The sequence below is a fragment of the Schistocerca nitens genome, chromosome 6 (assembly GCF_023898315.1).
Source record: "Schistocerca nitens isolate TAMUIC-IGC-003100 chromosome 6, iqSchNite1.1, whole genome shotgun sequence".
Taxonomy (NCBI): domain Eukaryota; kingdom Metazoa; phylum Arthropoda; class Insecta; order Orthoptera; family Acrididae; genus Schistocerca; species Schistocerca nitens.
In genome coordinates, this window is record NC_064619.1 from 193,629,300 (window position 1) to 193,773,478 (window position 144,179).

Below are 144,179 nucleotides of genomic sequence, written 5' to 3' on the forward strand. Positions count from 1 at the left end.
ACCTAATATGAAAAACGTAGGTTTTTGGGGGTGTCCGAATACTTTTGATCACATAGTGTACCACCCCCAAAGACTGGGCGCCAACGATGTATCGCAATTAAAGACTACCCTCAAACGGGATAGCCACACCCAACAACAATGGCTTTGATGTTACATACTACATGATTCGTTAAGCTGATGACAGGGAAACTCTTGCCTCTATTAATAAAGTTGTCTGCAAACCTAATTTCAATTGCCTGGTTCTAAACACTGACTAAAAAACCGGGCGCACCGGCAGTTATCTGAGTCTCGCCAAATTTCATTTAATGTCCTTCGTTTGAACAATGTTCAGCTACTGTCAATTTTTTATGCTGTAGTAGTCTCGTTCGACGGCGATGTTCCACGCACCTGCGCGAATCGTTCGGCCTTCCCACAGTGACGTGGAAATTTGTATATGCTGGGCTCGAAGATTTGGGACTTCGGAAACGAAGCTGGCATATACAGAACTACCCCGTTTCAGAGTGCGAATCTCACATTGGTTGATTCGCACTGTTCTGTCAGCACACATGCTGTTGACTTCATCGTCACATGAGGCTACTACAGCCTGAAAAAGATGGGCGATGGCTGAAAGTTGTTTAAACGAGGAACATGGAACGAAATTTAACAAGACACTGGTAACTGACGGTACGTCCGGTTATTAGGTATGCGGTTGAAATTAGTTTGGGAGAAAATTCAGTTCATAGAGACAACAGTTTTCTTCTCACAAGGGGAACGAATCATCTCACCCCCCTCAGATTTAGTGGTAACATGGTCCAATGTATAGACCGTCAAAAACTGAACTGAGATCAAGCCCGAAAATAGGAAGAAGGTGTCATGAACTGAGGGGAAAAAAAAGTAGAAACAGTGAACCTCGGGGGAGATCCGTTTTCAAAAGTACCTCCTCTCGGATAGCCATATTTTTTTCACAAAATTGTGAACCTTCCTTCCGGTCATTGACATGTCTGTCAATTTGTGCTTGTGTCGTGGTGTAACGTCCATTTTCAATAGCAAGGTATAAGGAAGGGACCTCCTATTTGTTATACACAAGTGCCACATGTAACTCGCGTTCCTTTTTGGAAGTTTTGACTCTTTGAATTTCTTTGTTGTAACATACTTCACACCCGCTTATTTGTTTTTTTCATGTCTATGTGGCATCTCACCTGCTCTCACTGTTCATCACATTTGCTTGTGACTGTAATACATTCTTACCACACAGTACGACAACTGGCAAGAATACGGAGGGTGAACACACACGTCAGTGATCGGACGGAATATTCATAACTTTGTGGGGAAAAAAAAGGCAGGATATGTATTTGATACAAGTCCCCTCCTTCACAGTCCAACACTGTGACCACACAACCACGACGCGCTCGCCGTTCAACTTCCCTCGGTGTTGCACATCTTCATCTTGGACGGTTCAATGTTTCTATTTCGATTTTCTTTTTCACAGTTCAGTTCACCTTCTTCCTGTTTCCATGCCTGATCTGTGTTTAATTTTTGACGGCCTATCCACTGGGTCATCCTACCACTGCGATGGGGAGTTTCCCTTGTCAGCAGGGCGTCTACGGTATGGGTGACCAAGTAATTATTCATAGCTTATATAATCAATACTAGAGTATTACAAAATTGTGATAATGGTAATGATCTTTTGAAAATAATTTGGTTCCATGACTGAAACATGATCGAATCGTTCAGTTTTTAGCCCTAAGAAAATTTCGTTTTACCCTCAGGTTGGGAACCACTGCTCTATAGCTACAAGTAGTATGAAGCGACCACGAGTATCTCAGAGCCTTACCAATGTTACTGCTGGGTGAGTACAGTTTCATTAATAATTATTTGTAAGTACGGTCACAGTTTAAATCGGATGTGGGTGTGCTTTGCGAACTTCGTTAATAACTTGCTTAATACTGTGCTGTTATTTGAACGAGAGATCGTAAAATGATCACAGCACTTTTAGCTGTAATGTTAGTATCTCATATGTATCTCTAATTAGCTTTAAATTTGAATTGTCTAGCTTGGATTTTGTAATGTGTGGAGTCACAAAAAGCGTTTGAGGGTGAGTGGTAGGGTACGTGTGTTCTTTTATCATCTTGAGGTATTTGTACATTGATACGTCATAGCTAGAGAGTCTGTCGAATGAGTGTGCATCCGAGCAGCGGCGTATTTTGCATACTCTAGCTTGTTAGACTTGGAATAATTTCGTGAGCACGAGTTGCAGGCTTCAATTTTTCATTGGACAGATTATTTGACTGCATGGTGACTGAATATGTGAATATATGTAACTACACGACTTCCACTTGGTTTGAGGTAGCTGTGAACTGTAAAAATTTTCTGTAATTAATATTTATATTCATGTGTATTCAGAATAATTAACTTCATTTACTATCGTCACTGATATTGGGAAATTCTGCTTTTAGAGTTTGAGTCTAAGCTGTTCATTTTCTTGAAGTAAACTGCATTTAAATGAAATTTGCTCGCACGTGTTTCGTATTTGGTGCTCTGCTCTACTAAATATACACATTAATTCTTATTCAGGTGTTTTTCATTTGAATCCGCTATTCATGTGATGGCTACCATTCTCACATACGTAAATTCAGTACTGTTCGGATTTTTTCCAGTAACTTTCCTTAATTTTATATGTTATTCACTGACTTCTTTATTTACATTCTATTTTATATCTGTTGGCTTTAATATTGAGTTGAACCAATAAACTAAGTCGCGCATTGCCCGTCCTACTGCGGCCTATGTACCCAATGCTGAAGCTTGAGGAGAAAAGTTATTGGTTAAAGGTGATATAGGTGAAGAGACTATTAGGAACACATCACAAGTTAGGATTGGATGAGACGGGGAAAGCGACCAGGACTCTTCCTGCCATTTGCCATAAGTAACTTAGTAACCACCACACATAAAACAATTCTGGCTAGCTGAATTAACTCCGGTCCTCTAGAATAGCAGCCAATGCCCTAACGCTGCACAGCATTGCTCAGTTCCATGTGTTTCAACTAGGTGACCCAGAGAACAACTATATTCCTTACACTTTTTAATGACTCTCTTTTTCCTTGAATTACACTATTTATAACATAAGAGTCCACAGGTCTTCCATGATGAAACGGTTCTCGTCTCTATGGTCACTATAAAGAAAACAATATGTATAGATATAAAATGTGTGTAAAGTAAAAAATACATTGTCATCTAGTCAGAAATGTTCAGTTCTCCCCACATTTTCTGAAATTCATATGTACATTTTGAGAACAAAAGTAGGTGATCGTGGTATATATGTAGACTTTCATTCAATAAATTCAGTTTTTATTTTACACAGCATGTGGACAGAGTTCTAAGAAATTTCTTACTCTCCAATTGAGTCGTTACTTCGCGTATTCCTCTACTAGTTACTGTGAAGGTCTCTATCTCTTTGCTTTCAACATCAATAGCAATAATCTAGTTTGTGCTAAGGAGTCGATTATGAAAACTAACTGTGCTGTTCTTGGGCACAAGACCCTCGTCTCCCATAAGCTAGTAGGCAACAAGACCCATGCTTCTGGAGACAGTCGAACTACGTGCAGGCAGTAGCCCTGAGCCCACCCATCCTCCTCGGTTGTTTCTAGACCCACGCTTCAGTCGACAGCGGGTTATTTCTTAGTGAATCTGTCCTTCGATGCGATTGCAGTTACAGTGAATAGAATAGGAGGAAGAATGCTGTTTCAGGAAGGCTACGCACTTGATTTCCAAAAGTTTCTAGAAGATGATGTGCGATTGACGTGCAACATTAAGAGTTGCAGAAGTTTGCTTCCAGTAAGGAAGCTGATGCGCTTCAGAGTGAAGACAACTACAACCACGTAGAAAGAGGTGGTGGTATAATACAGAGAAAGAAAATAATTAGTAACCTCAAGAGGAAAGCTGCAGAAGATATACAGAGTGTTTCCGTAAGGGCGTACAAAAATTTAACAGGACATGGAGGATGCTCTACTGAACAATATGATGTAGGGAACTCGAGTTTTTATTTACTTTAGTTACGATTAACTGCTGATACCATCATTGACACAGTGAAATACCATCACGATGTGATGGGGCCTTACCAGTAAACAGCACGATTTCGAGGAAATCTTGTCGATCAGTCTATTGTTCGAGTAACCACTAACACTATGCGACCCTTGGCGCAAAGTCAGTCACAAGCATTGCATGCACTAGTGGGTGACACGATAGTTGTTGTTCGTGAAGTACTCGCCACACGCTAGTATGTGCAGCACGCATTTCACGTGCAATACAACGAATACTTGTAGTGGGGTCTGCTGCAACACGTTCCAGCAACTCCTCTTCGAAATCGGGTGTGCGAGTAGTCCCCATGTTGACAGGTCTCTCGTTTTTTTTTTTTTTTTTTTCGAGTGAACCAGTCTCTCTCATTCGTCGATTGTGAGAAATAAACACTCTGATGATGCCCGTCAGGAAATCGCTTCCTGTACAACCTTTCAACAGCGTGAGCATTGCAACGTACTTTCACATACGCAAGGTGCATGCCAGTGAGTTCTGCGAAACGGTATCGGTACTGCTGCATCGTATTGTACTGTACGTCTCTGAACAGCACTGAGTAATGATTCATGGTACGTTCTGTCATGGGACAACGTAAATACAATACAACATAGCCACCTTATGCACAGGTAAAGTAAAAAAAAACCTGCATGACTTCCTAGTAATCAGGCTCATCCTACTTGTTTCGTTGCAGGAAATAAAGAACAGCTCAGTACGTGTAAAATTTTACGCTTGTTGGTTGTAAATAAGCTGGAAACCGGTAATGCTAGACAAAGCGATAGACAAATTTATTTTAATGTCTCATTTAACTGGCTTCTCAGACGCCAGGTTCCCTACTTCAAATTGTTCAGTGAAGCATTTTATTTGTCCTGTTACACTTTTACACTCTCTTATGGAAACACCCTGTATGCGAAACCATCAAACCTATACAACACCAACTGAAAGAACGTCAGTCGGTGAAAATAACCATCAAAGATATCGAAGGCTTACGTAAATCCATTTACAAAGCTACCCGAAAAATTCTCCCGATACTACCTACAAGTATTCTGGAGGTACATTTTGTAATGAACACTTTAACTATGAAAAACCCCGATGGGGCGGATTTGTTATTACACCACGACGCTGACAAGAACAACGTAATATTCCGTAAAGTTGGAAAATCCTTAGTCAGTGTGAGAAAATACATTTTGATGGAACTTTCAAGTATTATACAAAATTTTATTATCAGCTCTTTACCACCCATGAACTTGTTAGTGGACAGTGCATTCCAATTGTGTTTTCGTTTTTCAACGATAAGAAAACTTCATTTTAACAATATCTCGTGAAAAGATGTTGATTCTACTTCTGAAATTATCTCCAAAAATACTCTCGGTCTTTGAAGAAAATCCAGGAGGCCGTCTCCGACTCGAAATTTCAAATACAAAAATTCTTTATTTTCTAGGATTATTGCACCATTTCTCTATGTTTTTGAGACCATGCCTAACTTACGTGCAGTGTGAAAACGTAATCTTACTATATCCTGAAAGCCGTCTATTAGAAAAAGTCTTTAAAAATAATGTGTCTTTACGCTAGTTATGAATCTCTGGAGAGATACGAAGTCTCTCTCTATGCACTTGCTTTGTCTGCTGGGAAAGACAGTCTTTGGCTGCAGAGCGAAAGTCTGTTTATATCTTGTACTTTGTAGACGGTACCTGATTGAACAATCCCATGTCGGGGCAATTGACATGTGGGTTAGCTTGCCCATGTGGACTGAGGTCCAAGCACACATTTGTCTCCGTCGACCATTGGGTTAGTCGCATCGTATGGAGGACAGCTGCACTTTTCATGGTTCTGTTGGTTCAAAATCGACAACTTAAGCTAATGTTTTATTTCGGCGTCCATTTCGAAACTGTGACGCACAAGAATTTATGATGAGAACATTGCTTGCTAGTCTTCTTGGTGCAAAATTTAGTTGGCATAGTTTTTAAGTTTTGTAGTTGTGGTTTCTTTAAATCTGTTGCTCAGAGCGAGAGAAATTATTCCATGTTCAAGGATCAATATGTGCCTTTCTTTAATTCATCCTTTAATCTACATAGCGGCTCACGCTACTATCCCAGTTGTTTAGTATTACAACGGGGAGCATAAATTGTATGGGAATTCCTTTCACTCTAATTCTGATTATTTGTGGTAACTGTATTTTACGTTGTCACATGGAGGATATCGATCATGTTATTACTCAGCTATCGTGTTGGATTTCTTCAATAATTCTTATTCTACAATTATTTCTCGCGTCAGGATAGGCTCATGATACTGCCTGACTAAGTCATTTCGTATTCTTTATTGAACTGCAGCTGTACAAGCAATCTCGGCCAACATTTCTCTTGCTCGTTCTGACACTGCTTTTATGTGATCAGTATATACTTAAGAAGAGTTCTCGAACATATTATGTGACTGATAATGTCATCGTAATGATCTTAACCCTTCATCAGTTATAAGAACAACAACAGCTGGTAAATGGGCTTTATTGTAATTTTTATGTAATTGTACCCTCTCGTCCTTTACGCCCCCCCCCCCCGCCCCCCTCAAGTTCTTGCTGGCCAAAGGCGCTCTGTGATTTTCGGCCAGTGGGTGGGGTGTGTGAGGGCTCCTCTGTGCATACTATCAATCGTGCTAGCACTGTCAGCACCAGTAGCTCATCAGCATTCACAGCAGCAGCAGCAAGCCATCAGCAAATAATTGCAAATATTAGTGTTTGTCAAAAATATTGATATTGTGAAATATATATGCGATGTTGTTGCTATTAATGTTACATTTCAGCACCTACTCACAATGTTGCTTCCAGTAGCACAACATTAAACATGAGTACATGAAGCTCAATTGACGAGACCCGTTGAGGAGAATAATTAGACAAGTCTATTGCTGTAAACATCCAGCAGAGAAACGTTCTCAGTTTTCTAAATGAAGACACGAGAAGCAAGACAGTGGAGGGACGTAAGACTGTAGAAAGGAGGAATAGTGTTCAACAAATAATGGCTATGCAGCAGAATAGCAAGAAACTTCATTGGATCGACGAACACACCGCGTGTCCCGTGTTGGAATTGTACGCCATCCCTAAAATGGCTGTCCAGTCTCCCGCCACGCAAGAAGCATAAGAAATTGCAGGAAGTATTCGCCTGTCTCTATTCATTGTTATTATGTTTGTGTGAAGCTGTGCTTAGGCCTATATTTTTGATGTTTCTATTACAGCGCTATTGAAAGTGTTCTCAGCAATAATTCTGAGAAAATTGGGGTTAAGCTGTAGGGAAGGACGAGTAACATACGACACGTACAAGAACCAAAAAGTAACAATAAAACTGGAAGACCGAGAACGAAGTGCTCGGATAAAAAGAGGGGCTAAGACAAGAATGTAGTGTTTCGCCCCTCCTGTTCAATCTATACAGCAAAGAAGCAATGACGGAAATAAAAAAGAAGGTTCGAGAGTGGAGTAGTAATTCAAGGTGAACGGATATTAATGGTAGGATTCCCTGTTGACGTTACTATCCTTAGTGAAAGTGAACAATTATAGAGTTCAATGGAGTGAGTAGTCTAATGGATACAGAATGTGGATTGAGAGTAAACACGAAGTAGTGAGAAGAAACAGAAATAAGAACAGCAAGAAACTTAACAACGGAACTGGTGATGAAGAAGTAGACTAAGATAAGAAATGTGGTACCTAGGGAGCAAAATAACCCATGGCGGACGGGGCAAGGTGACATGAAGAGCAAACTAGCACTGGCAAAATGGGCGTTCCTGGTGAAGAGACGTCTGTCTACTGGTATCAAACATAGGCCTTAATTTGAGAGAGCAATTTCGTAACATGTACATTTAGAGCGCAGCATTGTATGGTAATGAAACATAGACTGTGGGGAAACTGGAACAGAAGAGAATCGAAACATTTGAGATGTGGTGCTACCAAAGGGAATTAGGTTGACTGATAAGGTAAGGAATGAGGCGGTTCTCCGCAAAATCGGAGAGGGTTATATGGAAAACACTGACAAGAACAAGAGAGAGGATGGTAGAACATCCACTAAGCCATCAGGGAGTATCTTCCATGGAACTAGAGGGAGCTGTAGAAGGTAGAAACCGTAGCGGAGGACAGAGATTGGGATACATCCAGCAAATAACTGAGAAAGTTGGTTGCAAGTTCTTCTCTGAGATGAATAGATTAGCACAGGAGAGGAATTCGTGGAGGTCGCATCAAACAAATTAAAAAAAAAAAAAAAACAGGAGAGAGGGAGAGAGAAAGAGATAAAGAACGTCACAGTATTTAGTATTCCTCCCGGGGGCGAAAGGTGTCTGCAGTTTAAAGTAGAATGCGATCCACGTGTCGTTCTTGGCGAATCTTCGCACCAGTGACAGGTGAAGGCTAGGTTAAAGACAGACTGAAATAATCCGCGGTCCTTCCGGGATTAGGTCCCGCGACTAGTCCACTTATGAACATACGCTTTATCACAACAGCGTCAATATGGACTACGTTTACAGAAAACGGTGGTCGTAGGAGACTTTCCGGCTCCATATGCCTTTCCTTCTTCACGAGACCTGAACATTTCGACGGAATTGGCTTGCGGAAGACTGTGCAGCATGGGACATTAGGTGCATACTTTACTGACGGCAGTACGGTTGAGAGTGGCGCCAGTGCCCCTGCTGGTAGCGGTAGCAGCGGCAGCCGACGCCGGCGTGGCCCGGTGCGCCACCTAATTTGGACGCGGAAGCGGCGGCGTTGAGCGGCCGGCCTCCTTCCGTCTGCAAATATGGCGCCAGCGGCGGCCGCGATAACTCCTGAATGGCGGTGTTTGCACGCGCCCGCTAATATCGGCCGCCGCTACGCAAATCCGGCGCAGCGCGGCGGCGCCGTGCCGGCTGCCCGGGGCTAGCTAAGGCAATTTCGCGAAGGAGGAGGCGCGCGTCCGTCCGCCCGACCATTAATAAGCGATGGACGCGCCGAATAGGCCGGCCAACTCGCTAACTGGCTGGGTAAACACGCCTTCCCTTGTAGCCGGCGGGCGCCGTCCAAGAGAGAGCCGGCGGCGGTGCGAGGGGGGGCTGAGGGTTACACTCCGCTCCTAGCCGCGCACAACTTCAGCACTTCCACGGCGATCGGGGCCCCCTGCAGGCTTTACTGTTTCCTTCGCATATGCACGCTTGAGCTGTGTTTCACGATACCTGCCAAGAATTTTCCTTAAGAAGTAGCTGTCCTGGACAGAAGGTTGTGATGTGCCACGCTGTGCTCGGCACCATGAAAGTGCAGCACGATCATCTATTTCAAACTGTCCCGTTACCCATAAGAAGCAGTCAAATCTAATTGGAATAAGTTAATCCCCGTCGGGCAAAAATGGAAATGAGCGTATGGCATCGTTGGCCGAGAGGCCCCATCCGGGGAAGTTCGGCCACCAAGTGCAGGTCTTATTTCAGTCGACGCAACGTTGGGGGACCTGCGCGCCAGTGACGAGGATGAAAGGATGGTGAAGACAACAGAACACCCAGACCCCGTGAGGAGAAAATCTCCAACCTGGCCAGGAATCGAACCCGCCTCGCTTGTGAGGCGAGCACGTTACCAACCACCTAAGTAGGCGGACTTCCCCAGCGGGTAATGAGATGTGAATTAGTATCAGTGATTGCCAATACTTAACTACTTAGATTTCGAATTCCATTATACTCCACGAAAAAAAAGTCGATACACCACGAAAGAATAATAACCCGTATGGAATGGATATCGGTGTATGTGATGGACATTTGCTGACAAACAAAAAAATTCAAATTTCAGAAAAAAATCGATGATTTATTCAAGTGACAGAGCTTCACGAATTGGGCGAGTTAATAATGCGTTGGTCCACCTCTGACCCTCAAGCAAGCGATAGTTCGGCTTGATAATGACTGATAAAGTTGTTGGATGTCCTCCTGAGGGGTATCGCACCAAATTCAGTCCAGTTGGTGCGTTAGATAGTCAATATCTCGAGCTGGTTGGCGGGCCCTCCCGATAATGCTCGAAACGTTCTAAACAGGAGAGAGACCTCGTGACCTTGCTGGCCAAGTTTCGCAAGCACGAAGATAATCAGTATAAACCCTTGCCGAACGAGGGTGGGCGTTATCTTGCTGAAATGTGAGCTCAGGATGGATTGCCATGATGGGCAAAGAAAAAGAGCGTGATACATCGCGGACATAACGAAATGACACCCCAGACCATCGCTCCTGGCTGTTGGGACTTATGGCGAGCGACATTATGGTTGGCATCCCACCACTGTGTCTCCAGAAACGTTTTAGCTTGTCATCGGGGCTCAGTTCGAAGCTGGACTCACTGAGGACACTTCTACTCAATTTAATCAATGAGATTCCAGGCCGAATGTGCTCGACACCACTACAAACGGGCTTGTTGGTGTTCAGTCGTCAATGATAGTCGGTGCTAGGGGCGCTGTGAGCTCAGCAACCTGTGAGCCGACTATAAATGGCCCTTGCACTCGCGGAAGTGCCAGCTGCATGCCTAATCAATGATGGCTAATCAATGATAATGATGAAGCCGTGGCTGTGACTGCCTCTCTCACGGTTGCTTCGTCCTGGCGTACTGTCGTCTCTATAGGTCAACCGCTTCCCTGTGGACGCTGTGTTTGGCCATTGAACCGTGGATTTATTTTCAAAGAATATTCTTAAAAATTTATTTTATTTACTAGCGATTCATCAAGAGCATTAACACATTTAATCACACTATGTGAGCGTGGAAGTAGTTGCCAGGGAGTAACTGATGAAATCATAATCAAATTTCTTATAACAAATGGGAATTTTATTCTTAAAAGTGTTTTTTTAACAACGTATTTAAAATTATAATCAGAAAGCACCCTCTAAATATCAAGTTACAATTTATTCAGTGGCAGAGAGAACGAATTTTTTACCGTATGAGCTTTCGGGCTGAGAACCTTGCCGCTCCCTTTTGACACGGTCGTAGTCACGACCGCTCACAACAACCTCTGAAAGACTACACTGGTGCAAATCTGCAACACACCAGATTACTTTAAAATAAAAGTTTTAAAATTTTACACAAGCATATAAACTATGGACTCCGTAGGACGGGTGGAAATAGTACAAAACACTAAAATTAAAATATTAACTTGCCACCGAAGGTGCAGCTTGATTTTAACTTCTAAGAAAAGTCTTTCGGTGGAATGGTGGCAACTTTATATACTAAAACGACCATTTAAATAAAAGCCCATGATATGCAATCTTATATCAAATTATACAACGTTGGCCAAACGAGTTACCGTGCTGTACAGTACACATATACCACCTCTCAAAATGATAGGCAAGATCAAAACATATTTCAGGAATTATACCGTTACGCTCCAAGCAATAAATTCATTAACACACCGAATCCGACAAACATAAAAGAGGCAGCTACTGAAGAACGGCAGATTGATAGAGAGATTACCGAACAACCCGAACCGCAGGTTGCTCTAACCCACCCCTACTCCACAAGGGAAAAAATGACCACCCAATTCATAAATAACCACCTTCCCGCGGGTGGGCAAACTGAGAAGAATGGTGGGACGACCCCAATACAAAATGGCTGGTGACCTCACAAAAAAACAAGCAGAATTTAACAAGTAAATGAAACAACATATCACCAACCACTTCTAATAAACTCCGATTTCTGGAGAAGACCTGGCGCAGCACCCTCAAATCGCTCTCCCGAACCGTCCGCACCAGCCGCTTACCAATCATCTAACTTCTAATAAACTCCGATTTCTGGAGAAGACCTGCTGGCGCAGCACCCCCAAATCACTCTCCCGAACCGTCCGCTGCCAGCCGCTTCAACGGACGCAGGAAGGCGCGCCGATCTTCCGTCTCACAGCGTCGCAGCTCGTACCGGCCAGACCGATGTCGTGGGTTGACTCCTGTTGCTCCCGTGTCGACTGCGAAGCGACTACCCCTCGCTATACGGCGCCGCCCACTGGACTCACGGGGAGACCTCACAAGCACCGACGCTCTAGGCGGACAAGTCATCTTGTGTCTCAGTGCGCGACCGACCAACAGATCGATACAATCGCCAATGACCATTGCTTGAGCAAACCCGAGCACACTGGCGGCCTAACGCGCAGACTCAGATGCAGCAATTAAGCCCCGACCGGGCGACCACTCGTTGAGTTCTCTTACTGGCGGAGTGGAAAGACTCTCATTTATCCGGCTTTAAAGATTGATCCGAACGAAAGACATACTAACACTCCGGACGACAGACAGACACTAACTGCCTAACAAATTCTGACGAAAGACAGACTAGCAAGCTGGGGACGAGAGACTGATCCCAGACTGACTCCAGACTCACCCAGACTGACCAACTGGCGAGCTCATAGGGCCCGTAAATGCACGTGAACAGCAACCTTTCCCCTTTCCCACCAGAGGGAGACACCAAAGCTGCGATTACCATAGCGGCGTCACCGCCAGAAAAGGAGGGCGACTGCTTCACACTACGCGCTGCAGCGCGCTCTTCAAAACAGCAGTTTTTACCACGGCTCAGCCATGGTTCGCCCACTGCTGCCTACATCGTCGACTAGTGGCGTAGCTCCTGTACATATGTCAAATGAGTCGCTGTTACTCCAACCGGCTTCTTTGAGACCAGCTATACATCCTCTGTCTAACGCTCTTAACTGTGTATGTTGTTCATGTGGCATAGTTACTAACCAGAATGAAATTCGCAACGACTTTGTGCCCCAGTATCGACATGTCCCATCCTTCGCAGCTGCACCGCCACACATTCATCCACCGACCGCCACAGTCTACAGTTTTGCATATTTCGTCGATGCCTCTATGAATATCGATTTCTGACCAGTTTGTATAACTCCTTCGTGGTGCGCCGTTATTGTTACCTTACAGTGTAGTAAACTATATGCACACCTAAATGAGAAACAACCATGTGAGCAAGTTGTACTCCGCAGAGAACAAGGGAAACTCAGCTGGGCCACAAACTGCAGCAGGGAAGCAGTTCCTCATTCCATTCGCAGAACAGCTCCTCATCCTCTGTGTTAACGGACCTGCTAGGCAAGTGAAGGGCAGGGTGCAACTTTGTTTTGAAAGGACAGTTCACTGGCACTGATGGTCCAAAGTCATTCCTTGCAGGCTACATCTCCAGGTTGTGTGGGGACAAAAGACACTCTTATTAACGAGCTGTGTTGTCACGCGATGCGTGTCGCTTAACAACAGACTCCAAGAAGACCTGCCGCTGTGGACAGAAATGGTGAACAGTGAAAATTTGCGGATAAACACGGCCTATAAAGACAACATGTTTGAAAGTGGAATGGGAACTGAAAGTGTAGGGCCCCTTTGAACATTATGCGATGCTGGCTCCTCTCCCAGGTGCCATAAAACCAAATAGTTAAAGAAATGTACAAACGGCTACAGAGAGAGCGAGTAATTCCGACGCATTTTGCCGTGCCAAGGTTAAAATGTTTTGTAACTGGTTAACCACCTGAATCCAATTAGGGGAGAGGGAACACCATCTTCTAAAATAACTTCTAACTGGTTAGCAATCACACAGTTTATTACTCAGCAAATTAAGCGACGCTGAAAAAACTCTGAGATCAGAGTTTTTTTCATTTTTATACCTCTTCCCCAGTCTCATCTGGAACGAGAAACTCTCATTCAGCTTAGCAGAACTTAGACGCAGATAGTGACCCATATTCCAGCAAATTCAGCGCAACTTGCAGGTTTTAGGCATGGTGAGATCCAGCCCAACAGCAAAGCGAACTGTAGTGAAAGATGAACCAATAAGATAAGTCAATAATTTCAAGCTTCGTAGTCCATATGTTTATTGTACTACGGTTTCTATTTTTCTGCAGTTTTCGCAGGAAAGGCGCAATACTTCGATGTGAAACCAATCCACCATTGACGTGATTTCATGCTAAACTAAAATATTCATTTTTACTTATTGTACGATCAGAGTCTGCAGTCATTCAGAGAAGAAGTCCTAGTTTTTCAAATCAATTATAAAGCGTAGAATGGACTGTCAAATCGAGATATGCAAGTTACAGGTTGTAAAATTTCATCGGTCGACATACTCTGTTGTGCCGCTCCCAAAAGCCAATCTGCGACACTTAAAAACTTGATTCTGGTAAGATTTTAAAATATTGTAGCTGGCGAAGCTGGTAGCCAACCCCGCAACCACTTTCCAAGATATATTCTCGGACAGGTATTAATGCATCCTGAGGTTTCTGCCAGTAAGGGAAGAACAGACCTGCTCAGAAAGCCTGCAGGCCTTCTTGCATGATTGTGTACCAAAATTCCGGAGATAGAGACCTAGGAAAAGCTTCATAAACTCCACGAACATTTTGTTAATGTTTTCATCGAGATTAACAACTGAAATATGAAAAGCATTAATTTTTATAATTCCCATCGCTCTCGGCCACTTGAAAATCTCTCTCCTGGATACCAAGAGAAGGCGACTACATAGCGTGCCCTCTATGCCCCCCCCCCTCCCTAATTGGAGTCAGAGTATCAAAACGTAAACTTCAAATGCGAAAATTACCAATATTCGCTACCAGTTGCGTTTTCGGAGAAGCGCAGGTCTTAGACTACTTTTTCTGCTGGCGACACTCTCCCGTGTTCTTACACCGAGGAAGACCTTCCTCAGCCAGAAACACAAGCTCGATGTGACCCACTTTCGATTATCCAGAGTGTAGTGTTCCACACAGCTAGATCCAAACATGCTTAGTTTAAGTTACTTGTTTTAAGTCTTTCGTAATTTCTCTTTGTTTTTCTATGTAGCGATGATACTAACATGAATGTTTTAGAAAAACAAGCATTCGTCGTCTGTGACTTCAGTTGTAGTCTCCTCAGTCAGTTTACGTTTTGCTGGTGCTCTGCCGTACGTGATCCTGAAGACACAGGCGTAGATGAGGCGTCATAAAAAGGAAAAGTTTCTCATATGCTTCCATTTGCTCACTGCCTTACTAGCATTGCAGCAAATGTACCATGCTGAGAAAATAAATTCTATGAATACAAGGCGAATTGCACCACTTCCACCAAAAGGGAACCAGCTGTAATTCTGATCAGTTCTACAGCACGTAGGAATGCGGTAAATTAGTTGGCAGATGTAACAGCCTACGCGGCCTGAAGGGAATTCAGTGGGGCTCCAGGTACCAATCCCCTGCTGGCTAATATGCGATGTCGGGTTGAAAAGCCGAACAACTGTGACTGAGCATGTCGCAAGGCACGGGGAACAATAGATTGAGACGACAAAAGTCATGGGTCAGCAATATGTACAGTCTTAGACATAAAAACTGGCCGCCGGCCGGCCGCAGTCCGAGTCGTTCACTTAAGGTGGCCAATAAAACTGACCGCCCCTGCCAACTCCTAGTCCGGCCATCTGCACAATCTGGCAACACTGTAAGATGGGGAAGCGTCAGGAGGAAGTGTTAACTACTTCTGCGATGCCATCGTGCTGTGGGAGCCCGTGGTCTAGTGGTAGTCACCTTGCATTCTAAATGTATAGTTGCAGGTTCGCGTCCGACTGTATTTTTTTTTTCTACCACATTTCAGCTCTCGTCTAAAGTTACGAGTCCGAATGAACATCTAACATAATTCACTTCACATTCTACCGACCAGTAATAACAAATACTTCCAGAAACATTCCGCAGGACAGCTGGTGGCTGCGGCGCGATCAGAACAACTTAAACGCTCGGCGTTTCCTCGCGATGCAGCGGCTACCGGCCACCGGCCAGACGCCACCCGCCGCCTGAAATCGGGCGCCGTCCAGGTGAACGCGGCGTGACGCTGTCAGTGTGTATATCAACTGTCATTTTCGAATTTGAAGTTCTAGTTATCATCTTGCAGTTAAGAATTGTAAAATCAAGAACTACGGTTAAGTGTTGTAAAATTGGGTTGACAGTGGAAAAAGGTGTAACATACGCAATACAGTATTTATCTTTGGTACAACAGAGGGGTGAATGCTGAGGAGACAGCTCGATACATTTGAACTGTGTGTGCACAGAGTGCTCTTGGGAAAAAACGTCAGTAAAAGATAATCTTCTTTCAATAAAGACTATTCTGGCATGAATGATTTTCCACTTTAAGGAAGTCTCTACTACTGAATAGAAGTGATGGATTACCATTTAACCATGATGCGACATTTTCATTCAACAGGCATGGTTCAGAAGCCTGGTGTAGGAGTACTGCCTGCTCTAATTCTCAACAACAAAAATCAATGGAGTGACTATTACTGCGGTTTTGCTTGAATGTCACCAGGTCGCTCACTGAACATTCCTATGCAATACTGTTACTGGTGACGAGTTATGATACCTATATCGTAAACTGTCTAAGAAGAAATGAAAGGCTGGGCCCTACCAAAAGATGTAAACTCGAGCAAAGAGTAGTGTGAACATAATATTTTCCGCCTGATAGCTCCAAAAGTGTGTTTTGCTCTACGAATTCTTCCCCAAGGATGTGTCCATCACAGCTGGAATTTGTTGCCAACAACTGAGAAGCCTTTTGGTCTCAGTGTAAGAAAATCGACTGACAAAACTACATCACGTGTGCTTCTGCATGATAACGCACTTGTTGATCTGAGAAACAAGATTATCGTGATTGACAGGGAAGTCATCCCTTAGCACTTGTACTGACAGGGAAGTCTCAGGTACTTGTCCCTCTGATCGTATGCTCGAAAAATTTTACGTCTCCTGTTCTTGATCGATCGTCAAGGCAATTCATTTCTAGACGAAAAAGCTCTTGAAACAACACGTTAGAACCAGTAGGTTTCTACAGGCGTATAATTTGTAAACCGCTTTATCACTGTCATATTGTTTGCAGGCCTGTGTGGCGGTGCGTTTCTAGGCGCTTCAGTCTGGAACCACGTGACCGCTACAGTAGCAGGTTCGAATCCTGCCACGGGCATGGATGTGTGTGATGTCCTTAGGTTAGTTAGGTTTAAGTAGTTCAGTGTTCTAGGGGACTGATGACCACAGGTATTAAGTCCCATAGTGCTCAGAGCCATTTGAACCATTTTTTGTCATATTGTTTTAGATATTGTGAGCCGGACGGAGTGACTGGCTGGTTCTAGGCGCTACAGGTTCGAACCGCGCGACGGCTACGGTCGCAGGTTCGAATCCTGCCTCGGGTATGGATGTTTGTGATGTCCTTAGGTTAGTTAGGTTTAAGTAGATCAAAGTTCTAGGGGACTGATGACCTCAGATGTTAAGTCCCATAGTGCTCAGAGCCATTTGAACCAAGTTAATAATGCACTCTTAAATGGTGGAATCTCACAAACTCCCTCTGCCATATGATAGCAGTGAAAACTACATTTTTCATCTGCATAGCACCGCAGTATGAACTCAAATGTTTTGTAGCATTAATATACTTGATTTTGTTGTGATCGCATTCAATGGCAGTAGAGGAGCAAAATCATCTGACTTGAAATATACTTTTCCAGAGAGATTCGAATCATTGGCTACAGTTGCAGTAGCACAACCAGTCAGGTATCAAGAATGCGAGCATTCACTCTTTGCTGTAGTATAGGCTGGAGCAGAAACAAGTAGGTTCCGCACAAAGTAAACTATGAGAGACACTTTAGTTAACGCATGAAGTAACCATCGTTCAAATGTAAATTTTACAAATCGCTCTCACTTATTAAACATGATTTGTTCAGAAAATTACAACTGTATCTAGTGAAACGAGTATGTTAATGCAGCTCCAGACCATCACTATCACCGAGTTGCCAAACATTTTCCGAATAGCAATTAAGATAGAAATGTGTGTGTGTGTGTGTGTGTGTGTGTGTGTGTGTAGGTGGGTGGGTGTGTATGGGTGGGTGTTTCTGTGTGAGTGGTCTGTTCTTCCGGACATGTCACATAGAACATACACTACGATTCGAAACGAACAGCCTTGCTAATCAATTAAATATCAAAGGACGGATGTCCTGGCTGTCACAGGGCGTTAAAATACAGCTACTGCGCCAGATGAAAATCTGTTTCTGATCAGGTTCGAACCCGAATTCGTGGTGACTTTCCTTTCGGACATGTCTGAAAGAACAAACACCACACATATATGCATATACAGGGTGTTACAGCAGGAATAGTTAGCAGGTGGTAGTATAGACGTATTGCATAAACAATGCCATATAAATGTGTTCACATTTTATTGAGTACAGAGGTACAGCTGTTAATTGTCCGCCTCTGTAGAGTAGCGGTAGCGTTACCGCCTTCAACGAAGGGAGCCCGGGTTCGATTCCCGGCAGGGGACTGGGTGTTGTGTGTCCATCATCATTCTCATCATCATTGACTCGCTGTCGCCGATGTGGCGCCACATAAAAAGGACCTGCAAAACGGCGGCCGAACTCCGCCGAATGGAACCTACCGTCCAACAACGCCATACGACCATTTCCATTTCCTTCGTCTACCATCTGCCGCGCCCAGTGGCCGTGCAGTTTGAGGCGCCATGTCACGGACTGCGCGGCCCCTCCCACAGGAAGTTCGAGTCCTCAAATGGTTCAAATGGCTCTGAGCACTATGGGACTCAACTGCTGTGGTCATAAGTCCCCTAGAACTTAGAACTACTTAAACCTAACTAACCTAAGGACATCACACACATCCATGCCCGAGGCAGGATTCGAAACTGCGACCGTAGAAGTCGCACGGTTCCGGACGGCGCGCCTAGGACCGCGAGACCACCGCGGCCGGCAGTTCGAGTCCTCCCTCGGGCATGGATGTGTGTTTGGTCCTTTAGGAATTCACACACATTTGAATATTTTGCAGGCATGGTTGCTCAGCGTGTACGGTCAGAGAGCTGGCTGGCTTCTCAATAAAAAAACTGAGTGAAAAGAACAACAACGAACTTCGACGGATGTCACGTGACGTCCTCTACGTCGAAATACAACGAACCATAAGGAACAAAATGCAAAAAATAGTCAGCTCGTCTGCCTCGTAAGCAGGAGGTCCAGGTTCGAACCCGGGTGGGGCACAAATTTTAATATGCTGCCGCTGCTGTGTTTCAACACCCTATGACAATGTGGACGTCTGTCCCTCGATGCTTAAGATGCAATTGTTTTTAGAGGCAATACGGATGATTTGCGAAATTTTGTCTTGCCATCAATGTAACGGAACTTTAACACCATCCGTTCCTTAGTCATTGCTTTGTGATGGCACTAACCTATGTCATATACAAACGAATCAGATTGTAGAGCATATTTAGTCAAATAACGAATGGACAGTATACAAGTATTTACAAGCAGTAGAAGCAGAATTGCAGCGAGCTGATCTCTTAACCAAGTGCAACGTAGAGTACCTGTGTAGTGAGTCATTTCAACTATATAGCTGACGGTAATATTTGTCAAGCAATTCACTGCAGAATTAATGTAATACCCGCACGATGATCTCTGTAGTCATACTGTATCATTAGCAGCTCGTGAATGGAGTACTATTTTAGTTAAATCAGGTTACTGAAGCTGATACCAAATAAAGAGAAGCGACGACTCCTCCACCCTATCTTCACTTAGGCAGTCAGCTCTAGATTATGTGCCCCACCATTAACATTACTGTAAGCAGTCTGACAGAATAACACCACCACATCCACCGACAAGCTGTACTATTATCATCACAAAGTTGTTACTCGCAGTGATTACAAGCTGCTGATGTTTGTTAATAATAGCGGAAGTGCCTGATGAATGTGGCAGACAGAGAGAAACCTAAATAACAGTAAGAGGTTACCCTGCGGAGCAAAGAGCCCACGTATTGTGTCGAGTTCTGGCAAATTGATATTAATGAAGTTCCCGATGGTTTCTCACTAACGTATTGTTTTGGCTATCCGAATACTCATATGGGAATTATCGAAGTGCAATTGCTAGAACACTCTACTACCTTAATAACACCTCATTTTGGATTGAATATGACTCGGAAAGCGACGTTAATTTGACGTTTCCGTCCATCTCCGGACGACTTACTGAATGAACTCTGAAGTGCACTCACAATTGTGTTGCCTGCCACACGAACTCTGTAAAGTGATGTGGCAGCTGGCAGTCATTGCTGAATACAGACACGTGCAAATACTGTATTTTCACTGATCTATGGGAACTCGTCTTTGTTGTATTTTTTCCGTACCGTAATTAGCACGACAACATAACGCTCATTCTGCTGAAGAACTTGATTTCCACAAGTCCTTAATTAGGAATTTGCGAGCGGTAGTAATGCATGCAAAGAAACAGACTGTTGGACAAAAGAACAGACAGCTGCCTACCTTTTATATTTCCGATAGTCCCTACGATAAGGATCTGGTGTCATATTATGCTTCAGAACCCTAAAATGTTTATTCTTTCACTTTATACTAAAACAAAAGCTATGATAGGAGAAGAGGAAATGACTTATATGCTTCTCAGAAACTTCAGTCTTCTGTGTTTATTATCTCACTTCATACTAAAACAAGGGCGTTGATATGAGGGGAGGAAATGAAGTATACGCTTTCAAGACATAATATTTCCTTGTGTGCTACTACTGCGTACATGAAAACTCTGCAGTTAATTTTTGCGTCTTAGATAAATTTTGGTATCATCTCACATTACTTTGTGAGAAAGTTCCTATTTTTTTGGGATTCAAATAGAGTGGACATTTCGTCACTGGTAAATATTCTGATGACTAATGACATGATATCCGTTGCAATTGCTCCATGGCACCTGTGAGTAGAGCCTCACGTTGGTTACTATAAGAACACGCAGGCAGTGATGTCCGCTCACTGCGGTCAGCGCTAAGGTGATTTCTTTCTGTTATGGCGAAGCGTCTGCTGCAGTGTCCACGCTCAGCCAACATAAACAAGTCGCGGCGACATTGGGCAGTGCTAATCGCTGCACTTGACGCGAGCTTCGACAACAACAGCGCACTGTCTCCACTAACGATGTTATGTAGTTAATACATCTTACTAGCTTAACGTAACATGCAGGACATGGTTTGGGTAAAAATTCAGTTTGTAGTAACTAGCCATTGCATTAAAATACAGGTATATTTTTTTAATATTTATTGTTGCTTGTCTCTTTAATGTTAATGGTATTGCTTCATATTGTGCGTGAACACGAAAACACAGAGACACACAAACACACACACTCATACACACACACACACACACACACACACACACACACACACACACACACACACACACACAGTCATTGAATTCAGTGAGTGTGACGACTGCTGTCTGGTGAACAACATATGCACCAATCAGTTCCACAGTTGGCGTGGAGTGGATGACTTTGCGGTGCAAGAGTTATGAGGATTAGACTGACAGTAAATGGACTTGTATACTAAAGTGCTGCGACAAAGCAAAGCTTGACTGATTATCAGATGATTTTTCCACATGGGTTTTGTGGACGAGTTTACTTCTAGTAACCAACGCACCCACCATCGTTATTTAAAATTTCTCGAAGGCGTCGAGGCATTGATTCTACTAAGGTCCTCGTTAGTGTAGCGTGATGGTTCACTTCCCACGACACGTTCCCTATATTAGTCCAAAGGTCGCTTGCATTTTTAGGTCCACATGGCAATGACCTCGTTAGTTCTGCCCACATATTCTCTGCTCTGATGGATGGGGCTGTGGTGCTGTAAATAAATTATCATCTCGTTACTTCATATATTTGTATTTAAATAACGTATTTGTAATAAACACATTTATTAGTATTTCCCATGGTGTTTAGGAATTCAGTCCCTGTCATAGATTCGTGATCTAGATTCAACAGTCGGATTAGTATTGTGGTTTACAGAATCGGAAATCCACATTAAGACTGACTGGCTCAATTCGATTAGAACGACCTGGTATCGAACTGTAATCACGTCTGTATTCCAACAATGCTGCACACATAAATTCCTTTGATGAAGTAACAGGTAGCAACTGTCTAAGAGAAGTGAGGAATATGTCTACTAGCAGCAATGTAACCTAATTATAACTTATATTTATGTGACGCAAATACTGAATCGAACAAAACACATCTGTTTCAGTGATGGGTAGATACACCATATCGGATTTGCTGATGACAACATAATAATAATAATAATAATAATAATAGTAATAACCCCATGTGAGGTTGTTAGATGTTAGATCCTCTACATGGCGTCTACCCTGGTGGCGTATAGGGGAAAGACTCCCAGATATGGCTGGTACCGAGGAAATCAAGTACGTGGGGTGGACCAAATACTAACACAATTCCCAACGGCTGTTCAACCCGTTGAACCCAAAACCCAGACATGTCTGAGTGGAAATCACCGGTATCCTGGTCAGCGTCTGTCAGCTCAATGAGCTCGGCTGGACTTTCTGATTCTGGGGAGTCCAGGCTAGCACAGCAGAGAATATAGGAGACCTCTGGTAAACTTCACTACAAGCAGAAAACATGCACTGTAACACTAAATATCAATACAGTGATCCAAACAGAAAACTACATAATCTCGCATACGAAATCGACCGACAAGGAATCCTCATCCTTGGCCTTAAAAGACTAACTGACAATGAAACCTTGCATTACGGAAACCATCGCATCTTCAGGGGCAATGCACAAGAAAAGGTAGCGAAAGGCGCACCAATACTCGGCATGGCATTTCTCGTACACAGATCCATCATCAACCATGTCAAAGAAATAACACCCATCAACAATCGACTCGATTCAGAGCGCCAATAAAAAATATACACTCATCAATACACGTGCCACAACCAACACCGAAAATAAGAAGGACCCCGAAAATATCGAAAAATTCAGGAATAAAGTAAAAAAAAAGCCATGAACAAAATTCACCAAGATGACGTGAAAATCCTAATGGGAGACTTCAACGCTGAATTTGGGACAGAAAAAACCACTTTGAAAAAATCGGTAAAAATTCAGCACACTAAAACACTAACACCAACGGCATATTATGATAGACATTAGCCAACAATTCAACCTCAAATGAAAAGACCAGTAAAACAGGAAATATGACGATTCCCGATCCAGCATCTTGGTGAATACCAGATCGACCATGTTGCTATCTCCTGCACCCACAACAGAATCATCCTCGATATTCATGTCCGACAAGGCGTGAACATTGACTCACACCACCACTTCACACCAGCTAATGTCACATTCTCTCCGAACAGAGTTCACCTCAAAAACCCTTCATTCAAAAATTCGACACATCCAAAATTCAAGGAACCAATATCACAGAAGAATGGGAAAAAGAACCGACGAACAACCGGACTGACTTCTGCAGTCCGCCCCTGGTAACTGAGTTGTCACTGCGGCGGAATGTCATACCTACCGGCCCAGGTTGATTTCCCGGCTGGGTCGGTGATTTTCTTCGCTCAGGGACTGGGTCTTGTGTTGTACTTACCATCTTCATTTCGTCCCCATCGACACGCAAGTCGCCGAAGTGGCATCAACTCGAAAGACTTGCATCAGGCGAACGGTCTACCCGATGGGAGGCCCTAGTCACACGGCATTTCCATTTCCTTTCTAATATACTCGAAGAAGCAATTGCAACGGATATCATGTCATTAGTCATCAGAATATTTACCAGTGACGAAATGTCCACTCTATTTGAATCCCAAAAAAATAGGAACTTTCTCACAAAGTAATATGAGATGATACCAAAATTTATCTAAGGCGCAAAAATTAACTGCAGAGTTTTCATGTACGCAGTAGTAGCACACAAGGAAATATTATGTCTTGAAAGCGTATACTTCATTTCCTCCCCTCATATCAACGCCCTTGTTTTAGTATGAAGTGAGATAATAAACACAGAAGACTGAAGTTTCTGAGAAGCATATAAGTCATTTCCTCTTCTCCTATCATAGCTTTTGTTTTAGTATAAAGTGAAAGAATAAACATTTTAGGGTTCTGAAGCATAATATGACACCAGATCCTTATCGTAGGGACTATCGGAAATATAAAAGGTAGGCAGCTGTCTGTTCTTTTGTCCAACAGTCTGTTTCCTTGCATGCATTACTACCGCTCGCAAATTCCTAATTAAGGACTTGTGGAAATCAAGTTCTTCAGCAGAATGAGCGTTATGTTGTCGTGCTGATTACGGTACGGAAAAAATGCAACAAAGACGAGTTCCCATAGATCAGTGAAAATACAGTATTAGCACGAGTCTGTATTCAGCAATGACTGCCAGCTGCCACATCACTTTACAGAGTTCGTGTGGCAGGCAACACAATTGTGAGTGCACTTCAGAGTTCATTCAGTAAGTCGTCCGGAGATGGACGGAAACGTCAAATTAACGTCGCTTTCAATCCAAAATGAGGTGTTATTAAGGTAGTTGAGTGTTCTAGCAATTGCACTTCGATAATTCCCATATGAGTATTCGGATAGCCAAAAGAACACGTTAGTGAGAAACCATCGGGAACTTCATTAATATCAATTTGCCAGAACTCGACACAATACGTGGGCTCTTTCCTCCGCAGGGTAACCTCTTACTGTTATTTAGGATTCTCTCCGTCTGCCACATTCATCAGGCACTTCCCGCTATTATTAACAAACATCAGCAGCTTGTAATCACTGCGAGTAACAACTGTGTGATGATAATAGTACAGGTTGTCGGTGGATGTGGTGGTGTTATTCTGTCAGACTGCTTACAGTAATGTTAATGGTGGGGCATATAATCTAGCGCTGACTGCCTAAGTAAAGATAGGGTGGTGGAGTCGTCGCTTCTCTTTATTTGGTATCAGCTTCAGTAACCTGATTTAACTAAAATAGTACTCCATTCACGAGCTGCTAATGATACAGTATGACTACAGAGATCATCGTGCGGGTATTACATTAATTCAGCAGTGAATTGCTTGACAAATATTACCGTCAGCAATGCAGCTGAAATGACGCACTACACAGGTACTCTGCCGGCCGTGTGGCCGAGCGGTTCTAGGCGCTTGAGTCGGGGACCGCGCGACCGTTACGGTCGCAGGTTCGATTCCTGCCTCGGGCATGGATGTGTGTGACGTCCGTAGGTTAGTTAGGTTTAAGTAGTTCTAGGTTCTAGGGGACTTATGACCTCAGCAGTTGAGTCCCATAGTGCTCAGAGCTATTTGAACAGGTACTCTACGTTGCACTTGGTTAAGAGATCAGCTCGCTGCAATTCTGCTTCTACTGTTCGTAAATACTTGTATACTGACCATCCGTTATTTGACTAAATATGCGCTACAATCTGATTCGTTTGCATATGACCTAGGTTAGTGCCATCACAAAGCAATGACTAAGGAATGGATGGTGTTGAAGTCCCGTTACATTGATCGCAAGATAAATTTTCGCAAATCATCCGTATTGCCTCTAAAAACAATTGCATCTTAAGTATCGAGGGACAGACGTCCACACTGTCATAGGGTATTGAACAAAGCTGCGGCAGCAGATTAAAATTTGTGCCCCACCAGGGTTCGAACCTGGACCTTCTGCTTACGAGGCAGACCCGCTGACTACTTTTCTTTTTTGACTTCTAGAAAACAAAAACGAAAAAAGGAAAAATGATTTTGGAAGGTTTTCTTGTTCTTTTTCATTTATTTGTTTATTTTATACAAATGGATAAAGGAAGGTCATTCCTCTTCGGGTACTCAACCAGGATAGTAGAAAGTCGTCCCGTTACGACATAATTTTTCGATGACTGTCGTCTCGTTGCTGTGTTGTTTCTGTTATTTGTTCGATCTCATAAAAAAGAAACTGAAAAGAGGTGCGAATGGTTATATTCTCATGTCATCGGTAATCCAGCTGCGAGGTGGCTTACGGAATGCGCTCCATAGAAAATTAGAAAAAATTGCCTGTATTTAGGGTTCTTGGCGATCGCGCAATGTCGTTCGTTGAGGTAATACCAAACATCGGGTACTGTTTTTTTGCCATTACCGAATAGGTAGTGAACAGCGAGGCCGCTAATCCACGTCAGAGAGTTCGTTTTTGCTCTTGGGAGATGCATCTCATCGAGGAAAAGAAGTGATCGGGTAGTTATCCTGTCGGGAGTCTTACGTGTGAGAAAAGCCAGTATCTGATGCACCAAATACCAAACTTCCTTTGCCGACCCTCTTTCGGAACGATGTTCATCCGTGTCAATCACTTGGCATGTGGCACACAAGGGTGAGTCGGCGAGGTGGATGTGATGTAGGCGGGACTGGCTCAACTGTTTCCCATTAACAGTTACGTACCATGCAGATTACACGTCAGTATGAAGGGTGGTGCCACACAGCACGCCACTTTGTAGTGGGGTGTTTGCTTTCACTCACATTCGGCGTCCTGTTCAGTTGTATGGCAGCATATATCGCCCTCGTCATCGTCAAGTGTGTGCGTTATGGATGTAGCTTAATTCAAGGAAGAATTGGCTAATGTAGAAGAAAAATGCTGGGATGTCCGATATCATCACAGGGGCTCCGAGTGAGGTTGGTCGTAAGGCCTCCAGTGACAGACTTGTGAGGCACGTCGGGCTTCGTCGCCACAATTGCAGGTGACAGCTGGCGAACAGGGCCTTCGCTATGTTCTGAACATGGCGAAGGCCTAAACCGCCTCTGCTTCTCTAGAGGGTTAGGGACTCGTAACGAATCTTAAATAACACTCTCGCATTAACAATGTATCCCAAAACCGCCAACATGCGGTGAGTAGTTGGTATCGGGAGTATCTGTGCAAAATGGGGGATACGGGACGCCAAATAGACGTTAGCATATCGCGTCCGTTGCAGGAGGTCTAGATGTCTAAGACGGTGCTCACTTATTCCTGTCCTCATCTGATTCAATAAACGCCTGTAGTTAAGGGCTGTGGAACGCTTCATATCAGATGTGAAACCAGTGCCAAGACAGCGGATTGTGTCACTGATTCGTAGTGTTGCGACGCTCTCGTCAGATAGACCTCTGCCTATAGACAGGGCGTGCGATTTGTGGATACTGAGATTGCTCCCCGATGTCGCGCCGTAGGTCGCCACCCACGCCAGTGCTGCACGAACATCATTACTGCGAAGAAGGAGTACCATATCATCTGCATAGGCAGTGCAGCAAAAAGTGTGTCCACCAAGAGACATCCCAGTCTGGCGTTGTTGGAGGCTGCAGAGGAGTGGTTCCAGGACGAGGGCGTACAATATCGCTGAATGAGGGGAGCCTTATCGCATCGATCGCTAGATCTGTATCGGCGGCGTGAGAGGGCCGTTATATAACACCTTGGACGTCGCGCCGCGTTGGAGACGCATCGGTACCTCAACTATGATGTCCGGATACCCCATGTGTCGCAGTACCTCCATCAAAAATGTGTTATCGACTCTGTCAAAGGCCTGGCTAAAGTCGAGTGAGGCCAAAACTCCTGGCAGTTGGCGAGCTTTGGCTAGCGCGATCATATCTCGGTATCGGCACAGTGCAGTGGGAATATTATGGTCACCTCCTAACGATACCTGGTCCTGCGACACAACACATTGTACCGATCGCTATAGGCGTGCTGCCAGAAGCCAGGTGAAAATCTTCATGTCACTGTTGAGTAAGTCAAGGGGCGATAATCACTGATCCTGGTTTCGCCTCGTGGTTTGTGTATGGGCACAAACAGTCCTTCTAGGAACGCCCCAGGGATCTGCGTCGTGGGAGACATAAGATCGCGGCAAATATCAGTCCATGCTGGTGCCAGCAATTGTTGATATGTCCGATAAAATTCCAGAGCAAGGCCATCTGGTCTCGGGGACTTATGAGTAGCACCCGCCTCTATTGCTTCAATGATTTCCTCTTCCGTTACATCTGCAGTCAAATCCGCTGCCGCTGTCGGAGAGATCGTGCCATAGGTGAGTTGAGAGACTTCGGCGATCACCTCTGGGGGATGTCGCTGTTCCGAGTACAGCCTAGTGCAGTGAGCATGAAGGGCGTTTCCTATATCACGCTGGGTATCAAGGCGTCGTCCGGCTTCCGTCGTGATAGCTCGGATCACTGTCCTGCGTCGGCGCCGTCGTTTTGCAGTGACGTGGTACATCGACGGTTCCTCCAGGACCACTCTGTCTTGAGTGCGCACACTGACGATCGCACCCTCAAGTTGGCAACGTGTTAATCTGATGATTTGTGCCTTGGCACGGTTCACCGTCACCTGCCTTGCAGGTGAGAACGGCAGTGTTGTACATTCCCTTAAGATGCTGTAGTAAAAGTCCATGGCATGTCTCTTCCATGCTGCTACATCTCATCCGTAACCTATCAAGGTCATCCGGAAGGGCTGGTTTGGAGCAGAGTAACCACTACGACAGTGTAGACCGGTAGGTGCCACGTCGCCGGCTACAGGAATCCCACGTGTTCTGTGTAAGGCGTAGACATTCCTGAGAGGCTAGGTGGGAGACATTCAACTTCTGGCGGCGCTGCGCTGCGCTATACCTTCTGGTGGCCGAGGGCGATGGCACAAATGTAGGCCTCGTGGTCAGAAAACGCTGTGGGCCAAACTTCGGAAGCTCTCGTCCCCACAGCTATGGAGCGCGAGGTATAAATCCTGTCGATGCGACTGGAGGAATGGCTGGTGTAGTGCGTATATCCGGGCCGATCGCCACAAACATGTTCCAACGAGTTCACCAATTGAAGATTATTTATAACTGTCGCAAGTTCTGTGCAGGGAGAATGATGTAGTAACTGATCCTTAGGTGCTTGGCTACAGTTGAAGTCCCCTCCGAATATCAAGGCGTCCTGACGGCCCATAAAGAGGTCGATCGTTCGCGACGCCGACCAGATCCTGATGGCGCATAGATGTTAATAAGTTTGACTCCTTGGATAGTAAGAGCCATTCCTCTGGCTTCATGGAGGTACTCGACGCCTTCTGCGGGTATACCTTCGCGGAAGAGGATCACCACACCACTGCCATTGGCTGAATCATGTGAGACCCAAGTCTTGTATCCATAGGGTTCCTTGAAGTATGCGACATATACCTCTTGAAGGAGCGCAATATCGATGTCTGCTGCATTGAGCAAATCCTGTAGCATCACTAGGTTATTTCGCGCACGTATGTTGTCGACCTTAATCGTTGCTAGACGGTATGTTTATTCAGCCAGATCGGCAACTGGGTTGTTTAGGATGACAGGTGTGGACGGCAGTGGCGGCCCCACAGAGGCTGATGATAAGGCCATAGTCACTGTGGTTGGTCTGTGCTGGGTACAGCCGAGAGAGCAGCTCTGCCCTCAGCATTCTCTGGGCGCTGTGGCTCATCCTCGACATCATCCGCCCAAGAATAAGATGCAGCGATTGGTTACTGTTGATCAGTGCTGTCGGTGGAGCGCTCGCGCGCATGTTCAGAAGCAGAAGTGGTGTCAGTCCGAGGCTCGGAAAATGTATTCGCCGTAGCATCGTGACGGGAAGGGTTAGTTGTGGTGGTAGAGTCCTGAGTGTCGTCCGACGCCGGATCTTCGTCCGGATCACACATCCGAAGCAGGCAATCATCGGATGGCGTATGGCGCCGATCCTTGCGTTTTCGAGGGGATCGTTGTTTCCGGACATGTGGTCTGTGTCAGAGTGCGGGCGGCAATCGTCTGACGCGGTCTCCATTGGTAGGAAGACAGAAGTAATTTCTGGTTCGATTTCCATCTCCTCTTGAGGCTCGTCTCGGTGGCACAATTGATCACCGTCTTGAGGTAGTTCTGCCGATGACGTCGTGGAGGGGAATATGCTGTCCGCCACAATGTCATCGACCATTGACTGCAATATGGTGTTTCGATCCTGGGCAGGAACAGCTGTTGCGGTTGCAGCCGTTGCATACGTGATGGGTGTCGCCGGGGATGGAACTTCATCAATCGGTGTCTGAGTCAGTCGGCGTTGAATACAGGCCGATCGGACATGTCCTTCCTGGCCACAGCCGGCTCAAGTACGCGGTTGTCCGTCGTACATGACAATGGCTCTTCAGCCGCCAATTACTAAATAGGATGGCACATGCTTCGTCAGTGCAATCTTAATTTGTCGCACTCCGTTTAAGACGGGGTATATCTCAAACGTTTGCCATTTTTCAGCCAGGTGGCTTAGCACGTTGCCGTACGGTTTGAAAGCTGTCATCACTAATTCTGGCGGGACTTCGAATGGCAGCTCGAAGACCCTCAGAGTGCGAAGGCCTAATCCAGTGTGGTCGATCGTTACAGTTCCTATGTGGCCATCAGGATGCTTAAATTTAAGTCCATAAGTGTGTCGGCACACATCAGTGCACGCCTCTTCATTGAACAGTTTTATGTATACGACAATGTGTGTTATAGAAAATTGGATCCCAATGATGTCTTGAGGTGCAACATGAAGTTTTTCCCAGATGAAACGTTCAATGTCAAGTACTCGAGGTCTTGCGTAGTCCGCTTGAAATGTGATCTTAATTGTAGACTTGCGGTACGAGTGCGCCATGGCACTACCGAGACACGGACGCGTGACACTCGCTGCAGTTGAGGGTAGACAGGAAACACTCTCGCGCGCAGTACGCAAACAGGCGGGACACATGCACGACGAACTTGCCACACCTCTGCTAACAGCGGATTGTGAATTTGTACCCCACCAGAGTTTGAACCAGGACCTCCTGCTTGCGAGGCAGACGCGCTGACTATTGGGCTAGCAGGACACAACGGCCAACTTGCCTACAGGACCTATCTACACACGCTCCTCGTCAATTTCCATGTTTGTCGCATACCACATACGCTGTACTCTTCCGTCCATTATTCCACTTGCTCTCAGCCACACTGTATTCCCGCGAGTGTTTGGACGATGACGTGCGTCTAGCACTGAAAAGTTTCGATGATCCGTCGAGACCTGAATAAATACGTAGGATGTTTCAGGAGGAATACTGAATGTTGTAGGAGGTGGTAGTATAGACAAATTGCAGAAAAAATGCCATATTACTTGTGTCCAATTTTTATTGAGTACATACAGCTGGGTTCAATGCATTTTCGTTTCATTTGTAGGTCCTTACAGGATCCCATTTTCTACACTTTCTTGAAAATGAGCTTCCAGCATTATCGGATAAGGTTCCTTTGGCTACAAGAAAGCGTATGTTCCTCCAGCATGACCGGGCTTCAGCACTTTCTAGTCGTCAGGTGACATAGAATCTAAACTTAACATTTCCCGGAAGATCGATCAGTACATATGGGCACTTTTCTTGGTTCAGAATGGTTCAAATGGCTCTGAGCGCAATGGGACTTAATTTCTGAGGTCATCAGTCCCCTAGAACTTAGAACTACTTAAACCTAACTAACCTAAGGGCATCACACACGTCCATGCCCGAGGCAGGATTCGAACCTACGACCGTAGGGGTCGCGCGGTTCCAGACTGTAGCGCCTAGAACCGCTCGGCCACCCCGGCCGGCACTTTCCTTGGCCCCAAGGTTCCAAAACCTAATCCCTTTGGATTTTCGGCTGTGAGAATGGTTAAAAGGCGAAGTCTACGAAGAAAAAGAAAATCCAAGAGCCAATTTGTTCGTTCGGATTGTGAATAGCGTTGTCATGGCGGCTACAGTGTAACACGTGTTAAGTTCGGCTCGCGAAATTTAGTTGAATTCGAAGGTGTTCTCGCAGGTGGTGTTGTCTAGTACAAGTGGAAATCGTGTAAACAACAGTGTTCTGTGCAGTAGTGCTATTTTTTTTCTGTGCTCCGCCAATATCTTCGAGAAAATGGTAAACAGAAGAGTCGACAGCAACGCGTCCAGCAGCGGGGCAGCAGCAGGTGCGGCGGGTCCGCTCTTGGCGGAAGGTGTGGCCGCGGCTCCCGGTATAGCGGAGCTGGTCCGCTCTGAGGTAAACGCTGCGCTTCGCGATAAAAACAATCTCGATCTGATAGCAGGCACTGTATCAGATACTGTAACGGCAGCAGTATTGGCCAAAATGCGTGAAACTGTTGAGGCCGATACTGGCGAAATTACAGCACTAAAAAAGTCTGTGTCTGAATACGAGAAAAAGGCACGAGAGTTGGAAGTGAAACTGTCTGCCGCAACTGACGAACTAGAACAGTACCAAAGGCGAAATAGTCTACGACTGTTTGGAGTAGTAGAAAATAAGGAAGAAGACACGGACAACCTGCTTATACAGGTTGCGCGTGAAAAATTAGGCGTAGAAGTGGCCAAGGCAGACATTGACAGGAGCCATCGGGTGGGACGAAAACTACCAGGTGCCACCAAACCTCGTCCAATAATAACTAAATTTGTCTCGTACCGAAAAAGGGCAGAGATCTTTACCCAAAAGAAGAAGTTAGCAAGGACAGGGCTTACAATAAGGGAAGATCTGACACACGAACGGCTAAAGATTTTAAACAGTGCCATATCCCATTTCGGTCTTCAGAATGTGTGGACTCAGGATGGCAGAGTAATCATTAAGACAGCAGCTGGAAAGAAGACAGTCACAAACATGACAGAACTGAATAGTATTAAGTGAAGCTACTCGAGCCAAAAGTGCAAACTTAACACCATTTGCAAATTGTAACAGCCCTATACTCAGATATAGTCTTGTAATTTTATTAATTTTTTAATTATACCCATATTTGTACCATCTAATTGTTTTTGTAACTGTATTAACTTTTCACTTTTTTTGTGTCTGTAGCTCTAACCATTACTTAATTTTAGTTACTGCTAATACTTTTTTCATTTTCTCAGTTTATTCTCTTCCGTTCTGAAATAGTTCTATTGCAATTATTAGTCTCTCCTTTAGTTCATTAATCACCCATCTCTTCGGTTTACATTGTTCATAACAAAAATCACTATCAGTATCACTTTAGCAAATTTTAATCTAATTGTAGCTTCCTACGATAATCACTAGCAGTATCACTTTAGTAAATTTCAATTTAATCCTAGCTTCCTACGATAATCTATTAATTATTAAGCTTACTTCTCTCTGCTGGCAGCATTGGCCTCTTAAATCACTCCCTTTTCCCTTATTTCCACCCTAAGCTGTTTCAAATACGCTAATTACATTTCTCCTCTTACGACAGAGGATACACAGTGACTCACAGCCGTCACTATTTTGGTCATATTCTCCTTGCACCGAATACCACTAATCCATTTTCTATATTCCCGCAACCTCAGGAAATCTCTAGCAGTTGCCTTTCTTTCGGCACTCGCGGTGTCACGAACAGGGCGCGCAAAATCTCGGACACCCCTGTGTTATGTCACTTGGCGGAAGCAGCGGCCAGTGCCCCTCGCGGCAGGTAGTGCCTAACAAAGGGACAAACCAGTCTGCCACCCTACTCCAGGCTGCTCAGCGGAACGCGTCAGAGTTTTTAGCAGCTCACTGCAACATCCAGTCTGTACCTGCACATTACGAAGAACTTAGCCTCCTCTTCAACCAACTAAACTACCACGTAATCCTCTTATCCGAAACGTGGTTGAAACCACACATATCCTCTGCATCTTTTCATCTCCCAGGGTACACATTTCTTAGGGCAGACAGATCAAAAAAGCGAGGTGGCGGGGTCGGCGCGTATATACGAACAGATCTCAAAGCGAAAGTCTTATGTACGTCAAATCCTGCTGAAGAAAAAGAGGCTGAATTCATGTTCATTGAAATAAATATACAAAGTCGGAAATTCTTGACTGGCGTCGTGTACAAGCCGCCAAAAATAAGCTCAGTGAGTTCCTTCCAGTCGGAATTACATTCACTTCAGTGTCAATACGAACATGTCATCGTAATGGGTGACTTGAATATAGACCTGCTAAGAGACACTCCCTCCGCAATAAACCTAAGAAGACTGTTTAGTTGCAATAGCATGAACATTCTTCCATTACAACCTACACACCATACGGCGCACAGTCATACTCTTATAGACGTAATCGCAACGAAACAGACTGACAAAGTAAGAGATGCTGGTCAAACATCGGCCCCTGGCCTCTCAGCACATGATGTAATATTCCTGGCCTACTCTGTGCAGCCCCCAAGGATCAAATCGCGTTGCATAACTTGTAGGAACATGAAACGTATTGACCTTGACGCTCTAACAGCCGATTGCTCAGAAATCTCATGGCATCAAATAATCAGAAAACCCACAATCGACGGCAAAATTAATGAACTTGGTGATAAACTCACTGCCCTCTATGATAAACATGCACCTGTGCGCACAATCTGTGTAAGAAAATCTCCTACTCCATGGCTGACAGCTGAATTACGTCAAATGATGACTAATAGGGATGCTGCCCACAGGCGTTTCAAGGCAGATCCGAAACCCGAGCGTTTCGAAGAATATAGAAAGCTACGGAACAGAGTGAAACAATGCATTCGCAATGCTAAAATCAGGCACGCTCGCTCCCTTGTATGCAGCGATCTGACGCCCACGACTCTATGGAAGAATCTCCGTAGCTTGGGGGTCGGAAAGGCAAAATCGGAAACTACTTTTCATGTGTCAGCTAACGAATTAAATGAATTCTTCTCTGCACCTCTGAATACCAGCACAGCTGATAATTACCGTCCACAAGAATCCCCAAACAGGATAACTAACAACGATACCTTCCATCTAAAACATGTAACAACAAATACGGCAAGAAAAGCAATAATGAGAATCTCTTCTGATGCAATAGGCAACGACAGTATCGGTATAACCATGATTAAGAATGTTGCCGATATCTTAGTACCTGTCTTAACTGACATATTTAATTTTTCCCTCGTGAACGGAATATATCCCACTGCATGGAAGAGAAGCCTAATTCGACCCATCCCTAAGATCGAAAACCCGCAACTGCCTAGTGATTACCGACCAATTAGCATACTGCCTGCTGTTTCCAAAGCACTTGAATATATTGTTCATGACCAAATCACTGAATACTTGCATGAATTCAGCCTGTTCAAAATGGCTCGGAGCACTATGGGACTTAACTTCTGAGGTCATCAGTCCCCTAGAACTTAGAACTACTTAAACCTAAGTAACCTAAGGACATCACACACATCCATGCCCGAGGCAGGATTCGAACCTGCGACCGTAGCGGTCACGCGGTTCCAAACTGAAGCGCTTAGAACCGCACGGCCACACCGGCCGGCAATTCAGCCTGTATGACAAATTTCAATCCGGTTTCCGTAAACATCACAGCACAAACACTGCTCTAATTAAAGTAACTGATGACCTGAAATGTGCCATCGACAATCGAAAGGCAACAATTTTGACGCTACTGGACTTCAGCAAAGCTTTTGACACTGTTAGCTTTGACATATTGCTCAGAAAAATGCAACAGCTTAATTTCTCTGATAGTGCAATGAGATGGTTTGAAAGCTACTTAAAAGACAGACAGCAATGTGTTGTCTGCGTAAATGAAAAATCTTCCTGGAAACATGCCCCAAGGATCAGTCTTAGGACCACTTTTGTTTTCTTTATATGTCAATGATATTTCGTCGGTTCTGTCCTCCTGTAAATATCATTTCTATGCCGACGACCTCCAGCTCTACCTAAGCGTCATACCTGAAGATGTAAACACTGCAATCGCTCAGATGAATGATGATCTGTCTTCAGTACTGACATGGGCGAAAAACCTGGGGCTTAAACTAAATGCAAAAAAGACGCAAGTAATCTTAATAGCCCATCAGAAATTAATAAGTTCAGATTTCCGCGAACGGCTACCTCCTATTCTGCTCGACGGTACTCCAATACCATATCAGAAAACAGTGAAGAACTTGGGTGTAACTTTGGATGAGCATCTCAACTGGGCGGAGAATACAGTCGCAGTGTGCCGAAAGACGTCTGCTTGTCTCTATGCTCTCAAAAAGTTTCGGAACATATTTCCACAGGACTTGAAACGCCAGCTCGTGCAAGCACTCGTTCTACCGAACCTCCACTATTGTGATGTGATTCAACAAGGCATGAGTAGTGAAAACAAAAGACGGCTAGAGCTAACCATGAATGCCTGTGTGCGTTACACCTGCAACATTTGCCGATATGATCATGTTAGTGCTTCATACTCCGAGCTAGGGTGGCTGCGGCCGGACAAATTGCGTGACTACCACACTCTATGTCTACTCCACCGACTCCTCGTCGCGCAAGCACCCCAGTACCTTGCTTCAGAGATTAAAAACCGTCATGTCATCATAATCAAAACACGAGGTCACTCTTATTTGGTATCCTAACTGTGCCCACTCACAAAACAAAAACTTTTGCAAACTCCTTCTCAGTTGCCACTGTCCGCCTCTGGAACAAACTGCCCCTTATCTTCCGCAAAATTCTATCTCCTGCTGCTTTTAAGAAGAAGCTGAAGCATTTCCTACTATCATCCTGATAAAGTTCTCCACAAAACTGATGTACAAGGCCAACCTCTCATCCGTCAAATAGCAAAGCTAGCGTCTCCTATCTTGCTCCTGAGATGCCTTCCTCTTCATCTATCTCTATTAGCCACGCAATCTTCTTTTCCTTTGTATTTCCTTAATTATGTTTCATCATGTCTCTCTATTCTTCTCCTCCCGTCACCATGAGTCTCCCTCATACTCCCTGCTGCCAGCACTCGTATCTAAAATCTGTCTCTTCAATAATGTCTAATTATAACAGTACTTGTGATCTAAGAATATAAACTCTATATGTATGTATTTTTCCAAGTGTACCTTTCAAATTGTTTATTTCACTTTTTATACTAGATGTAGTTTAACATGCCTACTAAAACATATGAATGTAAAATAAATAGAATGCCTGGTTAGATGTAAGAGAGGGCCTGATGGCCCTAATCTTGCCAGGTTAAATAAATCAATAAATAAAAAAAAGATAAATAGCGCTACAAGTGGTGTTATCAAGAGAAGTCAAAAGTGCATTGAAGTTGGTGGGGGAATTTTTGAAAATCAACTTTGAACGTCCTCATTTGCCTATGCTTTGAATTTGTTGGGGTTACGAACTAACAGCTGTACCACTGTACTCAATAAAATGAGAACACATTTATATGGCATTGCTTACGCAATTCGTCTATAGTACCACCTGCTAAAATATCTACTACTACTCCTGAAACACCCTGTATATGCATATATGTGTGGTGTCTGTTCTTTCGGACATATCTGAAAGGAAAGACACCACGAATTCGGGTTCGAACCTTATCAGGCACAAATTTTCATCTGACATGTCCGAAAGAACAGACCACACACACACACACACACACACACACACACACACACACACACACACACACATTTCTATCTTAATTGCTATTCGGAAAATGTATGGCCACTCGGTGATAGTGATGGACTGGAGCTGCATTAACCTACTCATTTCACTAGATATAGTTGTAATTTTCTGAACAAATCATGTTTAATAAATGAGAGCGATTTGTAAAATTTACGTTTGAGAGATGGTTACTTCATGCGTTGATTACAGTGTCTCTCATAGTTTACTATATGGGGAACCTACTTGTTTCTGCTCCAGCATATACTACAGCAATGAGTGGATGCTCGCCTTCTTAATACCTCACTGGATGTGCTATTGCAACTGTAGCCAAAGATTCGAATCCCTCTGGAAAAGTATATATTCATGTCAGATGTTTTTGCTCCTCGTCTACTGTCATTGAATACGATCACAACGAAACTAAGTATATGAATGCTACGAAACCTTTGAGTTCATACTGAGGTACTATGCAGATGAAAAAAGTAGTTTTCCACAGTTATCATAGGACAGAGGGAGTTTGTGAGATTCCACTATTTATGACTGCATAATTAACTGTTTGTTCATAGGCGCTTTTCTGCCTCTTGTTGTAACTGTTTTTTGAATGTTACAGCTGGAACAATAGAAACATCAGATTTTCGCCATGTGGAATATTCGAATTCACTTTAAGTCTTCACGTTTCGAGCAACGGCAGAATATCCGTCAAAAAAACTGACAATAAGAAGCCAGGTGATGCCTGTCTTCTTGCGGGTGTGCTAATGACAGTGATCTCAATGACAATATCGTATAGCAAAGATATGTTGCCGCATCAGAGACTGGAGAAGCTCCAAAATTGTGAATAGCGTCTGGTGAATACACTTTCAAGGTTTCGGTCCGGTTAAGATAGTGAAACACGACTAATTGTGGCAGTTATTAATTAATGACCTTTCGCTTGCACTCAGTGCATCGATGTATTACAAGTAATTACAGTGTAGCCTCTAAACCTAGTTACAGAAAGCCAAATAAGACTCACTGACGTATAATGAGGATATTCCGGCCCTTGTCAGCCACACCTTTGAGACGAAGTTATACTCACTTCTGAGGTCACTGCCGCTCACAGAACACATCAGCTGGTATCCTTCCTGGTAGTATAACGGAAACTCGGCAACAACGCAGAATATGTTTGTCACTGTGTGACCGACGAGTTACTTCCTTGATGGCACAGAACTATTCTGCTAAATTCACTAGATATTATCGTGTCATTTCAATTGAACAATGTGAGGATTTTCTCTTGAGATGTGATATAAGGATATCAGTTAATGCTTTTGAGTCCACGAAAGTCGTTCCACAGGGGATATACAACTTCTCTCGTCTCGTATGTTGCCGTTTAATCTGACGTAGCGTCTATTTGGCCAATAAGTAAGCCGACATGTTCTGCACCTCGTCGTTAGCTCTGAGGTAATGTTCCAGCCTACCGGCTGCAAGCTGCTTTCGTTCTCCTTTCCAGGCCTGCTGAAAGCCAGGTTTTTAATTCTCTTGTGGCAGAACTACAACCAGGCTGATAGAAACTCAATAAGGGAATCGTAGGACAACACTCGAGCAAAATTTTTCTTACTACTTTCAGTACACCATACTGCCAGAGCGAAAACCTTATGGTACTGCAAAATTCATAATGCCACTTTTATTTTCTGCCGACATATTTTTCGTTGTTGTGAATACATAATTTTATCTATGAACTGCCACACTTTCATAATACTTGAGTATGATACAAGAAATGACGCAAATACAGACCTTCTCGAAGTCTGAAGTCGGTAATATCCAACTAATTTGTGTTAAAATAGGCACAATCGTCTTACAGACACTTCATGCTTTAATTAAGATAGACTGTCGTCGTAATGTTTCTATAGTAAGTCGAATTTACTTTGTATTAGTACAGTGAATCTTTTAATTGCATTTTCCATTAGTTTATTGAATACAATAGTAAACATCAGAAAGAAATAAACCAGCAACAGTATATTCTTCCATAATATCTAAAACAATCTGACAATGCTAAAGTAGTTTATAAATTCTACACCAGTAGAAACCTACTGGTTCTAACGATGTCATTAAACCAGAGTAGTTTCAAGAGCAGTTTCGTCTAGAAATGAGTTGCCTTGGTGGTTGATCTATCAGAAGCGGGAACGGTAAAATTTTACGAGTATGCGATCCGAGGAACAAATACCTGAGAGATGACTTCCCTATCAATCTCCTGGATAGTTTTATTTCTCAAATTAACAGAATGCGTTATCGTGCAGTATCACACCTGATGTAGTTTTGTCGGTCGATTTTCCTACGCTGCGACCGAAAGATGTCTCAATTGTTGGCAACAAATTGCAACTGCGATGGACGCAGCCTTGGGGAAGAAACTGTAGTACAAAACACACTTTGGGACCTTTCAGATGGAAAATATTATGTTCACACTACTCTGTGCTCGAGTTTAGGTCTTTTGGTAGGACTCAGTCTTTCATTTCTTCTTAGGAAGTAACGGTAAAGGTGTCATAAGTCGTCACCAGCAACAGTATTGCATAGGAATGCTCAATCAGCGACCTGATTACATTCAAGCAAACTGCAACTGTAGTCACTCTGTTGATTTTTGTTGTTTACAATTAAAGCATGCAGTACTCCTACACCAGACTTCTGAACCTTGCATGTTTAATGTGGAAAATCATTCATGCCAGAACGACCTTTGTTAAAACAAGAATATCTTTTCTTGGCGTATTTTTCCCAAAAGTACTCGCGCTACACATAGTTCAAATCTTTCGAGCTGCCTCCTCTGCATTTACCCCTCTGTTATACCAAAAGTAAGTATTGTGTTGCTGATGTTACACCCTTCTTCACTTAACACCCAATTTTACAACACATAACCGTAGTTCATGATTTTACAATGCTTAACTGCAAGATGATAACTAGAACTTCAAATTCGAAAATGACAGTTGATATACACACTGACAGCTTCACGCCGTGTTCACCTGAAATGTAGGGTTTCGCAGGGATCGAATGAAGGGTAGAACCACGGGTAGTAACACATCTGAAATGTAACGTCCACTGTTCAAAGTGCCGTCAATGCGAACAAGAGGTGACCGAGATGTTTAACCAATGGCACCCCATACCATCACACCAGGTGGTACACCAGTATGGCGATGACGAATACACGCTTCCAATGTGCGTTCACCGCGATGTCGCCAAACACGGATGCGACATCATGGTGGTGGAAATAGAACCTGGATTCATCCGAAAAAATTACGTTTTACCATTCGTGCACCCAGGTTCGTCGTTGAGTACACAATCGCAGGCGCTCCTGCCTGTGATGCAGCGTCAAGCATAACTGCAGCCATGGTCTCCGAGCTGATAGTCCATGCTGCTGCAAACGTCGTCGAACTGTTCTTGCAGATGGTTGTTGTATTGCAAACGTCCCCATCTGTTGACTCAGGGATCGAGACGTGGCTCCACGATCCATTACAGCCATGCGGATAAGATGCCTGTCATCTCGACTGCTAGTGATACGAGGCCGTTGGGATCCAGCAAGGCGTTCCGTATTACTCTCCTGAATCCACCGATTCCATATTCTGCTAACAATCATTAGATCTCGACCAACGCTAGCAGCAATGTCGTGATACGATAAACCACAATCGCGATAGGCTACAATCTGACCTTTATCAAAGTCGGAAACGTAATGGTACACGTTTCTCCTCCTTACACAAGGTATCACAACAACGTTTCACCAGGCAACGCTGGTCAACTGCTGTTTGTGTATGAGAAATCGGTTGGAAACTTTCCTCACGTCAGCACGTTGTAGGTGTTGCCACCGGCGCCAATCTTGTGTGAATGCTCTGGAAAGATAATCGTTTGCATATCACAGCCTCTTCTTCCTGTCGGTTAAATTTCGCGTCTGTAGCACGTCATCTTCGTGGTGTAGCAATTTTAATGGCCAGAAGTGTACATCCACATCTACGTGATTATCCTGCAATTCACAATGAAGTGCCTGGCTGAGGATCCAATGAACCACTTTCAGGCTGTCTCTCTACCGTTCCACTCTCGATCGGCGCGCGGGGGAAACGAGCACTTAAATTTTTCTGTGCGAGTCCTGATTTCTCTTATTTTATCGTGATGGTAAAATGACCTATGTAGGTGGGTGCCAACAGAATGTTTTCGCAATCGTAGGAGATAACTGCTGATTGAAATTTCAGGAGTAGATCCGGTAGCAACCGGAAACGCCTTTGTTTTAGTGATTGATCATGTCTGTAGCACTATCTGCACTATTTCGCGATAATACAAAACGAGCTGTCCTTCTTTGAACTTTTTCGATGTCATCCGTCATTCCCACCTGATGTGGATCGGACACCACACAGCAATACTCCAGAATAGGTCGGACAAGCGTGGTGTAACCAGTCTCTTTAGCAGACCTGTTGCACCTTCTAAGTGTTCTGCCAATGAATATCCTCTTTGGTTTGCTCTACCCATAACATTATCTAAGTAGTCATTCCAATTTAGGTTATTTGTAATTGTAATCCCTAAGTAGTTAGTTGATTTTACAGCCTTCAGATTTGTGTGACTCATTACGTAATCTAAATTTAGTGGATTTCTTTTAGTACTCATGTGAATAATTTCACACTCTTCCTTAATCAGCGTTAACTGTAACTTTTCGCACCATACAGATATCTTATCTAAATCATTTTGCAAGTCGTTTTGGGCAACTGACGACTTTACAAGACGGTAAATGACAACATCATTTCTAAATAATTTAAGACGGCTACTCAGATTGTCTCCTATGTCGTTGATATAGATAGAGGGCCTATAACACTTCCTTGGGGAACGCCGGATATTACTTCTGTTTTACTAGATGACTTTCCGTCTGTTACTACGAAGTGTGACCTTTCTAACAGGAAATCACGAATCCAGTGGCACAACTGAGGTGATACTCCGTAGACACGCAGTTTGATTAAAAGACGCTTGTGAGGAACGGTGTCGAAAGCCTTCTAGAAATCTAAAAATATGGAATCGTTTTGACATCCCCTGTCGACGACACTCATTACTTCATGAATATGAAGAGCTAGTTGTGTATCACAACAACGATATTTTCTCAATCCGTGCTGACAATGTGTCAATAAATCGTTTTCTTCGAGGTAATTCATAATGTTCGAACACAGTATATGTTCCAAAACCCTAATGCAAATCGACGTTAGTAATATGGGCCTGTAATTCAGCGGATTATTCCTGTTTTCCTTATTGGGTGTTGGTGTGAGTTGAGCAATTTTCCAGTCTTTCTGTGAGCGAGCGGTTGAATACTATTGCTAAATATGGAGCTATTGTATCAGCATACAATGAAAGGATCATGACTGGTATGTAATCTGGACCGGAGGCCTTGCCTTTATTAAGTGTTGTAACTACTTTGCTACACCGAGGATATCTACTTCTATGTTTCTAAACTTGGCAGTTGTTCTTGGTTGGAATTCTGGAATATTTACTTCGTCTTCTCTGGTGAAGGAGTTCCGGCAAACCGTGTTATCGCGCAGTGAAGGTATTTTGTGGTGGTAAGTTCCTATGGGACCAAACTGCTGATGTTATCGGTCCCTACTCTTACACACTACTTAATCTAACGCAAGGTAACTGACGCTAAGGAGAACACGTACACCTATGCTAGAGGGAGGACTCGAACCTTCGACGGAGGGAACCGTGCGAACCGTGGCAAGACGCCTCACATTGCGCGGCTACCCCGCGCGGCAGTGAAGCTATTGATTGTGTCTTGCCTCTGGTTTGCTTTACGTATGACCAGAATCTCTTTTGGTTCCCCAGTTTCTGTCTGCACTTCAGTTACGTGGAGTTATACTTCTCCAGATCGAGCGATGCGGTGTAGTGGTTAGCACACTGGACTAGCATTCGAGAGGGTGACAGTTCAGACGCGCTTCTGGCCATGCTGATTTAGGTTTTCCGTGGTTTCCCTATTCCGCTTCAGGCATGTGACGGGATGGTTTCTTTGAAAAGGCCTAGCCGGTTTCTTTCTCGATCTTTCTCGTATCCGATGTGACCGATGACATCGCTATTTGGTCCTCTTCCCCCAAATCAACCAATGTACTTCTCCAGTATCCTCTCCAATCGACGATATGGGTAGTGTTGGGTCCGTGGCAATCGGAACACCTAAAACGTAAATCGCAGCACGCAGCCTTTAAGAGTGTGTTTGTGTGTATGTGTGTGTGTGTGTGTGTGTGTGTGTCTGTGTGTGTATACAGGGTGCTCCATTGATAGTGACCGGGCCAAATATCTCACGAAATAAGAATCAAACGAAAAACTACAAAGAACGAAACTCGTCTAACTTGAAGGGGGAAACCAGCTGGCGCTATGGTTGGCCCGCTAGATGGCGCTGACGTAGGTCAAACGGATATCAACTGCGTTTTATTAAAAAATAGGAACCCCCAATTTTTATTATATATTCCTGGAGTACGTGGTGTAGGGTAACATTTCGCCAGTGCGGACGGTATTTGCTTCGTGATACATTAACCGCCGGCCGTTGTGGCCGTGCGGTTCTAGGCGCTTCAGTCTGGAACCGCGTGACCGCTACGGTCGCAGGTTCGAATCCTGCCTCGGGCATGGACGTGTGTGATGTCCTTAGGTTAGTTAGGTTTAAGTAGTTCTAAGTTGTAGGGGGCTGATGACCACAGATGTTTAGTCCCATAGTACTCAGAGCCATTTGAACCATTTTGATACATTAACCGTACTAAAATGGACCGTTTACCAAATGCGGGAAAGGTCATTATCGTGTTGATGTATGGCTATTGCGATCAAAATGCCCAACGGGCGTGTGCTATGTATGCTGTTCGGTATCCTGGAGGACATTATCCAAGCCTCCGTACCGTTCGCTGGATAGTTACGTTATTTACGGAAACAGGAAGTGTTCAGCCACATGTGAAACGTCAGCCACGACCTACAAAAAATGATTAAACCCAAGTAGGTGTTTTACCTGCTGTCGCGGCTAATCCGCACATCAGTAGTAGACAAATTGCTCGAGAATCGGGAATCTCGAAAACGTCGGTGTTGAGAATGCTACATCAATATCGATTGCAGCAGTACCATATTTCTGTGCACCAGGAATTGCATGGCGACGACTTTGAACGTCGTGTACAGTTCTGTCACTGGGCACAAGAGAAATTACGGCACGACGACAGATTTTTTGCACGCGTTGTATTTAGCGACGAAGCGTCATTCACCAACAGCGGTAACGTAAACCGGCATAATATGCACTATTGGGCAACGGAAAATCTACGATGGCTGCGACAAGTGGAATATCAGCGACCTTGGCGGGTTAATGTATGGTACGGCATTATGGGAAGAAGGATAATTGGCCCTCATTTCATCGATGGCAATCTAAATGGTGCAGTGTATGCTGATTTACTACGTTATGTTCTACCGATGTTACTACAAGATGTTTCACTGCAGGACAGAATGGCGATGTACTTCCAACATGATGGTCGTCGGCACATAGCTCGCATGCGGTTGAAGCGGTAGTGAATATTGGTCGTCGAAGCACCATGCTATGGCCCGCACTTTCACCGGATCTGACGTCCCCGGATTTCTTTCGGTGGGGAATGTTGAAAGATATTTGCTGTCGTGATCCACCGACAACGCCTGACAACATGCGTCAGCGCATTGTCAATGCATGTGCGAACATTACGGAAATCGAACTACTCGCTGTTGAGAGGAATGTCGTTACACGTATAGCCAAATGCATTAAGGTTGACGGACATCATTTTGAGCATTTATTGCATTAATGTGGTACTTATTGGTAATCACACTGTAACAGCATGCGTTCACAGAAATGAGAAGTTCACAAAGGTACATGTGTCACACTGGAACAACCGAAATAAAATGTTCAAACGTACCCTAGTTCTGTATTTTAATTTTAAAAACCTACCTGTTGCCAACTGTTCGTCTAAAATTGTGAGCCATATGTTTGTGACTATTACAACACCATCTATCACAAAGCGAAGAAAGTGGTCCAACTAAAACATTCATATTTCTTTACGTACTACACGAATATGTAACAAGAAATGGGGGTTCCTATTTTAAAAACGCAGTTAATATCCATTTGACGTATGGCAGCGCCATCTAGCCGGGCAACCATAGCGCCTTCTGATTTCCCCCTTAAAACTAGACAAGTTTCGTTCTTCGTAGTTTTTTCGTTTGATGCTTATTTCGGGAGATATTTGGCCCGTTCACGATCATTAGACTACCCTGTATATTTATATTCCACTGCTACGATCTTTCTCCAATTCATCGATTTTTTATGAACGATCAGTCTCCTGATACAGATCGCAGTGCCCTAACCGAAACATAGCGGTGGAGTAAAATGCACAGCGGTGAGAGAGCTACACAAATGATACTAACGTGCCGGCTAGCTACTTCTGTATACTACACAGCATGTAATTAATTGGACAGATGACTCATCCCAGGTTTTTGCCGAACAAAAAGAAAATATCATTTCTGGTGAGGCATCTTAAGGAAGACTTCCAAACGCGTAGGCGTCGTCCCGACGGCACAATACAAGCAGCGTTGGAAGGGCGGCAGGAAGTGCAGGGCTGAGCCGCGCATACTGAAAGGCGGCGCGGCTTCTGCAAGGGCCCGCCGGATGTTGTAATGCACAGTGGCCGCCGGTGCATAAGCAGCGCTCGTGTGCCGCAGGCGAATCACTGAATCAGAAACAATGCACGTGTCAGTCAGACACTGAGCGGCCGAGCGAAGTTTCCTCGAGCAGATGCTGCATGCGCCTCACGTCACAGAAGAACCTTGAAGAAAGGAAACAGAGTTTCTCCTCAGCATGTACGGCAAGGAACTTTTTCTGTGTAAACGCCGCTAAACGCTACACTCGCTCTGAATAGTACAATGGACGCAAGTCTTTTCTCGGTGAAAAAAGGAATTATGGAACAGTAATAACAATGGTTGCCATTCTACCTGCTGCAATTCTTCTTTCTTTTAACTAAGGGGGCCGCGGGGGGTGGGGGGGTGGGGGGGTGAAGGATAGAGCTTAATGTCTGGCAGACATCGAGGTCATTAGAGATGCAGGAGGAGGAGGAAAAAGGAATTCACCGGGGCCTCGTCGAATAAACAGCTCGGCATTCGCCAGAGGTTATTCCGGACAACTCGGGAAAAACTAAATCAAGGCATCCAAACGAGGATTTTGACCTCGCCTCTACCGTGTACGACTCCTCTATTTCAACCACTGTTTCTCCTCATAAAGCTAAAACACAGTCCGCCCTTACGGCTGAGTCTGTGAAAGTACGTGGTCCACGTGGTACAATAGTAGGATGAACAGTGTGATACTGTTGCGTGACAACCTCCGTTAGTCGTCAAAGTCCCCTTGTGTAGACTGGTGCTATGGTGAATATTTTATCGAACGAGGCAAAGACATGTTTTACAAAGAACACACTTTGATGCCCTTCCTAGCTCAAGAGCAATCTGTTTGAAGTCATTCTTCTCCAGAAGAAAACACGCAGGAAACGTTAAATACTATCTTGCGAAGCTGCTGATGAATTCTCTGTCGTCACTAACAATTTCTATTCCGAACCCTACTTGTACACTTTGTATATCCCAGCTACCTGCAGCCTGGCGGTCACATTCTGACTTTCCGCATAGTACCATGAGCTCGATCGCTAGAATTCGGCTGTCCTCGCTAGAAGTCAGATGAATTCCATGCAGCGCGCCACCACAACTCCCAGATGTCTGAAAATATCTCCTGACATCCTATACCTTCTGCTTGTCAGTTTTTTCCTCATGTCCCTCTCCTCGCTCATTCTGAGTAGTACAGAGGTATAAAAAGTCGAAGAGCTGAACCAACTACTCTCTTGAAGTACATAAATGTGTAGCAAATATTTAAAGGAGAAGTTGAATAAGTTAGAGGGTGTGGTGTGCGTACTGTAAGACCTTCAGTACACACACCATCAGATTATTTGACTTGTCGCTCTAACGAATTAGGCGAGTGTCAGCAATATGTCCCGTGGTCTTATTGCGGCGTGTTTATCTTCTGCCGTTAGGTCAGACGGTAGAAATGCCACTTGCACGCTTAGAGTAGCAGATTGACGGTGACCAACTTTAAAAAGAACTTGATTAATTTTCACACACATTTATTAAAATAATAACAAGCATAAAATTTACTTAACTTGGTTCTAGATGCTATTTACAATTGACAATCTGAAGTTCCTTTGGTATTGGTACGTTAATCTTATTCTCACATATATCTCTGATACTTGACAAAAGTGTCTATACATTAATCTTCATGGCTATGTGCAAGAATATGGTAATCTTATTAGGCACAAACTGAAACTTGACTATAGACTGGTACAGACAAATGTAGAACTCGTACGGACTGGTACCGACAAATGTAGACTGGTACAGACTGGTGCAGACAAATACAGACTGACTAATCGGAGGTCTGTACACTCGTTATAATAACTCGTGCATTCATGTATCACTGCACGAGTGTGATCCGCGAGGAGAAAAGGTTCTACGTTAGCAGCAATCTCATTGGCTGCGTTACATATTAATACGCGGATCGGCGGAAGCAGAATTTGGTCCGTCTCTATGGCAGCGCCATCTCGTAGTGCGGAGACGGACGAACGCTGCGCCTGCGCTGTTGTGCTTAGCGGGGCGCGCTCTAGTGGGAAAGGGGTGTACGCGCTGACTATGCAGAACTATGTACACAACAGGGGGTATATGAAATAATAAGTTACATGAAAGAATAGTGACAGATGTATGGATTAGTGAGGGATGACGAAGGAGCAGAATAGATAACTGTAGAGTATGAGCTAGGGAATGGCTCTGGAAATCTGCTGTTGTCATGTCTGCGAAGAAACATCCCTTTCCAAATCGCAATAAGAAATAAAACTTTTGGAATATATCGTAAGACACCCAGTAACATCACTTAGACTATGTCATTTTTAGGAAAAATTACCGAGTAAACTTTACTAAGGCTGAAAGACCATGTTAGTTTCGGACCTGCATTCGATCTGTAGCAACGTGGTTATTGCGTTTAAAGGAAAACCACAGAGCCCAGTGACCATATGAAAAATGTAGTTACCGATAATTGAAAAATATTAGGTGAATTACGTTTGTCAGTAATCAATGGACCACAACAGAACACTGAACATTTCACTACCACTAGTTGAATATAACAGAGTACTAACTAACTGAAGCAGCAGATGGAACAAAGCTGTAACAACGAAAGGACTGAAATTCGCAAACAAATGAAGGAGCACAGAAGTTACTTACGGAACACAAAAATTTAACAGTGCTTGGAAAGCAAAGGATTATCTGGAATAAAGTTTACCTATGGACAAACGCTAGAGTACCATAAATTAGTGAAATCGTTTTCACTGCGCATGTCAACGAGAGGATCAAAGTGTCTGAAAAGACATTACTGTGGCATAATTTAAAGTAGACCCTTCATGTAGCTCTGCAAAAATTGTTGTTACCTTGCAGCACCGGCGGAAACTGGATTCTCTTTCCAATGCCTTGAGAAATTATTTCACTTAAGAGTTTCGTTACTTAAATCCTTTGCCCTTGTAGGATGCTGTCGGCTGACGTATTCAACAAACCTTGTTAAAGCAGACTGTAAATGTATTTTCCATGCTGTGTTCAGTGTTGTTCTTAAGATCAAATTGCCATTCAGATCTTCGTTCGCTTTAACGAATAGTCAGCTTGCTGTGTGTTATACTATAGTATATGTATATGCCTAAGGAGATTTACTTATTTACCGTTCAATTTCTGAGAAGTTTAGAAACGGGCCAAGAAAATTAACCTAATCATGGGTCATTCACTTTGGTTAGTTACATACCCTTCGTAGTCGTTTTTGAAATCTACAAATCCTTGAACGTGGTTAATGAGTCTCAAAGCAAGTTTCAGTTCATTATTTTGTCATATTTTCATACATTAAATTACTAATAATTGCTTCCTGTGTTCGATGTCTTTTTAGCGATGTAATCTACATTGTGGTTGTTCGAACATAATTAACAAAACTTGCTGGATCTTCGAAAACTGGAAACCCCAGAGTCACACCTCGCAGTTTATACCTTAACCTATACTGCTAAGTAATTCTCTCTGTTTTCTCTGATCACGCTCTGTAAGAAACAATTCAATGAAGGAAAGGAGAACCCAAACTATGAGTGTGTTACTAGCCATGGCTTGCTCGTTTGTAGTCAGCGTTTTGCTGCCCACTCCCCAGACTATGTCCGAAGTAGTTCTTTGGTTTGAGAATGCAGGCATACTGTTTAGCGAACTACTTCCTCCCGTCTTAAGAGAAAACCTGATTGGATCATGATAATCCACTCCGGTCATCAGCCGAGTGGTGCCGTCGTCTTGACTCAACGTCTCAGTGAGTTTCGTATCCATCATCTTCAGGCGAAATGTCAGGATGGCGCTTGATGCTTGACATAACAAAGTCATACTTGCCTGTTGTTGCTCAGGATTCGGGAGGAAGACGGCACAATATATCGTCTGGGCATCCAGATTTAGGTTTTCCGTGATTTCCCTAAACTACTCCTGGCAAACGACGGGATGGTTGCTTCGAAAGGGCACGGCCGATTTCCCCCCTCCCCTCCCCCCCCCCCCCCCATCCTTGACACAATTCGAGCTTGTGCCCCGTCTCTAATGACCTCGACGTCAGTGGGACGTTAAATCCAATCTTCCATCTTCTTTCCTCCGTTGCCCAGGTTCGACACTGGAGTGTTGGCTGCTATTCCTATGTGGGTCGACCATTTCTTGTCCTCCATTGCAGGATTGACTTGTGGCACATGTGACCGACTTTTGCGGCTGCAGTTGTATCTTGGGCTGCAGTCATGACAAGAGAAAAAGACGATGGCGACGTGGTTGCAACAAGAAGAAGAAGAAGAAGCTGAGCGTAGGCTTTGAGCATAAGGGCAGTTCCAAACTTGGCAGGCAGAAGCATCGAACACATCGATAGAAGAGGGGCGAGCAAGCTGCTGCGTACTGCTGCCTACGACGCCATAGCCGCCTTCAAAGCTGTCAGGGCAGAAGAGAAGGCTGCCCTGAAGACCCAGGTGGACGAGCTTAGTGGCCAGCTGCAGCAACTCCATGAGTCGGTGGCCCATGAGCTTCGAACCATTAAAGGAGAAACGCACCCCTCCCCTCACCCCAGTCCAGCCAATCCCCACCTGCCCACAGGCCAGAGAGTGGGGCAGGGCAGAAAGTGGGGGGACATCCACCACGCAGAGGGCCACCTCCGAGGCCACTGCATAGATGCAGGAAGACATTGATATGATCCCAGAACAAGAAACCTGCCCCAGCTACCCCTTGCCCAGAGGGTTCAGACGGCACACAGTAGGCTCTCCCAAAGCTGTCTGCACTCAGAGGCCAGCAACATCACTGATGGCAGCTGACAGAGCCACCCACTCTTCGTCACTGCCCTGAGTGCTAGTTGAACTGTTACCACACGCCTTTCTCCCTCTTCCAGGAAAGGACAGTGAGGGACCCTGCTGAATATGATCGTCAAGTCTTTTGACGACATAAACTAGACCTACCTTCCCTTTATCCTCAGTCCTTACCCTTTAACCTCCCATAACCTACCTAGACCTTCTTTCCTCATCAGCCCAATTCTTTCATCCATGGCCAGCGAGAGATATTGCTCCATTCATCTCTCTGGAGGTCGTAAAGACAATCAACAACAGGGCTGTCTCTATCCTAGCACAGTGGGAACACATTTTGATTGCCACAGATGAGACCTTTCGATATTTTCCACAACTCCAAACTAATGGACGAAGAGGCCACCATCAGATACGAAATTTCTGAGCAGCAGCACGGAATGTAGTCTAAGAAGAGGAAGAAAAGCAAGAAGTGGAGAACCCGTGAAGGGTACTAAAATACCTACCTAGCCTCCCATTGCCATCACACAACCAAAACATCACCACTAACTACCACATTATCATCAATCGTTAGCCAGCCTAACAAGTGGCAGGACTTCCCTGTTTCAGATGTACCACAAGCCAATCCTGCAAGGGACGCCTAGAAATCATCAACCCACAGAGGAATTCCAGGAATGACACTCCATTGTCCAGCCTACACAATAGGTGGGAATGGGTCTGTAAGGACAAGCAGGAGCTTATCTAGAGAGGGCATTGCATTTTGGCATGAGCAGCAGTATGGGGCAGATCTACACATGCTCCGCTGGAAACTATGACTGGTGAACTCAGACTGGCGAGGCTTTCGAAAGAGCAAGCTGTCGTTGTTCCAAAACCATGCTCTGTGAGACAAGCTGCACAGATATGATCGCTGCCATGAGACAAAGGTTGTGGTGGATATTCAACTGGCAGGGGTTTCTCTGTCAGCAGCTTCTTTCAGTCCCCGACCTATGACAGACAGCCTCCCGAAGCAGGATTGAACAGCAGAAGCAGCATTGGCCCCAGATGCAACTCGCTACTAACCCTCGAATTCAGAGAGAAGTCTCGCTTGGACCACGAGAATGACACCATAGGTAGATCGCTGTGTCAGATTGCAACTGTTTCTCTGACTGAGAATGCATGTCGCCAAGACTGAACTCAGTCAGAGAGGAGATGTATGGTCGCAGATATCCTGATCACTGCACATCCTCTTGCCACTGGGTTCATCTGCTGCCATTAGGGGGACTAGACTACAATCTCGACTGTGGAGAGGACAGCTGTGTTCAAGTAAACAAAGCTCCTACAACACAGTCCGCTGCCATGCCTGATATGGTACCGCAAGATGCTCCAGGGGACGAAGCAAACACATCGCACCTGATATCTTGCTTTCCCTAAGACACATCAAGTGACGAGACTATGGAGGTCAGGTAACCCTCATGGGAACGCCCAGCCTTCACTAATCAGCAATTCAGAGAGAAGACGCTATGCCAACATCACAACAAGAGCTAAACGATGATTTCGTTGCCCCAGGCGAAATGGAAATCGCTCCAAACAGCAAATCAGTATTGACAAATGCCGGAAGCGATTGCAGAGGACAACACTGTGCTGCCGCAGGCGAGGAAACTGCCTGCCCCGCCGCCATCTGTCATACACTGGATGCGCCCATACAAGGAGTTCCATAAGAAGTTATAGTGGGCTGTCATTCCAACACACATCCATACTGAAATCACTTATATTTGAAAGGTAAAATGGAAAAGGAGATGGTGCCAGAGCACCTGAACGATTACTGGAGGACATGGGCTACTATGTTCAGTCTACTGGTATCATAAAGTCGGCCAGAACGCAGAGGAACATGGCCTTTTTCCTCGTTGTCCTGGTCGACAACAGTGAAAACTGGAAAATCTTCCAGCTACAGGACGGTAGATAACATGCGAGTGGCAGTGGAGTCACGTCGTGCAAAGTGCTGGAGAGCTCCGTGCTATTCCTAGAAGTCAATGGCTACTGATCCATGACACTCCGGTGTGTCACACTGCATCACACGAGGGCAAGGGTTTCAGAAAGAAGAAAGAAATTACAATAAGCCACATGAGGTGAGCTATAGGGGCTGCAACGCATTCAAGAGACACAAAGCCACAAGAAGAGTGATGCCAGGCACCAGTTTCGTGGACATCGCTAGAGGGAAGGCACCTACACTCCCACACCAGCAGACATCGTCTGCTCCAGCTGCAGCAGCAGTCCAGGCACAACAGCAGTCATATGTGGCTGGACCAGGCATACCACAGGCCCCAGCAAGCGGGCGTTGACGTCCTACCTCCATGTTTTCACAATATGCCGAGTCAGACAGCCAACAGCCAGCAGCCATTGCCCAGTCGCGGTCTACCGCCACACGTCTAGACGTCGTCACCATGGCCGCCCCTGCCCGAAAGAGGACGGCAGTGGACTCAGAGGGCTCCTATGGTCACTGAACCAGCTCCTCACTCAGCTGCCAGACATAACTGACTCGGTTAAGACGGCCTCCACGTCGTTGCCAGCAACAGACCTATAAGCAACAGACCTATAATGGATAATGGATACATATCAGTATTAACAGATGGATTTTCAATGTAAATTCTAGCGATAGCATCTTTGATTAGTAATCAAAACGCACAGGCTCCATGGTTCGAACCCTAAATTCTGAATAGAAATCGACAGCAATGGCCGCCGAAGACTTCTGGCGTAAGAAGTCACTCGCGCTCCAGAAACATCCTTGTCAAAGAGAGAGGAAAAGTGGACTCAGGGCACACTCTTCCCCTTGAGTTGGAAAACTGCCACTAAAAGACGGAAGAATCAGCAATGATCAATAGTATGAGATGTGGAGAGTAAAGGAAGACACTACAACAAAGATACATAATGTGTTTGCACAGGGTATGTGACCTGTAATTGAGAAAGTGTCATGATGAGCTCTCTATTGGCAAAAGATTCCAGATTGGTCCTCCATATGAACCTCCAGGAGCGGACCGCCAAGACAGAGATGACCATCAGAAAAAAAATGAATAACCAACGAAAGGAAAACGTTCTACGAGTCGAGGTGTAGTTTGAAAATGGAAGGGAAGAAGAGAAGCTAGAAAATCTGATAAGAGAAATGCTAAATCTCAGGCTAGACACAGGGGAAGTGGGGGGGGGGGGGGGGGGGTCAGTGAAGTGAAACGAAAAGAAGACGATTTCTGGTCAGGCGAATGTACAGAGTAATATCAAAAGCAGCAGAAAATGGTATAATGGGAGTACGATTGATTATGAATAGAAAGGTAATGCGGAGAATGAGTTACTTTGAACAGTTCAGTGACAGGGTAAAAATTGACAGCAAACCAACACCGATAACACTTCAGGTCTGTATGCTATCGTTGCTTGCGGGAGATGAAGGTAATAGGGAAAGTATATGAGGACGTTATACGATTAATTCAGGATGTAAAGGGAGATAAATATCTAATAGTTCTGCAGAGAGGAAAGCAGTTATGAGGAGGAGGTTACGGGAGAACACGGTCTCGGTAGTAGGAATAAGAGTGCATAAATAACAATAGAGTTCTGCAATAAGTTTCAACTAGCAATGGCGAATACTCTGTTCAAGAATTGCAAAAGGAGGAGGTATACTACTAAAAGGCCGGTAGATACGGGAAGATTCCAGTCAGCTTACATCGTGATCAGGCGGAGATTACGAAATTTGATATCTGATTGTAAGACACAAGACCAGTGAGGAAGTGTGGCTTGTCAACATCTACGCGTCGTCAGGGAAGGACAAAAGGAGAGGACGATCACCCTACTTCGTGGAATAAATAGCCCCGCCCCTTTTCGGACGGGACACTCATTACGTCCTTGGCGGCGACTTCATTTGTGTGCTGGAGCCGAAGGATCAATTTACACGTCGTAACCTGTGACCAGAATTCAGAAAATTGGTACGAGATCTGCAGTTGGCAGATTCGTGAAAACATGTTCATGGAAACTGGACTGGACATAGATATGTAACTAGCCACTCGGCCGGCCGCATCGATAAGGGTCTACGTCATGCACCGCCTCCAGCCTGACATCGACGACGCAGTACTGTGGCTTCATCGACCCATAATCCTGCTAAGACAGCAGGTTTGGCGAAGCAGCAGTGTGTGGAAAATGAATGTGGCCCACCTTAGAGCTCCAGTGTGTCACATATTGAAGAAGTTTGGCAGCCTTAGTTTGGCAGTTTTATAAAGGGCACCGACGGATATATCCAACGACATCACGCTGATATTGCGAACTACCGAACTGGCTATACGGCTTTCACTGACTGCGTCAGGGCGCGAACACTCACAGTGAGTCAGCAAACTTTAAACTCCTGTTTCACGATATTACGACTCCTCCACTGAACGACATGTGGTGGAACCACGCGCCAAGGCAGAGACATTGTTATTATGCGTTATCATATGATGGGAGGAGCGGTACGCGCGATGGCACTAATTCTAGCCCCGGACGAATGCCCATCGATGCACCATGTCGTTAATGAACATAAGCGGCGCCGGAGAGCCCTAATACGCACCAATGACACAGAGGATAGTGCACACCTGACGGCAGAAAATGACATAGCAGATGCCTTCGTTGACCTATTATACACCGAAGAAGAACACGATAGGTCGACCCTTCAAGACGTTACTCACCCGTTGTTTGGGACGCACGATCAAGTGGCGGACGCCATACTGCTGTAGGAAATTAGCAAGGACGATTTGGTAGAAACTATAAACAAGATGGCGCCCAATAAGTCACCGGGGCCTGAGAGAATACCCTTGGGGATTTGTGAGACCTTTAAACACTTGATGGCTCCCTGTTGGACTGAAATTGTCGCGATCTAATACCTCCCGAAATACCACTTCTGCCTGTCTTTGTAGAAGGGCTGACCATCCCTGTACCTAAAGTTTCAGGTGGCACATGTCTTAGAGACTACCGCCCAATAACACTGTTCAGCTTTGATTTCAAGATTTTTAGTAGGTTAATGGCGGCAGGGTTTACAAAAATCTGCTATGCTTGGTGTCACTTCACAAGACATCCCTAGGCGGCTATAGCAACATCCAGGCGGCACTCAGCAAATACGCCTAATCGATCGCACTGGCGAAAGCATCTCGAGCCTTTGACTGGGTCAGCCATTCCTTCATTACGGAAGTGTTGACACAGATGAAGATACCGCAGTCCTACATCACAACGCTGATGCGGTTGCCATACGGAGCCACCTCTAAAGTGCTTGTTAACGGCCAGCTGGAAGACCCCTTCCAATTAAAAGATCAATTCGACAAGGCTATCCCTTATCCGCGATCATGCTATGGCCCTTCAACCACTTCTCTGCGGCTTTCGCCAACACCTTGAAATGACTCTGTAGGATTCCTTTCATGTTAATTTCTTAAATCTGTTGTCATTTATGGCTTACATTCCACTTCTAAATTTACTATGGTGTTTCTAACTCTACCTGGGAGGAGACTGAGCAGTGGAATGTGTTACTTTTACACATAATCAAGAACGATCTGCCACACTACTACACTTTAAAATACAGTTTATATGTAGTTCATGTCACACAGTCTCATACAGAACCTACATCCGCTTTCTTTTATATACTGTATATGATAAGATACTCTCATCCCCCTTCCCTTCTGTGTGACAGGATGAATGAGCAAATGTATTTCTAGTAGCATTCTTGATGGTAGCAGACAAGCCTCTCTGCTAGAGAACAGTAGGACCAACGTCGGAACAGGTAGCTACACTTTCTAAAAGCAAAGAGGTTTCTATTCTTAGTATGGTCCTGTCCGTCCCTTGTCATGTTGGTATAGGAAGCTGTCTCTCTGGTCACTTGCATTTGTGTCTGTGAAGCACCCTCGGTAGGGGCCGATGGCAGTCAATACGTGCGAGCGTCTGAAGTGGTAAGATCTAAAATATTTTATGTTATTTGCAATACAGTGTAATTCGAGTGTGAAGTTCAGAATATCTTCCAGAGGTTGCTTTGTCTCTACTTTGTGAGCAAAGTGGAACCACGTGTTGATCCATCTCGTCTTGACAATATTTTTCAATATAGCAACTTTTCTTTATGTTCAACCCACGTGGGTTGTACTTTGTGACACCAGTACCACATGCTTATACAATTGGTTGACCCATCAGGTTAATAGTAAGACGATAGTAACCAGTTCGAGGTTTTTCTTTTGTAATTTGCGTTTCGATGTAATTTTTTTTAATTATCAAATTTATTGTGGAGTTACACTCTTTGTGTAAACCAAGTTGACCACATGAAGCATGTAGTGTAATCATCAAAGTAGCCCTCAACTATTCTTTTCGGGAAGATTTCACAGAGAGTTAGTACGAATTTAGTATACCAGTGCGTGGTAATTTCATGACGGACAGGATTGCGCTTCGAACGTAACTTCTTTGGGTGAAAATTGAATCGGTTGGTTCTGGATAATTTCATCTTGCATATGTTTCAACGTTCTTCGTGTGTTATTTTATGAATGCAGTGTTGTATGCAGTCTCCAAATCTTGGCTCCATATTTGATGTGTTCTGTAAGATTACAAACTCACATTTTCACAATCCTAAATAAGGTACCAGTTTAGTTATGAATCAAGTTTAATATGCTGAAATTTTATCGGAACAATGATCAATGTTAAAATAAATGTCCAAATATAAACTGATTTATTTCTTTTTATTTAAATTCTCTTTATATATATACAGGGTGTTTCAAAAATGACCGGTATATTTGAAACGGCAATAAAAACTAAACGAGCAGCGATAGAAATACACCGTTTGTTGCAATATGCTTGGGACAACAGTACATTTTCAGGCGGACAAACTTTCGAAATTACAGTAGTTACAATTTTCAACAACAGATGGCGCTGCAAGTGATGTGAAAGATATAGAAGACAACGCGGTCTGTGGGTGCGCCATTCTGTACGTCGTCTTTCTGCTGTAAGCGTGTGCTGTTCACAACGTGCAAGTGTGCTGTAGACAACATGGTTTATTCCTTAGAACAGAGGATTTTTCTGGTGTTGGAATTCCACCGCCTAGAACACAGCGTTGTTGCAACAAGACGAAGTTTTCAACGGAGGTTTAATGTAACCAAAGGACCGAAAAGCGATACAATAAAGGATCTGTTTGAAAAATTTCAACGGACTGGGAACGTGACGGATGAACGTGCTGGAAAGGTAGGGCGACCGCGTACGGCAACCACAGAGGCCAACGCGCAGCTAGTGCAGTAGGTGATCCAACAGCGGCCTCGGGTTTCCGTTCGCCGTGTTGCAGCTGCGGTCCAAATGACGCCAACGTCCACGTATCGTCTCATGCGCCAGAGTTTACACCTCTATCCATACAAAATTCAAACGCGGCAACCCCTCAGCGCCGCTACCATTGCTGCACGAGAGACATTCGCTAACGATATAGTGCACAGGATTGATGACGGCGATATGCATGTGGGCAGCATTTGGTTTACTGACGAAGCTTATTTTTACCTGGACGGCTTCGTCAATAAACAGAACTGGCGCATATGGGGAACCAAAAAGCTCCATGTTGCAGTCCCATCGTCCCTGCATCCTCAAAAAGTACTGGTCTGGGCCGCCATGTCTTCCAAAGGAATCATTGGCCCATTTTTCAGATCCGAAACGATTACTGCATCACGCTATCTGGACATTCTTCGTGAATTTGTGGCGGTACAAACTGCCTTAGACGACACTGCGAACACCTCGTGGTTTATGCAAGATGGTGCCCGGCCACATCGCACGGCCGACGTCTTTAATTTCCTGAATGAATATTTCGATGATCGTGTGATTGCTTTGGGCTATCCGAAACATACAGGAGGCGGCGTGGATTGGCCTCCCTATTCGCCAGACATGAACCCCTGTGACTTCTTTCTGTGGGGACACTTGAAAGACCAGGTGTACCGCCAGAATCCAGAAACAATTGAACAGCTGAAGCAGTACATCTCATCTGCATGTGAAGCCAATCCGCCAGACACGTTGTCAAAGGTTTCGGGTAATTTCATTCAGAGACTACGCCATATTATTGCTACGCATGGTGGATATGTGGAAAATATCGTACTATAGAGTTTCCCAGACCGCAGCGCCATCTGTTGCTGAAAATTGTAACTACTGTAATTTCGAAAGTTTGTCTGCCTGAAAATGTACTGTTGTCCCAAGCATATTGCAACAAACGGTGTATTTCTATCGCTGCTCGTTTAGTTTTTATTGCCGTTTCAAATATACCGGTCATTTTTGAAACACCCTATATATATATATATATATATATATCACCGGTTGTCGTAAGATGACTATTAAAAGATTATAATTAATGTTAGTCTGGTTGGGAATTTGGTAAGCTAGACTGGATACCTGGTGAAACAGTTGCTCAGTAATGCAAGGTTAACTTCCCCAGATAGCTCACAGCTTTTAACCTGCTCTTATTGTCTTGAATATCAGCACCGCTTTCAGAACAACTTAATGCATCAACATTACAACCTGTAGTGATTTACGATACAGGAACACACTTTTCAGTGCAAGACGCATGCGGACGAGCTCGGACTAGCAACGACAGAAATGCGTCGTTGAATTGGATCAATAGGTATGGTGCCGCTAAGGCCTTGAGTATTGGTACTGGACTACCTGCTGACTGCGTTGCTTCCTTCCGGACATGGGCTGCACAAAGTGATTGAGGATCGTGTTCACAAATGACGTACGTTGCACTGCTGTGATCAAACTCAAGTGGTTGATCCAAGCCGTCGGGGACAGTGTCAGAGCGAATGGCTTGTGTGCCTCAGACGTGATTCATTGGGTTGGCTACATAAATACCTACAAGGTGCCATATATCCCCCACTATTCACAGATTCTTCCCATGCTGAAGACGGTCACTCGGCGCATGCTGGCAGCATCTGGATACTTCCTCAGCGAGGGATTACTGTTCAAGATCCGATTCGAGGCGCTTTCCCTACCTATTGGCGTTATATCTCAGTGCGTCGTTGAAAACGTAGAGTCGACAGCAGCCAAGTCTGTCGGGACTCTTGACAGATGAACTGGCACCAGCTCCTCCAATTGCACCGGTGATGGCGAAGAACATTTCCCAACTATTTCATCATGTAAGAATTTATTTCTTGAATATATCTACGCTATGCCAAACGTACCCGCCAATAGACCGGCGACAGCGCGATACAACTATCGTTCCGCATACTCTTTGGAAGCTAGAATCCACCGGCCGGTGACATGGCGGATAGGTCATCATATCACCTTTGACACAGGAACACGAACAACGCTGTACCTGCCAGTTAACGGTAAACAAGTCACTGGATGCCGCCTTCATGCCACCAATATGCTGAAGTCGCCGTTATGCTAGGTGTGTCAGGTTAGAGACGACGACACCCACCGACCTATGTGGGACACCTTTGCGGAAGTGTGGCATCTAATGATGATGATTTCCTTTTTCTCCACGTCTGACAACAGGATATTGACTCAACGCTTCGCACCATCCCGAAGAATGTGCTGAGCTTCGGCAACCGCCTCCATCAACGACATACGGCAACTGTGTGCAACCCAAAAAAATAACAATATTCTTCCAATTTCCTGGGGAGTGCGTTAGGCGCAGCTGGAACATCCCAGAAGCTGAGTTTAAACACGATGAAGAGGCATGAAGTGACCATAACGAAAGGGTTACCTCTCTCGGTTCTAGGAGACGCAGTGTCCGGTGGCGGAAGCACCGGCAAATACCGCTCCTCTACTCACCCACCAGGGGAAATTTTTTTCTCCTTCGTTACTCAAGAACTCCAGCTGACTAAACCAGAGGTTGTAAAGAGTTTCAGGGAGAGCATAAGGGAACAATTGACAGGAATGGGGGAAAGAAGTACAGTAGAAGCAGAATGGGTAGCTTTGAGAGATGAAGTAGTGAAGGCAGCAGAGGAACAAGTAGGTAAAAAGACGAGGGCTAGTAGAAATCCTTGGGTAACATTAGGAATATTGAATTTAATTGATAAAAGGAGAAAATATAAAAATGCAGTAAATGAAGCAGGCAAAAAGGAATAAAAACTTCTCAAAAATGAGATTGACAGGAAGTGCAAAATGGCTAAGCAGGGATGGCTAGAGGACAAATGTAAGGATGTAGAGGCTTATCTCACTAGGGGTAAGATAGATACTGCCTACAGGAAAATTAAAGAGACATTTGGAGAAAAGAGAACCACTTGTATTAATATCAAGAGCTCAGATGGAAACCCAGTTCTAAGCAAAGAAGGGAAAGCAGAAAGGTGGAGGGAGTATATAGAGGGTCTATACAAGGGCAATACACTTGAGGACAATATTATAGAAATGGAAGAGGATGTAGATGAACATGAAATGGGAGATACGATACTGCGTGAAGAGTTTGACAGAACACTGAAAGACCTGAGTCGAAACAAGGCCCTGGGAGTAGACAACATTCCATTAGAACTACTGACGCCCTTGGGAGAGCCAGTCCATACAAAACTCTACCATCTGCTGAGCAAGATGTATGAGACAGGCGAAATACCCTCAGACTTCAAGAAGAATATAATAATTCCAATTCCAAAGAAAGTAGGTGCTGACAGATGTGAAAATTACCGAACAATCAGTTTAATAAGTCACGGATGCAAAATACTAACGCGAATTCTTTACAGACGAATGGAAAAACTGGTAGAAGCCGACCTCGAGGAAGATCAGTTTGGATTCCATAGAAGTATTGGAATACGTGAGGCAATACTGACACTACGACTTATCATAGAAGCTAGATTAAGAAAAGGCAAACCTACGTTTCTAGCATTTGTAGACTTAGAGAAAGCTTTTGACGATGTTGACTGGAATACTCTCTTTCAAATTCTGAAGGTTGAGAGGTGGCATGAGCCCCCTCTCATATTTCTATCTTACGATTCTCCTCTCTAGTTGCATGCGATGGAGGGTTGCTTTTTCCTTAACACGCGTACTTCCCACGCAGCGTCTCTCGTCACCCGGGTGGGCCGGTGACAGGCGGGCTCTGTGGAACTGGAGAGAGTTAAGCCGACGTGTGTGAGGCAGTCGAGTGAATGCTTTTCAGACGCCGACATTGTCAAGAGACACGCCCGCTGGGGTGTGAAGTAGCGGCTGGGCTAGAGGTTCCGTTACTTCAGAGAAACTTTGCGAAAACACTTTCTGGCGGGCTACCAGCGAGGCGTGGGAATGACTTGTGTACCCACGCAGTTGTGGCGGGAAAATTCCCGCACTTTCTGCAAAATCAGCACAGAAATTGGCGCCAAGAATCTCCATTGGTGGAATGGTAGTGCTCCGGCAATGGAGTGGAATTTCCGCCGGTTTTCGAGTTGCTGATTGGAACGTAACCACGGCCACTGTCGTGGGGGCGGGAATGTTCGGTGTTCGGCCTGTACGGGTGCTCTGGGTAGTCGGGAGTCGCCTTTCGGTCGAGGACGTCGGAGCAACCAGCCCTCGCCTGCGGTACGCCAGATCGTGTTCTGGGAGATAAGAAGACTGTTGGTAATGTACGTCCGCAGCACCGGCAGATAGGGATTTTCCTAGGTGATAATCAGAGCTCAGCAGAGCGCGCCTGTTCATCCTTTTCTAACTTTGTTCAGTTTCGAGTAGCAGCAATTACTATTGGGTTAGCTGTGTGTCTCTCTTGAGATTTGAGTGGAAAGGAATTGGCTCCACATACCACTTCGTCTTAAACCTCACGATCTAAGTTAGGGACAACTTCACCTTTACTGTGTTTGTATGAATCTCCAATTTTAGCCAATTTGATGTTTTATATTTCCTGTGTCTCTTTTACTATGCTGCGTTTAATCTTAATAAATCATATTGTTATTTTGGACAGAACTTTCTTTCTGTTAATCAATAGAGCAACCCTATCATTCCTCACTATGCTAATGAAACCTTTGTTTATTTAACTTATTTATCAAATTAAATTATTGCAGGTGCCAAACTCTCTTCTACTCCACTAGCAGGGTTGATTAGAGTCAGTTCGCGTATTTGTTTTATCCTTGTGCAACAGCAAAAGTCGGAGTTAGAATAGGGGGGGCTTAGAGCATGATTTACACATGTGGATTCTAGTAGAATTTAGTGATAAATACACTACTAGCCCCGGCACCTCGCAAGGTGGCAGGGGTAAAATATAGGGAGCGAAAGGTTATTTACAATTTCTACAGAAACCAGAAGGCAGTTATAAGAGTCGAGGGGCATGAAAGAGAAGCAGTGGTTGGGAAGGGAGTGAGACAGGGTTGAAGCCTATCCCCGATGTTATTCAATCTGTATACTGAGCAAGCAGTGAAGCAAACAAAAGAGAAATTCGGAGTAGGTATTAAAATCCATGGAGAAGAAATAAAAACCTTGATGTTCACCGATGACATTGTAATTCTGTCAGAGACAGCAAAGGACTTGGAAGAGCAGTTGAACGGAATGGACAGTGGCATGAAAGGAGGGTATAAGATGAACATCAACAAAAGCAAAACGAGGATAATGGACTGAGGTCGAATTAAGTCGGGTGATGCTGAGGGAATTAGATTAGGAACTGAGACACTTAAAGTAGTAAAGGAGTTTTGCTATTTGGGGAGCAAAATAACTGATGATGGTCGAAGTAGAGAGAATATCAAATGTAGACTGGCAATGGCAAGGAAAGCGTTTCTGAAGAAGAGAAATTTGTTAACATCGAGTATAGATGTAAGTATCAGGAAGTCGTTTCTGAAAGTATTTGTATGGAGCGTAGCCATGTATGGAAGTGAAACATGGACGATAACTAGTTTGTACAAGAAGAGGATAGAAGCTTTCGAAATGTGGCGCTACAGAAGAATGCTGAATATTAGATGGGTAGATCACATAACTAATGAGGAGGTATTGAATAGGATTGGGGAGAAGAGAAGTTTGTGGCACAACTTGACTAGAAGAAGGGATCGGTTGGTAGGAGATGTTCTGAGGCATCAAGGGATCATCAATTTAGTATTGGAGGGTAAAAATCGTAGAGGGAGACCAAGAGATGAATACACTAAACAGATTCAGAAGGATGTAGGTTGCAGTAGGCGCTGGGAGATGAAAAAGCTTGCACACCATAGAGTAGCATGGAGAGCGGCATCAAACCAGTCTCAGGACTGAAGACCACAACAACAACAACAACAACTCAAGAATGCATATCACCTCCATTACTAAATAATAATAATTTTAAAAAAGTCATGTCGAGAAAGTATAATTCTCTACTTTTTCAAGATACATTTTATTGTGAACATTTTTTAATTTCAAACAATAAACAAGCGGTAAAAAAAGAGAAACGTGTTCAGAGCATCAAAAAAACTGAAGAAGTGTCCGTCCTCCAAGCGGAACAGTGCGTCAGAGGTAAAAAAGAGAAAAATATGGTTAGAACAACTGCATAATAATAAAAAGAAAGGCTAGGGCGCTGCATTCATGGACTGTGCTGCTGGTCCCGGCGGAGGTTCGAGTCCTCCCTCGGGCATGGGTGTCTGTGTTTGTCCTTAGGATAATTTAGGTTAAGTAGTGTGTAAGCTTAGGGACTGATGACTTTAGCAGTTAAGTCCCATAAGATTTCACACACATTAGAACAAATGTCTTTTTGAAAGGCTAGGGTCTTAGATTAGTAAGAAAAAGGCTCTCGCTCCAGCATCAGAACCCCGCTACTACCTCCCCTTCAAGTAAAAGTCAACAGCAATGACCGCCAAAGACTTCCAGCACTAGAAGTCACTCTCAGTCTACCAAGAGGGCGGACGAGCGGGCAAAGGTTCAGGGGTCACTCTGGCACTTGGAGTGGACAATTGCCCGTAAGAGGCGGAAGAGTCAGCAGTGATCAACGACTTGAGATGCAGAAGGCAAAAGAAACCACTACATTAAAGATACACAACGTCTATCCGCAGGACATGCGGCCAGTAACTGGAAAAGCGTCATGATGATTTCTTCTATTGACAAAAGATTCAGGACTTGTCCCTAGTCCACCCTTCGGATATCAGGAAAGGGACTGCCAATGGGGAGGTGACCATGAGATAAGGACTGAATAAAAAATGGAAGGATAATGTTCTAAGGGACGCTGCTTGGAACTTAAGGAGTTTGAAGGTGAAAGGGAAGCTATAAAATCTGGAAACGGAAAAGCTAAGTCTCGATTTAGATATATTGGTAGTCAGTAAAGTGAAATGGAAGGAAGTCATGGATTCCTGGTCAAAAGAGAATACGGAAATATCAATAGCAGCAGAAAATTGTATATCGGGAGCAGGATTCGTTGTGAACAGGAAGTTAGGACATAGACTGATTTGCTGTGAACAGTTCAATGAGAGGGTTTTTCTCATCAGAATCGATAGCAAACCAACACAATAGTTCAATTAGAGATGCCGACGTTGTTTGCAGAAGATAAAGATAACAGAGAAAGTATATGAGGATATGAACTGGTAGTTCCATACATAAATGGAGATGAATATCTAAAAGTCAAGGGGAATTGGAATGCAGTTATAAGAGAAGGTGTAGATAAAAGGATTACGGATAATATGGGCTTGGTAGTAGTAATGAGAGAGCAAAAATACTAATTAACTTCTGCAATAAATTTCAGCTAGTGATATCGAATTCCCGTCCAAGAATCACAAAGGAGAAGTGCGGTAGACACGGCGAAGTTTTCAGATATATTACATCACTGTAAGGCGGAGATTCTGAAATATGATGTTGGATTGTAAAATCGGAATTTAGTAATGATGAAGAGTATGCTGAAGGATAAGAGATTACTCAGGAAGAAAAGTTGAGCAAGGAAGTGGGATACGGAGTTATTAAGGAACGAGGAGATACTCTTGAAGTTTTCTGAGGCTGTAAATTCTGCGGTAGTGAATAGCTCAATAGGGAGTTCAGTTGAAGGGGAATGGACATATTTAAAAAGAGTAGTCAAAGAATTTGCAAATAAAATCATAGGGTCTGGGAAGCTAATTGCGAATAAACCACGGATAACAGAAGAAAAACTTCATTTGACGGATGAAAGTAAGGAGGTACAAAAATGTTCAGTGAGATTCAGAAATTCAAAAAGACAAGTCACTTAGGAAGGAAATAAACAGGGAGTGTACGGCAGTTAGGCGAAACGGCTGTATGAAGAAGTGAAGAAATAAAGAAAGAAATGACTCTCGGCAGGACTGACTCAGCCTACACATAAGTCAAAACAACCTTCGGTGAAGTTAAAAGCTCGGGTCCCAACAATGAGAGTGCAATGGGAATTCCACTGTTAAATGCCGAGGACAGAGCGAATAGGTTGAAGGAGCATACTGAAGGACTCTGTGAGCTGAAATACGTACTTGCCTGTTAACATGTTAGGAGAACAAACAGGAGTCGAGAGGGAAGAGATAGTGGATCCATTCTTGTAATAGCCGGCCGGTGTGGCCGTGCGGTTAAAGGCGCTTCAGTCTGGAACCGCGTGACCGCTACGGTCGCAGGTTCGAATCCTGCCTCGGGCATGGATGTGTGTGATGTCCTTAGGTTAGTTAGGTTTAATTAGTTCTAAGTTCTAGGCGACTGATGACCTCAGCAGTTGAGACGCATAGTGCTCAGAGCCATTTTGAACCATTCTTGTAATCAGATTTCAAAGAGGTTAGGAAGACGGAAGATCAGAGAAGAAAGAAGGGATAGATAACTTTCAAAACACGCAGATTGACAGGACATGTGCTAAGGAATCGAGGACTACCTTCAGTGGTATTAGAAGGAGCTGTAGAGGATTAAACAGTAGAGAAAGACAGAGGCTGGAACAGATCCAACAAATACTGAGTATCTACACTCCTGGAAATGGAAAAAAGAACACATTGACACCGGTGTGTCAGACCCACCATACTTGCTCCGGACACTGCGAGAGGGCTGTACAAGCAATGATCACATGCACGGCACAGCGGACACACCAGGAACCGCGGTGTTGGCCGTCGAATGGCGCTAGCTGCGCAGCATTTGTGCACCGCCGCCGTCAGTGTCAGCCAGTTTGCCGTGGCATACGGAGCTCCATCGCAGTCTTTAACACTGGTAGCATGCCGCGACAGCGTGGACGTGAACCGTATGTGCAGTTGACGGACTTTGAGCGAGGGCGTATAGTGGGCATGCGGGAGGCCGGGTGGACGTACCGCCGAATTGCTCAACACGTGGGGCGTGAGGTCTCCACAGTACATCGATGTTGACGCCAGTGGTCGGCGGAAGGTGCACGTGCCCGTCGACCTGGGACCGGACCGCAGCGACGCACGGATGCACGCCAAGACCGTAGGATCCTACGCAGTGCCGTAGGGGACCGCACCGCCACTTCCCACCAAATTAGGGACACTGTTGCTCCTGGGGTATCGGCGAGGACCATTCGCAACCGTCTCCATGAAGCTGGGCTACGGTCCCGCACACCGTTAGGCCGTCTTCCGCTCACGCCCCAACATCGTGCAGCCCGCCTCCAGTGGTGTCGCAACAGGCGTGAATGGAGGGACGAATGGAGACGTGTCGTCTTCAGCGATGAGAGTCGCTTCTGCCTTGGTGCCAATGATGGTCGTATGCGTGTTTGGCGCCGTGCAGGTGAGCGCCACAATCAGGACTGCATACGACCGAGGCACACAGGGCCAACACCCGGCATCATGGTGTGGGGAGCGATCTCCTACACTGGCCGTACACCACTGGTGATCGTCGAGGGGACACTGAATAGTGCACGGTACATCCAAACCGTCATCGAACCCATCGTTCTACCATTCCTAGACCGGCAAGGGAACTTGCTGTTCCAACAGGACAATGCACGTCCGCATGTATCCCGTGCCACCCAACGTGCTCTAGAAGGTGTAAGTCAACTACCCTGGCCAGCAAGATCTCCGGATCTGTCCCCCATTGAGCATGTTTGGGACTGGATGAAGCGTCGTCTCACGCGGTCTGCACGTCCAGCACGAACGCCGGTCCAACTGAGGCGCCAGGTGGATATGGCATGGCAAGCCGTTCAACAGGACTACATCCAGCATCTCTACGATTGTCTCCATGGGAGAATAGCAGCCTGCATTGCTGCGAAAGGTGGATATACACTGTACTAGTGCCGACATTGTGCATGCTCTGTTGCCTGTGTCTATGTGCCTGTGGTTCTGTCAGTGTGATCATGTGATGTATCTGACCCCAGGAATGTGTCAATAAAGTTTCCCCTTCCTGGGACAATGAATTCACGGTGTTCTTATTTTAATTTCCAGGAGTGTATGTTGCAAGTGTTTCTCTGAGATTAAAAGGCTACGAATAAGAGAGGAATCCTTAGTGCGTCACATCAAACTGGTCAGATTGATGATTTAGAAAAAACGTCTTGGTTCCCAGCAGGGTGAATTTCGTCAATTCATACGGGATTTCATGACTGTCATACGTCTCTTGTAGGAAACTTTCTTCAAGGCCAGGTTCAAATTGATGGCGGCCACCTACAGCTGCTATCACACCAACAGACCGTTTGCGGAATCCGGCACTTCCATCTATGTTGATGCAGCATTATCAGATCCAACTGCCAGAGGTAGACGAACTAGAAATCACAGAAGGGGCTGTCAGCAGCTCCTCCACAGAGATATCGTTCTTATCGCGCTCTGTTGACTGCCTAAAATATTGCTCAAGGAGCGTTGCTGGCCTTGAGAGACTGTTGGGGGTTCATTTTGGGAAATTTCAATGCGAAGAGCACAGAATGGAATTCTGGGTTCACAAACACCAGTGGGCGTCAGCTTCCTTGCTCCACGCAACGAAATGGCGCTGTTACCCTGGGGCCATTTGGTCCCACCTGCGTTCCCAGCAGAGGCCTAATGGACGTGCTAAAAATTGCCCTCGTGAAGGGGTTCGACAATTCACGTCCGCCACGACTCTTAACGTCCTGTCATTGGATCACATTCCTGTGCTTCTCGACAGGGATGTTCTTGCCGCATAGCTGCCTGCTAGCCGTCCGAACTACGAAAACATCGACGGCGAGTGCTTCTGAGCGGTGGTGCTCGCCTTACTCGACGACGTACCTGACCCTGATCTAGTGGGCGTCGCTGAAGCACTGGCCTCTCTCAACCGCAGAATACTGCGAGAGTCAGACGCTGCCATTCTGAGGCGGCCACACTGGCTGCGAGACTTCTCACGCCAATTACCGCTCCACATGCCGATGGTGATCGTCTATGACAGCTCAACTGCCAATCAGACATGAAACACAACATTAACCGCATGAGGCGGGAGATTAAGATAGCTGTCAAAGAGCATGGGAATCGGGACTAGGCAAACATTGTGCCCAGACTGACGATTACAGCTCTTAGAGAGTAGTCAAAAGCTTTCTGAGTCGCCAGCATCTCATCCACAAGCTTAGGTTGTCCAGGACTTCATCTGCGAGCCAGATGCCAAGGCCAGCGTGCTACCCGACACATTCACGGCTAACTTCACGCCAGTGACTAAGACTGTGGACAAGAATCACATTCACCATATCTAAAAACAGCCCACCTACTTGACAGTCAGGGCAGAAGAAGATGTCTTTCATATAATCGCAGAGGAAGACGTAGGAGCGCAATTCAGGTCTTTGGACACCAAGAGGGCAGAGAACAGTGATGGGGTCAACCAACAAAAATGGTTCAAATGGCTCTGAGCACTATGGGACTTAACATCTGAGTTCACCAGTCCCCTAGAACTTTACTTAAACCTACCTAACCTAAGGACATCACTCACATCCATGCCCGAGGCAGGATTAAAACCTGTGACCGTAGTGGTCACGCGGTTCCAGACTGAAGCGCCTAGAACCTCTCGGCCACACCCGGTCGGCGTCAACCAACACCTACTGAAGAATCCACTGTCCAGTACAGTGACCAATGTGATCAATCAGAAACGTCAGTTAGCCCTTTGCACGGAAACATGTGAAAGTGGTGGCTATCCCAAAAGACCGACAAGGACTCTCGTCAGACAGACAGCTAAAGGCCCACCGTTTCATCCTGCTCTACACGAAGAGGCTCGTGAGTGTCGTACCTGATAACCAGTCTAGATTTGTAAGTGGTCACGTCACCACTCAGTAAGTCCTGTGGCTGGTAGAGCTGACGAACAGGGCGCTCAAAACAAGGGAGTAACTTCTGGCTGTGCTTCTCGATGGGTCCAGGAAGTCGACCCCATGTGGTACTCGTGCATGTGAAAACTCCTTGTAGTGGGGACACTGACGTCGCACGGATTGGTTCTTCAATTCTACCATGCTGGAGGGACCTTCCATCTGAGGACAGACGACGATTTGTCTACAGAGCAGCACAAAGGAGCAGGGTGCCAGAGGGGCCGTTGATCAGCCACTGCCACACTCTGTGTACACTGACAACACACCGTGGATGGAGCTCGTAGAACTGGCGCTCCAAGTTGACGATACAGAGCTTTTAACCCGTAGTATGAACACCCAGACAGTGGGATGCCACCTCCAATTGCGGCACACTGGGAGTATGGGCGTCAAGAGAGAGGCTGTAGTCTTCACCCAAGGTTGCTGCCTGCAGATCTGCTGTCTGTCAAACATCATGGGAGGCCGCACGTCCTCGGAGTGACCCTCGACCCGAAGCTCAGCTGGGCACAGCATATACGTGAAAGCAGAGCACTGGGGAGTCTCCGCATCCTGTGTCCTCTGCTGAATTTCCAATGTTCACTGCGTCCAAACACAGCATTAGGCTCCACCAAACGCTGGTCAGAGCAATGCTGGAGTACACGACCGTGGTGTGGCTAAGGCAGCTGACTCATACATTGCGGAGCTGCAGAGGGTGCAGAAACAAATTCTGAAACTCTCTTTGTGCCTCCAGAATCTGTACTAATATCGTTTGCTGTACGAAGAAACGGGCATCCCGCTGCTGTGAGACAGAATCTGCATCTACATTTATACTCCGCAAGCCACCCAATGGCGTGTGGCGGAGGGCACTTTACGTGCCATTGTCATTACCTCCCTTTCCTGTTCCACTCGCGTATGGTTCGCGGGAAGAACGACTGCTGGAAAGCCTCCGTGCGCGCTCGAATCTCTCTAATTTTACATTCGTGATCTCCTCGGGAGGAATTAGTAGGGGGAAGGAATATATTCGATACCTCATCCAGAGACGCACCCTCTCGAAACCTGGACAGCAAGCTACACCGCGATGCAGAGCGCCTCTCTTGTAGAGTCTGCCACTGGAGTTTGCTAAACATCTCCGTAACGCTATCACCCTTACCAAATAACCCTGTGACGAAACGCGCCGCTCTTCTTTGGATATTCTCTGTCTCCTCTGCCAACCAGACCTGGTACGGATCCCACACTGATGAGCAATACTCAAGTATAGGCCGAACGAGTGTTTTGTAAGCCACCTCCTTTGTTGATGGACTACATTTTCTAAGGCCTCTCCCAATGAATCTCAACCTGGCACCCGCCTTACCAACAATTAATTTTATATGATCATTCCATTTCAAATCGTTCCGTACGCATACTTCCAGATATTTTACAGAAGTAACTGCTACCAGTGTTTGTTCCGCTATCATATAATCATACAATAAAGGATTCTTCTTTCTATGTATTCGCAATACATTACACTTGTCTATGTTAAGGGTCAGTTGCCACTCCCTGCACAGTGCCTATCCGCTCCAGATCTTCCTGCATTTCGCTGCAATTTTCTAATGCTGCAACTACTCTGTATACTAGAGCATCATCCGCGAAAAGCCGCGTGGAGCTCCCGACAATATCTACTAAGTCATTTATATATATTGTGAAAAGCAATGGTCCCATAACAGTCCCCTGTGGTACGCCAGAAGTTACTTTAACGTCTGTAGACGTCTCTCAATTGACAACAACATGCTGTGTTCTGTTTGCTAAAAGCTCTTCAATCCAGCCACACAGCTGGTCTGATATTCCGTAGGCTCTTACTTTGTTTATCAGGCGACAGTGCGGAACTGTATCAAACGCCTTCCGGAAGTCAAGGAAAATGGCAGCTACCTGTGAGCCTGTATCTAATATTCATGAACAAATAAAGCGAGTTGGGTCTCACACGATCGCTGTTTCCGGAATCCATGTTGATTCCTACAGAGTAGATTCTGGGTTTCCAGAACTGAAATGATACGCGAGCAAAAAACATGTTCTAAAATTCTACAACAGATCGGTGTCAGAGATATAGGCCTATAGTTTTGCGCATCTGCTCGACGACCCTTCTTAAAAATGGAACTACCTTTGCTCTTTTCCAATCATTTGGAACCTTCCGTTCCTCTAGAGACTTGCGGTACACGGCTGTTAGAATGGGGGCAAGTTCTTTCGCGTACTCTGTGTAGAATCGAATTGGTATCCCGTCAGGTCTAGTGGACTTGCCTCTGTTGAGTGATTTCAGTTGTTTTTCTATCCTTGGACACTTATTTCGATGTCAGCCATTTTTTCGTTCATGCGAGGATTTAGAGAAGAAACTGCAGTGCGGTCTTCCTCTGTGAAACAGCTTTGGAGAAAGGTCCTGCAGACTGCCCGCGTGTTCTGCGAGAATGCGAGTCAATCGCACAATCGGCTTGTCCTGAAACTGGGCCACCAACAACACCGCACGGCGGGGACGCGTTGGTCAGGCCTGCTGCCGGAATTATTTTCTCCGAAGTAGCCTGAGGACAACTTACTTGAACATCAACAGAGGCCAGGTAAGCAGAACACCTATCGAAGGTTTCAGTAGGAATAACGCTATAAACTTTAACCTGCATACATTCCAAACAATGAATGCACTCGACTAGTCACCCGAGAGAGTTTTATCATTGAAATACGTCGAATAAGCCTGAAATCACTGACTCGATCCTGTACTTTTTTCCTACGAGGGCAAAATAATCAACTCTGTACCTAATTTATAGTTCTCCGCATTATATCTAATAACGTTCCCTGAAATCCGCATATATGATCGAACAGGTTGAAAACATAGAATACAAAGTTTTCTTCTAGGAGCAGACATGGATGTAACAATACTGCAGCGAAGTCTGGTCCTCATGACTTTTCCTCTACGTCAGCTTCTATAAATAAGAAATATTTTTATGGCTTTCTGGCGTTATATGTGAATACCAATAACAGGCGCGCTGTTGGCTATTGTGCACAGCTCTCATGAAAGAATTAAAATCGCTGCGCTGCCAACTGCGAGTGCGGCTTCCCCGCCTCGACTCGTTAATTGTGCAGCTAAACGTTTAAATTTCAGCGTACGACGAGGAGCTATTGTGTAGGTGACATGCCAGTTGTTTTTGTGTGCACTTGTGCAATGTGCGAGGACAATGCGCGACTGCTTCGCGCTGTTTTTAATCGACCGTCGTCAAAAACACACACTCACACACACACACACACACACACACACACACACACACACACGGACGTACATACACACACGCACGAACGCACGCACGTACAGTCGTAATTGTTTGTATACATTCCACGCTTGCTGTCCCACAACGCTGCTGGCTAGGGGGACGGGAGAAAAATCAACATGCAAACATTCTCGAACTGTTCAAACAACTTGGCGGTTCTGGGACAATGGAAGCGCATTTGTCCGTTTGCACTCACTGTGTTGGGTAAACTAATCCCAGCGATCTGTCTAACTGCTCCAGTCCCTATACGAAATATATAGACGTGTTTGCTGACGGGTAATGTCTTCTTCGTCCTCCCCTTTGTCTGTTGAAACCTGAGAAGCACGATTGTTTCCATTGCTTCTCGAAATCAAGAACGAATAAAGCTAATTACACGTTAAGTGATAGTTGAAAAGGTGTCAGCTGCGTGCACAGTGATCGATAAATACTGCATACAAGTGCTTAACTGTAGACAGCACTTTTCGCAATGAAAAACCAGGTATGTCACAATTCCTCTTGACATGCTTCAAAAGCAAGTACCGGAAGCGAATTAATTATCCCGATTAATTGCTGATAAAGCTAGTATCCCAGACGGAATTTTCACCTCTTCATATAAAATAATGAATCTACAACTTACAAATTACTTTTCAAGTAGAGAATATGCTACACTTCGTCAGGTTACGTAAAGACTGAAAAGACGCTTAATCCTAGATTACTAAATCCTCGTACGGTTCACGATTGCGGTATAGGGTAAGAAACAGGACATTTTTTGGTATGTTACATACCGATGAAGATCTAACAATTGTAATTAACTAATGTATAACCTACAAATTACAACTTTCCTTGAATATATTTGTAGTAGTACAATTTTTGCGATGCTTTAGCAGTAATATAACATTTTCTACCTATAGTGTTCTAGGATTAACAGAGCTTAAACGTTAAGCGTGTAGAATAAAACAGTCCACTACAAGATAAAAGGACTGAGCAATGATTACAGTTTGAAGAGCTCAGTTTTACTGGCGGGATCTATTTATATCAAAGTCGATACACATGGTTTTGGCTGAGCTGATTCGGAAAACGGATAAAACTCTACAAGATACATCAGACGCAAAGTTACATCGCTCAAACAGAACGCTAATGAACAACCCGAGTTCTCAAGAATTTTCTATTTCTGCTGGCCTTAAATCTCTAAAAGTTGGAAAGACACTAGGAAATTTCTTCTGCGTAGTGGAAACTACGCAAAAAGATGGCTGGTGCATTTGTTCTACGACACTGCGATAGCTGAGTGCCACAAAAAATGAAAGTCAAACATTATAGCCATACTAAAGCCCCGCAAGACATCAGACCAGCCTAAGAACTATCGCCCAGTCGTTCTATTGAGCGCTATTTATAAGGTCCTTGAAGAATTATAGAGAATCGGATTAGGACACTGATCTTTCAGAACTTTCCTGTTGAGGAAACTGGATTCCGACCAGGACGAAGTTGCGCTAATCAAATCTTATCTTTAACAATATTTATCTAAGCAGGATACCAAACGAATCAGAAAACATCATTTGCTTTCGTTGATAAAAGTGCAGCATATAACATGATTTTAAGGTATGGACTGATTTATATATTATTACAACTTGTCACATGCTAACGGACAGCAAAACTAATTGGCAACATGTTATCTGGAAGGACAATTACAGTCACACAGGAGAAGACACTAGTTGCCGAAAAGTATTGAATAACAGCTTACCACAGGGTTCCGTCCTTGCTCGTCTCTTGTTTAATTTATCTATATCTGATATTCCTGCAACACAGTCTAGAAAGCTTGGCTATGCGGACGACTGCAAAATAGCTACCCAACACAAAACCTTTGAAAGAACTAAAGATATCCTAATTTGTGATCTAGATATCATCAGCCACTTTTTCTGTAAATGGAGGCTAAAACCAAACTCAAATAAAACAGAAGTTTCATGTTTTCATTTGTCCAATAGATTGGCACACAGTCCTCATTGTCTGTTTTCAGGGAGACAAACTACATCTTGACATGCATCCAAAATACCTTAGGATCACGTTAGAATGGACTGTTCTTTAAGGAGCAATTGACATTAACATTTGCTTAGCTCAAAACCAGACACAACATTCTCCGTAAACTCTGTGGCACTCACTAGGGAACATCAGCAGGCACTTTACGGGTATCAGCACTCGAATTCGTATACGCAGCAACAGAGTACTGTCGTCTCTCTGGATTAATAGATCAGACGTAAAAGATAGACCTATAACTTAACAAGGCCATACGTATTGTTTGTGGGTCAATACGATCTACTCCCACATACAGGCTACCTCTTTTGGGCCACATTCCACATCCTGATCTCAGACGGAAGAGCGCGCTATTACGTGAATACCAGAAGATTTCTGATAACACCGACTTTCCAATACTGGAAGACGTACTCTCTTCGGAGCGAAAAAGACTATGATCAAGACATCCCACTCTCATCACAGCCATGACTCTCATGCAAACTGAACTCAGTATCACCGATGAATGGAAACGCTACTGGCAACAAAACTGTCCTCCACATCGCCTGAAACTACCTAATATCCTGGAGAAAACTATGGAATTGACCATCCTCCGGCAATTTAGACCACCCTGAGCCTCATCCGAACGGGCCAAGGAAGATGTGCAGAGACTCTCTACAAGTGGGGGCAAATCTTCATCACCATCGTGTGACTGTGGTGCTGAAAGACAGGCAGTCGCTCATATTGTATCAGAATGTCCCATACGTGCCTACTAGGTCCCTTTCGAAGACTTCCTGACAGTGACGAGTGATGTGATAAAATACATAAAGGACCTTGATATCCATTTGCAGCTGTTGTCATTTATGTTATTTTATGCTGAGAGCTGTGCTTAAATGTTGACTTGCAGCAGTTTTGTAATCTTTGTATATTTATTGCCATCCGATAAACAACACAATTTTTTTTATTAGAGTGCATAAAAAGGGAACAGAACTACATGCAACAAAATTTGTATTCTGTTGACACTCACTTGCTTCCGAAATTCCACGGAAAATGTGTCAAATGGAAAAAGATTAAAATTAACGATGTTATTGTAGATCTGTGTGCAGTTTGGTAGGCTGTACGTAAATCGTATACACATAGTTCAAGTTGAAACAGCAAGTGAGCACTGTGGCTCATGGCAGCGTAAATAAATTGTTGATGGTATGGGACTACTCGTCGTACTGACAGGTGGGATGCGTCATATAGTTTACAGTTATCTTGTTCACGTTTTACAGTCTTATTACGTCTTTTTTGCGTGTTGGAAAAGAGCCAGAGCTCCAAGCTCTCACAGAAAGAACTGAGGCTGTGGGCACTGAAAGCTGTCTAAGACGAGTTGAGTCACCAGACAGGACACACGGAACTCCTCCAAGGGCCTGCCTGCTGGCAGCTGCTGCTTGCTTCCAGACCCTGCACAGCCTCTCCGGCATATCTTGCTGGGCTCCTGCGTAGTTTGCGAACTTGGGGAGAGAGCTGCCGGCAGATGGACAGAGAAGCGCCGTGTGTCTTCGCCTGTGAAGGACAACTGGTCAGTTCATTGTTTGTCAAAGACAAGAGTACACGTTTGTGTCTCGGTCAAGTACATGAATTTGATTTGCTTGCATAATGATTCGTACGTGCTGATGTTTTACGTGTCCTTAAGAACTTCAGAGTAACGTGTGTGAGCAACTACCGAGACAGATAGGTTCGTCATAACTTCTGCTAAAGACGCTGAAGATGTTTTCGGTAAGAGTAGTCGGTTAAGGAAATAATGGCGGTACCTGCTGAATCTTTTCCTGTAATCAAACTGTATACACACCATCTGTCATTTAAGTTCCTACATGTTAGTAAACAATGCATTTTGACTGCTGACGCAGACATTAAAAAGAATAAGAGTACAAAAACGTTGAATGCGTGCTTCTACCCACACGGGTGGATAAGACTACACATTCAGTCGTGCAACAGTTCGCATGTAAAATTCTTCAGCAGTAGTTACAAAGATAATGTCCTGCATCTTCATAATCCGCACAATCCTTATGCCAACATTCTTGACATTTGTCATACTGTATCCAGTCATCTCAACATCACATCTTGTTCCGGTCTGCGCGGCTCCTCCCGTCATAAGTTCGAGTCCTCCCTCGGGCATGGGTGTGTGTTGTCTATAGCGTAAGTTAGTTTACGTTAGATTAAGTAGTTTGTAAGTTTAGAGACCGATGACCTAAGCAGTTTGGTCCCATAAAATCTTACCACCATTACAATCAAAATCACATTTACAACATAGGCAAATGTTTTTCCTGCGGAATTAGTTTTTTGAGTAGTTATCTACATCTACATCTATATCATATTCCGCAAGCCACCTAATGGTGTGTGGCGGAGGGAAATTTCCGTACCATTATCTGATCCTTTCAACCCTGTTTCATTCGCGAATAGTGCGTGGGAAGAATATGCGAGATGTAATACATTTTCCGACTCCTCCTGGAAAGTGCTGTCCCGAAATTTCAATAGTAAATCTCTCTGTGATGCACAACACCTCTCTTGTAACGTCTGCCAGTGAAGGTTGTTTAGGATCTACGTAACGCTCTGTCGCCAGCTAAACGATCCCGTGACGAAACGCACCCCTCTTCGTTGGATCTTTTCTATCAGTCCTACCTGATAAGGACCCCCGACGGATGAACAATACTCAAGAACAAGCGCCTTATAAGCCACTTCTTCCGAGGATGAACTCTTCCGCCAAGTGTGAGTCTGGTGTCTGCTTTTCCCATTGTCTGTTTTATATGGTTATTCCCCTTAAGATCGCTCTGGATAGTTACGTCTAGATATTTTACGCCGCGCGGGATTAGCCGAGCGGTCACGGGCGCTGCAGTCATGGACTGAGCAGCTGGTCCCTGTGGTTGATATTTTACGGCAGACGCTCTCTCCAGCTGTTTGTCATCAATAGTGTAGCTGTACAGTAGTGGATTTCTTTTCCTATGTATGGGCAATATATCACATTTATTTACGTTCAGGGTCAACTGCCAGATTCTGCACCATTCATCAATTCTTTGCAGGTCATTCTGCAAATTCTTACTATCTTCTGGCGTTGCCACTTTGGTATAGACAACTGCATCATCTGCGAATAGCCTTAAAGATCATCCGACACTTTGTACTAGATCATTTATATATACTGTAAACAGCAACAGTCCTATCACACTTCCCTGTGGTACACCGGATATTACCTTTACATTTGTCGATTTTGTTCCGCTAAGAGCGACGTCTTAAGTTCTATCTGCAAGAAAATCTTGAATCCAATCGCAAGTCTGCTGCAATACTCCGTAAGCTCGTATTTTTTTTTCGTTAAACAGCAGTGCGGGACGGTGTTAAAAGCCTTACTGAAATCAAGGAACGCTGCATCAACCTGAGCGCCGATGTCTACTGAACTGTGGATCTCGTGGAGGAACAGAGCAGCACCTCTGTTTGCGGAATCCATGTTGATTTTTATACAGGAGATATTCATTTTCCAAAAAACTCTTGAGCATAAAACATGTTCCATAATTCTACAACAGATTGACGTGAAAGATGATGCTGACGATGTCCCATAATCCGAGGAGAGTAGGGGACGATGCGGGAGACCCGCACCACCGTACTAGGCAAGGTCCTAGCGGAGGTGGTTTGCAATTGTCTTCCTCCGACCGTAATGACGATGAATGATGATGATGAAGACGACACGATGAAGGTCTATAATTGGGTGGACCTGTCTCACGGCCTTTCTTAAAAACTGGAATCACCCGCGCTTTTTTCCCGTCATTAGGTACCTTTCGTTGGGTGAAGCGATCTACGATAAACTATTGCTAGAAGGGGAGTAAGTTCTTTCCGATAATCTTCATAGAATCTTATAGGCATCTCATCTGGTCCTGACGCCTTTCCACTAATAAGCGATTGTAGCTGATTTTTCAATTCCGCGATGGGTTATCTCAGTATCTGCCATTTTATTCCTACTGAACTGTGGATCTCGTGGAGTAACAGAGCAGCACCTCTGTTTGCGGAATCCATATTGATTTTTATACAGGAGATATTCATTTTCCAAAAAACTCTTGAGCATAAAACATGTTCCATAATTGATTTCCTACGGGACGATTTCTTTTCTGCTCTAGCACATTCTACGTGTACATCTACATTGATACTCCGCAAGACACCGCACGGTGCGTGGTGGAGAGTACCCTGCACCACTGTTTTCTTTTGTCCCCTCTTTCCATCGGTTTTTCCTTCTGTCAACTGTCAGCTACGACCACAGTTCAGATAGTAGTTAGATATCGGAAATACCCTTACGCACTTGGGGCGCTGGGTTGTATCACTCCCGCAGAAGTTCCCAGCTGGGATTCCATCGCTGTACCACTGTCTAAAGTCGCGTTTTCATGCTCGGTAATTTGGAGTTCGTCTCTTGTAGTTACAAGAGAGTGGGCAAAACTCTCTAATGGATAAACACTAGGATTTTGTGGGCATACTCACGTTACTTTAACCCCTTTTTCCTTCCTGTATGACACAAGCTTTATTTCCAAACATCCTGGAAATTAAGACTGGGCCCTAAAAGGTATCCAAGACAAATTCTGTTAAGTTCGCTGGGTACGAGAGAGGTATTGCAGTAAGTATGGCTGTTCTGGCGGTTGGTGATTCGTGCTTGGATAGCTCAGTCGGTGAAGCACTTGGTGACTAAAGGCAAAGCTTCAGTCCCAAGTCCCGGTCTGTCACAAGGCTTCAGTCCACCAGGAAGTTTCAAATCAACGCACTCTCCGCTGCAGAGTGAGTATTCAAACTGAAGTAGACTTAGATTTGCTGTAATATAGTTTTCGAAGTTTCTCGTAATCATATGAATGTCTTTGATGGTCAGATGCAATTTTTTCACGTTCGAAATCTGAGTATAATAAATACAGTAGAAAATTTGGTGTTTTATTTCTTTAATTAATTTGTTTTGATTTGGTTACAAGTTCTATTCACGCTGTTAACAGAAGTTTCATTATGGTTCAAATGGCTCTGAGCACTATGGGACTTAACTTCTGAGGTAATCAGTCCCCTAGAACTTAGAACTACTAAAACCTAACTAACCTAATGGTATCACGCACATCCATGCCTGAGGCAGGATTCGAACCTGCGACCGTAGCGCCTATAACCTCTCGGCCTCTCTGGCCGGCAGTTTCATTATGTACGTGCCGTATAATATGTTATTAAAATCAGTATGATTCTTCTTGAGTGTGTTGTCGTTCTGTCGTCGCAAGTACAAAAAGTACGTGTTTCTTTTTTTTTTTCTTTTTCGACAAGCGCGTTTCGCTTTGTTGAGGTAAAGTATCATCAATCATCTGTAATTAAGCTTTAGAAGTATAAAACAAACGGAAAACAGCTGAATGCGAGTACGTGTGCTGCGCGAAACACAAAAAATGCTTATTGCTGCTTAGCAACTAAGAATTAGACCACAGTAATCAGTGTCTACAGAAGAAAAACATCAACGATGTGCTAGCAGACGGCATTTCCCGATGTAGGCGAGAAATCAAGCGGAATCACCGTAAGCAAAAACCATCATACTGTTAACGAACTGTTTTCCCAATATTAAAACAAATCAAAATGTAAATAACTTAATTACAGACCACTGATGATGCTTTACCTCAATAAAGCGAAACGCGTCTAGTGAAAGAAACATGCATTTTCTGTAGTTGCAACGACAGAACGAAAACACCTTGAAGAATTGTAATGCAACTACGGACAATGTGGCCACGTAAATGAACTCAATATGACAAGTTTGAGTTAGAAGGTGAAAAAGGTAATAACAAAAAAATTAAATGAATTAAATGAGCAAGTATTGGTGTAATTCATGGGGCGATAGGGAGGGAGCAGAGTTACGAATCACATACTCATAAAAGAGTGCTAAGGAAAAAATGGTAAAAAATCCACAGGTCTGTTTGACGATTTTGCCAAATATTTCTACTGTGCGTTTTCTTTAGGAACGAAGACGATCCTAAACGTATCGAAACGGAAACATGATATTAGCTTTGGTGATGATGATGATGATGATGTTGACGGCGACGATGAGTATATTACTAATCATAATAAAATACCCCTGCCCCTCTTCAGCTCGGATTTAGGGTACGTTTTGTTGTGGCTGCTTTCCTATTTTGTTGGACATTCATTCACCATCACAGAAACGATTCTGTTGGATTTATACATGTTATAACCTGTTACACCTTTAAATTTCATCATACGTATTCTAGAACCTCGGAGACTTTCCACTATAAATAAATTCATAATAACGCTCATGGGTTAAATCACACTATTTTTTCTCTTTTAGTTATCAACATAGAGGGTGGCCCATCTGAAGTTTCAGATGATATTATCTCGAAAACTATACATCGGGTAAAAATAATGGGTAAGACAAGTTCGTAAGCTCAAAGGGGGACATCAAATGATGCTACACGTGACCCCTAGCCCCCACCCCCTTGGGTGGGGCGGGGGCAATTTTTAAATCTTAAATGTAAATCCTCAATTTTTATTGCAGATTCGGATTCTCCATAAAAAAGTAACCAAGTTTTGTCTGAAACATTCTTTCAAACCATTGAGAGATGGCGCTGAAATCTAGAAAAAATAAAATTGGGGAAAACTAATGAATCACCGCAACATGTGAGAGGCAAGGAAACTCTCACTAATGAAGCACCCCATGAGAACATCATTCTACTACGTCCATGTCGTTGTTCCTGGGTAACGCTGAAAGTGGGATACAGTACACTTTGTACAAAAGTAGCTAAATTTGGCATAATGAAAGAATTGGTGCACATTTTTTATCGATTTGATGCGTCTTTCTTGGATAATTCTACATACATCAGAGTTCTCCCCCAATTTTACTTTTTTCTCAATTTCAACACCATCTGTCAATGGTTTAAAGAAATGTTTCAGACAAAACTTGATTACTTTTTTGTGGAGAATCCGAATCTGCAATAAAAAATCGGTGTTTATATTTAAGATTTAAAAGTTGCCACCCGACCATCCAAGGGGGCGGAGGCTGGAGGTCACGCGATGTATCATTTGATGACCCCCTTTGAGCTTACGATCTTGTCTTACCCACAATTTTTACCCGATGTATAGTTTTCGATGTAATCTCATCGGAAACTTCAGATGGACCACCTTGTAGATCAATCCACTATACTTAATCCATATTATAATGAAGTTTCCAATACTTCTATTAACACATTCGGACAAAGGTTGTGTAGAAAATCGTCTGAGTCTTACACAAACGGACGATCTCTGCAATCGCTTTAAGTAGTTTAAGGAATCCACTGAAAAGGTTAATGTTACGAGATGACAGCGATTTGAACACAGGTCCTGTAGAAAGAGGGTCCACTGGCGTATTCAGTGTGTCGTATCGCTCCGAGCTCCTATTGAAGCGTAACAGTTTGTCAGACTGTGGCCTGAATCCTCTGTGGGCCATCGAAAATTGAGACGTGCTCTGGAAGTTTGCTTTATTCAAATGGAGAGCTGTTTATGTCCTTGAAAGTAGCGGTACGTTTATATCGGCCAGTGGAAAGAGTTCCACGTAGCCCTGTTTAAATATGCATCAGAAAAATTCATGTAGCTTGTATTAAAATTCATTAATACCTGCTAAAAATAGTATTGCGTGTGAGGAGCTCGGAGAGACCGCAGCGTAAGGTAGCGATATTAGAAACAGATCGAAGCGGCTGATAATAACGGAGACATTATTCTTGTGGAGAGTGTGTAACAAGTCTGTTCTTACAGGGATGACTGATTTTACATACAGTAGTTCCCCATTTTAAGGAAAACCATAAATTATTTGCATGCAACGGTCTGGAGGAGAACAATAGTGAATTAATGACAGAAACAGTGCAGCAACCTGAAATATTCTTCAGCTTCTTAATGCTGCACTCTTTAAGAACGGAAGAGTGTGTATGTGCGCTGAATAAAACTAACAGAAAAATGTAAAAATTAAAAAAGAATATTTCGAATAGTGAGAGGTCTGCCATTAACTAAGAAAATGCTGTAGACGATGCAATGCAGTTGCAATTCATGCATACTGATTTGCTTACAGTGTCAACAGATAAATCAAAAATATGTTTTGTAATTAAAAAAGCGATACGATAACTAACATACGAGTACACTATCGCTGCATGCATTAGAACACAGTATTTTAATGTCTGACATGAGCTGCCACGTTTCGATCTTGATACTGAGGTTTTAAAAATATGCAGTTACCAAAAATGAACTACTATTACTACAGTATACAGTACTGGTAAGTTACGTACTGAATGTGTTATGACTGTATCGTACTATCAAGCAAGAAGTAAGACATTACAGAAAGGAAAGGTGTAGGGAAGCAGCCTACTCACGCCGTAGTAAGTTCACATCAGTCTTTCCATTGTGTGCCAGCCAGTCCGCTGTAACTAGCTCTGACGTCATAAATGTTGCGCAATACTTTAAAAATCAAGCAAATAACCCAAAACATTTCTAGCATGTCAGGAGTAATACTAAATTAAAATGTGTTGAATATCAGTTCCATAACTTTAACCATTTTCGAAATTTGGACGTTTTTCTGTAAAAATAATTGGCGCAACAGAAAAGAGCTAGAGACTTCAATATTTATAATTAGATGCCTTTTTCATAAATATTTAATAGAAACAGTCTTCTGGATCTCACAATTTAAGATTTTAGTTGAAATTCAATATGTTCTGGTTTTTGTCTTAAAACTTAAGGAAGCAAGATAGATTAAGTAGGCTAATAAATAAGGCTAGGATGTTTATATTTAAGTAGGTTGGAGACCCGCTATAACTATGAAGATGTGAGAAGTTTCATTTGAATACCTATAAAACTATAGCGATAGCGTATCTCCAAAGGGCCAGTTCAGAGCTCGTCTACTGCGTGCAGTGTAATTAAGTTAATTCTCTCGCCCAAAATATTTAACTTAGCCACGTCAAAATTTTACTATCAATACTTACCTGCGTGCTGAATGCACATTTAAATTAAGAGCTTCATCGGCCATCAGCAAGAGAAGCTATGATTTATTAGGTAACTTAAAGTGGTGCATTATTAGCCCAGCAGCTAGTCGGGAGAGCCGATTTGATCAGGCGTTCCCTTAGCCGTCCGCACCGCGGTTTTATATATAAGAATGCTGCGCAAGGAAGCAAGGCCCCAGTTCTCTCCAGACGCTGAATAGCACGTCATCTGTGTTGGGAGTCGCGTCGCGTCGGTATCATTGCTACAAACAGCCTCGGATGCCGTATTAAGTTACTCGGGATACGTGTAACCATGAAATCATTTTCGTGTGAAGTGTTAATTCTGGGTTGACTTTAATTATCGATCTTCAGTTTGCGTATTGTCGTATTTTCACGTGCCGCCGCGGGACAAACATTCTACCATTATTTAGCGTGGCGTTTGATGAACTTAATCATCAAATTATGGCGAGCATTCATTTAAACATTTAATTTGGGCATTTATAGTTGCATCAGCGCATTAGACTCTGAACTGCTCTGTTAGTCAGATTGTGTGGATCCTTTTTTCATCTGTGACTTTCAGAATACAGAACGTTTTTTCACGACCGTTTTTGATTATAAATCCCAGACTATCTCCTAATTCCTCAGAGCTATAAGCTGTAACTATAAGTGTATTCTCAGATGAAGTGGGCACTAGGAATTCTAATTACAGGCTTCACGTTTTGCTAATCACTTTCTGGTTGCCAATATTGTAGTTAGAAAGCCAGTGTTGAGAACGGCAAAAGACAGCATAAATAATAGGAACACTTTAACAACAATAATTCCAGCCGCCGCCGCAAATATGGATAATCGGCCGGGAAATGCTGTGTTTCTACATTCTACAGAGTATTTATACAACAACATATTTTCTACCAGCCGCCCCACAAAGGGACAACATTATTACTGTGAGGTTTCAATTATTTCTGCTTGCATTACATTTGTTACAATTTTTGACGTTGTACCAGAGCGACGGAAGTTACTGTAAAATGATAAGACCCTTGGCAGATGATGGTTTACAAATCCCTTTGGTCAATGAGTAACTAAAAAATAGCTCAATAGAACTGCAGCGTTGAATGACAGAATTACATGTGTTACAGAAAATTATACAGAAGTGGCACATTTCCTTTACTCCAGAATATTTGTAAACTGTTTATATGAGGGATGCAAAAAAAATATGAATACAACAGTTCAGTTCTCTTAAAAAATTAGTAACTGTTTTCTCACAATAGTACGTTAACAAACAATTTCTATTTTTGTGGTTAGGACAACTAAATAACTTCTAATAAATACATCAGATCGCTTATATCCATTAATTTTGGATGGCAATTGTTACTAAAAATTTAAAGCAGATAAGTGTTTAAAGGAGATAAAATCATTTTTATGTGACAAAAATGTCGTAGGTGCATCATTTCTCCGCTAGGGGTCCATGAAGGTTTTGGCATTAGTGATCTTGAGACACGATGTTCATACTGCCTTATGAGGGATATTGCTTCAGAAAGAATGCTGAAAATTCTGACCTTTTAGATTAATGTAGAATTGGCATTGGCGTGCTGAAGCTTGTTTAACACGCTCAAGATAACCAGGTGTCTCACAAACAATAACTGAAGTTCAGACAAGTAGGTAAGATCTCTTGGAGTGCCTATCGCGTATCTTATACAACAAACACTTCATATCCCACACAAATAGAAATACACAGGTTGCAACGTAACAGATTTATTTAACATACAAAGCAATTAAAAATAAAAAAATATTTTGACAAAATTTATGTAACGAAGTATCGATATTAATCTACCTACAATGCTGTGAGTCTTTGGAGCCACCTAAATAAAAGTATATTAATGTGTGTTAAAGTAGTGATTGCACTGGGGTAGCAAAGAATGTAAATATTACTGGAAATGACTCTAATATTCTATAAGAAACGTAATTTTAAAAATTGAATTTTCGAACAGTTAGTCATGCAAAGAGGGGATCCACAATAGGTTTTCCTTTCCCGCTTGTTTGGATGAGATAGTAGCTCCGCGTGGCTTACAGGACGGAAACGGTAGTGTAGAAGGTAGCATTGGCTGTGGATGTGCACTTGGTATCTATGTCTGAAGACATGGACTTGTAAAAGTGCGTCGAATCAGACACAATGAGGTGTGGTATTGAGTACACGTAGAGAAATCAGTCATAATTATTACTGGAGTATTTAGAGCATACCTTCAGCTTGAATAGTGGCTTCCACACGGTTCTCGGTAAGTCTTGTTAATCCAGGTGTTCAGAAACGTGGAGTACAGGTACAGATGTATTTGTCATCACTGCTTTCGACGGCACAGCAACTTTCAAAGCAAACGTTTTATTGTAACTAGTTTTCTTCGAAGTGTACAAGGAATCTACAATCTCATATAATCACGTGTTTAACTTTTCAGTAGCTTCTAGTGTTCATTTACCTAAAGACATTTCTTATTCTGTCCGTGGCGTCCAGTGGCTTTCAATCTCTTGAGCGGCTTCAGTTGCTTTCCTATCCCACGGTCACTTACTTCGTGCGACGGTGTGAAGGAGGCTCTAGAATGCGACCTTCGTCTGCGAAACCGTTTTGGGAAAAGACTTTTCTTCTTTCATTTCAACGTCTTTATGGTCACAGAATGTGTGTATATGTGGCATCGATCCGTTTACTGATTTAACATAAGACCAAAACGCCATACGATTTTCTTTCATGTTGGTGGAATTTTACAATCGAATGCTTCGACTGCTTCATGCGTAGCTCTCCTTACGCAAATTTTAGATTCGGTTAATTTCTGTTTGTGTGCGGAGCTTTGGCTAAGTTTTATTTGCAGTGAAGTTTTCTTTGCTTCCGTAGCATCTTTGGAAAATGGCTGTCGAACTACAGTGGGACTTTCCCATCTCTCGCAACTTTGTTCGATACATACCATCTAAAACTTATTGTACAATGCTCTTGAACTTACTCCATTGACATTCAACATTGATAGTACTGGAGATGAAGTTTTCATGCTGACCTCTCTGGTAACCTGAAATCTTTTTCTTGTCGCACTTGAAGCAGAAAGATCTCCCTACCGTTCTTTGTATTCCTATTTGCAGCTGTGTTCAGTGATCTGTAATGGCCTTATGATCACTCATTCCCTATTCTACTTTGAGTCGAAAAATTCTGACCTGTTTATCACCATCAGGTCTAAGATTTTACCTTCACGGGTCTCTGACTAAATGCGTGTAGATTTAGTTTAATGCATTTACAATTCCACTCGATGCCCAGTGCCTACTACAAGCCCTAATCAACTGAATCTCCTAATGTATAGATGGTAAGCTGAAATCATCAACTAGTACTGCAACATCTCCAGGAAACGTATGCGGATTGTTCTCCAAGATTTCGCTAATATTTCCGCCAATACTACTACTAAGGCAGAGGGTTTATAAACGCTCCCAAAGATACACTTTAACGCTTGCCTTCACGCAAATTATTTCGGATTCGGAATCTGTGCTACTCTCACAAGATATTATCGTCTTTTTGTAACTATAGCCACACAGCCACGCACAGAGATGAACCTATCATTGTGATCTAGATTACAGTAGGAGTTAAGAATTTCATGACTGTTATTATCTGGTTTCGGCCAACTTTCTGTCCTTAGTACCACGTGGAAGATGTTATCGTTTTTAAGTGAGACTAGTTCTGAGACCTATCCACAGATGCCCCAGTAGTTAATAAATTCGAAAACTCTCAGTCTGAAACAGGCCTTGGAAGGCCAAACGGCACCGACCGGCCGCCGTGTCATCCTCTCAGCCCAGGGCGTCACTGGATGTGGATACTTTGTGGCATGTGGTCAGCACACCGCTCTCCCTGCCGTCGTCAGTTTTCGTGACCGGAGCCGCTACCGCTCAGTCAACTAGCTCCTCAGTTTGCCTGAGAAGATAAGGGCTGAGTACACCCCGCTTGCCACAGCGCTCGGCTGACCGGACTGCACCCATCCAAGTGCTAGGCCACCCCGTCATCGCTCAACTTCGGTGATGTGACGGGAACCCGTGTTACCACTGCGGCAAGGCCGATGGCAATAGTTAATTAATACTACATTAAAATTTTCTTTCTCCGAACTGCTATGACGGTGGTTGCCCTGATGGGATCCGATCACATGTTATTTTTTATTTTCCTACCCTAAAAATACAGCATGTGCAAATCACACGTACTCGGCTAACCTAGTTACCGCTTCCTGCGTGTATTGCTCGCCTGACCTATTAAGCGGTGTCCTACAATTCCCCATCAGATACCGGTGGTCAAGAAATCCTCATCTAAGTTGCTTACAGACTGGTCTGAGCCCCGGGTTGAAATCTTCAACTCGTTCAAATAAAAGGACCATGATCGGTTGTCGGAGTGACGCTGTAGAAAGGTAACTTTGCTGCGACCCCACAGGCGAGGCTAGTTACCTTCACCAAACCAGACAGCAGCCTGTAGGATGCCCTCTCAACCATGGCGGCAGACGTCATTCGTGCGTACATGAGCCATGATTTTCAGCCCAGCCGGGGGCATCTAATCGTCGCTGGCAGAGTCTCCTCCACACATCGGACCAGACCCCCAGCAGGAAAAAAGAGTGGGCAATGGCCTTCTTTCTCGACCTGGCTTCCCCTGAGGGGCTCCAGACACCTTCTGACACTGGAGCATCTGATGACGAGCAATCACACCCTCTGCAGCTGTCGGGACCTCACAATAAGATCGGCCATAGGCCCGACAGGCGAGGCTTGCCAAATGGTTCATATCTGGTGCCCCAGCACCATCGAATCCTGGGCAGCAGCCTGATACCTATCGACCGTGGGCCACAAAGCTTCCAGCTGTTTACGGACAGTGGCCAATTCCCCCTGTGAGCGTACACAACAGGCGCAGTATCTCTGCATCTTTAACCAATTTTTGTCTGTACCACAAGCAAAGTAACACTGAACTAAGAAAAAAGGCTCGCTCTACACAAAAGATCAAAAAATACACAAGCTCTTAAGTTATAATAAATTCACCACAACAGGTAAATAAGCAGCTGTTCTCACTTGTGCAGCCGGCCGCGGTGGTCTAGCGGTTCTGGCGCTGCAGTCCGGAACCGCGGGACTGCTACGGTCGCAGGTTCGAATCCTGCCTCGGGCATGGGTGTGTGTGATGTCCTTAGGTTAGTTAGTTTTAAGTAGTTCTAAGTTCTAGGGGACTTATGACCTAAGATGTTGAGTCCCATAGTGCTCAGAGCCATTTTTTTTCACTTGTGCTCAGAAGCGTGCTAGAATAGCAGTAAACTAAGCGATGAATACTGTCTGTACAGAAACGGTAAGTTGCTGCTGCTAACCTCCCTTTGTTCTGAGACCGGGGTCACCTAATGACAATATCTGTAAAATTTATGAAATCAGGGCTTATCCGAAGGTTAGAAGCTGCAGTTTTTATGAGACAACATTCAGGATTGCAACATGTGAAGAAGCACTGGCAAAGTACTTATGGTCTAGCACACATCAGTACGATGAAGTACGGAGGGCGCATTTATGTGTATGCAGGCAGACACCGGATAAAATTATAATTTCGGTTTCACCACATCAGTATGATAGTTAGTATTAATAGGCTACGTTTACAAATGGGTACCGTTATGTTCTATTATACAATGAGTGTCCGAAATTCTTGTACAACGTGAACCAAATGATGTCGAAATGCCGCTATAAGTGGTAAGTGGAGTGCAGAGAAGTTCCTCTGCAAATCCCGTCCAGCGGTAAAAATTTTCTTGTTCATCTACGAATCTGCATCTTCTTGCTCCAGTATCTGACAACTCATGCCCTACCTTCCTATTGCTACAGTTAATCCATAATTTATAGGAGAAGTTATATTTTCTCTGTAATTTAATTGCTCATCTGAATGTCTAGATTTCATTTGGCATGACGACTGAAAACGCAACTGTGTACGGTAGAAATTAAGACTGTGTCTGTATTTGACAGTGCCAGCATAATTCGACGCAATGTTTCCTTCGGAGAAGCACGCATGATTCGAATCATACAGGCGCCGTCAAATACAGACAGTGCGCTCAGGTAACCGAAGTGGCAGTCTGCTTTCCGCACCGCTGCGGCGAGCACGTCCTGTTTACGTTCCGTCTGCACGGTCGCGACTTGTTTACCACTTCGTCGCCGATACTATCGAGTCCATAGCAACCGACTCAATGCGGCTCATTCCTACACACAAACCACCATCAACATCGGTTTTCAACCCGGTCAGGCAAGGCCGCGAGCTTTTGAAGTGGGAAGTTTCCTACGTGACGACATTAAAATTGATCCGCAGGACATAATTGATACACGTCTCTGTTCCACGAGCAGTGTTGTCTACGTCAAGTTAGTAAGTGGCGAGGTGATGATGATGATGATTAGTGTTGTTTAACGTCCCGTCGACAACGAGGTCATTAGAGACGGAGCGCAAGCTCGGGTTAGGGAAAGATGGGGAAGGAAATCGGCCGTGCCCTTTCAAAGGAACCATCCCGGCATTCGCCTGAAACGATTTAGGGAAATCACGGAAAACCTAAATCAGGATGGCTGGAGACGGGATAAGTGGCGAGGTGTGCAACAGAATTGGGCGCCCACGATCTTAAATTCAAACGTTCTTTTTGCCATATTGAGGGGGGGTCTCTATCGATCACGCGGGGCTTGGGCCGGACGGGGTGGCCGAGCGGTTCTAGGCGCTACAGTCTGGAACCGCGCGACCGCTACGGTCGCAGGTTCGAATCCTGCCTTGGGCATGGATGTGTGTGATGTCCTTAGGTTAGTTAGGTTTAAGTAGTTCTAAGTTCTAGGGGACTGATGACCTCACATGTTAAGTCCCACAGTGCTCAGAGCCATTTGAACCAACCAACGCGGGGCTTGGCCTTCGTACGAAGCACCACTGGACGTAGTCACCGCGGTTTACCAGCCTTGTGGCAGAGTGGTCATCCTCATGGCGGGAAAATGGACACCTTTACAACGTACCCGGTTCGTAACGGGGTATGCCAGATCAAAATTCAACTGAAAAAACATGCACCATCGTATCTTGTCATCGACGGATGTAGGGCGATTATTATGTATCACGGGCAGCCACATACTTGCTTCGATTGTGGCCAAGAAGGACACGTCAGATCTAATTGTCTCCGACGACGGCTTGCTCAAATCCCCACAGGTGAATCTATGTCTCATTCTGCAATGACGAGCCTTCCTCTAAATTATGCTGCGGTTGCACGGGCGGCCACCCTTTCCGATGCTGACCGCATTCGTCCGATAGCTGCCCCCCATAGCGAGGCCACGATGCATTCTGCAGTAATGGATGCCGCCACTACAACGGTGCCCCCCCCCCCCCCTGAGGACAATCACCGACCAACCTTGCAAGAAAGCGCCGATCACAGTATGGACACTGACCCACGGGTTGTGCCGACAGCGACTTTTCTTCCAGGCATCGGAGCAGCTCAAGAGATCAACCCACTTTCGGATACTGGAACATACGTCCGTAAACAGCGTTCCCCGCTGAAACACAAGAGACGGCTTGCTCCATCGGACGAGTGCTTGCAGCGAACGTCTGACACGGACTGTGACCATTCCGACGACGGTACCGGCGGTACAGAAGCCGCAGTGACACCGCATCCAACAGATCGCCTTGGTGAAGGCTTCAGTACCTCCGACCCCACAGAACAGCAGGATCACACGCAGACAGCCGCTGGCGATAACCAGCCAGTAGCGCCGAAGGAGTCAGCGCCGAGTGCCGCAGCAGCCACCATCAGCCACCAACAGCGGATGATATTTCATGGCGACTGGGCGGACGACGGCGATGGAAGATCCTTACCCATCGTGTCTGACGACACGCGGGAGAATTTGCCCCACCAGTGTTGATCCTTGTCCACCATCAGTGACATCGTTGAGCCAGCCTGACGTCACGTACACACACCCGTTATAAGGGTAATGGCTAGCATGCGTGCTCTGGATAGACCTGAAACTTATCGTGTTGCAACTATAAACATCAACACTATACGGACGCGCGCTAATTTATCCTTGCCTGAGGACTGTACTCTGCTTCCATCGATATAGCCCTTCTCCAGAAGGTGTACGTCGACGACTTCCCAGGCACGTACAGTTATGACGCATGCGTCTTTCCAGTTTCCCCCACATGCAGCGGCGTCGCTGTACTTATTCGGGAAGGGCGGACGATATCCACTTTTTTCTGGGACAAGAGGAATGGCACTCACAGTACTGGGTGTCAGCCTCATCAATATCTACGCACCTTCCGCGAGGAACAGACGTCGCGAACGTTCACGATTCTTTGCGGAAGACGTCGCCCCGTTGTTCCAAGACCGTCAAGGCCATCTGGTGTTTGGAGATGACTACAATTGCGTATTTGCACCCAGATACCAGTTCCCACTACTTAATACGTGCCCGTAACTCGAGTCGCTAATCCGAGACCTACAGATGGTGGACACATGGGAACGTCTTCACGGTCACCGACCGGGATTCACACACTTCACAAGTCACTCTTTCAGTCGCATCGAGCGGATTTATGTTTCACGCTCTCTTGACGCTGGGGCACAGGATGCGAAACTGTGACCTGCAGCTTTCTCGGACCACTCAGCTTACATCTGTGCCATCACCCTACGGCGACAACAAGTGTGGAGAAGCCGCAGTTCGTGGAAATTGAACGTCACTCACCTGTCGTACCCGGACAGCGGCCAAGCCTTTGAGTATACCTGGCATTGGTGTGAAAATCGCCTCCGTGCATATACCACAACGATCCACTGATGGTTGAACTGCGCCAAAGCGGCGCTGCAGCAAACGTTGATAACCTACGGTTGCGACCACGTTGCTTGGCGTAGACATACACTCGATTTTTACTTCAGGGTACTGTGAGACTGCGATGCCATGGCACCGTCTCCGGAACGACAATCAGCGGTCCACCGTGCTAACATGTGACGCCACCTAGAGGGGATGGTCATTCGCTCAAGGACGCAGGATAGGGTAGCGAGTATTCGATCGTCTATGTTCCACGTGCTTCGTGAATGTAAACGACGCCAAAGAGCGCTGATACGCTTCATCGACTCGGAGGACGGTCGTCGTCTCATCACGCAACAAGACATAAGCACGTCGTTCTACAATCATTGTTCCCACCTCTGTTCAGCTCAGACCCCTGTTCCGACAGCACTGGAGGACGTCTCTCAGACCGTTTACGGCACCGTTACCCCTGCAATGGAAGCTGTCTTGATGGAGGAAATTACGAAAGAAGAAGTGATCGACAACATTAGAAAAGGAGCTGTAAACAAGTCTCCGAGCCCTGAAGGCCTCCCTTTGGAATTTTACCTGACTTTTCAATATTTATTGGCCACCCGATGGACGGACATCTGTCGCAAACTACTATCCCCGAAAGTGTCGCTCCCAGCGGCCCTCGTAGAAGAGGTGGTTCTTCCTTTTCACAAAAAAGAAAAAAAAAAAAAAAAGAAAGGTTCAAATGGCTCTGAGCACTATGGGACTTAACTTCTAAGGTCATCAGTCCCCTAGAACTTAGAACTATTTAAACCTAACTAACCTAAGGACATCACACACATACATGCCCGAGGCAGGATTCGAACCTGCGACCGTAGCGGTCGCGCGGTTCCAGACTGTAGCGCCTTTAACCGCTTGGCCACCACGGTCGGCCCTTTTCACAAACTGTCCGGTGGCTCACGGATGCAGAACTACCGCCCGCTGACGCTGTTGAATTGCAACTTCATGATCTTTTCTCGACTGTTGGCGGTGCGGATACACGAGACCTTGCAACACGTCATCTCACTCGATCAAACGTCATTGGGAGGCGACAATAATATTCAAAACGCGTTCAGTGATTATCGTGATTTGATCTCACTGACGAGGGAATGTCGTCTGAAGGATGCACTGGTGGCAATCGATTTCAGTCAGGCTTTCGACTGCGTGGACCACGACTACTTGGAAGATGTCCTACAACATATGCGATCACCACAGCAGTTTGTCACTGTCATCGTGCGACTACTCCGTGGCGCGACATCTAAGGTGATCGTCAACGGCCGGCCTACGCAGCCCCTCACCATTTCTCGATCGATACGCCAAGGCTACCCTCTGCCCACTTTACTTTACGCTGTGGCCATGGAACCACTCTTACGCGGTCTGCGCCAAGGACTAACGGGTATGACGCTACGAGGCCACACTTTCCGATGTAAAGCATACGCTGACGACCTGGTGATTGTCATCCGCAACGACGACGACACAGTCAGCGCACTTAATTGGATAGCTACATATAGCGTGGCCACTGGTAGTCGTATCAATGTCGCAAAATCGGTGGCGATGAACATGGGGGTCGGACTGCCTGAGGACAGCTCAGAGAAACTTCGATAAGCCTCGGCGTTGATTTCACAGTCGATATACAATGAACTGCAGCTAACAACTTTCGACGACTTTTATGAAATTTTCGGACTGGGATAGCCAACAACCGCCTGCGATCCCTGGACATCGTCCAGCAGACCCAGTATGTCAACACACATTTAGCGTCACGCTATCCTCGCATCGCCCAGATATTACCAATACCGGTGATGTTAGCTCACCGTATACCGGTGGCTTTTGGGTCATTCTTGCGTGCAGGAATGCTTTTCAAGATCAAATATGAGACGCTCATCCTTCCCTCGGTTCGGGGAGGGTTTAACTTTTATCACATTCATGACAGAGCGGTCATCCTATTTGTGAGCATGCCCGCACAGTTTAACGAGTTTATTATTAGAAGAATTAGCGCCGCCCTCCCTCTCGTCACCTATGCCAAAACATCATGTCCCCTCTTCCCTCTTCTGCATCGGTGTCTTTTACCTCGAACTCTGTTACGTTCGAATTGCTTTACCAGCGACTCGACTGGTGACGGCAAGGACGGTTTATCGTGTCCTGCACCGTGGACGACCCGATAACATCGTGGAGAGGAAGCACCGGGACGTCAACTGGCGATTAGTGTGGTGGACGATTCACCAAGTAACACTAGACACTGCCGTCTCGGCGATGTGGTGTATCACTGTCAGCGCTAATCAGGTGACCAGATCAAGGCTACATGAGATCCATGTTGTGGACTCACCCATGTGCAACGATGACACCTTCTAAGCTGTGGCGGGGCTACAGCATGTGGCACTTAGTGAAGTAAATGTCAGCGTACTTCCTTCGAGTGACGCCGAATGATATCGAAGCCAACACTATATTATTCCTGGATGAGACACATTACTACCCACGCACGAAAACTAATACCATGGCGGGACTTTGTGGACACGCAGTGCGTTAGTTGTTTCAAGATGGCACTAAGGCCACTTTAGACTTTTTGAACTATTTGAAGAGACGACATTGCAATCTCCTCCGTAACCCAAAGTGTCGACAATATTTTTCCAATTATTTGTGGAGTGCTTTCCATGACCCTCCACGCAGCTGGTATCACGGGTAAGAGAAGCTAAAATTACAAGACAATGATAGAACACTACACGGTACAGTGTGCGTCTACCTTGGCCATTGCGAGAAGTCATACATGGATGATAAAGTAGATGGAGAGTTTCGTCGTGACCCCTGACACTGTGTAGTAGTATCTGCCCCCTTTCCTTTTCTTGTCCCCATTGCGAAAGGTTGTTTGCAATTTTTGTTTCCCAAGATGTAGAACCTGTTAATGGTGGTACGGACTCCATCCTCAGGTTTTATTTAACGGTTTCCATGGCCCCTCACTTTGCTGCAACTATAATTATGTTTTCAGTTATGTGCGTCTCCATTTCGACGCAACGAGTACACTTATTAGTTTCAGTTACTTACTGCTTAAAATAAAGCAAACTAATTAAATAAAATAACAACATAAAACCATTGCATCCCTTGTACCACATCCCCAGGAATGGGAGGGAGGAGGCATTGTGGCCAGGCCTCGGGTTGCGACCCCTGCCCACCTTGCCTCCGCCACCCCACAACCTGATCCATTTTCCATAGAAAAAAAGTAAAGAAATAAAAAGTAAGAATGGGTAACACGGTCATGCTATGAAGTGAGAGATGGATTGGCTGTCGGTTCCAGTCTTACTGTAGTTTGGAATTTTACCTATTATATGACCGAGTTAGAAGCAGCCAGATCAAAAATCAATAGGGAAATCTTAAGAAAACTTCTCCCTACTTCCAGTACAGCATAAAATAAGGGTGACATACTTATGATACTGCTCACTTGTTTGTGCCTTTCTCTCCTCCTGCCGATGCTATTTTTGTCAGAAAAAAAGTGATGAAGGTGACCGCTCGTGACACGTGGGCAATCCAGGTTCGAACCAAGTCCGGGATAAATTTTTATGTGTTTCCAGTAAACCATATAGCTGATGTGAAACCGCAACCGCAATTTACAAATACATTTCATGACTGTCATTCTTCTTGAACGTGTGTGATGTCTGCTTTCTTCGTTGTCCGTGGAAAAAGAACACCTTCACGCTGTTTGTGTTTTCCGTCGTAAGACGGTTAGACAAAGATGTGACGCTGTAATTACGAAATTAAGCTCTCACGTCTTAGCAACTGACGAGTTCGTAATGAAACAACCTTCGAGCTAACGCTGGTGCTGAAAACGGATTTTATCTGTTTGGTGAAAAGTATGATCCTTTTATTTTAATTATCGTTGCCTAATGGCTAAGATGTCATCGGTTTTAATTGCTACGGGAGTTATTTCACTCAGATTTTGATTGCTCAGTAATACTATGTTCGAGGAATATAGGTTTTGGAGTAATGAAGGTTAAGTAAGTTAGCTTTAAGTAAGATAATACATCTTGATGAAACACAACAAGAAGCAATCACTGCCATTGTCGTACCTATCTTCTCACGTCTAAACTCAATACAGGTCAAATACATAACATTATAAGCATAAGTTGCTATAATAATGTTCACACGTTATCTTCCTGCAATCCACTGGCCGGCACGTTATTATCAGCACACCGTAACAGCACTTTTCGTAAAAACATATACTTTGTCACCACCTTGTATAATTATTACTGTTTTTGAGGCTCAAACCACGGCAATGGGGAGCCAATCAACTGGTACGATATGCCTCCTCCCGCTACGATTTTGCAGCAATGTCTGTACTACTCAACTGACTGCTCAACACGCATCTGATAACATTATGACTCGCTGGGCACTCTCGGCGTATGGCAACCCATTCTTTATCTACGTCCACCTGTGCGAGCAAAATACACTTATCTCTGAGTAATGGACCGTGCATCTCTTACAACTTTACTACCGAAAATGATCGAATAGTTCCCATTATACGCTGACTTTAACACTCAGAAGACCGGCTTCAAGTTGTAAGGTAACACAAATGCGCCCAACCATAACATTTCGGTCAATCTGACCAAGGGTAATTTCTTTCAAGTTGGTAGAGCGGCGACAGGTAACAGAGGGATGTAAACCGTTCGGGAGATCGCAGCATCGAAATGTTCCAAGCTGAGAAACTACAACAATTTTTAATTCGAAGGTAGGATCGCTAGGCTCGAACGGTTTTTTTACGAGGGAGTGGTAGAGTTTAGAAACAACGGAAAACCACGACGGAACAGAACTTGGGGCGAAACGGCCTACTACTTACATATAAATAATACGCTAGGTGAGCGCCCTATGAATGGAATAAACACACCACAATCCCTTTCATTAGATGCTTAATAGATTACATACTGAAAGAAAAATTTATGTTTATTGAGCAGTGCATAATGAGGAGAAGGAGCTAGTATTGCAGTGGGGGATTTCACGAAATGTCGATTGATTTAACTTTAAAGCTGAGAAGTTACAGATCGGCGACTTGAGACTTTCCGAAGTGCTGGCACTCTCATTCTACTTCTAGAGGTACCTCCCCAGAGGCTAAACGTGTCTCGATCACTTTGGTGCTGGTGATGTATACCTTGGGCTTCGCGAAAGATTAGTACTGGACTCCACAAGCGGATGATAAGCCCCTTGATGGCTCATCAAGAGCCCGCATCTCGTGGTCGTGCGGTATCGTTCTCGCTTCCCACGCCCGGGTTCCCGGGTTCGATTCCCGACGGGGTCAGGGATTTTCTCTGCCTCGTGATGGCTGGGTGTTGTGTGATGTCCTTAGGTTAGTTAGGTTTAAGCAGTTCTAAGTTCTAGGGGACTGATGACCATAGCTGTTAAGTCCCATAGTGCTCAGAGCCATTTGAACCATTTTAGCTCATCAAGAGCGATATGACAGACAGCCTAAGTAATCGTTTGCATGTTGTATCCAACATGTTTTCATTTAATTTTGACTGAAAATGTTTATAGTGAAACTGCTAGACAGTACTGCTGGGCAATCTGGCTTGATTACTGCTTTCAAGCGATTTTAGATCATGTACTGACCATATGCTGCATTGGCCCTTTGTAGGTTTCAAAGCCCAACGGCTGCACTTTTGTTTCGTGAAATAATGTTGATATGCACACACTACACTCGATAATTGGCCTTTCAACGCCCCCTCCTCCCACAAAAAGGAGCAAAATGATGGTATGTACAGAAGTTGTATAAAAAATGTTGCACGGCAGCAACTACTACTCACCAATACATAACTCTCTTCCCCACAATCTACGACGTTAACAACTCAATGAGTCCTATTGATGGAAACGTCTTAGGCTCATAACATAGTTTCGATTGTTCGTTGTATATAGTAACGGTAAGATCTTAATTTTTCTTCTCAATTTCTTACGTGCTTGAAAGTAGACTCATTAAATACACTTACGTCTGTAGATATCTGTAAGCACGTTGAATACGCACATTCTCTGTTTTGTGTGCACGCTAATTTTTTTATTAACATCGTCAAGAAGACATGAATACGTGTAATTCAGTGACATGAAGGTCTTTTTTAGGTGGCTGCTTCATTAGACTGGTTCATCGCACCTGTATGCGTAGTGCTTTGCTCGGGATGTTCTGCGCCAGTTTTATTACCTCACATAGCAGACGACACACGCTGTCAAACTACCTCGACAAAGGCAATCGACTGTAAGTAAAATGCTATATATTTTAATTACTACCGATTCAATAAATATAGACGCATTAAAACACTAATTAATTCGCGTACATTAATCACAGGAAAATTTAATATCATACACATCATTTACACACACAATTCAACTGGAGAACATGCACCACAAAATTAAAATAATTTTCACAGTTTTAAATTTTAGGGAACAGGCAGTTTGTAGCTCATTAATTTTTAAATGTTTTACATTATTACGTTGATATGTTACTCATTTCGTTGAACAAAAGTAATTCTGACGGTAGTACAGTAATGGGAGTCCTTATTTCAATGGTGAAAAAATATGAAGCAGGGCTCTTCAGAACGGAAGCAGCGATAGAGGAGGCATGCGGGAAGAATTCGCTGAAAAGAACCGAATTTAAGACAAAGTGAAATATAAAATGGACAAGGAGACAGATAAACGGATAAAAAAACGAGATTTACTGTGACCTACCGAATAGAAAGCAAGTCTGGCAAGCTACGAAACCAATGGTTGTTGGATGAAACGGTGAATTTTCGTCAAAGTGCACATGTTTGTGTTTGTATTTAGCATTCCCAAAAACAGCCAGGGTATTTCCAGAAATAAAGGCTAGTAGCATACAACAGTTCGAGTTCTGTAGCCAATTAAATAAATTATCTCGGAGACCAAAATCGAGTTTCGCCAACAGAATCTGTTTCAGTATTACCATATTTTCCCACTATTTTGGAGAAACGTTTCACTGTAAACCTTAACACTTGTCATGTCACTCTGTTCCCTGTTAAAAAGTGCGCATATATCGCCCCACTACAAAATAAATGTTTAACTATCTCCGTATTTATAATATTTCTTCTTCCTTCTTTTATTTCTTCTTTCTCTTCTTCTCCCTCTTTTCAGCACTTCATGTATTAGGTCTCTAAGCGTTACGGCGCCCAGGTCTTCCCTGAAATTCCTTGACTTCTGCACATTGTGGACTACAGGACTCTTCTTTTTTTGTATATATTTTTGTGGTAATCTGTCAGTTTATTTTGTGAAAATCTTGTCTCTGCTTTTTACTGCGGTTCTTAATTTTGTATCTTGAGTTAAACATGTTTAATTCATGACACGTTCCTTGATCTATCTGTCTTACTGCAACCTGTCACACTTCTATGCACTCTTAACTGCCTAACTCTCGCGTTGTATGGAGATGATTCAAGTCTCAACTTCGTAGGGTGGGGAGAAGATGGACGTTAGGTTCCAAAATCATTTCGCGTCCTAATCCGTGTCTTGTTTATTTAGTACCTGTTTCTCCCACACACATTTTCAAATATTACGTTCTCTTCTCCTCTGTGTACTTTTCATACGCGTGCGTAATATCGCAACCTAGGTCATCAGAATGACCGATAGCTCCTAGTACTGGTACCATTATGTTGTCATTTTGCTATAAGAGTCGTGGTTTTAGTATTCTTTGTATATGTAGTCATATAGTAATCGTTCGACTATTTTTTTAAGAGCTAATTAATTTTTATAGAACACACTGCTTTTCTGTCATAATTGTGAAATTTCCTGGTAATAGAACACAGATGAAAATAGTCTCTTTGTTGAACCTGATACCTACATTATAGTTAGCATTTAACTTACGCAGTCTGACGTCTCTGCTAGTGACGAAAAGCTGTGTGAACTCTGCATTCAAATCTAACGTGATTGTTTTGTTTTCATTCAGACTTTTTGGGCCCTTTAGTAAATTCAGAGGGTACTTAAGGAGGAAATCACTTGTTGAATATGTAATTTCTGTATATTTGACTGTTTATGACGGGAATGACATTGTGACTAACACCTTCAGCCGCAGAGTTAAACAAGCCTCAATTAAAAATTTAAAGTTCATATCTATCTGTTGGCCATTAGCGTAGGCTGGCTACAATCGATTAGAAAGCTTCAGTATAGTCAACATGTATCTTAAACTGAAACATGTAGCTAGTGAAGTTGTTTAATTCAGCACCTGAAGGTGTTATTCACAGTGCCATTCCTGAAATATATCACACCTCTGGAGCCGAGTTACCAGAAGTTGTTTACGAATTTTAAGCGGTGTCGCATGAGAAATTCTGAATGTTAATGGTAAGGAAAACAGCAGGTACATCAGTTTACTCGGATCATCAAACAGAAGCTGACTGTGCAGAGAGTGTAGAAGAACAGCTGTAAAATGCATTTTGTGTCGAAAATTTGCTGTGTTCCGTGTATGTACGCCAATAAAAGTAAATCACACTACCTTTGAACACGCTTTTAATACTTTGTCAGCTTTCAGCAGAGGAAATACACTGCTAAAGCAAAGATACCCCGTCGATATCCGTATACCTGAAGCAGGGAACACCTGGGTCTTTGTTAAGTTGGTCAGAAAATGTGACGAGAGCTTCCGGTTGGCCGGAAACCCAGGCATAATCTTTTGTCGGTACGTTTACATGAGACACAGCTTTCGGAATACGAAAACTGAATTTTGGAAAACATTAACCGCTGTCGGCTTTACATGCTAAAACCTGAAGCGGGTTTGCTAGACTGGTCACATAGCGATTTTCCGATCGTCAGTTGTTTTACACAAATGGCCTCTGTGAATCAGCTGTTGTGATTTCTGATTTAGTCAGCACAATGTCTGTTCATCTTCAGTTTAATATCCGTGGCAACTTCATGCAAGGCCTAATATTCTTATCTTCATTGCACAGAAGGTCAGTCCGTCCAGAAAACTGTTAATTTTTTGAAGCAACATGTAACCCGACAACCCAAACTCGTTTCAAAAACGGTTCTGTGTTTACATGGGAACGAAAATCGATTGCTAAAGAGAAAAATGCGGCTGTTATAACCACATTTCCAGAGTCGACGTTGGAGAGATTATATGACCAAACAGAAGCGGTATTGGTAAATCGGTTAACGAAACACGGTTTTGGAAGCCTCATGTAAACGTGGTGTCTGCCAGCCCGTATTTTCATGGTAATAGTGAACTTCAAAGGGGCAATAATAGAGTGAATGCATTGCAAGCTATTGCGCACTGAAACCACCATTATTGTTATACGTAGAGGCCATTGATCATTTTCATTATTTGCGTTACCATTCAAAATTAAAACCACGTTTAGGGTGCATTACGGTCGCAGAATTTCGATTAGTTGGTTTCCGCATATCTTAACGTACGTGACGACAAATCGGCAGCTCGATAAGTGTTGAGACCAACACAAACGTTCTTGGTTCCCATATTCTTTTCTTACATTCTCTTATTCCCTGTCTCAATGTGTTTCCCAGTGACTTTTTTATATGTCCGGTCAGTTATTGTAAGAGCTTGGAGGTTTGCAGCTTCAGTAACATAAGGCTACGCATTATGTGCCTTTAATACTTGGACATGAGTATACTTACATTGTGACTGCAAACTCCATTGTATTTGCTATTTGCTTTACAATTACGCAGATTTATTGGAAATGTCTGTTGCTTATTTCACATTCCCTCTGTGCCTAATCTTCCATCATCACCGCCCTATCTTTCCCATTGTGACAATTTAACCTCTTTGTAACAGACAGAGATATGTACTTGTAAAGTGCACGTACCAGTGCATAAACGTTTCTTTCAGCGTAGGAGGTAGGTTTGTTTTTATTTTTCATTAGATGCGGGGCACATACACAGATTACATTCAAGAAATTGTAACTGAATATTTATTCAGTCCAGATCTAACGAGGAGAACACGTTAAGTGTAATAATCCAATTCCCCAGAATCTTCGCTCATGGAAGAGGAGTCAAACGAAGACGTGTCTCTGATAAGACGAAAGTTAAAGTTGTCCAGGTATATCCGAGGCACTTCATGTGCCTTTTACCGCATGATATGCTCGGACAAAATGATGACACAGCGTTTAGTATCGTGGCTTTTTAACGTTCTGCCCCGTGTCGAATACCGACTATTAGTTTCATTTTTGTTTTTCATTCTCGTACCCACATCTATAGAAGATTATTACACGAATGTTTTTCAGTGTACATTGATATAACGTTGTCCTTATATTCAACTAAAAGTACCATTTTTCGGAAAAAGTAATCCGTTACGCACGGTTTGCCACGAAATTATCGCCAAAGACCGAGATCTTCAGCAGCGTTACCGACGTTTCTTTCCCGAATGAGATTCATACGAAGACATGTTACTGCGGCAAACGCACCTTCGTGCAATGCTCATGGTGTTCGGTGTGGTGTCACCGCCAGACACCACACTTGCTAGGTGGTAGCCTTTAAATCGGCCGCGGTCTGCTAGTATACGTCGGACCCGCGTGTCGCCACTGTCAGTGATTGCAGACCGAGCGCCACCACACGGCAGGTCTAGAGAGACTTCCTAGCACTCGCCCCAGTTGTACAGCCGACTTTGCTAGCGATGCTACACTGACAAATACGCTCTCATTTGCCGAGACGATAGTTAGCATAGCCTTCATCTACGTCATTTGCTACGACCTAGCAAGGCGCCATTACCAGTTTATATTGAGCATATTAATGTACCGTCAAGAGCGATGTACTCCAATTATGGATTAAAGTTAAGTATTACAGCAACTGCTTCCGATTTTCTAAGTTCTCATTTCTCTGGCCTGTTCCAGACCTCACGCCAGTCTGCGTGTAATTATACGCGTGCATTTCGGCCTCCTCTAGAAATACGGTGTTGGCTCTTCTGCCAACACAGCATTCGGAAATCTATGTACCGAACGTTTCTACAATCCGTATTATCCAAGGGAATGCACATCTTTTTGAAGAAGAAACATACGATTAAAATACAAGAATTAGTATAAGAATTACTATGAGACTGAAATATCAGAATATAAGAATTTAAAACGATTGCAACCCCGCAAGATATCACATAAAAATATATTATATAAAAAATGTATGACACTTACTGTGAAATCAAGTTGTAATTTTACAGTTAATGTAACGATTTTGTATCCCGTAACTCCGTAAGAAACATTTGTGTATTAATCTTCTACGATCATGGGCTGCACGACGAAAACAATAAAACTAAAATAAAATAAATAAACCAAGAATCGGGTTTCGAACTCAGAGCGTAAAAGTAAGAAATCGCGACGCTAGCCACTGAGCCGCTATTTCGTCTGAGAACATTGTTATGTACCAAGCAGATAATGTATCTCGAAAATACCTCGAAGAACTTTGACCGTCGGTTTTGCTAGAAACGATTGGTTAAGCCGAGACACGCCTTCGTTTATTTTGATTCCTTTTCCACCGAGCAAAGTTTCTGGGAAATAGTGTGATGGCACTTGCCATGTTCCCCTCGAAAGATGGATTGTTAATGCTGATTAGCAATTGGACTCATTCAATAGTAGAGGTAGGGTGTTTCAATGAGAAGGGCTACTAGTTACCAGTCATAAAATAAACATAAGCACGAAAGTTTCAGTATGATCTGGAAGCTGAACCACTGTATTGTTGCCAGTGCAGTTAGTTACATTACGACTTGACGTTTCTTCAGCGCATAGCAACTGCTTTGCCTGGTTGACATTTAGCGACAAGCACTAATAGACCGTAACGGTAAGGACTGTCCGCTGTTGGTGACTTGCGACAGTGCATTTGAAAGCCCTGAGGGCCTCTTGGTTACTTAGGCGTCGTGCCTTACTTGTTCTTAGGTTTGTGGAGCCCTCGGAGAGGATGGCTGGAGGTGATGGGCCGGCGCTGTTTGTGAGGACTCCTCGGCGGTGGTGGCGGCGGCGGCTGACGCGGGACGATGAGTCGGCAAACAGGAGACAGCCGCTGGAGGACAGAATGCAATTAGTGTGGGCCCTTAATTACACAGCTCATCGATCGCGCCACTTCTCGCTGCCACTTCTGGCGCCGTCTTGATGCTGACGAGGAGCGTGCATGCATGGGCGGGCGCGACTGGCCATTTCCTTCCTCACTCGCCTGGCGAGAGCCATGACCTCTGGCCTGTTTCGTTTTTCTGCACTGAATGACGTAAATATGCTATATTTTTATTTAAGACGCGAGACCATAAACTTCCCAATGTAGTCTCGTCATACGGTACTTCTCATCTATCAGATCTTATGATGAATATATGCAAATTAAATCGATGAATGAAAATTTATACCAAGATCGGGATTCGAATCTTTGTATCCCACACACTAGTCAGATGTGCTAACCACTACACACCGTGCCGCAGTGGCTTTGCACAAGCAGGCGTGCTAGGATAGTCCATGCAGCTGTGCAAGGCCACTATGCCAAGGTGGAGTAGTGGTTAGTACATCTGCCTAGTGAACAGGGGACTCGGGTTCGAATTATGACCCTGGCACGAATTTTCATTCGTCGCATCACTGTGCATATATACACTGAAGTGCCAAAGAAACTGGTACAGGCATGCATATTCAAAGACAGAGATATCTAAACAGGCAGAATATAACGCAGCATTCGGCAAAGCATATTTAAGACAAGAAGTGTCTTGCGCAGTTGTTGGATCGGTTATTGTTGCTACAGTGGCAGGTTATCGGTATTTAATTGAGTTTGAACGTGGTGTTATAATCGGCGCACAAGGTAGCAATGATATGATGAATTTTCCCGTACGAACATTTCAAGTGTGTACTGTGAATAACAGGAATCCGCTAAAATATCAAATCTCCGACATCGCTGCGACCGAAAAAAGATCTTGCAAGAACGGGACCAACGACGACTGAAGAGAATCGTTCAACATGATAGAAATGCAACCCTTCCGCAAATTGCAGCAAATTTCAGTGCTGGGCCATCAGCAAGTGTCAGCGTGCGAACCATTCAACGAAACATCATCAATATGGGCTTTCGGAGTCGAAGGTCGAATCGTGTACCCTTGATGACTGCGAAATACGAAGCTCTACGCCTGGCCTGGGCCAGTCAACACCGATATTGGACTGTTGATGACTGGAAATATGTTGCCTGGTTGGGCGAGTCTCGTTCCAATTTATATCGAGCGGGTGGATTTGTACGGGTATGGAGACAGCTTCATGAATCCTTGCACCCTGCAAGTCAGCAGGGGACTGTTCAAGCTGGTGTAGGCTCTGAAATGATGTGGGGCGTGTGCAGTTGTGGTGACACGATACTCCTCATACGTCTAGATACGACTCTGACAGATGAACGTACGTAAGCATCCTGTTTGGCCATCTGCATCCATTCATGTAAGTTGTGTCTTCCGACGGACTTGGGCAATTCCAGCAGGAAAATGCGACGCACATATGTCCAAATTTGCTACAGAGTGGATCCAGGAACACTCTTTTGAGTATAAACACTTCCGCTGGCCACCAAACTCCCGAGACATGAACATCGTGGAACATATTTGGGATGCCTTGCAATTTACTGTTCAGAAGACATCACCACCACCTCGTACTCTTACGAATTTACGGGCAGTCCTGCAGGATTCATGGTGTCAGTTCCCTCCAGCACTACTTGAGACATTAGTCGAGTCCATGCCATGTCGTGTTGCGGCACTTCTGCATGCTCACGGTGGTCCTACATAATATTAGTCTGGTGTACCATTTTGTTTGGCTCTTTAGTGCATATCACAGATGTTAGGGACTTCTTTCATTTGACATCAGATCTAGGTCACCGTTCCAGTTCCATTGCTACGATATTCTTCTGGAGCATTGATCTTTAATGAACTTCAACTCAAAAAAGTAAAAAAAAGTAGTGGTGGAAGTGAAACTGGTGATAAAAGTAACGTCAAAATTGGTGACCAAAAAGTAGATGAAGTTCTTTGTTAAATTGAAAATTAAATAGCACATGTTGAATGACGCAAGAGAGACCTATGAATCAGACTGGTCAGCAAAGAGGTCAAGTCCGCTAGCGTCCAACATCGGTCTCAGTCTGAGAAAGAAATTCCTGAGTATAGATGTCTGGAGCATAGCTTTCTATGCAAGTAAGCCGCAATCTGTGGAAACCGGAAACGAAGAGAATCGAACCGTATAAATGTGGCGCTGTAGGAGGATACTGAAAACAAGGTGGGTTGATGGGAAAGTTCTCCACAGAATAAGCGAGTAGAGGAACACGCAGGAAATAATGACAAGAAGAAAGGACAGAAAGATAGGACACGTGTTTAGACATCAAGGGATAGCTTCAGCTGTTCTGGAGGGAGCTGATGTGGGTAAAAACTGTACAGAAAAATAGATATAGACTGCAGTAAAGAGTGTTCATGAATTAGTTACACGAAAGTAACCTTTATCTTGTGAAAAAGGTGAAAGATAACAGAAATGTTGGAGACAGCACTGAACGAAGTATACTTTCAAGTTTTACTTACAAATGTTCAGTGTGTCTACGTTTTCTAACACGACGAATGTCGCGTCTGCAATCAGTTTCCTGTGAAATCCTACGAAGCAACTCTTGCCGTATTGTGGAAACAGCTGGTGTTATCTGCTGTCGCAGGTCGTCGAAGTTTCCCGGACGCTAAGGAACAAAAAACAAACACTCTGTCTTTAATGTAACCCCATACACGGGGGTCCATCAGAAGGTAATCGTGGTGGTTAGAATATTGCCCTACCACGTCCAATAAAAGTCACAACCTCACGATGGTGGCGCGCCGTTTTGCTGGAAAATAAATGCTGTGCCCATATCCCGTTGTAATTAGGGCATTAGGTAATGTTCATGCACTTTCAGGAACGATATGCCAATTACAATTGTCTCGGCAAAAAAGAAAGTACCGTAAATCTTGTTACAGCTTACAGGTCACTAAAACATGTCCTCAGGCGAGTCCCATGCATGTTAGATTATGTAACGTGGTTTCTGCTCACCCTGTATCCGAACGTAAGTGGATTTACAGAATTCGAACTCGGGGCCTTTGCCTTTCGCGGGCAAATGCTCTACCAACTGAGCTACCGAAGCACGACTCACGCCCGGTACTCACAGCTTTACTTCTGCCAGTATCTCGTTTCCTACCTTAAAAACTTTACAGAAGCTCTCCTGCGAAACTTGCAGAACTAGCACTCCTGAAAGAAAGGATATAGCGGAGACATGGCTTAGCCACAGCCTGGGGGATGTTTCCAGAATGAGATTTTCACTCTGCAGCGGAGTGTGCGCTGATATGAAACTTCCTGGCAGATTAAAACTGTGTGCCAGACCGAGACTCGAACAGTTTTAATCTGCCAGGAAGTTTCATATCAGCGCACACTCCGCTGCAGAGTGAAAATCTTATTCTGGAAACATCCCCCAGGCTGTGGCTAAGCCATGTCTCCGCTATATCCTTTCTTTCAGGAGTGCTAGTTCTGCAAGTTTCGCAGGAGAGCTTCTGTAAAGTTTGGAAGGTAGGAGACGAGATACTGGCAGAAGAAAAGCTGTGAGTACCGGGCGTGAGTCGTGCTTCGGTAGCTCAGTTGGTAGAGCACTTGCCCGCGAAAGGCAAAGGCCCCGAGTTCGAGTCTCGGTCGGGCACACAGTTTTAATCTGCCAGGAAGTTTCGTAAGTGGATTTAGTTTACGGCAGGTATGCAAGGTACCTTCGTAAGTGAACACAATTTTGTTACGAAAATCATCTTCATTTTCCATTTTGTTATACATTTCTACACAAGACTCAGCTCTTTTTTCTGTATCACTTTCTGTTAAAGCTCCCAACGGTTTCAGTTTGTAGGATTTGAATCACTAGTGTTTCCGTAAGACCTTTCGCACTGAAGCACTCGGCGTATTCAGTTCTAAGCTGGCACGTCTCGTTGATTTACGCAGACTACGAATGTAAGCCTGCTGGACCTGCTCAATTGCTGCGTCAGAGACCCTGAGTCGGCGTCCAATGTAATACATAGCCAGTTTCGGTGAAACAGTTGCATCAGTTAATAATAGTTAATCATAGGTGGTGGCCTGCGATATTCAGTCCTGAATTGTCTCTGAACTGTAGTAGCGGGATTGGTATCATGAAACTATAAACAACACAGAGAATTTCTGTACGGTTATATGACTCCGTGATGTCTATTGGAATAACTCATTGATGCATGCCACCTAATGGGAACGTCAGCAAGTAACAGTATTAGGCGGGAATAAAGCTTGAAGATATACAGCGTTCATTGCTGTATCAAACAATTCTGTAAGTTATTTACCGTTTTCACAATTAAGGTTTACTTTTGTATAAGTGATTTACAAATACCCCATAAATACAACAAATAGAGGAGGACATAAGATGCAGCTTAAACACCGAGAGGAAGAGGTTGGGTCAGAAAAAAAAACTATGGTGGAACGCATCAAATCAGTCAGAAGAGTGATAGTAAAAAAAAAAAAAACACGAGAAAGCGAATGATAATGGAGGTCGCAACATCGTAACAAAAAAGTTGAGGTGGAAAAAATTTTTAAAATCGAAATCATCTCTATACTCAGATTTTATGAAATACATACTAACGGAAAAGGAAATTGTTGGAATGGACGCTACCAAGCCGATGCTCCAGCATTTCAATAGCGGTGTGCAATGTTCAATTAAATTTCATCCTTATCCAAGCTCATTTTCACTATTTCCAATACAGACATGCGATTCGTACAGGTGACGAATGGTGTGAATACCTGAAGGGACTTATAGGAACTTTCCAGCTGAAGTTCGTACCACAGTGTGTGCCAAAACGACGAGAACGTACAGTTTATTGACATCAGTTGGAAAAAACGAATCATAAGCATAACGGACGTGGGAGCGTCATATCGACAGATCACACAAATAGTAAATTATAGTGTAATGACCGCATAACGAAGGGTGACGAAATAGGCTCTGCGCGTCTGTGAAGAAGACGAGGTAAACATCCTTCCAGAAAAACTGCACCACGATATGGTCATAGAACTTTTCAAATGTCTCTGACGAATAGATGGTTGGCAACAGCTGAAACTTTTCTGAGTCATCGGTCTTCGATTTGATGCGACCCACCAGAATTCCAATAAAAAGCGAAAGTTGGTAGCCTTGCTTCTGCATCGGAAAGATGATGTCCGTTCAGATTTCTCGAGAGTCGCAAAAGAGTGACGCTGGTAAAGCCACTATGAGCATGCAAATCACGTTTTGCTTTAAATAAACGCTGTAACGGTCGTGGGCTTTAGTTAACTTTGACACTCGACTTGGTGAGTCGGTGCCAGTCAAGAATGCCTTTAACATGGCAAAGATGCCATTACCAACGCCTCACTGAGTTTCAACAAGATCGTGTAATAAGGGTAGGAGAAGCTGCATGTTTCCTCTGCGATATTGCGGACAGACTTGGCAGGAATGTAGCCATTGCACATGACTACTGGCAGGAGTGATCACGAGGATGTACGATCGTAAGAAGATTGGGCACCGGGCCGCCACGTCGCTCCTCCAAGAGGGAAGACCATCATGTACGACGTACGACTCTGGCGCATCTTTTGCAGTAACAATTTGAGCAGCAATTGGCACCATAGAGAAACAACTAACTGTTAAAATCTGTTACTTCAAGGAGAGCTCCGAGAAAGGTGCCCTGTATCGTGCTTTCCATTGACCCCAAACCACCGCCATGTGCGACTTCAGTGGTGACTAGCGAGAGCTCATTGCAGGGAAAGGTGGCGGTCTGCTGTGTTTTCTGATGAGACCTGGTTCTGCGTCGGCGCCAATGACGGCCTTGTGTTGGTGAGAGGGAGACCAATTTAGGGCCTGAAATCAACCAATAAGTGGACGACAACGCCAGCTTCATCCACAGCCAGCATTAACAGTTCCTGTATTGACCGATCAAGTGGAACAGACACGGAGCTCCATACCAAAAACAGAAATCCAGCACTAGTACAACACAATTCATGCTCGTTTGTACGCTTGCATTTAAACTTCTGGCGGCTAAATAGTTTATTAATGTGCCAGCATTTCGCATTTGTAGTGGCTCATCCCCTACTTACATTAACCTGTGATCCTTCTATGTCAATCACTTGAAAATGCTACCTAGACAAATATATTTCCGAAATTCCATTACTCTAAATTAATTATATTTTGGTGATCCTATTTTCTCCGTCAGTGTAGAAATGATCGCAGAATTTAAATGGGCATTCTAGAGGACAAACCGATGTTTTTCACATGGAAACCTCTTGCGTAAATTTAGAGAAACCGGTGTAGAGTGAGACTGTATGGCAGTTCTGCTGCCACCAGCGTGTACTTTGCGCAGGAATCATTAGAACAACACAGATTATGGTGCCTACAGAAGATGTAGGCAGAAGTTTTTCTCTCGCTCAGTAAGCCAGTGGAATAGGGTAGAAACTGACTAAATGAAATACCGTCTCCGGCGCTCTTTACGGTAGCTTGCTGAGTACATACGGATGTACGTATAGCTACTGATAAAAAAGCTTCTCCCATCGTAATTAGTTGCACTAATGTAGGAAACGGCGAGCTCATTTGCAAACCATTACGTTGTAATGATGAAACCGACTGCTCCAGTTATAATTCACATGTCTAGTTGCTTCTACCCTCGTGCAAAGATATTGTCCGGCGCATGCAGTTAGTTAGTTAGTTATATGTTCTATAAATCATGTGAACGATTCATTTATCGCAACAACTCGGAGCGCGTCATTTTACAGGATACTAACGTAAATGAGTACATCGTCTTTTTGGTCCTAGTCATGCAGCTACACTTAAAGACAAGTTGAAGAAATGACTTTTTTACTGGCTACCACATTTTCAGTCAAAATTCGTCAGTGGAATAGAAGGATTGTTCAGGAAAAACGATTTTAGTTAGATTTAAATCTTGCTTTGTTACCTGTCGGACAGTGTATGTTGCTGTGAAAATGATCAAAAGCACTGTTGCTGCATATTGAACTCCTTTGTGACCCAGTGACTGATAAAATATGATGTAATAAAGGGCAGTTTTCACTCTAGTGATGTAGGTATGGACTTCACTGTTCTTCTTAAATTGTAATGGATTATTTATGATGAATATAATTAAGAATATATGTATTGTAATGGCGCAGTTAAAATTCCTAGCTCCTTGAAGACGTCTTTGGATGAATACCACATATTGTCCTTATTGCTCGCTTTTTTTGCGATCAGAAACTATTTCCTAAGTAATGAGTTATCCCAGAAAAATATTCCATAAGAAATTATTGAGTGTAACTGTGTAAAATACGTCAAGAGGTTGATTCGTTTATTTCCGAGAGTAGAAATTAAACGAAGAGCGTAAGTAGATGTTACTAATTTGAGAATCTCAGTAATATGCTTCTACCAGTCCAAGTTTTCATCAATGTACCAAAAATTTGGCGCACTCTACCCTATTTTGAATTCTGGTCATTTGTTGGCATTTCCCTATTTGTTGTGTAAATTGACACTAATGTGTTTTTTATTTCAAAATTTAGAAAGACTCCGTTATCTCAGAACCAGTTAATAATCCTTTATAAAATGTCATTTACCGCCTTTTCTGTTGCTTTCTCCCTAATGGGATTTATTATAACACTGGTATTATTGGCAAAAAGGATCAATTCTGCTTGTTGAATATTAAATGGAAGGTCATGCACACATATAAGAATAGGAGTGGACCTAAAATTGTATCCTGTAGACTCTCTTTTTAATTTATCCCCAGTCACTGAAATTTTCTAGCCTTCTGACGTTTGAATTATTCATCGTAACCTTTTGCATTCTGTATGTTAAGAATGACCAAACCAGTTGTGTGTAAAGCCATCAGTTCAATAAAGCAGAGCTTTTCTCAGAGACTAACATGAGCTACACTATCAGACACCTTGGGAAGATCACAAAAAATACAGCTTGCGACAGTTCATTGGTTAAGACCTGTCCTGTTTGAAGAGTGAATGGATGAACAGTATTCTCAGTCGCGCGGCTGTTTCAAAATGTGATTTGCTAAATAAACTGTTTGCACTAAAGTGTGAACTATTCCTGCGAACATTACTTTTCCGAATACTTTGGAAAAAGGTGACAGTAACGTAACTGGGAGATAATTGTTTGACTCCGTCTTGTCACCTTTCTTATGAAGAGTTTTAATAGTTGCATAACTGAACCTGCCTGGAAAACTTTGCTATTCCAGTGGTTCATTGGGTATGTCACTGAGGACATTGCTTATTAAATTGGAACAACTTTTCAGAATTCTGTTTGAAATCTCATTGACACCACATCAGCTTTTTGTTTTTTTAGAACATTTTGAATTCTGTTAATTTCACTGAGGGATATAGGTGCTATTTCTACCTGGTTAAAGATTTGTTTAAAGACTTTTTCAGATATTCTCTCCCATTTCAGTTGAACCATTTAATCCTAGTTTCCTGCAAAATATAGAAAGTACTTGTTGAAAGTACTCATAATTTATGAATTATCAGTAACAGCAACGTCATTTAGTATAATTTTTATGGCATCTCGTATGCTGTCTCGCTGTCCTGTCTCCCATTAGATAATTTCCCATATAGTTTTTATTTCTTTGCGTAGACTATTTATTTTTGTCAGGACTTGCGTACGTCTGGACATTTTAAGTACTTTCCATAAAATACTACATTATTTTTCGTAGTCTGCAAATAATGTCAGATCCTGACTTACTATGAACTTTTACAAATTTTTCTCTTCCTCTTAGAGACCTTAATTCCTTTAGGCATCCAAAGCTAACTTGTTTTTATTTAATGTATCTTCTGGATAATTTTCTAGCAAAGCAATTTTCAAATACTGGCACAAATTTACTGAGGAAAAATTGAATTTGACATTAGCATCTCTTTCTATATATACTTCATCCAGAACCATCCGTCTTAAAACATTGTATCTTGTTCTCATTAATAAGCTTCTCTGCTTGATATCAACCTGCCTCAGGACTGTACCACATCACATTTTTTATTTGCATTAACTATGTATCATGATCGGATAGTCCATTAAAAATTGGATACTTTTTAACTATTTCAGCTTGAACACTGCCTGTAAGAATGGTATCAGTGACTGTTCCACTATGTTGCTATAGATGGGTCGGAAGACTGACTATTCAAATCACACTGAAACACTCAAATATTGATACAGTTTCTCTTTTCCTGATCGTATCTTTTCAGAAATCAACATTGAAATCACAAAGTACGAGCTGGCTCTTTTCGTCTGACGATTTCTTGTTTCAGTGCAGCAGCCTACGTCAAATTTCGATGTGTGATATGTTTCACAAAACTACATACTACTAAACTAGTAACTGTCTATGATAAATCTAATATTATTTAAATGCTCTTAATAGTCAACTCACAATTACCATTAATTATTTGCCCTGTAACAAATAATTGTGTCTCAGTGATAATAGCAAGAATATAATATATCAGAATATGAACTTCACTTCAGTGTCTTAATTGTGTATGAAATTATCGATTTTTTTGTTAAAAAATAAGAGAACTGATATTCAGTCTTCCTTAGTCTTCTTTGAGACACGCTGCCAGAAATTTGCATCATTGTCTTATCATGAATTCTGTTGTAAAATGATAACACCTTAAGAGCCACTTATGACTCTATATTGGCGCTTGAATGCATTATCCTCTCATTCCTACAAAACTAAATATTTTGTAAATTTTTCTCGACTTTTAAATTAGTTGGAAGTAGTCAATTTTCCGACGCTATAATTATGCTCCATGAGCGTTCTATCGTTTCCACATTTCAAGATTTATGAGTATAGACCGAACCCACAGCCTATGTTTTTAACATAGTGTGATTGTGGTTATTAATATCATGCAAACAATTAACAATAACACAGTCTTGTGTCACCAAATGTGACGCTTTCTAACGAGAACTTCTGGGCCTGTAGCAAAACTCGCATGAGTAAGGAAATTGTCTCATGCCACAAGAACAGTGTAAAATTCAACATCTTGTTGACAATTTTCATAACTGTATGTCGCGTTTTCTTCTGGGCAACATGACATATCCAGCAGGCTTAATATTTTAATTTCTTATTTACATTTAAAATTTCAAAAATCCACACCAGAAAGAAATGATACATTATAGTGTGGGTCATCTTACATTTAATTAAAAAAAAAACATATTGTGTATGACCCGTCTCTTCCTATAGCTTATCCCTACTTTTCTCAGAATTTCGAACATCTTGCACCATTTTACATTGTCACACTTTTCCAGGTCGACAAATCCTATGAACGTGTCTTGATTTTTCTTTAGTCTTGCTCCCATTATTAACCACAACGTCAGAATTCCCTCTCTCGTGCCTTTACTTTACTAAAGCCAAACTGATCGTCATCTAACACATCCTAAATTCACTTTTCCTTTCCTCTGCATCTTATTTTTGTAAGCAAATTGCTCATGCAGTCTTCGAAATTGTGTGGATGCTATTCTTCCGAAAGTCAGGTGGTATATTACCAGACTCATACATTCTACACATCAATGTGAATAGTCAGTTTGTTGCCACTTCCACAAATGGTTTTAGAAATTCTGATGCAATGTTATCTATCCCTTCTGTCTTATTTGATCCTAAGACCTTCAAAGTTCTTTTAAATTCTAACTCTAATACTGGATTCTCTACCTCTTCTAAATCGGCTCCTGTTCCTTCTTCTAACATATCAGACAAATCTTACCCATCATATAGACTTTCAATGTATTCTTTCCACCAAACCGCTCTCCGCTCTGCACTTAACAGTGGAATACCCGTTGCACTCTTAATGCTATCAAAGTTCCTTTTAATGTCACCGAGGATGGTTTTGACTCTCCTACAATCATTTCTTTTTCGATTTCTTCACATTTTTCCTGCAGCCATTTCGTCTTACCGTCCCTGCAATTCCTGTTCATTTTATTCATCAACGACTTGTATTTCTTTATTCCTGAGTTTCCCGGAACATTTTTGTATTTCCTCCCTTCATCGATCAGCTGAAGTATTTCTTCAATTACCCATGATTTCTTCGCAGTTACCTTCTTTGTACCTACGTATTTCATCCCAACTTCTGTGATGGCCCTTTCTAGAGATGTCCATTCCTCTTCAACTGTCCTGCCTACTGACCTATTCCTTATTGCTGCATCTATAGCCTTAGATAACTTCAACCATATCTAGTTATTCCTTAGTGCTTCCGTATCCCACTTCTAGGCAAATTGATTCTTCCTGACAAATGTCTTAAACTTCAGCCTATATTGTGATCAGAGTCTATGTCTGCTCTTGCGTACGCCTTACAGTCCAGTATCTAATCTCAGAATCACTGTCTCATCATGATGTAACCTAACTGAAATCTTTCCGTGTCACCGGATCTTTTCCAAGTATACGTCCTCCTCTTGTGATTCTTGAACAGAGTATTTGCTGAACGAGATTTTCACTCTGCAGCGGAGTGTGCGCTGATATGAAACTTCCTCGCAGATTCAAACTGTGTGCCCGACCGAGACTCGAACTCGGGACCTTTGCCTTTCGCGGGCTAGTGCTCTACCATCTGAGCTACCGAAGCACGACTCACGCCCGGTACTCACAGCCTTACTTCTGCCAGTATCTCGTCTCCTACCTTCCAAACTTTACAGAAGCTCTCCTGCGAAACTTGCAGAACTAGCACTCCTGAAAGAAAGGATATAGCGGAGACATGGCTTAGCCACAGCCTGGGGGATGTTTCCAGAATGAGATTTTCACTCTGCAGCGGAGTGTGCGCTGATATGAAACTTCCTCGCAGATTAAAACTGTGTGCCCGACCGAGACTCGAACTCGGGACCTTTGCGTTTCGCGGGCTAGTGCTCTACCATCTGAGCTACCGAAGCACGACTCACGCCCGGTACTCACAGCCTTACTTCTGCCAGTATCTCGTCTCCTACCTTCCAAACTTTACAGAAGCTCTCCTGTGAAACTTGCAGAACTAGCACTCCTGAAAGAAAGGATATAGCGGAGACATGGCTTAGCCACAGCCTGGGGGATGTTTCCAGAATGAGATTTTCACTCTGCAGCGGAGTGTGCGCTCATATGAAACTTCCTCGCAAATTAAAACTGTGTGCCCGACCGAGACTCGAACTCGGGACCTTTGCCTTTCGCGGGCTAGTGCTCTACCATCTGAGCTACCGAAGCACGACTCACGCCAGGTACTCACAGCCTTACTTCTGCCAGTATCTCGTCTCCTACCTTCCAAACTTTACAGAAGCTCTCCTCTACAAGTCATGAACTTATGTCATGTACTGCACTATTTGAATCCGAGCCAATGTTGCACACAACATCCTTTACTACCAAGAAGTGTCCTCAGCAAACAGAAATATTTTAGAGTTACCCATAATACTAGAGGGCATATCATTTATATAAATAACGAGCAGGAGTGGCCCCAACACTTACCCCTGGGGCACCCCCAACTTGATAGTGCCCCACTCAGACTCCACATCACAGCCGTTATCAACATCGTGAACAATGACCTTTTGCTGTCTGTGGCTACAGTAAGAGGTGAATCAATTGTGAGCTACTCCCTGTAATACGTAATGGTCCAACTTCTGGAGCAATATTTTGTGATCAACACAGTCAGATGCCAGAGTTAAATAAAAAAAATATACCAAGCCTTCGAAACCTTTTCTCTACCCCATTGAGTACCTCATAGAGAAAAGAGAATTTAGCATTTTCAGTTGTTAAACGGCTTCTAATGCCGAACTGTACATTGGATAGCAAATCGTGTGATATAAAATGATCAATTATCCTTACATACTTAGCATGGCATTGAAATACGTTTAAAATTATCTGCGTTATCCCTCTCTCCCTTTTTATAAACTTGCTTCACTACTGAGTATTTTAATCGCTCAGGAAACTGACCATTCCTAAGGGAAAAATTACAAATATGGCTAAATACAGGGCTAACATGTACAACACACTACTTCAGTATTCTGCTATCATAACCATGAGAGTCCTTAGTCTTCAGTAATTTAATTATTGACTCAATATCCCTCTTGTCTCTATCACAGAGGAGTATTTGAGACATCAATCTTGGAAAGGCATTTGCCAAGAAAATTATATGATTTCCTGTAGAAACTAAATTTTTATTTAATTCATCAGCAATGCTCTGAAAATGATCGTTAAATACTGTACATATATCTGATTTATTAGTAACAGAAATACGTTTACTACGAAGTGACTTTACTAGGTCAACCTTGTGCTGCTGACCAGACATATGCTTCACAGCTGACCATATGGTTTTAATTTTATCCTGTGAGTTAGCTATTCTATTTCCATACCACATAATCTATGCCTTCCTAACAACATTTTTAAGCACCTTACAATACTGTTTGTAATGGGCTACTGTGGCTTACTTCTGACTACTTCTAATATTTTGAGATAATTCCCGCTTTGTTCTACAAGATATCCTCGCTGAATACTAAGCAATAGAGGTGTCACTAGCTGTATCAGAAAGTTATTGTATCAATTATTTGATGTATGATTACTGTAGAACTGCGCACATTGTGGTGTGAATGACCCAATCTGCCATTGTTACCGTCATTATACATTTGCGAATCCTTATGTATGAAACCAACAGAATCTAGTATGAACATGAAGTGTTCAAAGTCTCCTGGAAGATGAACTAATTTTTCGATTATACAGGGTGCGTCACTAACTATTGCCACCAAGAATAACTCTGAAAGTACGATAGGAGCTGAAAAGTTTGTAGCCCAAAAATATGACGCCATAATATGACTTTTTTTTATGGCTAGGTAGGGTCGCTTCAGAGATATTAAGGTCCACTTAGTTTTTTTTAAATGGGATTCTATAGTTTGGTACTTATTTTCTAATAGCGGCTATCGAGACGAATCCAATGATGTGTAACAGTAAAGTCTTTGAAGGTGAATAAAGGTCACAAAGGTGGCATGAACGTCTATTTACAGAAGATGTTCGAAGTGATGACCATTGGTATCAGTGCAGTGCTGCAACCTCCTTGTCATGAATTGAGTGGTACTCCTTATCACATCGGCACTTCCCGAAGCTCATGCTCTTACAATTCTCTCTCGCATATCATCTGGTGTAGTTCGAACGTCTATATAAACAATGTCTTTTACGAATCCCCACAAGAAAAAATCCAGAGGCGACAGGTCTTGCGAATGAGCCTGCTACATCTCCTCCCCGTCCAATTCAACGATTTGGGAATTGTCTCTGCAACTCATTTCTAGCCATTAGCGAAAAATGTTGATACCACATTCTGTTCCTTGTTCCTAAAGGTATCGCTTCCAATAACAGACCTAATATTTCTTGCAGGAATGTGGTGTACTTCCTACCATTAAGATTTCCTTCGATAAAATAGACGCCTATAATTTTGGTCTCCAGAATCCCACACCATACATTCACCGAACACGGTGTTTGGTGTGCAACTTGCCGCAGCCAACATGGATTTTCAGTTGCCCAATAGCGAATGTTATGCAAATTAATATTTCCACGGTTTCTGAATGTTGCCTCATCCGTAAGTAAAATCCAATTAATAAATTGTCATCCCTCTGAATCTGAAGTTGAGATCATCGGCAGCATTCAATGTGAATTATACAAACCGTACCAGTTAATTCTTGGTGGAGACTGATATGGTAAGGTTGATACTTATGGCGATGCAGAACACGAACAACACTACTCTGGCTCATGCCAGATTCCCTTGCGATTTGACGCAAACTACACAAAGATGCCGAACCACGGTGGCAAGAGTACTAATTTCCGTTTCCTCGTTAGTAACTTTCCTTTGCTGGATATGTTTCCGATAGGGTGAGTACATTGAGGATATCTTTCAGAGTATAAGTCTGTAGCTCTCACTGAATTTCGTAGGCCTTCTCCGTAAATGAGAAGCATATGGGCTTGTTCTCCGTAGGAATATATCATTCACATACGCTTGATTCGACGATAATAGTCTTACAGTTCCTATTAGTGATGTAATGCGAAACCGTCGAATGGTGTTCACACGTCAATGGCACGTTAGATGGATACGCCGTGTTCGGCTTATATTTACTATTAGCTAGATGTCAGAGAATGTTCTTCGAAAAGTGTCGCAGTGATAAGGAATACCACTCAGTCCATGACAAGGAGGTTGAAGCACTGCACAGATACCAATGGCCATCACTTCGAACACCTTCTGTAAATGGACGTTCAAGCCACCTTTGTGACCTTCGTTGACCTTCCAAAACCTTACCGTTACACGTCATTGGATTCGTCTCGATAGCCTCTATCAGAAAATAAGTACCAAACTAAAGGGTCCCATTTAAAAAACGGAGTTTGTAACGACAACTGTACATATAATAATTTTTTTTCTTTATGAATTTAGATAAATTAATGTAAGCAATGTTTTGAACTTCTTTTTCGGTTCGTATCGTGATGTTAAAGAGACAGTGAGTAACTTTTGAAATGAATATTATTATTTATGTTGGATTTAAAATAATGTGGTAATCAAAGGAAAGTGTATTTAATGTTAAAACTATTGTAAGATGTGAAAATTGTAATTTATACACTTGGTCCATACGTAGGTAATGCATTAGGATATGTGTAGTAGAAAACCTGTGGTGAATACCCTACCTGTAGGGGAGCGGGAAAAGGTGGAGGCAGGCGAGCGCGGGAAGACGCACACTGGGCGCGGTTCGGCACAACGGGCTCAGTATCACAGTCGGAGGCGAGCAACAATCGGAGTTGTAAATCGGTCAGAGGAACACGTACTGTACTGAGGCGGCTGCCCAGGCAAAGTGGATTCCATTGAGCCTCGGATGCACCGATTCCGACGACTACTTGGCATGGCTATATTCTGAGGCACAAAATTGGAAAGATTACGACGCTAAGAAGATGGAAAGTGCCGATGTAGTGTGAGCCTTAGCCGTGCTTGTGTGTGTGCCGTGCTGCCCGCTATCTCGCTGCCCGCCAACCGCCGCACCGACTTCCACAGGTCAAACATTTATTTCATCTTTAGAAGTGTATCTGTGTGGACCAGTGTCGAAAATGTTTCTAACCGTTCAATAATAACGTGACTTTTACCAGAATTGCTTTAGCCATGACTTATCCTGATCACTGACCTAGACAGGACCCTTACCTCGTATTGTGCAACCCGAGTATCCTGAACTGAAAGTCTAAAATTAGTGTTAATAAGAATTATTAGCAGACAAACCTATGCTATAAAGAAGTTTAAAAGTTCTGTGTGTTATTGCAAATGTTGGTAAAGAACAAAAGTATGACTAAATTGGAAGAGAGTTTTTTGAATTGAGTTAGCGATGCTATTTAATCAATTTGAGACAGAACTAATGACAGTTAAATTATTCAGAAGTAAGATAAAAGAGTAGTTATCCATAGATTGATAATTTTGAGTGTTAATTTGCCTTTTAGTACTTAACAGTTTCAGTATAACGACCATAACAGTTTCAGGCCCCCCCCCCCCTTCTCTTGTCCATTCTTTCAAACCTTGAAGTGTACTGATTAGATTAGTCCAGTAAAGCTAAGTTCTGTATTAATCCTAAGTGTATTAGTGCTGTTTTCCAATTTTAATAGTGACATTGTATGTGTGCTTTCAAAACTGCTCATTCTAGGACAATCTATGCCCGATTTCAGTCTGATCAATATACAAAATGCAGTTCGTAGTAATCATTGCTGTGTGGTGTTGTGTGAATTTATCTCGTCCAAATTAGTACAAAAAGAGAAAACTTTAGTTCAGTGGATTTTTCTGGTTCCAAACTTTGCCATATAACGCATCAATACTACGTGTTACTATGCTTGTACATGCACCCACTTGTACAAGGAAAAACTCACTCATTGCCTAAGTAGGCTGGCGACCGAATTATTAATTATAGGTAGCATCTACTGTGTATACTTCTTGTCCATGCGAACGAGCAATTATGCTTTACAATTGCTTGATGCATCACTGTAGTTATTGACTGAGTACAAGTCCGATTTTGCTTCTATTAGGTACACGCGGTCAACTTATGTACTAAAATCCTTGTTTATAAGGTGAAGCCCGTGAACTTATTACAGTACAGGCTTTATACAGCTAACGTACGTCCGATTAGGGGCGGAAGCGTTACAAGTTGACCTTCATATCTCTGACGCGACCCCACCTAGCAACAGAAAACCAACGTCATATTGTGGCCCCTGTTGACCCATGCAACATTTGTCCCACAAACTATCCAGATACCATCACAGTTTCGGAGTTATTCTAGGTGACAATAGTTAACGACCCACCCTGTATATAGAGGCAACTTCGCTTTTAGTATTCGAAACTATTGCCCCATTTACAACTAGGAAGAGCGAACTACAGGTCTACTTCCTGTGCCTAAGTTTTTACATTTCTCCACCTGATATCGACTACTCTGTGCAAAATAGTAATCACAGTAAGACTCAGTTTTTACAGTTTCTAACACATAATTCGACAGAACCTGACGTTTTAATTTCACAGAACGGGCATATGATTAGTGAAACTGAACAGTTCAAATTTCTAGGCATTCAGACAGATAGTAAGCTGTCGTGGAAAGCCCATGTTCAGGATCTTGTTCAAAGACTTAATACTGCCATTTATACTATTCGAACGGTATCAGAAGTGAGTGATCGTTCGACACGAAAATTAGTCTACTTTGCTTCTTTTCATTCATTTATGTTATATAGTACTATATTTTGAGGTAACTCTTCCCATTCTAAAAGGATAGTTTTGGCTCAGAAACGGGAAGTTCTGGCAGTAAGTGGTTTAAGTTCACGGATCTCTTGACGACACCTGCTCTCGAGTCTGTGTTCTTTTACACTGGCCTCTCAATATATATATTCTTTATTGTCATTTCTTGTTAACAATATTAACTTATTCCCAAGAATAACCAGCTTTCAATCGGTTAATACTCGGCAGAAATCAAACCTGCATTTGGACTTCCTTAACTCTTGTGCAGAAAGGTGTGCAGTACGCTGCTGCATCCATTTTCAGTAAGCTACCACTCGAATTCAAAAATCTTAGCAGTAATCCATGGGTCACTCCTTCTATTCTGTCGAGGAATTCCCTGAAAAATTAAGCTGATTCCTATTGTATTGTTGATTGCGTTTACTTAAACTTATGGGCTGACTTTTTTCGGGTTCATAAACATTTATATTTATCTGTTATTACTTTTATGTTGTAATTTCACGTAATGACACGTTCCATGACCTTGGAGATTTGCTCCTCAAGTTGGTCCTACGGAACCTGACGTGTAAATAAAATAAAATAAAATAAACTAACTGAGGTTCACCAAATCTCAACAAAAGAAGGAGGGCAGATACTATAATAAAGGAATAAGTTATTGGTATGGGAACAATAACAATCAGTGGAATGCCAGTATGGGAAACCACAGTCAATAAAATATAAATGGTACTCACACTCAAAGTGGTCTAGTACACATCCGTTTTTTTAACAGAAGCTGGTAAAATCAAAGTCCAACAGTAAATGTTACTGAGGTTACGAAAGAATCCCAGCCAACTACGACATCTTCAGTAAACTGCAACCAGCCGCGCTACACCTTCTAATGACGGTTGTGGGACTGGGTGGGAGCAAAGAATATTATTCAGTGAACCTCTTAAGATATAATGAAGACATAAATATTAGAGATAAGCTAGGTACTAACCACAATAAATGCCATGATCAATCTATGGATCAAGTGTAGACCACTCGTAATGCTAGTGTGGGAAAAATTGTTTACTGTGGGAGAAATATACTTGTATACTGTAGACGCAAATTGCTATATACACTGTAGTCGCATTTTTCCCACACTTGCATTACTAGTGGTCTGAACTGGAACCCTACATTAATCATGGCATATATATATATATATATATATATATATATATATATATATATATATATATATATATATATATATATATATATAACTGCTGCTGTGAATGTAATGTCAGTGGATCTATGTTATAAGATTTGTGAGGTTACGGGCATACCTATTTACAAAGTATACAAAACAACAAGATTGTTGGAGCAGTCAGCGTCAGGTCGAGACACGTAAAAATGTAGACACAGGTTGAGATAATTATAGGAAATGGAACTGTAGTTTCCTCAGCCTTGGTTGTAAATAGGGTAATAGTTGAATGTAATTTTGCATGGAGTCTCTGAGGCAGAGAGACACTAAAACAGACTTCTCCTGAGGCAAGTGCTATCTGAGTACTGATGATAAATATATTTTTATAAATTTGATAAAAACCGAAACGAACGTGGCAAATATTGCCAAGGCGTAAGGTTGCAGTTTAATAAGATAAAAGCATACCAGATCATTGGCCAGTTCTTCACAGTAGTCCTGTGAAGAATGGTAAAGGTCACATAACGATAAAGTTGCAGAAACTTCAACAATTAACTCCCAACAGCCGGCCAAACTAAAAGAACTGTTGTTGAATTATATGCATGTTAAGTATGTGCACTATTTCAATAAGAATTTAAGTATCATACGTACCGGAATGTATCACATGGAAGTGCTTCTGCACAAAATTTACTGCTAAAACTCATATTTCATCCCAAGGACAAAATAAGAGGCTATTACTAGAGTAATATCACAGATGTTATAAGGGAGAATTATGGAAAATCACTGTCACACTTCAGCAGTCCTTTATTATCAGCAGGTAAACCCTGTGGTAACGTCCACCTTATACTAGATGCACAAGTTATTAATGAGATCGTTGTTGCAGTTTGTCCTAGACCAGAAAATCTAGACGAATAGGTGCAAAAATTTCGTGATATTGAGTTCATGACAAGCACTGTTTTGAGACCTTTGTACTGGCAGATGCGCCTCTAAGAAGACTTTAGAAATGATGCATATCTATCTTCGCTGGAAGATGCTATCTGTTTTGTGTGTTTCCTTTTGGACTGAACGTAAGTTAAGGCATCGTTACCACTGCATTAGACACCATGTTAGGGGACTTAACCTGTTGAACAGAGTAACCTTACATGCAGACGAATTGTTAATAGTTACCCCTACTTTTCAGGATAAAGTACGGGAAACTTACATCACACTTACAGAACAAGCACAATTGAGGAAAACTTGTTAGCATAACAAGCTAGGCCATACACAAAGACATCAGGTAACAGACTGAGCGGCTTTGAAAATTCTTCCAAAATCTTATCTTCTCCAAAGTTAGAACCATAAACGGCAATTACTTTACACAGGTCCTAACAAACTAGTCAGAATTCCTCACGAACGAAGCTACTTGTAAAACCTGTACTAAAACCAACTAAAGAAAAGTGCTTTATTCGCAACATGATCTTAAGACATGTGTACACTAATGTCTGATTCTGTTTACATTTCACTAATGTTCATTTCATCACCATCAGTGATCTACACTTCCTAACAGAAGGTTGAAGTAGCATAATGCAAGCACTTCATTGCCTGAGTCAGTGAGAGCCCACCTGGCGCCTACAGGTGGAGCCAGTGTATAACATACTAAAAGAGTGTTTCGTCGGAGTATCTTGTCTACACAATCGTTTCACAGTTGTTGAGCCAGGCGCCGTCGTGAAATTTGCTGCCAGCCTTCTGCGGTCTTCGGCGAGCTCCTCTCATCTGCCGCAGTCAATACTAAATGCGTTCATACCAAGTTCGATGCAATCTGTAAAGCGCAAAGCAGCTCTTCAATGGAGTCTCTTGGCAAGTGTTATCTCACAAAACAATGTGTGATGGAGTAACTGGTTGTATATTTGGTATACGTAGGGGAATCCTTCGTTATTAACTGTTTTTACAAATGAAATATAACTGGTACCATAATAATGTAGGAAAACTTTGAATATATTAGCAGCGCTCAAAGACTTATGAATTATAGTATTACTAAATGTACATGGGCTTTGAACTATTACATTTCACTTGGCACTTCACGAGTTCTTAGTAAATATTGTGCTTTGTTTTACCTTTCTCTCCGTTCTTCCTGTGTTTTGATGAAATTTCTGGCATGGATTTAATTTTAGTGCAATCTACGTAAAGACTAACTTTGTTTTAAATAAATAATGTAGCCCTGACCTACCTTAATAGTAAGATACGAAAGAATATTGGCGTTTTAGCAGCTCATGTTAGACTTGTAAAATTCTGTGCCTTTATATAGAGATCTATATCTTATGACGAATTATGGATATCTTCCCTCTGAAATGTGTATATATCTATCCTATAAATATTTAGCTTGTATTATAGTTCAAATTTTTAAAAATTTGTGGGATGTTCCTATGGGACCAAACTGGTGAGGTCATCGGTCCCTAGGCTTGCACACTACTTAATCCAAGTTAAACTAACTTACGCTAAGGACAACACACTCATCCACGTCCGAGGGAGGACTCGAACCTCCGAGGAGGAAGCCGCGCGAACCGTGACAAGGCGCCCGAGACCGAGCTGCTACCAAGCTTCAAAATATTGTTATCCTTGGGGCGACATTAATGCACGTTTATGTAAGAAGTAAGTACTGAAAGACTATGATCCAGTGAATTAAACATTAAAATGTTTCTACATTAGAGAGTGCTTGGTGAAACTACGAGAAAATGGTAAACAACGACGGTGGCATCGCCTGCTGATTAGGATAACCGGGCTAGTACACCGAAGAAAACCGTGTGAAGGATTTTACACTTACCTGAATTGACATCAACAAAATGTCAGCTCATTTGTTGTGCTGCGACAGAGTTCAACACCCTCTCTGAATGTTATGAGGCAGTTATTTTCAGTAGCGCTCACTCAGTAACTGTGATGCACGCGTACCGATCACTGCACTTCCGCGTGGAGAAGCCGACAACCCCATGTACCCCAGCAAAACTTGACTGTCGGACTGAAGTTCGCTGCGCGGTGTCATCGTTGATTTAAACTGTACAGTATATGTCAATGAAAATTTGCTGGACAGAAATACTTTCTCGGTCCATTTTGTGGACGTTACCTACACAAGACTGATATTGACCTCATCTGCTGGTTCAAAGCAATAACTGACTGTATACATCGCAGTATAATGATTACCAAGCAGCACTTAAAAAATGATATACAGGGTGGTCCATTGATAGTTACCGCGCCAAATATCTCACGAAATAAGCATCAAACGAAAAAACTACAAAGGACGAAACTCGTCTAGCTTGAAGGGGGAAAACAGATGGCCTATGTTTGGCCCGCTAGATGGCGCTACCATACGTTAAACGGATACCAACTGCGTTTTTTAAAATAGGAACCCCATTTTTATTACATATTCGTGTAGTACGTAAAGAAATATGAATGTTTTAGTTGGATCACTTTTTTCGCTTTGTGGTACATGGCCCTGTAATTGTCACAAACGTATAAGTACGTGGTATCACGTAACATTCCGCCAGTGCGGACGGTATTTGCTTCGTGATAAGTTCCCCGTGTTAAAATGGACCGTTCTTCTCCATGATGATCACCCCTTTCCTGACACCCTTAGTAAGGCCAATCACTTTGCCTCCTACCTTTCCGATGTCTTCTCCATCCCCGACGATCCCCAGTTCGATTACTCCCTCTTCCCGGATGTCCGCGATCGAACTGATACCTCTGCCCCTCCCCTCGCACCTGGTTTCCAGTACTTGGACAACATTGCACACACGGAACTCAATGCCCCTATCACTACACAGGATATCATTGCTACACTCCGCACAAAACGCAACACCGCTCCTGGTCACGATCGTGTCACCTACCGCCACCTTCGTGAAGCTCCTGTCTCTTTCCTCTCCACCCTGGCCAGGCTCTACAATGTAGTCCTGTCCACCGGCTACTACCCCGACCTGTGGAAAACCTCCCGTATCCTGATGTTCCTTAAACCCGGTAAACCGCCGTCCGCCGTCTCCTCCTATCGTCCCATCAGCCTTACCTCGGTCTTCAGCAAGGTCCTGGAATCCATCCTCACCCGACGCATCCACCAGCATCTCCGCCAGCACTGCCTCCTTCCCGTTACCAAGTGTGGCTTTCGACCGTCCTGCTCTTCCGATGATCTTCTCCTCCACCTCACTCATCTCCTTTCCGAACAGCTAAATTCGCGTCGCTCCGCAATCTTCCTCTCCCTGGACCTCGAACGAGCCTATGACCGCGTATGGCATTCCGGTCTCCTCTTCAAGCTCCAAACCTTCGCCCTTCCCATTAACTACGTCCGTCTGATCGGCTCCTTTCTCTCTCACCGTCCTTCCTACGTCACCATCCATAACACGGATTCCTACACCTTTTCTCGCTCCGCTGGTGTGCCCCAAGGCTCTGTCTTCTCCCCCCTTCTGTACCTTTTGTATACAGCAGACATGCCACCACTGTCACCCCCCGTCCACCTTCTCCAGTTTGCCGATGACACCGCCTTCCTTGCCCTCGCCCCCAACCTGCAGCGTTCCCAACACCTTCTCCAATCCCATCTTGACCGGTTCACCGCTTGGTGCAACCAGTGATTGCTCAAGGTCAATCCCTCCAAAACCCAGGTGATCATTGTAGGCAAAACCACCCCTTCCTTCCGTCTCCTTGATTTCTATCTCACCATCTATGGCCATCCTATCACCCTCACCCCCACCCTTAAGTACCTCGGCGTCACACTCGATCGTCGCCTCTCCTGGACCTCCCATCTCCGGACAATCCAAGCCAAGGCACGCCCCCAACTCCATCTCCTCAAGCTCCTTTCTGGCCGTACGTGGGGTCTGGATCCCTCCACCATACTCCACACCTATAAATCCCTCATCCGCCCTATCCTCTGTTACGCCCATCCTGCCTGGATCTCCGCCGCCACTACCTTGTACAAATCCCTTCAGATCCTTGAACGCCATGCTCTCCGCCTCGCCTATTGCATCCGTCTCCCCTCCACCACGCTGATCCTGTACGACCTCATTCCGTTCCCCCACCTCCTCCTTTTCCTTGAATGGATACGGATCCTGTACCCCTCCAAAAACTCGATCCTCCTCACCCGCTTGTCTCCCCTGTCCTCCCCCACCCCCGTCCGCTGCCGCGCCTGTGCGCCTGTATTCCCACGTCCCACCCGGTCTCCATCTCTCCACCCTCCTTACCCTCTCCCAAGGTGGCTTCCGCCAGCTCCTTCTCGCTGATGATGCCCTCCTACCAACTTTGATCCTCCCTCCCGCTTCCTGTGTTTGCTCCTTTGGGCACCCTCCCTCCCTTCTCTCCCTCTTCCCTCCCTCCTCCATTTCTCCCCACTCCTCCCCCGGGCTTCCCCTCCCCTGTCCCTCTACTCCTCTCCCCATCTCCTCAGCCATTGGCATCTTTGTTCTCCCCTCTCCCCCACCTCACCCCCCTTCCCCTCTTGGAAGGTCCCCGGACTCGCACACGCTACATGGACATCCGCGCACCAGAGATCATGGCCATCAGTGTCTCTTGTGTGCCGTCGTGTTTAGTCTTCAATGTTCACCGTCGCACTCCATCGTTCACCTGTGCCATCGCCATCTTCAGTGTTTGTGCGTCGTGTCAACAGTTTGTAGTGTGAACGGCTCCGTGTTTGTCTTTATGAGTCTACTGTTTTATCACCCACCGTTATGTCACTTATGTGTATTTTTTCTGTTGTTTATTTATCTATTCTATGGCTGAAGAGCGGCGTAACATGCTGCTGACAGCCTGCCTGTTTGTACGGGTTTGAAAATAACAATAAAGAAAAAAAAATGCACCGTTTACCGATTGCGGAAAGGTCGATATCGTGTTGATGTATGGCTATTGTGATCAAAATGCCCAACGGGCTTGTGCTATGTATGCTGCTCGGTATCCTGGACGACATCATCTAAGTGGCCGGACCGTTCGCCACATAGTTACGCTATTTAAGGAAACAGGACGTGTTCAGCCACATGTGAAACGTCAACCATGACCTGCAACAAATGATGAAGCCTAAGTAGGTATTTTAGCTGCCGTCGCGGCTAATTCGCACATCAGTAGCAGACAAATCGCGCGAGAATAGGGAATCTCAAAAACATCGGTGTTGAGAAACCTACATCAACATCGATTGCAGCCGCACCGAATTGCATGGCGACGACTTTGAACGTCGTGTACAGTTCTGCCACTGGGCACAAGAGAAATTACGGAAATATTGAGCCGTGGTAAAATTTGCTGTTTTGAACAGTGCGCCGCAGCGCGTTGTGTGGAACAGTCGCCCTCCGTTTCTGGCGGTGGCGGCGCTGTGTCAGTCGTAGCTTTGGTGTCTCCCTCTGGTGGAAAAGGGGAAAAGTTGCCTGTTCACGTCCATTTAAGTGGCGCTATTAGCTCGTCAGTTGGTCAGTACGAGTCTGTCAGTCTTGGCGAGTCTGGTCAGTTGGTCACCCGGGTCAGTGTGGGGCGGTCAGTGTCTGTCGTCTGGAGTGCTAGTATGTGTTAGGCCGCCAGTCTGCTCGAGTTTGTTCAGGCAATGGGCATAGGCGGTTGGATCGATCGGTTGGTCGGTCGCGTACTGGGACACAAGATGACTTGTCCGTCTTGAGCGTCGCCACGTCAGTCCAGTGACCCGCGTATAGCGAGGGTAGTGGCTTCGCGGCCGACAAGAGAGCAACAGGAGTCAACCCACGACTTTGGACTGGCTGGTGCGAGCTGCGACGCCGTGAGGCGGGAGATCGGCGCGCCTTCCTGCGACCGTTGAAGCGGCTGGCAGCGGACGGTTCGGGAGAGTGTTTTGGGTGTGCTGCGCCAGGTCTTTGCCAGAAATCGCATTTATTAGAAGTTAAGTGATTCGTGTTATGTTGTTTCAGTTACTTGTTAAATTCTACTTGTTTTCTTGGTCAGTCTCTGGTTCCCAGCTTGCTCGTTTGTCTCTCGTCCGCATTTGTTAGGTAGTTAGTGTCTGTCTTTCTGTCTGCCTGTCTGTCAGTCTGCCGTACGTTGATAGCTGCCTCTGTCATGTTTGTCCGATTCGAATTTATTGCTTAAGATGTAAAGGCCGAATTCCTGAAATATATTTTTATCTTGCCTATCTTCTTGAGAGTGGTATATGTGTAATGTAGAACATGTTTGTACATTTTGTGTAAGACTGCATTTCATGGGTTTTTATTTAAATGGCCATTTTAGTATAAAAAGTTGCCACCCTTCCACCGTAAAAAAGCTTTTTAAAAAAGTTGCACATGCGGTGGTAAATAATTTTTAATGTGTGTGTTTTGCACCATTTCCATCCCTCCTACAGGGTGCATAGTTTCTGTATTTGTGTGAGTTGTTAAAAATTTTAGTTTAAAGTAATCTGGTGTGCTGCAGATTTGCACCAGTGTAGCCTTCCAGAGGTTGTTGTGAGCGGTCGTGACTACGGCCGTGTTAAAACGGAGCGGCAATGTTCTCAGCCCGAAAGGTCATACTGTCAAAAAAAAAAAAAAAAAAAAAAAAAAAAATTGTTATTTCTGCCTCTGAATAAATTGTAACTTGATATTTACAGGGTGCTTTCTGATTATGTTTTTAAATCTGTTTCCAAAATAAAAAAACGGACTTTTAAGAAAAAATTTCCATTTATTGAAAAAAAATTTTAAGTTGTTCTCATCAGTTACCCACTGTCAACTACTTCCACGCTCATATAGTGTGATCAAATTTGTTAATGTTCTTGATGAATCGGTAGTAAATGAAATTAATTCTTTAAGAAAAGGTTTTGAATGTAAAATCACAGTTCAACGACGACAGATTTTTTGCACGCGTTCTATTTAGCGACGAAGCGTCGTTCATCAACAGAGGTAACGTAAAACGGCATAATATGCACGATTGGGCAACGGAAAATCCACGATGGCTGCGACAAGTGGAACATTGGCGGGTTAATGTATGGTGCGGTATTATGTGAGGAAGGATAATTGGCTGGCGTTTAATCGATGGCAATCTAAATGGTGCAATATATGCTGATTTCCTACGTAATGTTCTACCGATTTTACTACAAGATGTTTCACTGCATGACAGAATGGCGATGTACTTCCAACATGATGGATGTCCGGCACATATCTCGCGTGCGGTTGAAGCGGTATTGAATAGCATATTTCATGACAGGTGTATTGGTCGTCGAAGCACCATGCCATGGCCCGCACGTTCACCGGATCTGACGTCCCCGGATTTCTTTCTGTGGGAGAAGTTGAAGGATATTTGCTATCATGATCCACAGACAACGCCTGACAACATGCGTCAGCGCATTGCCAATGCATGTGCGAACATTACGGAAGGCGAGCTACTCGCTGTTGAGATTAATGTCGTTCCACGTATTGCCAAATGCATTGAGGCTGACGGACATCATTTTGAGCATTTATTGCATTAATGTGGTATTTACAGGTAATCACGCTGTAACAGCATGCGTTCTTCTGAGGTCATCAGTCCCCTAGAACTCAGAACTACTTAAAACTAATGTGTTGTCACTGCCAGACACCACACTTGCTAGGTGGTAGCTTAAATCCGCCGCGGTCCATTAGTACATGTCGGACCCGCGTGTCGCCACTGTGTGATCGCAGACCGAGCGCCACCACACGGCGGGTCTCGAGCGACGTACGAGAACTCGCCCCAGTTGTACGACGACGTTGCTAGCGACTATACTGACGAAGCCTTTGCTCTCATTTGCCGAGAGACAGTTAGAATAGCCTTCAGCTAAGTTAATGGCTACGACTTAGCAAGGCGCCAATTGTCACAGTGCATGTATCTAAAGAGTCTCACTTGTATCGCCACAATCTCCAGATGTCTCATCAAGAACGATGTATACAAGGAGTGATTAAAAGTTAAGTATATTCCAAAGCTACGTATTTTCTTTATAGCATTCATTGACTCTCCTGTTTCAGACCTCACTCCATCCTTCGTGAGTTAGCGCGTGCATCTTGGCCGCCTCTTTCAATTAGTGTGCGTAGTGTTGGCAAGTCTGCCGACACTACAACTAACTAACCTAAGGACATCACACATAACAATGCCCGAGACAAGTTTCTAACCGGCAACCGTAGCGGTCGCGCGGTTCCAGACTGTAGCGCCTAGAACTGCTCTGCCTCTCCGGCCTGCCAAGCTAGAGAAGTTTCGTTCTTTGTAGTTTTTTCGTTTGACGCTTATTTCGTGAGATATTTGGCTGGTCACGATCAATGATCCACCCTGTGTAAGAGGTTCCACTATTCAATGTACTTCAATTACCCACTGTTATTCCAATCTGTTTCAAAGATTACTGGTATGTTAACGAATTTCTTCTTTTCGACACAGTTTAAGTATGTCGTGCTTTACACAGTTTCGATTCCTCTGTACAACTGCTATATGTAACAGGATTACGTGAGGCTACCTAATGCCTCTTTAAGATGGAGACATACCACACTGAGCATTCTACCAGCTGTTCCGATCATCGACCTCTCTGTATGGGTCGTAGTCATCACCATGGGTCCTTCTGCAGCCGTCAGTTGTCGCCTACATTCTGTCCCTGGATCCATCTTACCTCGTCTTCGTCAGTTGAACCATCAGCACAATCCGCATATACAATTCCTGATTTCCATTGTCATAATATACGAACGGAAATCCTTTTCACATTGTACCTGTTCTAGTCATATATCAACCATGTTATAGAAACGTGTCAGAAAATGAACTAGAAAAACAAACAACCTACAGAAATATACAACTATAATGATTTTGTACAATGAAAGATAACCAAACGAGCATAAACTTGTAAAACATACACGAAACACCACTTTCCTAGGCCATATGTTTTGTTAAGTTGACTTAACACAAGAACAATGTCTAAAAGACTCAGCATTTGCTCTACGTTTCTTTTTTTTTTTTTTGTAACGGTAACGTTATCAACAGACAGAAAGTTTACGTTAAAAGCTATACTAATACTCTGACGGTGGAGGTATGGAAGCAACTATTGTTTTCTTAAATATAACAATGTAGCTCTCACAATATGTTCTGCACTAGAACATAGGCTTCATACGCTTCATCTCTTATTTACCTACAATTAGAGCGAGTGGCTATTCATTGCAAGAAGTGAAAATTTCAGCCTAATATTTCGTCATTTTCTTACAGTTTTCCAACGACGATATATCTTGTACATGACAGCATCGTTAGCAAACAATCCTATAGTGCTGTCTGAAAAATGGTTTATGTATACTGAGAAGATTAGAGGCCTTATTACAACTCACTGTGGCACACCTAATGCTACTTTCATTCCTGTAGAATATTTGCTTTATGGCACAAAGTTCGAGCTTTCTGATAAACGTTATTCAGGCCACTCACATAGATACGAAAACATTCCGAATGATCGTTTCTTGGTTTCTAATCTGCGACGCGTTACTGAGTAGAATGCCTTTCGGAAATCTAGGAAGACGGAATCTACATGTTCACTTTCATCTAACAGCAAATAAAGGGTGTTATTAGGAAAGAGACAGGTGTTAAGCCGTAAGGCATCATTCAATTAGGAAGTAATTACATGCTGTGTCCCACAAGTTTCCTTCATAGGGCCCATACTTTTTCTTTTGTACATCAGTGACCTTTCATCTGTAACGTTACCTGTTACCAAGTTTGTTCGGTTTGCACATGACACAAACATTGCAATAAACAACAACTCAAGCATAGTCTTATAAAGATCGGTTACTGAAATTTTCAGGGACATAAATAAATGGATCGTAGCCAATGCTATTTCACAGAACACGTTAAGTGTAGTGTAGAACTTGTAAGATGTTTCCCCTCAGTGTATGCCCAAAATATGACGACAAACAGATTTAAGGAGAAGACAGTGCTTAATTCTTGGGATTACAGCTCCGTAAGAAATTCACCTGGGAGAAGAAGCACCTAAACAAATCTCTGTTTGCAATGCGCGTTTTGGCAGAGAAAGGTGAAGTACAATTAAAAAAATGTAAGCATACTGTGCATACTTTCATTCCATAATGTCATACGGGACTATTTTTTGAGGTAACTCAACAAGGCGAGCTAACGGAAAACTGTTTAGAGAAATAAGGCTACTAACTACCGCTTCGCAATATATTTGTTCGTAACGAAATTTGTCGCTAAAAGTGTATCTCTTGTTCAAAGCAACAGATAATTTCATGGAATCAATATTAAAAGTAAAAATAATATTCAGAAAGGGCTGAAGTGACTTACTTTGGACCAGAAAGGTGTTGATTATTCAGCAACATAAATTTTCAGTACCTCGCCAGCAGCCATAAAAAGTATAACTCCTAACAAATTTCAGTTTAAGTTTAGCCTACGGGGTTTATTGGAGACCAATGCAATCTGATTCATTGCTGAACTTCTTAGCAGAACTAAGTGAGGTCTCTATGTTACTAATAATGTCAAATATTGCGATTATTACGTAAAATATAGCTCCTGTACAAGTTCAGTGTAGTAGTGCGATAATTGTAAGTTTGCGCGACAAAATAAGTTCTCTGTTTGAGACAAATGACTACAACAGCCTAAAAGAATTATCACGTGCACTTCACTATATTGAACATTTACATGCTTTGTGACATGTTATTTACTACCTTTTAAATTAAAATACGTTTCAGATCCTTTTTTTATTCCACATCCATGAGGACATGTTTGTCATTTCTTCGTAAATATTTGATAGGTTTTCTTTTTTCTCTGTCGTGTTCTACATCATGGGGGATCCCGTCAGTATGGGTCTAGTGGAACGAAAAGTACATCCAACGCAATTTTTTGTTAGCATCGTGTCATATATTATGTAACCGAACTCTGTTTCACGCGAGTGGTATCTCCTGAGTACGTGTTGATCGTTTGAGAGAAGCTTGTCGGAATGTTTGAGGTAGGTAACATACTCCAGACACCTGCAACAAGCCGACGTCAACGATACTTTTCTACATTCCTATGAATCCGACTTTACACACAGTTATTACGAAGGAGTCCACTGTGCTCTTTTTCGGAATACGGTTCTTTTCTAAAGCTGTCTTGTCTGTTGCGAATAGAGATGTATTTTACAGTTTTCTTTATCATTATCCAGTATACCCAGTTGAAATCCGCTCTGCACTTTTTCTATGTTTCTGTATGATTGTCTATCTGCCTCCTGTGTTCTATACAGGAGCTGCACTGACCAGCGGTCTGCCCATAGACCACGAGGTACGGGTCCGTAGTTGCCCTTTGCTAAGATCCTCATGTTTGCTATTGATATATCTGTGCTGTAACATAGATTATCTCTGTTGTACAATTAAGTAGATCCTTCTACTTATTTAGTATGTATAGCTTCTTTTGTAACACTGTCGGGAGGGGCTTGCACTTGGATGTGTTACCATCCGGACCGCCGAGCGCTGTTGGCAAGTGGGGTGCACTCAGTCCTTGTGAGGCAAACTGCGAAGCTACTTGTTTGAGAACCAGTGGCTCCGATCTCGTAAACTGACTTACGGCCAGAAGAGCGGTTTGCTGACCACATGTCCCTCCATATCCGCAACCAGTGACGGCTGCTGGCTGAGGATGATACGGCGGCCGGTCTGTACCGTTGGGTCCTCATGGCCTGTTCCGACGGAGTTTAAAGTTTCTTCTGTAGAGTACGGTTTCATCGTTATCATTAGTCCACAGGTTGGGCCATGAAAGGATCACTAGTATTAAACATTCAGCTTGATCAGATGACTGTATCGCGTGAGCGTTATGTGCACAAACTAACACCATCACCCACATTTATCCTTCAACAAGAGACCTAACGGCTGACACACAAATGAGATATCTTCACTGTAGCGCATTTTTATGCTTGAGAATTGCTGTCTTGGCATCTGAGTGACCCAAAAACGTTTTAACATTATTTCTTCATAGTGGAATTGCACACGGCACGGAAGCAGCCCATCCTCTGTCGCAGTTGTGCCCATTCCAGCTAGTTTCTAAAACAGTTCATTCTTTCTTCAGACTACATACCACAATACCACGTTGCACCTTCAGTCACACTCACACAAAACAATATGTTTGTACGTTTGTTAACGTCAAGCGACTAGGAGTCATGCAATGCGACACGCACCATCAAATGTATCGTATTCTATAAAATATAAAGAGTAGCCACTAAATTGGAGACGTTTTAGAGTGACAGGTTACACCCATATTTTTCTAAATCTAGCAGTCACATGTAATAAACGAATGTCCGACTGTATAGGTCGAGAAATGGAAAAGAAAAAATGAAGGTCTATTAGATGACGATCAATTTGGCTTTAGGAAAGGTAAAGGCACCAAGAGGCAGCTCTAAAGTTGCGGTAAGACTCAAGAAAAATCAAGACACGTTAATATATAGGATTTGTCGATCTTAAAATGTGTCCTGCAATGTCAAATTGTGCAAGATACTGAGAATTCAGGGGAAAGGAGAGGGTTGCACAGGGAAAAACGGGTAACGTAGAAATAACCCTTCAGGGACGGAGTAAGTAGCTCATAAAAAACAGACTAGCACTGGCAAAAGGGGCATTCCCGGCCAAGAAAAGTCTACTAGTACCAAACATAGGCCTCAATTTCAGGACAAAATTTCTGAAAATGTACGTTGGGAAGACAGCATCGTATGGTAGTGAATGATAGACTGTGGGAAAACCGGAAAAGTAGATAATCGAAGCGTTTGAGGTGCGGTGCTGCAGAGGATTGGTGAAAATTTGGTGGACTGATAACGTAAGGAATGAAAAAGTTCTCCACAGAATCGGCGAGAATAGGAATATATGACAGGAGTAAGGAGCAGGATGACAGGACATATGTTAAGACGTAAGAGGCTTGAAATTGCAGAGAAAAACAGAGATCGGAATACATTCAGCAAACAACCTAAGGACGTATGTTGGAGTTGCTACTCTTGAGAGGAAGAGGTTGGCACTATAGTATAAATTTGTGGCGGGCCACATTAAACGAGGCGTGAGAATGATGACACATACACAGACAGAGACATGCACACGTACGCACACAAAACAAGAAGGTTACCACTGCTTCTTGATCTGCACTTTCGCCTGACATGCCGTCCGTCCAACATACAGGATGGTAATAACTAAACTTCCACTTCTTGTGCCAACGTAGAAGGAAAACTACCTTGTCGGTACCTGACTTTATAGTAATAGCGTTCAGATGGTGCGCGACAGGATTTATTGTTTTTGGTAATGTTAGTGTCACTGTTTGCCGCTAGGCGCCGTTACTGGTGACGAACTCGGACTCCACGGAGCAAGGACAAGCAGCATGAACGGCACACGTTACTGTGATCTGTTTCGCCAACATTTGATCTCTACTATAAGGGAGAGAGTTGTGTTTGACTCAACTCTTTTGATGCACGATTGAGCTCCATCTCACATTGCTCGTGATGTTACACAGTTAGTCCGAATCTTTGACCAATCGTTGCAAACTGCGTAGCCACAAGATCACCGGATCTGAACCAGTGTAATTTCTGAGTGTGCGTTTACCTGAAGGACAGAGCTTATCAACTGGGCACTGACACACTAGGTGGTTGGAGATGAGCATAGCGAGGGAAGTAGCCAACAGCCTACTTGAGATGTTTCGGGCAGTAGTAGAGCATGCTGTCGTGGATCCACGTACGTAGTGTACGGTTTGTTTACAACTTGTTCGTTGGGGTCGTCAGCAACAACTGTCGATACTTCTTGGACTGGAATATAAATCCCGAGAAGGCATCATATCCAGCCCCCGTCAGATTACACGTGGATGCTTTACACCTTATTGAATTTTAAATTTAGAAAGACATATTCCCATAATGACATTCATTTGTGCATTGTCTCCTGCCTAATCTATGCTATAATCCTACGTTTAGTCACTTACACCTTTCTTGATGCTGTTAATTTCCTATACGTTATTGTATATTGCTTGGCACCACCAAACTGCTCACCATAGGTGCCAGCATTATGTGCATTCAGACACACCCGTATTAACAGAAGCCATGGTCGGGACCAAGTGAGCTTTTATAGGGGCCAGATGCTTCTTGCATCATTGACCCTACATCGAAACTTTCGACCTACCTATTTGCAACACTTACATATTCCTACGGACAGGATTCGGTTTATACGTTTTAGACTGCCTGTGTCTCCGTCTTTGTAAGACACTGTGTCAGTAAAAGTTGTGGATACTGCATTATTGATATCATTCACACAACTTACTTGAATTTGTTCCGAATTGAAAAGTTTGTTTCATGTTTATTCTAGGAAACGTATTTGATAACCTAAAGAGGGAGAGTGACGATCGTCGCTTCGAAATTAATCTCCGACAAATGCTGCTGTACCATATTTCTTGAGAGAGTACTGGTGTTTACCGTTTTCCTTGGAATTCTTGCCGAGAGTGTCTATCCTTTGCCTCTCACAGACATCTAAATCATACTTTTATGATTATTTCAATTTCTTCACCTGATGTACGATGTGAAAATGAAAGATGTATTCCCCATAGTATAGCGTATATAAGAACAACCAAATACTCTCGTGTCCAACAGCAGTATAATGTCTGCCATTTTCTGAAACAGTCGTGATGTATAGTCGTGTAGTAACTCATACTCAATTGAGAAATGTCCCTCTGAGCTTCCATATAAATTTAAGGGTATAATTCGATTTCTCGATTTGCGACGGCATTATCGTTTCGAGTAATGAATGATGACGTGCTGATTATCATGTAGGAAATTACAGTACACTCTTCTTTTGATTATAGAGCAACGACGCACCTCATCACGCTACGTAAGACTCGGAAAACGCTTCTCATTAGTGTCATGTTGCAAGGAGGTGTTAGCCGCACGAACAACTTCTGCTTTATTGCCGATCGCACCTGCGTGCAGCTCGAATTACCAATTACCGCGGACTTCTTTGCCTGAGATGAGTAACTTCCTGTAGAACTGGTAGAGCTGCGATGCGACAACGCCACGCTTTCTTCGGGATCATCACAGCGACCTGATACTTCTTGGGTTTCTTAGACTTATGTTTCCTAAGTCATTAAGTATGATGGAACAGATATTTCTTTAAATGGCTTTATGTTACACAAACGAGATCAGTACGACACCAAAGCGTAAAATTCTTGTCGAAGCTTAGAGTGGATTGGAATGTTCTCAAATATGGCACAGTAACATACTTCAGGTATTGATGTACGAAAATCTGTTTTTATGCGGCTTGAGAAACGAGTCACCTTTCTTTTATATTCCGTGTTGTTAAATGAGAGTAAGTGGTAGTCATCAGATACTTTGTTCTCAGCTGTATCAACAGAAGTTCATCCAAAGTTGGTTAGGATCTGTAAGGAGTGCGTTCCTTCGTTTTCAATAGTTAGCAAACAAGCACCGGAATTTTGTGCCGTACCTCTACAGAGAACGATCAGCGTAAATCTTTTGGCAAACTGTGACCACAGTCGACATCAAGAAAATCCTCAAGATGATATTGTGTGACAAATTACTTAAGATGTTCGATGCAGTGGACCAAAGGCGTATCAGAAACCACTTTTATCGAATGATGACCGAAAGAGAAGGTTAAATCAGAGGTCTGAATTAGTTTGAAAAGACTCCAAGTCATTTTATCACAACATTTTACACTGACTATCAGTAGACTCGCATGAAACAGTAACCAATGCTTTGCCTGATGGGAAACGACCAGGCGCAAAATTATCTGAGGTCTGGGATACAATCAGGTTTCCTCTAATTATTTAAACTGTGAGGTGTAAAACAGTAGCTGGCAAATAAAATGCAATCTTCTAAACAAATTCCATAAAAGAAGGTACGAGAAAAGACATGTAGATTCCGAAAGACTAAAAATAATCTTTCGTAAAAACTATAAAATGAAATTTTACAACGTTAAAATTGAAGAATTTCAATACAATTTCTCTGGACATCCGCCCCTACTCAACAGATATGTACATCTACACACACATTATCGAAGCCTCAGTGTGGTGAATAGTGGGCTACACTGTGTAGCAGCAATAATGATTTTATGTTCCAATCGCTTATAGGAGCGAGAAACGACTATTTACCTTGGTATTTGCGCTAATATTTCTTATTCGCAGTGCTTCTACTCAATACGGTAGACTTAACGGAACTACTTCTCTCTCTTTCTGGAGTACTGATTCTTAAATTTTTCTACAGGATCTGTGAAAACTAGATCACCTTACTTCCAAAGTTTCTGCTTTATGTTTCCTCAGGCACCCTCTTACTTTTCCGAATGTTCTTTTCAGACTTGGTACGACGCTGTGCGTTTCTGAATTCTTTCCGTATCAACAGTAAGGTGTACCTACTAACTCCGAACACTGGGTTACAACTATAGTTATAGATATTTCTATCATCTTGTGTTCGATTTCCTTTACGGATGCACCGCATATTTCAAAAACGGTTCCAACAAATATTTGCATTTTCTGCTATACAAGCATGTTGAACTGCACTTTCATTTTTTCCCACAGTTTTGTTTACGAATCGCAATAGTCTTTGCTATGTTCAGCAAGCATATCGTATAATTAGTATCGATTAGCCATGCGGTCTCTTTGGATTCTCTCTTTGTGGCGTTGCTGTATCGTGTTTATCACTTTTTGTGATTCCTTGTCTCTAAGCCAATCAGGGACGTGGGCTGTCGACTGGGCGGTGCGGATGCATGCATTTGAAAGCATTCTGTGTTGGAGAAGTCGAAGGGTAGCCGCTTGGAAGTGACACCCGAAATATTGGACAATTTTTAAAAACCACTTCATTTATTTCGCCGGTTGTTCTTAGGTCACGTTTAGATCATTTCCGTTGTGTGATGCAAATATTTGGACAATTATTTTGCAATCTTTCCGTATTCAAAACTTGTAGTGAATTGAAACATGGTTTGGTAGCCATACACGTAGCGGCGCATGGTTCACAGATCGCTCGGTTTCGTTTGCTGGAAGCCGATAACGTTATAGAGTGGTATTTATTCACTTTTTTGATACTTTTTATTATAGAATTATATATATATATATAATTATATATAATTATTTTGATACTCTAGGCCCTTAGTCTTATCATTCTTTCCTGCAGTTTAAATACTTGCTTCATTGGACGACGTGTAAAGAGCGTACGTAATTCTTGGCTTCTCTGAATTTAGGTGTACCGAAATGTACCTAGATATCCAGGTGGTTTATATGATTTGTCTGACCAATGTTAGATCATTACAGTATCTTACTTCAGCATTACTGCTGTTTATTTCCGTTCTCCCTGAGCCATTACCAGTTCTTGCACTTAAGTTGGATGCATGCTTGGTGTGACGCCGCCTTGCGACCCATGGTTGCAAAGATCCTCCTTTTGTCTTTTCAACGATTCATCAGTGTACGAATAAGCAGACGATCAATCATACTCAGCTTCCCATATCGTTAATGATATACATCCCACGTTAGTGCAGGTACAGAAAAGTGTGTGTGAATGCGGCATCCGAAATGGAGATTGCTGCGGCAGATTTGGCGGCGTGTATATTCGTGTAACATGTTATCTTGTATAGTAGACGGTAGAGATACTTTCCCCTGCTTTCAGTAGTATGCCCGGATCTTGTCTATAGACTGCAGTATGATTCTATGGGTATGATGAGGCATTACGGTGATAAATATTCTCGAATCTGAATTTTGTAACTACTGTTGTACTGTCTGGCTAGATGCTGAACCTGTTCGCACTATGTAACATTGGTACAATATTATTAGTGATTACCTACTGTTTGACGCTTAATTACGTACGGTATACCATACATGTTCTTCTTTTCCGTTGCTCATATTTATGCAAGTATATACATTTATTTATTCGTTTACAAATTGAATACTGAGTCATGAACATTCATATAATACAGCATAGATTCGTATATATGGGCTTGTCTAACTATCATTATAGTAGATCAGTTCTTAACATAGATACAAAGCTTGCAAAGTATGCATTCGCTTCATTTCGTATCTCTAGTTAGGTTCGCCACTGTTTGTTTATACCATGACACAGTAACATGGACTTTATCGTTAATGAGAAATTGCCTTTTGGGATTTGTCTCGGAATCGTCGGCCGACGTTTGTCTGATAATTTCTCTGACGTTTCACTTGCCATTCGTGCTGGGAAAACCTCAGAAAAATTATCAAAGAAATGTCAGCATAAAAAAAAAAAAGTTCAAATGTGTGTGAATTCCTAAGGGGCCAAACTGCTGAGGTCATCGGTCGCTAAACTTACACACTACTTAAACTAACTTATGCTAAGAACAACACACAAACACCCGTGCCCCAGGGAGGACTCGAACCTCTGGTGGGAGGGGCCGCGCAATCCGTGACATGGTGTCTCAAACCACACGGCCACTCCGCGAGGCTCAGCCAAAGAACTCGAGATACAAGCCAACAGGCAATTTGTCCACAAGTGGACACGAAAGCGTTAACAATATTTGTTTCTAATTTTGTGGGGATCTTCTTGATTATAGACACTACAAGGCTATACGTTTATCCACAGAGTTACATGTATGAAGTGTAGGAATCCTGTGCCTCCACAGCAAAATTGCGTTCAGGAGGTGGTAAACATGGAAGTGAAGTGATGGGTCTACAAGTATTTACCCGTGATTTGATTCCCGTTAGTGATGTGGGCGTTTTATACAGTTCAGTACCACAAAGGCGACTGATGTGAAACATAAAGTATGCTAAGTCGAGAAAACGTTTTCCATCTGTTTGTGGGCAAGATGGCCTAGCAAATAAGACACTTAACCCATCTGCTTCTACACAGGAACGGAGAACGACTTCTCAAATGGCTCCGAGCACCATGGGACTTAACATCAGTCCCCTAGAACTCAGAACTACTTAAACCTAATTAACCTAAGGACATCACACACATCCATGCCCGAGGCAGGATTCAAACCTGCGACCGTAGCGGTCGCGCGGTTCCAGACTGAAGTGCCTAGAACCCCTCGACCACACCGGCCGGCGGAACGACTGCTCCTGGACAGGAACGTTCCGCAATCAGTTGCACGTGATGACCAAACATGAAAATTTCTATCGCTATTTTTGACGAACGAACAAAGGTAGTGGCCAAAACTATCTACACAACACTCCATTGGCGGAAGAAAGTCCAACAGTTGAACAAATGACAGTAAGTCATCGAAAAAAAGAGCAAAGGCAAGAGGAGGGTTTGCGACGGGCAGTGGAGTCCTAGTGGAGGGTTAGAGAACACTTGGACACAGTTTGGTTGGAGTGTTCGAAGAATTGAGATGCCAAGCTAGGCGCTGCTGGCTTTCAGCATACCGTAGGCTTGCCAGTGACAGACGCTGCGGTGATACGTGGCTGCCATTTCGCTTCGCCTCATTGCTTGATATAAGTTTCTGTACGCAATGAGGTTCAAAGGTGAATACATTTGTAGATCAAGAGCACACACAGTGCTACTATCTCTGAAGTGGCACGCAACACGACAGTAATGCATTACTGCAGTGTTTGGAGCGATGACCAAGCACGTTCTTGGACGACGGAAATTAGAAAATGTGGTTTTTCCTATGGTAGTAGTGGTGACTCTTTGCTGATGGGCGGACACAGATTCAAATGAAGTCACATGCCGTATAAAATGTGCATGTACAGAACGCTTTGCTGTTCTAATTTTCTGAATTAATTTCTCTCTACTTCTGAAGTTTCTTCAAGCGTGGTAAATCATACATTTTATTGATGGATCATCTCAATCAGACTTAGGTACTCTACACATTAATTTGAGCTTTGTAGCCACATGTACTAGGTTTCCATCACAATCCTCCTTATCCACTATTGTATAATGCTTACGTAGCCTATCTCAGCTAGAAGCATGTGATTTACATGTTTTAGCAAGTTTCTGTCTAGTAACATCTGCGAATGTTGAGGAAAATGTATTACATAAGTGTCCTCATCTGTGAAACTGAGCCCCGTGCCTACAAATAATGAGCGCTTCCACGAATAACACACACAATAACATACACTGTCACCTCTTAGTGTCTCCGTCGCTAATGGACATTTCAATGATGAATTTTCTTTAATGTTAATTTCCCAG